The sequence below is a fragment of the Salvia hispanica genome, unplaced genomic scaffold (genome assembly GCF_023119035.1).
Source record: "Salvia hispanica cultivar TCC Black 2014 unplaced genomic scaffold, UniMelb_Shisp_WGS_1.0 HiC_scaffold_545, whole genome shotgun sequence".
Lineage (NCBI taxonomy): Eukaryota > Viridiplantae > Streptophyta > Magnoliopsida > Lamiales > Lamiaceae > Salvia > Salvia hispanica.
In genome coordinates this window covers 1-110,000 of record NW_025952295.1, presented here as the reverse complement: position 1 = coordinate 110,000, position 110,000 = coordinate 1, and the positions used below count along the sequence as shown (strand labels likewise).

The window sequence follows — 110,000 nt, the reverse complement described above, 5'->3', positions numbered from 1 at the left end:
GAGGTCTGGCTTCACTAGCCACGGCCCGAGCTCGTAGAAGTTGGCTAGCATCGACGAGCAGCCCGGCCCGCCTTGCAGCCAGATTACTATTGGAGTTTCGGGGTTTGGGGTAGTGTTGGTGGCTTCATAGAATGTGAAGAAGATGGCTGAGCCTGTTGTGGAGTTGACTGTCAAGTAGCCTGATTTGGTGGGGAGGGCTTCTTTGGGGAAGGGTGATGCAGCGGTGGAGTGGCGGAGGACGGCGATGATGCTGAGGGAGAAGAAGAGGAGGTGGCGGTGGTTGAGAGATGATGGTGTTGACTCCATTATTTGGGGTGTAGTGAGTGATGACCAGAGAAATTTGTCCTGCTTTATAGGAAAGTGAAAGTATGTGACTTTTATTTTCTGCCTATTATGCCATTGTGCAAAAGGCTTTTTGGTTCTTGGATAAAACTACTCCATCACATTTGTTGCTTTGTTGGATGTGGACATCGAGTGTCTTACCACAGACATAAAGATACTAAAACAAACAAATTAAACAAACAAAATGATTTAATTTACTCACAGATTTATCTGCAGTTCAAGATAACACAACTTGATTTTGATTATAAGTTTTCATAGCCAGTTAGGCACCATATCTGTGTGTCAATACTCAGATAAAAATCGGATGCAATACATAATTTCATTAGGTATAGTATGTCACGGTTAAAAGGGGAGTGAGGAATAGCATGCCTCAGATGCCTGATGGATTCAGGTTGTGGATCGTCAAGACCCGGTAAGCCTAGATCCCCAAATCTCGACTTGATTTGCCACAAGAGTGAAGAAGCAGGCGAGACCACAATCCACCAATGATGTATCTCGGAACCCTAGATCAGGTGGCCTTGAATCGGAACTGACACAAGGCTGCGCATCCTTATTTCTCCAAGTTTCTCCTACGCACCATAGCACACCGGAACCTCTCACGGTCAAGAATCACGGACCCGAAACGAGAGGTTTCCTTCACACCGCTCACACTCACGAGGAGGATTAACCCTCTCGGAGAAGAGAGAGGAAGAAGATCTCAAACGGAGCACGAGAGAATCACAAGGGACAGACAAGAATTCTTGAGGCGTAGCTACTCGGAGGGAAGGGAAAAGGCGAATGAGTGAAAGATCTAGGGTTAGGATGTTAAAAGGCTTCTCTCAAACACCACCCGGGCCAAACACACACACAAGTATTTGAGCCCCTTTGGATATGGGGCACAGTTTACTAAACATTGGCAATTGGGCTTTTAGAGATAAGGGCCGTATAACATCACAATCTCCGCATGAGCCTTATCAAAAGGCGAGAGGGGTTGACAGCATGCCATTCATCATTGCCTATAAAGACTACTTGATTTTGAAAAACTTTAGTAAGTCACCACTTCAAAGGAAAACATTTCGATTTATAAACAAAGTAAAAAGCAAGTGCATAAACGGTAAAGAATCTTCACCGGAGTATACGACCATTTACCTATCCTGGTCAATATGGGCACCATATACATATCGGCATCTTTTTAAACGACATGCACTTGGTTCCCCATGTCTGTTTGGTTTATGGTCAATATGAATTTTCTCAACTGACACCTCGCCTTTCTCCTTGATATCCTGTGAAGTGGAATCTCACGTCGATGTGCTTTGTCACATGTGGAAGTCGAATTTTGCACACTTGAATTCTTGATTGACTCTCTGAGTATACAACAGCAGGATTCTTGAGGAATTTAAGTTCCCTGACAACCCCCTTTAACAGAAGCCTCTTCATTGCCTCTATGTGATGTGATGTACTCGAGATCGGTTGTGGATAGTGCCGCGATATCTTGGAGTTGTGACTTCCGGCTTGTACATGATCCACCCGAGTAAACACATAAGAAGGTGGTTGATTTCCTCTTATCCACAGTCATTAGCATAGTTTGAATCTACAAAACCACACAAGTGGGAATACGTACACTTAGAATAATGAAGACCATAATGTGAAGTATGTTTCAAATATCTAAGTAACCTTTTAAGTCTTCCCAATGAGGTTGTCACAGTTGGACATATACCTTGATAGGCAAGACCTTTGAGTATGCTATGTCGGGCCTTGTACTCACCATAAGATACATAGTGACCCCGATTGCATTTGAGTATGGGATACTCTTCATTTTACAGTTTCTTCGGTTTTAGGACATTGATCCCTTCTTGAGGATGAAATGGGCAACCCGAAAGGGACGTGGAAGGTTTAACATTTACCATATTGAACTTGGGCCGGAATGCTTCTTTACATAGGACTTTTGGTGTAGAGTCGGCTCTACGTGTTTTTTCCTGTCTATGACAATGTCAATGCCCAGAAGTATCCACAGGCATTGCCTAAATCCCTTCATGTCAAAGTTAGTACCCGGAGCATATCTTGAACATATTTAACATCTTTGGAATAGGACTCATTATCAACATGTCATCAACATATAAAAAGAAGAAGACGGGCGCATAATTGATTTTTTGAAGTACGAGCAATGATCAAAAGCACTTCTAGAAAAACCCCGAGCGCATACAACGATCAAATTTGATATTCCATCTCCTAGGAAGTTGTTTCAAACCATAGAGAGCCTTCTTTAATAAACGGAGACATGATTAGAAAATTTGGGATTGACAGCCTGTTTGTCTCATATAAATGGGCTTATCAAGGTCCCCGTATAAAAAAATTTCACATCCATTTGCTTAAGCTCCCAGTTAAAATAAGCACATAGAGCAAGCATCATGCAATTGTAGTAAATTTTACCACTGGGAGAAGATTTCAGTATAATCTACCCCCTCTTGTTGAGTGTAGCCCTTGTGCCAAGCCTTGCCTTATATCTCGGACCATCAACTTCTTGCTTTAGCTTGTAGAGCCACACACTCAACAACAGAACAATTTTTCAGGTTCGGGGACTAAAATCCAAGTCTTATTTAATATCGAGAGAGTTCATTTCATCCTCAGCTATACGGCCATTTTGGATAAACAACCTGGACTTTGAGGCTATTTGTAGGATTGGGGTTACGTCCCGTCGATTAATAGACATTGAAAGCTAGTGCCGATAATTTGTTCATCTCACCAAACCTCTTTGGTCTGGATATTTGTCCTTAACACCCTATCCCTTGCTAACAAATAATTCTTTGAGATCATTGTTAGTGGGAGGAACATCCGCTACTTGAGAGGCGTTCTCGAGAGGATCATCAATGATAGGATCATTATCAACAACATTAGTAGGGACATCAATATTCACATTATCGGGCACATTATCAACATTAGAATCAGCATCAAACATATTAGGGACAAAATTAAAGATATAAGGACCACCACTCACTTGAGGCGCACCACCTTCTTGTAGGCATCATCTGACACAGGTTTTAAAGTTTTTGAAAGACAAGGAAAGTCGGACTCATTAAAAACAACATCCTACTTCGATGGTAACTTTAAAACCGGAGTTCATCCCTCGACGAATCATGCCACTGGCACCTTCATGGTAGCACAGAAAATACCTTTCCTAAACACGGGTTCTAATTTACCAGGTCTTTTGGTGTATGAAGGCACTACGACCAAAAACTTCACAAGGTGTGAAAGATTCACGGGTTTTCCGGCAAAAAGCAGTTCGAGAGCGTTTACGTGAGACGAAGGGGATCTATTTATTAAGTAAACGACGTATGTAAGGCTTCACCCCAAATTTTTTTGACGAGACCACTCCAAAGAAAGAAGACACCTAACCCTCTCCTAACGAGAGTCTGTTCATCCTGCTTTGCAACACCATTTCTTTGTGGTGTACGGGGGATAGTCTTATGTCTCTAATTCACGAAGTCACACAAAGATCATTCGGTTGAGAGTTACGAGACTCCAAACCATTATCAGTCCTAAGGGTTTTAATCTTTTTTCCAGTTTGGTTCTCTACAAAGCACATCAGTTTTTTAAACTTTTCAAACACGTGGTTATCTTTAAAAAGGAAAACCCGGACTTTCTTGAAAAGTCATCAACCACGGATAAATGGAAACACCCCCCATGTGAAGTAACAGATGAAGGCCCCCATCGGCATGCGAGGTATTCCAAGCACATCTTTACTAACGGATACGAGAGGCGTAGAAGTAGGAAAAGAAACTTTGTCTTTCTTTCCCAACTAATGCATGTATCACAAAGAGAAGAGGCATGCTAACATCTTTATCACATAGATATCCACTTTTATGCAAAATGTGCATGCCTTTTTCACTCATATGTCCTAATCTATTATGCCACGAGAATAGTGTTGATATAAGCCCAGCAACATGGGCAACGAAACATCATATAAGGGCTTAGCAGTGCAAACATACGGGTTGTATTTTCTATCAGCCTTAAACAAACACAAAGAACCCTTAAAGATTTTCATGACACCATTACCCTATTTGCCTTCCAAACTATGCCTCCAAGGGAGCGCAAGATAGAAGATTATAGCCTGGTAGGCACGTATTTCACGTTCTTGGCGAGTGTATAAAGCGTTTCTGAGTTGAACTTGAGGCACAACGGCTATTCCTTCAATCCTACACTTCTTATTGTCAGCCATAGAGACAAAACTATTAATGCTGAGTGTAAAATCGGTAAATAACTCTTTGAAAGGTGAAATATGATAAGTGCGACGAGTCACTAGCAGGCTCATTGCTGAACTCATTCGAGCGGGAAGCATTAATTGACATAATGTCATGTCAAAGCTAAAACAAGTACCATTATCATCATCAGCTTTTGCCAGATTAGCAATCATCTCGATATTGTCATTGGTATTGTCACCATTTTTCTTATTCTTCTTCGGGGGCGTTCTCTTGTAGTGACCAAACTCATTACACTTGTAACACCTCTGAACTTCTTGAAGTCTGAGATGAAGAAGATACGGACTTACTCTGTGATTCTTTGTACCCTTTCTCATTGGACTTCTTGTCATACAGCAGTAGTGGATCTTAACATGAGCATATCAAGCTGACTTTGGGTCGATTTTTCTTTGATTCAGGTTCCTTAGACTTGAGCCAATAATCAGAAATCCAGGGAGAATTTGTGTCCTCCCACATCTTGGTGCGACCTTGACATCACTATAAGAATGCGGAATTGAGTTCATGAGAGCAATCTTGGTGTACTCATCAATTGTTTTGTCTCCGGATCTCTTGATATCCGGTACGAAGCTTAGAAAAAGTGTCAATATTGTCATCGATATCCTTGGATAAATCGATTTGAATTTAAACAACTTTTCAAGCAAGTACATGCGGTTAGGCAATAGAAGTCTCAATTATATAACTCATCAAGTTTATCCCAGCATCCTTGGCATTATCTATAACACCAACTTTCCTAATAACGAAGTCACTTTCGAGCTCGAAAGGATAGTAGAAGCGAGGTAAGTTCATTCATGCGAACTTTCTGTAGCATCGTCGCGAGAATCGAGAAAATTTCCCATCTATGGCCTTAAGACTTTTGCTGAATTAAAACACATTTCGGCTCTTGTTTCCAAATCTGTTGAAATCACGTGCTTTCCATTGAAGGAACCAGTCCAAAAGGGAGGTTGGCCATTTTTCACGGAAGACACGGGGCTATAAACACAGCCACCACTCGGTTTTCAAAAGAAACACGAAGAAAACAAGCATACAGAATGAAAACGAAGCTCGGTGAGAAATAACCAAAATAATGCAGGGTCACTAGAAGTAACAAAGTCCGGAGGGAAGTCTAACACCCCAGACATTGATCGGTGGATTTCCCGATTCCATGATCGCTTGATTTATCAAGGGGCGCGGAGTCGCAGCCCGAGACCTCGGTTACGTGGCAAACAAGTTTTTAAATAGGCTTATACTGAACTATGACACCAACGCCTCCCGAGGTTATTCTCACCAAGAAACACAGCCAAGAAACAAACGGAGACGAGGCCCGGAGGAAATTCAAACACGAGATACTCGCGGAAACCTGTAGAGGACCCCGAAAGAAAACGAGGCTAAGAAGGAAATACCGGAAACAAGAGATCTCGCGAAGATCTACGTACCCGAAAAGTTACCGGAAATTCGGCGAGAGGAGCGGATCCTTGGAGGAGGCTAACCACTAACAGGGTGATCCTATGATGGCTGCGATACCCTTTGTGCAGGATCGACCGACCGAAGGCTAAGGTTGAACAACCGGGGAATGCCTGATTTGTGAGGTGATCAACCTCACTAAACGAGATCAAACTCTGAAAGAACAAGATCTAAGCAACTATTTGATTAGATCTTCACGAAACATCAATACACGGTTAGTAACTTCAAGGAAACAATCTATACAAAATAGGCAAAGAAAAGAGAAAAGTGAAGAGGATCTTGAAACACGGTGAAACGAAGTTGCACCACGTACAGCCGCACGGTCACAGTAACACCGAGCCCACAAATCCCCGAATGCTCGGCTTGATTTGCCACAAGAGTGAAGAAGCGGGCGAGACCACAATCCACAGCGATGTATCTCGGAACCCTAGATCCGGTGGCCTTGAATCGAACCAACACAAGGCACGCACCCGCTCTCCAAGTTTGCTCTCGCAGCATAGCCACACCGGGAACCTCTCACGGTCAAGAATCACGGACCGAAACCGAGAGGAGTTTCCTTCACACCGCTCACACACTCTGAGAGATTAACCACTCGGGAGAAAGAGAGAGAGGAAGAAGATCTCAAGCGAGCCCACGAGAGAATCACAAGGGACAAACCTAGAATTGCGGAGCGTAGCTATTCGGAGGGAAGGAGAAAACCGAATGAATGAGAAAGATCTAGGGTTAGGATGTTAAAAGGCTTCTCTCAAACACCACCCGGGCCAAACACACATACAAGCAGGCCTTTGGATATTGGGCTTGGTTACTAAACATTGGCAATTGGGCTTTTAGAGATAAGGGCCATATAACATCACATCAACATTTGTATAGTGATTATCAGAACAATAAGCTGTACAAACAATTAGTACACAATTTTTATAAAAACAAAAGATTAAAAATCAACATTTGGAAGTTACTGGCTTATATTTGATGATGCTAGTCTACAAAAGATGATTATGCTGTTTTTTTATTTGTTAGCAGTGTGATAAATGTACAAAGTAGAGAGGATTATTCAATATTTTTTAGTATTTGGAAACTGCAGTGCAAGCGTGCAATTCTACATATTCTAGAATTTGATTTGAAGAAAAATTATAATGCTATGTTTTGCTGTTTGTGTGGTGTAGGGTGGAATATGGAAATATAAGGGGCATGCTTCACTTTAATCAATGAAATGATTATGGCAAATGAGCACCAACATCACATACTTATATTACACCTTTGAGAGAAATTGACAAATTCATCTTCTTTTTTGAGGAAGAAACCTAAGCGAATATGTAACATTTTTGTGATCAATATCAATCACAAGAGTTGGAGCTGGTGAACACAAATCCAGTAACTGTAAGGAACAAAACAAATGTACATATCTTACTCACAAAGGAGATTTCAAAACTAATGAAAGATTTCATGAGAGACAACCTACTTTCTTTGTATATTGAAACAAATACTACTGGATTCCTCTTCACCTAATACCAACAATTTTTAACTTCAATATTTCTCTTTTAGATTATGATTCCATTTCTTCCTTTTCTGATGAAGAAATTCTGGATGAGCTCAAAATCATACATATTCTCGTCATGCCAGTGATTTGAGCTGAAACTTTGAAGACACATATCAAAATAAACACACACAATCCGGAACTATGCACCTCCACCATTTGGGTAACCCGCTTTTAAGCCTACAGCCGATAAAAACATATTCCTGCACTAATCTAACGCTTCCCTCACCATGTCGCTCAGCACTACCGTCCTATTTCCATGTACTCCTGTGCTCTTTCCCAGTCAATACCTCGAGTCAAGACCCGAATCCATATACATCACATTTTGTCAGTGATCTTCACAGTTTGGCATGCGAACTCTGGGGCAGTGTACCCAAGTGCACTCTGAACCTTGCTGCTCAGTATATAACGGTCAAATGCTGGGAGCAGCTTGAACGAGGTGAAATCTCCCACCTTCGGATCACCAGATGCATTAAATTCAGAACATTGCTTGACTTTATGTTGTAGTGAATGACATTCATCCGGTGCAGATGAGCTAGCCCTTTAGCAGTACCGGGATTACGTTGAATCTTTGATATACGCGTGAGGCAGCTGTCGTCCCCTCCATCTTGGAGATGTTTGTGCAAACTTCCTGCAGAGGCATGCTCATTAATCAGCAGTTGCAACGAAACGTCCAGTAATATCCTTCAAGTGTCACCAGATTCTGATGTCCTGATTTTGCCTAATGTTTTAACTTCCTTCTCAAAATCTGCTTGACATTTTGTCAAACTCGTGGTGTTAAATAGCAGATACCTTGGGCGTCCTCGGCTCTGTCCTGTAGATAGCCCAAAACCTCCAGCGTCCGAGCTCACAGTTCTTATTGAGCAGCGATTGAGCTAGTAGCAAAATCAGCTTCTCCGGAGAACATGACAAGCTTCCCATAGTTGGCTTCAGTGTAGAGTAGGAAGGGTAAAATCATCACTCCCGGAGAATGTGAATGCAGCAGCAGACTGTGCCATTGAGGTACGCGCATGCATGTTCCAGGATAGAGACTGTGGCGGACACCAAGGGCTATAAAGACAGCTGCACCAATAGCCACAAGGGAAGATATGCTGAGCACAATTCGCTTGTGAGAAAGCGAAGATTTGGTGGATTAGGGCCATGATTCGATACGGATGAGTTGGGGTAGAGGACTAAAGGCTTGGGATGGACAGCAGGGCATGATTGCTTGACAATGGAGCCACATAGGGATGGATTGCCAATCACAAATGACGAGGGGATGGTGTTGAAGAAGCCACCAACCGGAAGTTCCCCCTCGAGATCATTGAAGGAGACGTTAAACCAAACAAGATGCAAAAGATTTGTCAGTTCTTTTGGCAGGCTACCCGATAAATTGTTGAAGGACAAGTCCAAGACCTCGAGGTTTGTTAAGTTTGTGACTGAACCAGGAACAGGACGGTGGGATTATTCTGCGATAACACCCTATAAACGTATCAAAACAATGTTAGGTCAAACCAATTTCAGAGTCAAAATGCAATCAGATCTGCAAACATGATAAAGACAACTCACAATGAGGTCAGAGAAGGCAGTTCCCAATTTCTGTTGGAATGGCTCCACTCAGCATATTGCTCTCCAATCTCAGTTGTTGCAGTGAAACAACGCGTCCAACCTCAGTTGGGATGCTCCCAGATAGCCCGATTGTGACTGATATCAAGAACACAAGTCGTGTTAAGCTCACCTATACTTGGAATAGAACCAACTAAGGAGTTGTGGGATAAATTCAAGGCCTGCAGCTTACTGAAATTCCCAATAGCAGCTGGAATCACACCAGTTAATGCATTGAATGACAAATCTAAGGCCTCGAAGCTTTGAAAGCGACTGCAACCACGAAGTGGGAAGGTGATGCTCCCACTGTACCTATTACCAGAGAGAGATGCACTCTCCAAAGCGAACATAAAAAGCCACGAAGGCAGATTGCCAGAGAGCAGAGTTATTACTTGAGAATCAGCAACATTAAAGGTTCACACAACCACCAAATGACTCAGGTAAGCCTCCCAAAAACCTATTTCTTGACATATTAAGTTCTTTCAAGGATTGCAGATTACCTAGCGCAGGCACCCTACCAGAAAAGTTATTACAGGAAATGTATAAGAATTCCAAGCTTCTCATCTCTCCAACCAATCAAGAAACTCTCATGTCAATGAGTTCATACTCCACATCAAGATAACTACACAACTCAAAGTTTCCTCATTGAAAGAGGAAGACTGCCACTAAAATAGTTACCACTAAAATCAACACTCTTGAGCATCAAACAGTTTCCAAGATTTTCAGGCAGCCAACCAACAAGATTATTGTTTCTCAAACTAATGACTCTCAAATCAGACAATGCCTCAATCCCTCCCGGAACATCACCCTCGAACAAATTATCAGACAGAGCAAGAAATCGAAGAGAAGTGAGAGACCAAACCCGGGTAGCAACTGACCTGAAAGAAACAAAGAAAAATTCAGCCTCTGCAGATTTGGCGAGCTCAAGGACTGCGGCAATGGGCCAGTGAGAGTGTTCTTAGCTAGTGAAATCGCCTTCAACCGCCCACATTGCTGGAAAAGCTCCTCAGGAATTGAGCCAGAGAAACTGTTGTCACTCAAATCAAGAACCTCAGGAGATGGAATTTGAGCAAGAGTGGGACTAATTGGCCCTGAAAAATTGTTTCTTGATAGCTGTAAAAGTGTGAGGGACTGTAACCGGAGCAAGCTTCTCCAATGTGGCCGGACAGAGAGAGTCCATCAAGAATGAGCCCCGTGACCTGGTTGGTAGTCGGGTCGCATTTCCCCCCAAACCCATTTGCAGGCGACGTTGTCTTGTTCGTTCCAAGAAGTGAGGTGAGAGTGGATCAACGAGGCCGGCTTTGAAGGCTATGAGGCCCAAAACGTCGTCGTTGAGAGGCGGGTCGAGAGATTGAACCGAGAGTAGCGGAGACAGAAGAGGAAAGCCACAAACTTCATCCGCAGCAGCATTTCTCAGTCAAGAAAATGTGAAAGTTTGGGTTTTTTATTGAAGAGTTGAGAGAAATTTCAAAAGCATTTCAGTGGATTGCGAAATGCAGAGGTTTGGAGTGTTTTTTGGGGTATAGTTGAAGAGTGATCGCAAAATTTGGAAGAATGGGAAGGAAATTTAGAAGAGAAGAAGTGATGACTGATGATGGTTGGTCATTCAAGTTGATAGTGCGGTTGCCAGTGTGCCTTCAATACTCATAACATTTGCTTTTCTCAATCTATCTGTCTTGGAATGCAATGCCCTATTCTTCAATTCACGCTTTTTGATGCCATCTGTTAAATTCTCGAAATAATTGTCGCGTCGAGCAGTGATGATGCTGAACTACTACATGTAAAGGGTGGATAACCACCAGCATGAGGCCTTTTAAGGGGTGAGTGGTTTTCATTTCTAATATGGTATCGGAAGCGGGGCCCAAGTCGATGATGGTTTATGTCTTTATCTCTTCTCTTGCCTATGGAAGTAGATGTGTCATTCAGTACGCCGTGAGGGGCGTGTTAAAATTCCTAATATCTTGTCCCACATCGGCTTGGTGATGATCTTATATCTACTCTATATAAGTGTGGATAACTCTCCTCTGAGGCCTTTTAAGGGGTGAGTGACCCCATTTCTAATATTCACGTTGAGTATTTACTGCTTTTGTTTACCTTATCTCTCAATTCTAGATTGAATGAAAATGAAGTGTTATTTTCAAGTTTACATCCACTTAAGAATGAAGATCCACCAATAACACAATGCAATTATGTTTCCACTGATTTTCATATTGATTTAAGCGTTGCCATTTTGCCAGTGTCTACGAAAGAGACTTGAATTTCAATAATGGTCACACTTTTTCCACAATCATTCAATTTAAGATTATGATAATTTTATAACACTACCTCCTTCATTTTGGCGAAATTAAACTATTTTTTTTCATTTAAATAACTATAAATTCATTAATTCAACGCTGCATATTTTCCAGTTTCGAGAATTTCAATTTTGAGCCACCTCTAGATCTGATCTAATTCCATATTGTTGACTAAGTGGGAAAATGCAACAGATTATTCGTCGCTTATTGTTTAAATAAGCAAAAAGTTTATGGCAATGTATGTTTGAGACGACAAGATCATTAATTTGAAAGATTAAATAATTGATTTTATCCGAACACATAACCCTAGACTAATAGTGGAAACTAGTTTAAAATTAATTGGCATTACATTAAGAAACTAAGATACGAGTAAATCCAACCAAATGTATGTGTTAGTGTTTGTTGATATCGAATAAGCCACAACATAAAACAGGTCGAATTCAACTTGTAACCTTCAATTCACATTATAATGTTTTATTATAAGTTACACAATAAGGGGTCATTTTTTAGTTTTGAGAAATACAAAAAGACAAAAAAAAAAATAAAAAATTGAGAATTTAAGTTGGTTGCATTGCTAATTGCTTTTTCTGTTTTACTTTATTTTTTAAATTTCAACCTTGAGTACTTTAATTAACATACAGTAATTCTTAATTAGATTTTCACCTCCCTTTAATATATAATCTCAATTAATAATTTATTATGATGATAAAATATTTCATATTTTAGCTAGTACTAAGGTATAGAAAGGATGTGGGAGTTTTGTAGTTATGATTTTGATTTAAATTTTATTAGCATGAGTAAGCGTGGCAGTTTGTGGAAAACTTCTATTTCAAGTATTTAATAATAACAAATAAAAAGAGGGGACAGATGCTTGGATTGCATCAGTTGACAAACGAGAAACAAGTTAAAAACAAATCGTGAGTGAAAGGGCACATTAAAATTTTTGTCTCGACCAGGGCTTTTACCGTAATTTCATCTCTGAAATCGAACTAAAAGTCTGAATTTGGTGTATATCCAATGGATTGTCCTACTATAGCAGTTGAGTTGGTTTACTGTCCAAATTCATCAAAAACCTATTAGATTATATTAAATATAAATGGAGAGGTACGGTCTTATATATATATGCCTATCATGTTTTTGTTTTTCATGAAAAATTATACTGAAAAAATATATGAAAAGCTATTTTTATATCATTTTCTATTTAAAAAAGGTATCTTGCTTCCATCGCTAAGTTGAGCTTCTATAAAATTCATCAAAAACCTTTTAGAGCATCTAAAAGATAAATGAAGATTTCTTATAACTATCATATTTAACTTTTTTTCATGAAAACTATAAAGGTATATTAGAAGGTAGGGGAGTGATCAATTGCTAACTCATCATTTAATTGCTAACTACAACTAATTTAAAGGCTATAGGATTTTAGAAAATGTGTGGTCCACAATTTGCCACGTGTAATTTTCGTTTTTTTATAAAATTGAACTCTGCGTAATTTTATCCTTCCATTGTTTTGACTACATAGGTGTCTAACAAAGCTCACCAATTTAGGAGAAATTCAGGCTACTATTTCAATTGAAATTTTATCTCAAAAGGTGAAAAAATGGCAAATAGACAAAGTTTCGTTAAATTTAACTTCCCTTAAATGAGCTGCAAAAATTGCTCTTCATTCTTGCGAATTCCAACCTTTCTTATCAATTCTTAAACCACAATGCATCATTTTTCTAAAAGGACAACGATGTTTCCTCCACAATTCCAACTCTCCCAAATTTGGAATTCTACCGCCGACCACTAGACTTATCCCCAAATATCTGAATCTTCAAATTTTGAATCTATGAACATAGAAACTATGATGTTAACGGTTTTTTAAGAGAAAAGAAAGAGGTAGAAGTCTATCATCAAAACAAAAAGGATTAGAATGTGGGGGAGATGGAAGAAGGGTACTAAAGGATTAAAGTAGAAAACCATAAAATTTGCAGAAAGCATCCACAATGATGAAGAAAACTAAAACATTATTGAAGAGTGAAAAATGGGTGGTCGAATAACTGCGATCTAAAATAAAGTTATATTGAAATTAGTTGAGATGATTAAAATTTTCAATGAAATTATTAAATTGGGGTAGCAAATATCGAGAAGTTGGGGAAGGAATAGATACATTATTGAAGGAAAGGAATACAGGTGCTGAGAATTCATAAATCACATTGAAAAAACGATGTTGCAATTGCCAAGTTATATAGTGAAAATAATGGAGAGAAAATGAAGAAAAGAACGAGATCGAGCTTTTGTAAAAAGAAGTGATGGTGAGCGGTGTTCACGGAGGGAAAGAGGTTGATGAGAGAGAAATTCATAGATAAAAAAGAAATCTTCAGACGTGGAATGGAAGCGCTCAATTGTCACTCAAATTCAATCGCCCAAGATAACATTTCTCTTTTATATGTATGTTGACATATTCGATTTGACGAAAAATTAAAAAATTTCAATTTTTTTTTTCAAATTTTGACGTCGGAACATATGCATGTAGGATATCGTTGGAATCCTTATGAAATTATCTTTAATTTGATATATGTTATATGAATTTAAAGTTTTAGGATTTCTTTTAAAAATTAGTTATAACTAAACATGTAGTTAATTGACATTAATACCCTATTGATATTTTTTGGAATTAATCCTATGGCCATATTGACGTTTTGTTGATCGTATTGACATTTAAGATTGATGATCTAAGCCCTTAATTTGAATATCTAATGACTATTATTTAGTTGTAGTTAGCAATTAAGTTATGAGTTAGCAATATAACACTCCCCGAGAAGGTATTACTATATCTTTTTCTATTTTAAAGAGGTATATTGATTCACTTGGATTTTACATGGTTTTAGAGGGTAGTTTTACTTGGTTTTGATCATATATTGTGAACTTGAGACATGGTTATAGCTACTTCTCTATTATGTTGGTATTTTGACCATTTTGTGAAGAATGTGTAGAAAAATGTACAAAATATGTGGATGTGCAGCTGCTCAATGTTCGAGACAGCTTTTCTGGAGATTTTGAAGTCCGATTCGCATGTAATGCATACCATTCTCTTCGTCTTCGAAAAACCTTCGCGTGGATATCTTAAACGTCTCAATCGGAGTTCGATAGAAGAAGTTATGGCCGTTTTATCAAGACTGCAGAGGTGACATAGCTGACGACCCGCCAGGTTCGCATGCAAACGAACCTGGCGAGCCGCCAGCAAAACACGGAAAAAACGCCGTAAGCAGCTGGCGACCCGCCAGCCGCGCACACCCAACCTGGCGACCCGCCATGCCGCCGGACAGCTTATTTCGGCCCAAAGTCAACCCTAGGTATATATGCCTAGGAAACGCCTCAAACGCAACTTACTCGTCTCCCACCCCAAAAATACCACTTTTTCACCTAGGAAGAAGAGAAGAACGAGCGAGAGGACAGTATTCATCGCAAGATTGAAGCGAGACCTCCAATCCGCTCAATCCAATTCTAGGAGTTTCTACTTTTAGTTTTATTCTTGTTTAAACAATGTTTTTGAATATTTCTTTGAATATTTCTTTGACTTTTGTGTTGAACATGAGTAGCTAAATCCTTCGTAGAGTTCTACGGGGGAGATACAATGATTCTTATGTTTAATTGGTTTCCTTTTTCTATGCCTTGCTCATGTGGTTATTTTGATTTTTTCGTGCTTATACATTTATTTGATGATCACCTTATAAATGCATGTGGATTTTACTACAGAAGGAAGTGAGTAGTTTAATTTGAAAGAGAAGAAATTGACGTCTTTGCCAATATAATCGAGAGATTTGAGCCTTTGAATGAAGCTAAGTATCTTAGGAGCTATTAGGAGTTGTTGCCTTAGTTCTAGGAAGGACACTTCGGTTCTAGGTAGCAATCTACAAATTATACGCTTTGAGAAAAGATATAGTTTTACCTTAGTGATACCTTAATAATCCTTGAGACCCTTTGTTGGCATAGTTTGGAAATTAGTTGAGCATAGGATAGTTGTTATCGATCCCGTAGGATTCTACCCTTTTCATCTTTGATCTACATCCGTTTTCTTATTTGCTTTTAGTTCTCTAGTTGTTTTTAATTGTTTTTATCTTGCTTTTAAGTAGATTTAGAAAACTCAAACTTTCGATTCATCTAGATTGTAGTTGAGGTTGGTTCGTGGTAATTAGGTTGACACGATTGTCTCTGTGGATACGATATTCTTTGCTTACTATTTGCTACATTAGCCCCGTACACTTGCGGGTATACTTGTGTTAATAATAAGTTGAGTCATATATTTACCTCTCCATTGCCAAATTAAGCTTCTATAAATTCATCAAAAACCTATTAGGGCATCTGAAAGATAAATAAAGAGGTCAAGTCTTATAGCTTCCATATTTATTTAGTTTTTTTATGAAAAATTATATTCCTCCGTTCCATGTTACTTGAGTCACTCTTTTGATCGTTTGTAAAAATAATAATAAATAGTTAAAGTGGAGATAAAGTAAAGTAAGAAAGAGAATAATATAGTTAAGAGTCAACTATATTATTCTCTTTCTTACTTACTTTATCTCCACTTAACTATTTATTATTATTTTTACAAACAATGGTAAAGAAGTGACTCAAGTAACATGGGACGAGAGGAGTATTGAAAAAGATATACTATGAAATATTATATCTTTTTTTATTTAAAAGAGGTATATTTACCTCCCCCATAAACCATTTACTAGTACTTGTTATAGGAGCATCTCTAAGGAGGAAGGTATATAGAAAAGGTATATCATATACCTCTCTAAAAAGTACTCCATTCGTCTTATAACAGATGTCATATTTTCCTTTTTGGTTTATCACAAAAGATGTCACATTTCCTTTTTGGAAAGTAACATATTCTAAAGGAAAAAAAATATATAGAAAGGTAAATTAATTCTTTTATATAAAATAATTATACAAAATGCATTAAAAAACATAAAAGTGTAATACCTTCTCAAATACCTATTCTTGTAAAATGATTTTTTCATGAAAAGAAATTAAATACGGTAGTTATAAGATTTTACCTCTCCATTGATGGGGAGGTAAAGATACCTCTTCAAAAAAATATAATAATTATATTAGTTTACCTCTTCATCTATCTCTTTCCACTTTCCATGATGATGCTTTAATGTTGAAGGATAATTTAGTCCAAAGAAAATTGATAATAATGTAAATCAGCAACAAATGTAAATGTTGAAGGGTAATATATTCCAAGAAAATTGATACTAATGTAACCAACGAATGTAAAAGTTTTTATTAATATTTTATGTTTGTAGTTATCCACATTTTGATTATTTAGCATTACTCTATAATATAATCACCCACCACAGTATCAAACGTGTATAACAAATTTTGCTACCTAATATTGTTAGGAAGAGAGTACTACAATGTTGAAAACTTGAAATAGAAAATTATAGGGTCAACATACATATGGAATCGCAGTAATGACAATGTGAAGATGAAATCATACAACTTCATATTTCAGATTTATATGTTGTTTGTCCAAGATTCGTGATTAGCCCATCGAATTAAATGTAGTTACAACAATGAAACCTAATACGGCAGTACATAGGTATGAAAAAGGTATTAAAACGTTGTGGGCTTTGAGTTCAAGAGGATATCAATTTATTGGGGGTTTTGCAACTATACAAATCGGCCCATTTTAATTATGCTGCCCACATTCCTTTCTTTACAGCAATACATTTTTAGGGAGGTTGTGCATTTATGCTTCCCTTGTCTAGTCTCTTCATTTTTAGGGAAGTTGTGCAAATGAGATAAATTAACATGAATGATACATATGGATATTTTAGGTACTCCACCAGTCCCATAAAGATATGCATATTTAAGACAACACAGATTTTAATGCACAATTAATAAAATAAGAAAGAAAGATAAAAAGAGATACTAATTATAATTGTTAACGGAGAACAAGGCTCATCTTACTAGAGAGAAAAAAAGTTACAAAAAATAGAATGAACTATTTTTATGGGACGGTGCAAAATAAAAAAAAGTCCATATTTTTATGGACGGGTGGAGTATTTTATTTACAATAAATTTATGATAATTAATTAATTTATCTATTACATATTTACCCTTTTATAATTATTTAGGAAACACTATGTTTTTAAATTAAATAATTGCAGATTTAGGAAAAGATAACTCCTTCCATCATAAAGCTACATAATTATTGCTAAACCAAAACTAAAGAGATGAATTATGGGTAGTAGATGGAGGCATTTTAGAACTATGGACTAGATTAAGGCTGTGGAGCAGCTAGTTCCCTTTTAATGATGAATGTTGAGGGGTATTAATAGACTTGGAGGCTCCTTCTCTAATTAGGTAACAATTTCGGCCTCAAAAGTAAGTTCTAGCTCGAATTAGGGCAGATTGGGCGTTGCACCAATCTTAGCAGCTAAGTTGAAGTTAGTGGGCCGTTGGGCGTTGTCTAGAATCTCAGTGCTAATCTTGGTTATCGTTGGGTGTTAGTCGGCGGACCGTTGGGCGAGAGTCCCCATCCATGTGATTCCCGAAGCGGGCAGCGGAGACGTCGATGGTCGACCGCTAACCTGGTCAGTGACACTACCTGACATTGAGTCAGCAGACTGTTGGCTAGCTCTAGTGGGTTTGAACCCAAATCCGAGCTTTTTGTATCTTTTTCTAGATATTTTTTTCTATCATTTTTAAACAAACACGTTAAAATATCAAAATGTATAGGATAAACAATTTAACAACATAATTTTTATGTACCACACTCAAAACGAGCCAATTCTAGGCCTTAAACATATGCAAATTCCGTGTTTATCACAACTCCAAAAGCAAATGGAAGAAATAAAGCATCTGCACTATCAAGTTGTCGAGAAAGATGCACACATAGAAGCAAACCCTTTCGTAAGAAATTTAAATACCCATGGTAATATGATAGTTGTGTCTACAGGTCTGAAAGTAGATGCCAATAATTTCGACTTAAGTATGCCACTGATCAATCGAGTAGAGCAAATTGCCTTTATGGGAATAGACACTGAGGATGCTAATCGCTAGTTGACCCAATTCATGAAAATCGTGAGCACGGTCAAGCTAAATGAGGTGGATGATAAAGTCATGAGAATAAGACTCTTTCCATTCTCCTTATTGATTATGTTAAAGAGCGGTATGAAAGTTTACATGTGGATACCGTGACCCTCATGGGATGGCATAGTCAACATGTTTTTCGAAAGTGCCTCAACCATGGTTTTGAAATAGAGCATCAAATAGGAATCCTTTAGAATGGTTATAATGAAAAAATTGCTAGTCTTTTGGATTCAGGGGCGAACGATTCATTTTCGAAAGGATAAGAAAAATTAGCCATGGAAGTGATAGAGTTGCTTAACAATAGTAGAAGTTGGTCAAAGGAAAGACATAACTCGAGGAGAATAGCTTCAGCCGACACTATCGCCATAGATACTTTGGCAAAGGAACTGTAGCAATTTGTTCCAAAATTGACAACATGCGGCCACAAAGAGAAGAATGAGTACCACACACCGAGATGGAGTACATGAACTATGTCCAAAACGGATGCCAGCGTCAAAAATTTAATAATAACACTTATCGCCCTAAATCATAAAACTCTAATATTGTCGCATGATAATTATTCATGAATATAATATAAGATGCAATAATATTCGAATAAGGAAATCAACTCTAATATATTTTACATTAAAAGTGACATGCTTTCATTTTTGGGTTGTCTTACTAAAAGTGCTACATTTCATAAAATAGAAACCATATCAATTCTACTTCATTCTCTATCTAATTAACTAACAAAACAACACTATATAAAATCTTGTATCAACAACAACGTGGTGTATGTAGAGAGCATAGTAGTCCCAATGAGCCTCTTCCTCACAATAGGCTACCATGCCTATCTATGGCAAAAGCTCAAAACCAAACCCTCCCAAACCACAATCGGCATGAACATGCTCAAGCGCCGCTCATGGCTGCGGCAGCTCAACCAAGGCGACGACAAGAAGGGCATGCTCGCCGTCCAAAGCCTCCGAAACAGCCTGATGTTCGCCATCCTCACCGCCACGGTGACCGTGATCATCACGCTCTGCCTCGCCGCCCTCACCAACAACGCCTTCAACGCTGCGGACATCCTGGCGGCGTCCGACCTTCGGGTCGCAGTCGCCGAGGATCATGGTGCTCAAGTACGCGTCGTCGTCCATATTCCTGCTGGCGAGCTTCCTCTGCAGCTCGCTGGCGGTCGGGTTCTTGGTGGACGCCAACTTCCTGATCAATGCGATCAGGGAGTTTGCTCCCGGGGAGGAGGATACACGGAGGCGGTGGTGGAGAGGGGGTTTGCGATGGCGGTGGTCAGGGAATAGGGTGTTTTGTATGGCGCTGCCGCTTATGTTGTGGTTGTTCGGGCCGCTGCCGGTGGCGATCTCCTCCGCCGCGCTTGTGTGGGGGCTCTATGAGCTTGATTTTGTTGCTTCTCTCTCCACAATTGTTGTTTGATTCACTTGGTACTAGTTTTAATAAATATAGTGAAAAGTGGATGAAAAAGTTAGTGAAATGTGTAGTCTATTAGCAAAAGTAGTAAAAAATAAGAGTGTTAATTAATTGGAGTGAAAGAAAAAGAAAATTGATGTCGATTAATGGGGACGAAGGGAGTAATATAGCTATCTTTCGGTTTTTAATAAAAGTGCTCTTTGTTAAATTTGAATGACTATAAATGTAGGAATAAAAAATGAATGCTATATGCTACGAATTGAATATATCATCTCGATGATCTGATAAAATTTATCCATAACAATAATATGAGACATATAAGACTGGTTTCTACTAGTAATATATTCTCCACTATGGAGTACTATTATGTAGTGTTAGTTGGGTAGTTGTTTCCTTCAATTTATGTATGCGAAATTTTTGAATTAGTGTTGAATGTATATATCTGAACTCTTTACTTCAATCGTTAACATAAAAAAATTAATTCACCTATTTGGCTATTTTAATACGCCTTCAGTCGCGTCATATGATTGATTTCTTTGGGAGTATAAGCCAATGTTATTTATCGAGGGAAGTGAAAAGAATAAAATATAAGATATAAATAAAAAGTTTAAGTAAAAGAAAAAATAAAATAAAAAAGAGCAAGTGTTATTTTTTTTAGAATGATGGAAATCAATTGTTTGCAATGGGATTGCAATCACTTGTGATGGAACAACTATAATAGGAAAATCAATCATTGATGGAGAGAGGCACTAACTTTGTTCATTACTAAATCTCTTAGTATATTTTTTTTAGACACTCATCGATTATCAAATATCTCATTTTATTTTTAATAATTCAGTATATAAACTCTTCACTTCATAAATGTTTCACTTGTGTTTTATTATAAATCTTTTATCCATCCGATTAGTACCAAGTTGTATTTTTATTGGGTTATCCTATTATTTAAGTCATTTTTTGACAATATCCAACAAACTAAATTTCTCTTACTTTGTATCTTACTTTCTTTCTCATGTTTTTCTTTTTATTTTATTCTCTCAATACTTACGTATTTTATTCTCACTTCATTGTATGCACCAAATATTTTTCCTCAATTTTCATGTCCAAATAATATTCACATTACCCTGAATTCTTTTTCTCATTTTCATTTATAAAACTCTTGTTGGTTCAAAGTGGGACATTTAATATCGAACGAATGGAATAGAATACTATTTCACTCCGTGACTTAAGTACTCTCTCCTTCTCGCAAAAAGAGTCAACAATGACTTGACATGAATTTTAAAAAATTAAAAGTAAGTAGGTTGAAAAAATTAGTGGAATATTAATTTTATTTTTAAATCTATTGGTTTACAATGAAATGTAAGTGGCAGAAATAGTATTTTTTTAACTATGAAAATTACTAGACTCGCATTTTATAGTGATATGCATTATTAGCCTGAAAACATATCGATAAATAGATTGTAAAGTGATCATTTGCACCAAACTCAAACCCATTTTTCAATATACGTCACATTAAAAAATAATTTTACCCCAATCATCTACACCAAAATTATAATTGTCACCATTTTTTAGTATATATCTCACCAAAATTTTTGCAATAGACTCATAATTAGTGTTGTTTAGTAAAAAATATAAAAAACATGGGTTTAAGTTTATAATATGAAGAAGTTTTCTACACCAAAAATAAAATTTGATATATATTTAAAAATGACCTTACATCAATCTTGACCAATATAAATGTGTTAGCATAAAAGATAATCATGCTTTTTCGATTTTGATAAAAAAGGGATTAGCATAGCGTTGTCAAAAGACGTAAACAAAGTCGAATAGAATAGCACTAGAATAAAGCTATGACCCATCAATCATGTGCTTAATATAATGCATAAGTAACATGTCACGACAATCAACCACAATTTTCCGATACAATCCCACTTCTTTCATTAACATTAAATAAAATCATCACTTTGTGTTCATAAACATATTTTATATGTGTTGATTTAAATGGAAAAGGTGCATACAAAAATCGTTAATAATTTGTTTCATTTAGATGGAATTAGGGGCTTCGCCACTCATTTACCGTGCCTCCTCTTTTAATTTGTCTAGAAAAAAATGCGGGAAGATATGTGTGGTACTTTCGCATTTACGAAGAAGTCATAAATAAATGTGATTGCATTATTATGTTCTTTATAATTTACTCTCTTACAAATGCGTCTCATTTTTGCTGCCGAAGCAATTCGATTTGGCGTTATTAATTAATATGGAGTATAAGTTAATTATAATGACTTACTTCCGGGATATCAATTAAAATGACATCATAGTATAGAAAACAAACCGATAATCGTTCTGCTTAGTGCCTATGATACATATCAGTGGCGGATCCAATGTATAAAAAGGGGGTACAATTGTACCTTCATATTTTTTGTGTTTTACTATATATTGACCCAAATAACCTAAAGCTTTGTTGGTGGAGTGGTACAGTGTAACCATTGTTAATTCGGAGACCTAGGTTCGAACTCAGCAAATTTGTGTTTGAACTTTTTACTTTCTACATGCATTTTTACGTTTTTCTTTTACTTTCAGTTTTTTTCTCTCTTTTTCGCTACTCTATTTTATTTTATTTTTGTTAATTATATGAAAATTGTATAACAAAATATTTTCCAAAAATGAATCAAACCTTTCAAAACTAATTTATGTAAAATATGTATTATATATTTATTTATCGCATCCCCAAATAAAAATTTCGGACCCGTCAACTGCTTTCTACATGCATTTTTACATTTTTCTTTTACTTTTCATTTTTTTCTCCTTTTCTGCTACTCTATTTTATTGTTTTTTTGTTAATTATATGAAAATTGTATAACAAAATATTTTTCAAAAATGAATCAAACCTTTCACAACTAATTTATGTAAAATACGTATTATATATTTATTTATCGCACCCCCAAATGAAAATTTCGGATCCGCCACTAATACACATTATACACATCCACACATTATACCACATTCAATTAGTGTTGAGTAATATTTCTTTTTGGATCTATCTTATTATTTGGGTTATTTTCATATTCAACATTATCAATGAACTTAATCTCTTTTATTTGTTTCTTTACTTTATAGTTTATTCTCTTCTTTATTAGTATATTTTCTCATTAATTATGTATTTTATTCTCACTTTATTTAATTTACTAAATATTTATTCTTAATATTCATACCCAAAATAAGATTTACACTGTTACACTAACAATTTTCACTCATCCTCCTTTATAACTTAAAAGTTAAAACTTGTGTTGACTGAAGTGGAACATTTAATCCGGACTGCGGGGTAGCAATATCATCGAGACTTAATAGTTGTAGTATTTTTTAACGATGAAAATTATGGGCGTCGTATTTTATAGTGATATGCAATAGCCCGAAAACATATATAAAAATATGTTGTAATATATAAGTCGATCTTGTCACAATGCTTCTCGTCTCACAAGAATATCGACTTCTTTTCCTTTAATCGATCCAACTAAAATATGCACTATCTAAATTTGGAAACTCTTTTCTATCTATTGAGATGTGACCTATTTTCCACTAATAATACTTTAATAATTATTTTTTCTTTTTACTTAACTTTTACTTTATGAATTGTGTATTAAAATTCGTGTCTAATTAAAAGTGCATATTCTTTTAAGACTCGAAAAGTATAACTTTGTTTATTAGAAGAAAATCTTGAAAAACAAAATGCTTTTCGATTTTGATAAAAAGTGATTTGCATGGTTGGTCAAAGACGTAAACAAAGTCGGAAAAGAACAGCAATAGAATAAAGATACGATCATCAATCATGATTCATGTGCATATCTCATGAGTCACATAAACAACAGTCAACCACAAATTTCCTGTAAATCTTCTTGTTCACATAAAAAATAAAATCAAATCAAAACATCAATGTGTATACTGAACAGTGGCTACCTTCTACCGCCTTGAATGATAATATAGGAGGCTGAGTGGAGTCTTAGACAGAAATGGTAAAAAGCTAGGGTTGAATAGCATAAATCTATCACGGTTTCCCTTGCTATTTTATTCCATGTTTTGAATATCTCATCAAACAGAGTCAATTTAATATTATTATAATAGATAAATCAAAATTTAAAAAATCATATCAACCATAGAAAATACTGTATTTCTGAATATGCTTTAAAATCGAATGTTATAGTTATTTATGTTATAAAATAATTAATGAATTGTACTAAGGACCAACCCACCAGGCTAGCCTATCGGATTGAGGGTCTGGCCCTATCGTTCTTGGCTAATCATATTGTAATTTTATCAAGTTGAAAATTTTCAATCCTAACTCTCTAAATTTACCGAACTATTTGGGCCGCCCACTGGATTCGACTCGACATCTCTAGTTTTGATAACCATTTGCCGATACAAATTTTTTATATTCTAGTACTTATTTGGGATTTTTTTGGATTGATACATAATATGCCACATCACTTTTTACAATTATTATAGATTAAAATTGAAAAATATTTTAATAGTAGTAATAATAAGAAGAAGAATACTTTGAAAAAACTACTAATAATGAAATTATTTAATTTAATTTGTGGATTACAACTGGAATATGTTTTTATTACTTAAATAAGGTAAATATGGTATATATGTAAAAAAAAAATTAATATAAAACGAATGAAGTATCTAAACTTTTGAAAATTAATAAAAGGGTAAATTGTCAATTAAATTACAACTTTCGGCTGACTACTAGTCAATTTCACAACTTACAAAGTTAGTTAATTAGGAAAGTGTTATATTGCTAACTCATAACTTAATTACTAACTATAAGTAAATAATAGGCATTAGTATATTCAAATCAAGTGCGTAGATCATTAGCCCGGAATGTCAATACGATCAACAAAAACGTCAATAAGGGTATTAAGGTCAATCTACAACAAATTAGTTGTAACTAACTTTTAAAAAATATCCCATAACTTTAAAACACATATATCAAATTAAAGATAATTTCATAATGATTCTAACGAGATCTCACTTGCACATGTTTCGATGTCAAAATTTAAAAAAAAAATTCAAAAATTTTCAATTTTTTCGTACAACAATAAATGTCAATATAATATATAAAATATGTTAATATAATACATGTAGAATGTCATTCTTAAAGCACTGTGTTGACATTCTAAAGCATCGTGTTAATATTTTAAAACATTTATAGTGACATATTCATCCAAAACCTAATTTGGTAGTTTTTTTATCCTTTTCGATTTAATCAATAAAAACAAAAATTTACCATGAGCAAATTTTAGACCACTAGATTTCTAAAATCGTATGGTCTTAAATTAGTTGTAGTTAGCAACTAGAGAGTGAGTTAACAATTGATCACAACCTAATTAAATCATACTACCTATCAATACTTTCGTAATTGTCTCATAACTTAAAAATTTCCTGCAACTAAGTGGTGACATGGAAGTCGGTGTTTTCTAATGTGGTCATAACGTTGTTTATATAAGAGAATTAGGGCTGAATTATGTGAGAATGGAGATATTCGACGAAAATTAGGGAAATTGTTGAAATAAGAGCGACGTAATTTTCTTAATCTATAATACACCTCATTGATGGAAGGAGAAATATAACATCCTAATATCATATCATTAAATAACGTCACCCAAAAGCCATGTCACTAAATAATACCAAGTAATTGTTGAAAATTTTGAAGTTTTGGGACAATTGCGAAGGTGTAATAAGCTATGATTTATTTAGCTAACTTTGTAAGTTAAAGTTGTGATTTAATTGGCAATATTCCCTAATAAAAATGACAAAATTATCTAAACTTTCTAAAATTAATAAAAATGTAAAATTACCTAATTATGTGTATACTAATTCATCAATCATCGGAAAAAATAAAACAAATTCCTTTATGAAAAGAAAGTTAAGCAAAATTTGAATTTCATTCAAGGTCAGTTCGGTTAGCGGAACTGGACTTGAATTTGAAGGAATTATATTATAATTTATAGTAATTGATACGAAGGGTTTGTGTATTCCCGCACATTGTGTGTAATGTGTGCAATGTATGTAGTGTGTGAAGGTGCTCAATTTTACATTATTTGGAATTTCAATCATCTACTTTTGACACGAATTCAAATTGTGGAATTGAGGCAATTGGAATTGTAATTCAATTCTAAATCAATTTTATAGTTACAAACACGGGGTTTAGAATTGAAGATTCCAATTTCAATTTGAAATGCTCAATTCTATGATACCAAACAGAGCCTCGAAAATCTTCAATTTGTGCACTTAAGTCACATTCCATGACCACTAAAGTAAACTACTACATTCTAGTTAAATAAGATATTCAAATTTTAATAGTAAGGTTTTCAAAAGGGACCTAATATTCTCTGTTAAAAATACCACGGAAAAAGTGACAAAAAACATGAAAGAAGATGAGGAAATAGCAAGCACATTTTCATTACACGCGTTAATACATCTAATCTATTGTTAGTTAAAAGACACATATATATAGAATAAGAATACTTATTATCTATAAACTAATCGATTCTATATATATGCAACAGGCAGACCTTGGAGATCTCATGTTCGTTTTTCCATGGACATTAGAATTACCGGGAATGCTACAGCTTCAGATTAAGCATCGACGAGCAGCAGCCTATTTTGACTAGCAGTTTTGGGCTCCCTTCCCTCTGTAGCAGAAGGACGATGACCATGCCTCTTTGTGCCACGGATCAGTTCATGTAGCAGGAAAGGTTCCTATCTATCTGTGGGCTTTCACCAGATTTCTACAAGATCAAAAAGGAATTTGTATAAGCTATATCAATTGGGCATGTTGAAGCATATGGATTAGATTGAATGAACACTATATGAATTTTTTTTAATGCAATCTAACATGAAAGGGTCCACTAAAAGTAGAAACAAGTGTAATGCTTCTGGTCATATGGAGATAAACTAATACTACTATTAACCCAACAATCCTAATATATCCAATCCATGGTTTCAAGAAAAATTGTATCGGTAAATGATCATCAAAACTCCGCGAGTAAACTATAGAAAAATGTTGAGCATACCATTTGATTTCAGAACCTGAATGCCATTTGGAAGGCACATCTCAATAAGCTCGAGAAGAGGCCCACCAAATGAATGACAAGAGAAGTTACAGCAAGCATGCATGTCAGCTAGAATCCTGATCAGCATTAGACCCGAAAAAAGGTCGCCTTTTTCTCAATATCTCAGCTTCTCTAGCAATCTGGATATCAGAGGGCCAGAAGATCTGACGGCAAACTTTGAAAATAAACCGGGGAGCAATCCTATAACCATTATGAGTAAGATGGAGATCCAGTAAACTGGTGATTTTACAAGATGGTATATTGTACTGCAAAACAACAACAATTTCACAGTGTCAACCATAGATGACTATTAGTGCATCTTATAAATACGTGATGAATGATAATTTTCAACATATAGACTAACCCATAATTAGGGAAAACAGGTATAGAATCAAGCACCACCATGCAGCCATATGTTACAACAATTGAGCCCCATATAGCAGCATGAGTAACAAATACCCATCGCTGAATATCCATTGCCAAGTGCACATTAACTAATATGACAACTGCAATTGTCCATAAGCTTCCCATACTCCATATGTCAATAGTGCTCTCTCTGTAGGTGAACAATGGTACGTAGAAGAGTACAAGGCTCTGCCACAATGTGTCCACCATTGTAATCCAGAAGAGGGTCATATTGTAACTCTCTTGATCGGTGCCCTGCTGCATAGAGCTTTGGATATTTGAGTAATGTCTTATGACTTAGGTCCTTGTCTAGAATACCAACAACCACCGTTGGTACAGAAGTATAAATGACGGAGTAAAAAACACTGCTCCAATCTGTCAATGCAGAAGTAGTAGAAAAGGCTGTACATAAGATATACCTGCAAAATTAATAGAAGAAAGCACTAGTTCAGCAGGGATCCATATGTAGTTAAAGTATGCATAGGTGTGTGGATTTTTCTATGCAACAAACACGCCGTTCATGATATCAACTTGGAAAGCCCCAGATTTCATAAGGAAACATTATGCACTACATAAAGATCAAGGATACTCTGCGTACCAGAAAAGCATCAACACAAAAACAGCATTGCGATAAAAATTGTAGAGAATGAGATAGCCAAGCCGCTGGATAATTCCAGTGTCCATGCACCAAAAGCAATCTTTTCAAAAATCTGAACTGGCCCATAGCAAAGTCTGATGCCATCACAGCTTGGCGCCCTTCTTGCCCACAAATTCCAACGCCAACATCCGCCATTTGGATCATGGAAACGTCATTAGCCCCTGCAAAAGCATTACTCATCAGATGACGATAAAAGAGTTCTTCATAAAGCTTTATGAAAGATATACTAGTTCATAAAGTTCAGACAGAAAACAAGAAGAAGCATGATGTATCTGAGTCACAGTGTTACACTAGACTATCAGTGTACTACAATAACAAATTCAGATTTACATCCCAACTCAAACATAATGCAGCAATTACCTGCTTAACCCTAAGCAACCGAGATCACAACGAATAGATAATGTAATGATAGAAAACAAAGATATATGAAAATCAAAATATAACCGACTCACCGTCACCAATGGCTAGTGTAAGATCATCAGTGCGGCTTTTAATCATGTCCACAATTCCAGCCTTCTGCAAGGGTGCAACCCTACAACAGAGCACCACCTTACACAAAGTGGCGAGGTTGAACAGCTGATGACATTGACAAAAAAAGAAGTAAGAGGCTTGTTCATTCTTATAACTGTAAATAAGCTTCTATCAAGATATCAAACATAAAGCTAAGAAATGCTTTCCCATCAATAATAAGGGCTAGTGGGCAAAATGTAGGCCGGTCTTCCTTGCCTGCTATCTTTTGAGGCATATTGGAAGACTTTGTTTGGGAAGGCATTTCAAGAAAATTCTGTTCAGTCTTCCCCTGCAATTTTGTCATATTATCAAAGCAACTTGCAGAATTGACATTGTATTTGGCCTTGGCATCACATAGTAGTTTTCTGCATTCATGTTCTGAATTTCCATTGATAATGATCTGGTGCATATCTGCAGTCAAGAGTCGGCAAGAAAGTCAATGGTTTTGTCTCTTGTTTTCACCAGTGAGAACCCACCCCTTTTATTCCAGCCTGCCTAGGGACTCAAGGGCCTCAGGTACACCCCTTGAATTTGTCCTCAATAGCAGGGGCCCAAAGAAGGGTAAAGTTGCTTTCGATAGGTGCTTTGGGTTTTTTTACAATTTCTGTAAAAGATGTGCACGCATCTTCGTACATGTGTTGCCACTTTGCAAAGGAGTTCACCATTAAGGTCCCTAGCTGCAACAACCAGGGTGCGTAAACCTTCAGATGAATAATCATCCAGATGTACTTGCGTTACATCTCTCATGTGATCATCACATGGAAGATGTTTTTTTAAGATGCTGAACATCGATGTATCAGCCCCCTTCACCAACACCTTCACACTACCATTGGGAAATCTAATGACAACAGACATTCTTTTACGCACACTATCAAACTCATGCAAACCCAATACATCCAACCTGCATCGCACAGGGTATATACTGTAAGCCACAAAAAACAACTTAAAGACTTACACGAGTCTAACCATGATAATAACTGCATATGAAAAATATTCATGTACTGAATTCAGCAAAAGAGGAAACAGTGAATAACAGATATTATATCGCTTATCAAGAAAAATATGCTTATTGGGGATCAAAAACATTTGAGGGGATTAAAACAAAAGTAACAAGGAGAGCTTACTACCTTAATTTCTCACCATTGGCATCAATCACAATATGCCCAGATGTCCGCTCAAAAAGTGTATAGCCGTATGCAGAGGCTGCTGCAACCAATGCCTGTTCATCAGGAGACTCACCTTGGTAGTCTATAGAGGTAAGGCCATCACTCAATGAAGTGCAAGAAATACTTGAAGGATTTCCAGTAAGAATGGGTATCACGGTGTTACAAGCTGCTAGCGTAAGAAAAAACTCATGCGCAGCAATTCTTTCTTCTCCATGAAGATCTTTGTACAATAATTTGATGAGTTCAGGATCTGTGGTGGTTTCAGATTTGAGCTTCCATTTTCTTCCACCCACCATAGGCTCTTCCACTGCACATATTATCACAAGGTTAAGACAAGATCATGAAAGAGAAAATGACACGACATGAACAAATGATACTATCTAAGTTATGCAACATGAACATGTACACACAAAATACAGCAGGTCTTAAAAAACATAGAGCACTACTATTGCATCATGTGCAGTGGAAAGAAGCCATAGGAGAAAAGAACAGAGCAGAAATAAATGATTAGACGATATCAGATTGACAAGAATATTAAATTGTGGCTCTCTCTTGGAACTCACGATGGAGGGCATTAAAAAGAATAAGGTGTGAATATAAAAAACAGGACAGGTGAACTGGTGAAGGGTGTCTGTTCTGAAAATATAGCAATGAGCTAAATGGCAGTCCTTTCGGGAGCATGTCAGATACAAGAAGCATGCAACTTTTTTGTCAATACACTATACGGTCAACTGGACTTCTACAAGTTAGATTCATAAAATTACAAAAGAATGAGTATCAACGGTAGATCTTCTGATTAGCAAAGGAATACCCATAGATTGTTTTCCTAATAGATAAATGCATTAAAAATTGAATTTATGCATAATAAAACAGTATCAACATAAATTCACATTATCATCCAAGTAAAAAAGACATTCATATTATACCCCCAGCAACTGTATCTGTGAACCAGTTTTATGTCCCCAAAATTTTTTCCCCCAAAACTTGCTTTTTTTGAATTCCATTTTTTTTTTCTGTTAGTGTGCCTGTCTTATCAGACGTATGTATCGTATTTGTCCCAAGTCCTCATTAATATTCAGAGATCTGCCCCGAAACCTAGAATTGCTCAAACTGCTGTACTTTGCTGATCACCAATCATGAAATATGATTCCCCCAACCCCCCAACCCATCGTAATATAGGGGGATATCGGAATCATTATCTGGAAAACTATGATAGAACTCAAGAACGAAAAAAAATGTCTCCATGGAATTCCATAAAACTTGTATTTCTTGCCATCTTTTCCCTTTTTGGGAAATAAACTTTTGGGTAGTAAGGCAGTGTATCAATGAGACTTGGGGGAACCAAAACCCATCCCAGGCCAACAACAAAGCACATGATTAAAAGGAAAAATGATAACCATAATGTCTCCCTGTTCATGGGTCTCCAGTCTGCTTCTTTTTTGGGGGAAATTGCACTGTTCATCATAGCCGATCCTGCCCACATAAACCACAACCCCAACTGCCCATTCCGTGTTCTTAAGTTTACAGCCACGCAGAATGATATTGGACAAAGAAAACAAGCCCATTCAGCTCCATATTAGCCATGAACTCTAGATATTCCCGTTTTGCTCACAAGTTATGGTACCAGATATCATAGTCCCTCCAAGAAAAAGTTTATTAGTTTCTTGTCGGGATACCTTTTTCAAGTTTGACCACCATCCAAATTCATCGCTGTATGTAGGCGATTCCACAGGATCACTCCCCTTCCCAGCAGCACCATATCCAAAAGGGAAAAGTTTCATTGGAACTGATCTTCAATACCCCGCCAGCCTGAATCATCTTCCCCCTTTTGGGGGAATCCATCTGATTGTAGCACTAGTGCCTCCCATTATTCTCATTCCTGTCAGACCGTTCTCCGCCAGTTTATAGCCATCTTTGACAGCTGTGACAGTAAGCACAAAAAAAAGGGGAAAAGGGGAAAAAGTTCTGCCAAAACCCAAAAAGGGGAAATTGGTTCAAAGCGGCAAGGTAAAAAATACAAATAAGCCAACCTGTGAAACTGAATGAAAGGTTTTTGGGCAAGAAGTTAAGAATTTTACTTTGGTCCCAATTCCTTCCCGAAAATTGAGAGTTATCACATGTCTTCTTTGAATCATTTTATTTTCAACCTGGGGTTTCATGACGTTTTTAGCTTCAAGATGCTGCTTAAGTCAAGAAACCCCCTTTGACCTCTAGTTGCCTGGGTTTCTCACGTGTAATCAAGAAATGGGAGATGAAGCCCGAAATTTCAATGGCATGTTCTCTGCAAATCTATTTCACCACCCCCCGAAGCAAAGCTTCCCTGCTCTCAGGGGGGATTGCACGAAGATCAAATGACAAAATCCCTTTTTTCCAGGGTGGAAAGGAGGGGGTTCCCCCAATTTTCCCGAAACAGCCACCTTCGATTAAAACAGAATCTATGTCGAATCCCTTTAGATGATACAAATTACAACGGGGCCCCCGAAACCCAGGCGAGAACGATCTGCTTGCAACATCGTAATGAGCTGAACTTAGGGGGGCGAATGCGCCGATTTAGGGGGTAGGAAATGGCTCAAACTTGGGCGCGATAGCTTGTCGAAGGCATAAATAATCCATCAATGGCATAAAGAATCCCCAAACCTGAACAATTTGCTAAAACCCTATAAAACCCAAACTAAAAATTTACTCTGACTGCAATAGTGTCCCCCAAGGATAAGATTAGAGGAGAAGATATTCCCCTTTGGGAAATTAACAAGACAAGAAGAGGCCCAATAAATGCATTACTTTGAACCATTCGGATAATTCCCGAGTCAATTAGAAGACTTGTAAAACACGTCAAAATCAAAAATGCAAATTTTCCCCTCAAAAAACTAATCTTCCTACAAACCAAACCCCAGTAGATATGAGGGGTAAACGTAAAACCTTCACTTTAACAATTCAGTAGAAATAGAAACTAAAGGCCAGCAAATGCAGCACAAAAAGAGCAACCCCCCCCAGCAAATGCCAAACTTCAAAATGCTAGTAGAAAAGAAATGAGAAAACAAACAGACACGAGATAAAACAAAATCGAAATTTAGAATCAGGAAATCATTGCCACATTGGGCAACAGAAATGTAAATAAATGCCAAGAATTAGTAAAAAAAAAAAAAAAAAAAAAAAAAGAGAGGCTCAGACCGTGGAAGCGCAGAGGGAGAGAGAGCGATGGGGCCTTTTATGGCCTAGGGAAAGCGTGATTTGATGGAAACAAACGCATGAATGCATGAATTCGAAATTTGGAGTCGAAAATTTGGCAGATTTCAGATCTCAAATCCCTTTCTCTGTTTTTCGGTTTTTTTTTTCCGCCTAATCTCATCACCACAATTTGCTAAATTAAATTGTCAATAATTATTGATTAGTCATAAGAAAAAAGTTTTCTTTTAAATCAGATTGATATTTTTACTTATTTCGTAATAGTCTTAGGAAATTTAAACTTTTTCCCCTCCTATTTTAAGAAATCTAATTTAAAAATTATTTACCCTCTTTAAAAATATTTTTTAATAAAAGGAAATAGAAGAGGGAAAAATTTTTTTAAAAAATAAAAAATAAGGAAAATTAGGAATCCAAAAAAAATATGGGTCAAATTATCCCAAACTAAAGAGAGTAATAAATTTTTCATTTTTTCAGTTTGACTTATTTTACCCTTTTTAAATTTTAAATGCCAGCATGCCGGGGTTTATCACAAAAATACCAAATAAGCCTAACTTTTTTTTATATTTGTTTTTTAGGGACAGGTGATATATTGTAGTGGTACCATCACTATAATAAATTGTATATCATGAATAAAATATTTATGTATAAATATATTTTAAATATGATATTATCTGTTATCCCTTTCCCATATTTGGTATGTCGTTTAATGATACTGAATTTCTTTTAGGCATAAAAAAAATTAATGCGATAAGACAAATTGGTCATCCCAAAAAATTTGGTATACCCAAAGAAAATTTCTAAGATAAAGGTATGGTTTTTCTCTAAATTTTGGGTACAATTATGGGAGAATATGACAGTTACATCATAGTACAATAAAAATAAAAAAATCACTAATCTTGGTATCAAATTTGCAATAAGAATTTTTGTACAAGTATAATGATATCAAATGGGAAAATTAAACCTAAAATATAGAAACTTTCCTCAATTTTTTGGCAATAATTTAAACTTTGTTAACATACTGTATTATTTAAGTAATTACAGTTGTTATTATTTTTTTTAACATATATAAAATTTAAAAAAATATTCAAAGCAAGAAAATAAAAAATAAAATACAAAGAAACTTTTATTTTATTTACTTGAAAAAAAATTTAAATAAAAAATTCAATAACATAGTTCAATATTTAAGGTGCAAGAAAACATTTTTTTTTTAAAATATTAGTCAATTAATGAATGAATATGCTAAGACAATTTAAGATCATCATTATCCATTAATATACTAACAAAATGGTACATTGAAAAAAAAATTTTATTGGATCAAAATATTTAATAAAAGAAACAAAGGCAAAAAAATTAAGGAAAATTTTTTATTTTTCATTTAGGTTTTACATTATACTCCCTCCGTCTCACTTTGGATCCCGGTTTATCAAATTTTGGGGCCGTTTTTCCCTTTAAAATTTGAAGGGTAAAAATAATAAAAAAACCCAAAAAATAAGTAAAAAAAAGTTAAAAAAAAGTCTCAAATCCCTCAATTTATTTATTACACATTTAATTAAAATGGGGGCCCCTTTCCAAAATAAAAATTTATTTATTCAACCAAACCTTAAAAACCCCAATAAGGGGCTAAAGTGACGGTGAAGTATATAATTTCACTTGTCAAGAACATATTAGTTGGGCGAGCAACTCATATTGAAACTTAATATGTCTAGATTAGGGAAAACTTTTACTCATGAAATTAAGCTAATTGACAAGAACTAATCAAAACTAAAATTGGAAAACTAACTAATTAGTACTTAGTAGATATCGTTGGACTTATTATTTATACGGTTTGATTATTAACGGGTTGATTCGTAATAATCCAACTCGTTAAATTCACACTCGAATACGACCGTTAAGAAAATCCTCAATCGAAACGGCACATGCTAGATTCAAACACAATATGAGTCACATACAACACTAACTTGTTAGAGTATGCTTTTATTTGAAAAAAAGGGCCCAAAAAAAAAATAACTCTAACTTCTTACGATAACCCGTAAAGAAATATATCAAGACTTTGAAATTGGGAATAAAATTTAACATTAAAACTTTATTTTATCGATTTTATATTAAAACTAGGTGATACTCACTTAAACTATTTATTCATTTCCCGTCAATTGTGTTTAAATCTTGAGTCAAATATAAAGTGCATACATAGGTCAAGAAAAGAACTAAAAGTAGGCCCAATAAGATTTTAACGAAAGTATAGTGGAACATATGGAACTAATTAATAAGTCCATGACAGTGAAAATTGAATTTCATTTCTCAAATGAAACAAGACAAGAAAAGAAAAACTCAATTACTCAACACAACAAATAGATTGATTCGAAATTGAAATCAAGCATCTTGTGGACTCAGACTCTCCCCGCCTTGAATATAAATATATGCTGAAATATTAAAAAAAAATAGGTGAGAAACTATTGGTGTAAAAAGAAGTTGAATGCAGCACTTAAGAAGTTTTACCTTGTTCATTTTCATCTTCTTCTCTTCTTCCTTGTCTCTCAGTGATCGAAGACGAGATGTCATCTGCAGTAGCCACAGATATATATTGACAAATTTGTTTCGAATGTGATTGAAAATGATCAAATGAAATGGTTATTACCATGCAAGCTAAGTTGATTTGGTTGAGGCGATAGAGGCGGTCGAGCTCAAGCTCGAGCTGCTTCTGCGCCTCCCTCGATTAGAATCTCCTTGATTGCCGAATCCAGCATCAGGGACTTGTCTCTCAGTGCCTCCTCGCACCTTAGTGTCTCGAGCCTTTTCAAAGATGGATCAACCGCCTCCTCGTTGAGTTGGGCGGAGGGAGGAACATTCTCTTTGTTGGAGATGGAAATATCGACGCGTGGCTTTGGATTCGTGTCACCGGAGGAGGATCCATTCCTCGGTGCAAGTGCTCTCCGGTGGCCAGAGAATGTTAGAAACATTTTGATTTGCTATTGAGGTTTGGAATGTATTCATTTCCCTTAAAACAAGTTTTTTTTGGAGGAGAGTGGTTTGAAATATTAAAGTTGTGATTTGCAAAGCTTGGATTTCTACAAAGCAGTCTTCAAAATTCAAACATTTACCCATCCTTTTTCCTTTATTAACAGTAAACAAAAAGAGATGATTTTATAGGGGGAAAATAAGATTGAAAATGGTTAAAATTGAATGTTGGAGGAAAAGCATTGTTGTTTGAATGAAGTCCACAAACGGAGACATGTAAAGGATAAACTGATTGAGGCGCCAATTCCAAACCAAACAACGCCCAATTTCCATGGCCTCTCTCGTATCCCCCACCGCCACTGCGCTTCAATTCCGCCGCTCAAACCCTAATTTGCCTTTGATTTGGTCCATTACCAGAAGGAATTTCTCCATCAAATGCAATGCGCTCTTCAACGACAATCTGTTGACTTATAACTCCATCCAATTGGAGCAATCCCTCACCCAATTCCAGCAACTCGCCGCAGATCTCCCGGAGGTCGAGAAATGGGGATTGCTAGTTTTCGCCGGGGTTTCCTGGCTTTACTTGACGGCGAGGCCCGGGGTCCTCGTCGGAGCCATTGACGCGTACCTTTTAGCTCCCCTGCAGGCGGGAGTGGACGCGCTGAGCGGGCGGCGGAGTTTGAAGAGGACCGATTTCTTAGTCGGCGATAGAGTCGGCGAGGGCTCGTTTGGGATCGTCTACTCCGGAGTAGTCGTGCCCAAAAATTACACCGTTGATGAGAATCTCCGGAGTAAATCGAGACGGAATCGGATTGACGAAAGCTTTAAGGATAAGGTTATCCTCAAAAAGGTAATAGTTCAATCCGCCATTAATGTTAAATCGTTGCTCTATTGATGATCATCAGAATTCAGGTCAAAATTGGGGTTAAAGGCGCTGTGGAGTGTGGGGAGTTTGAAGAGTGGTTCAATTACAGGCTATCTCGAGCTGCTCCAGAAACTTGTGCAGAATTTCTTGGTAGCTTTGTTGCAGACAAAACCAACACTCTCTTCACAAAGGGGAGAAATGGCTTGTTTGGAAATACGAGGTGATCATTCTTAATTTCCTTTGTGAAGATGAAGAATGATAAATTAGTTTTTGATTAATTGATTGAGTAATTTTGATTTAGGGAGATTTGGACTTGGGAGATTACATGAAAGATCGAAACTTTCCTTTGAATTTGGAGTCTGTGATGTTTGGAAGAGTTCTGCAAGGGGTGGAATCAATGGAGAGGAATGCTCTGATAATCAAGCAAGTAATGCGACAGATAATAACATCGTTGAAGAAGATACACAACACGGGAATAGTTCACCGTGATGTGAAGCCCTCCAATTTGGTGGTCACCAAGAAAGGGCGGATCAAACTGATTGATTTTGGGGCAGCCACGGATCTCCGCATAGGGAAAACTACATCCCTAACCGTGGTTTGCTTGATCCTGACTACTGCCCGCCCGAGCTCTACGTGATGCCTGAGGAGACTCCCATTCCCTCCGCCAGAGCCCATCGCAGCCCTTCTCTCTCCAATCTTATGGCAGGCAGGTATACTACATAGTACATTATTGGCAAAATTCTCAAGTAGATGGATATAGGCAAAGCATTCCGTGTTTGCCACTTTTTTTTCACTTCCGAGAAAGGGAAAGATGATCTCAATTTCGGAAGATGCATATGGATAGCACGTCTCTTAGTTCAAGTAGTTAGTGAAGTAGACTAGTGTTACTTATTACCCTGGGTTGGAGTCATCTTAGAGGCAAAATTTTACTAAAAACTTTAGAACCGACATGGATTTTAATTCGCAATTGGTAGAGTAAGAGAGATGAAAAAGTCTGGTTCTCCAACCACTTAAACATTGTTTGTGAAGGGATGCGACGCTATCCATATGCGTCTTTCCCTTTCTCGAAATTGAAAGAATTCCGCCAAACACAGAATGTTTAACCTATATTCGTCTACTTTGAGAATTTTGCCACATCATTCAACACCGCAAACCCTATTCATTTCATTCTAATAGTAATCTTGTGGTTGGCAGCTGAATAGTCCAGATCTATTCGATATGTATTCTGCTGGGATAGTTCTGCTTCAAATGGCGACACCGGGGCTGAGGTCTGCAGCGGGCTGAAGAATTTCAACAACGAATTGAAGGGGGCTGGATATGATTTGAATAGATGGAGGGAGAAGACGAGGATGAGAGCTGATTTGAGCATTCTAGATCTTGATTCTGGTAGAGGCTGGGATTTGGCAACCAAGCTTGTGTCGGAGAGGGCGTGTTCAAAAGAGGGCGTTTGTCAGCAGCAGCTGCGCTCAGACATCCTTTTTTTTTGCCAGGTGCTGACTGCTGCTGCTGCTCTCTCCAAATTAAATTTCATCAACCAATAGGTTTCTGTTGATTTTGGGGATGTGATTGTGAGTCACTGCAATTTAAAACCAACCAATTTTTTGGGATATTGGCCTAGTATATATGTCTATTTTTTTTGTACCGCCTAAATTTTGAAGTTTCCCTTTTTAAGAAAACCCAAAATGCAGCCCCCTTTAAAGATCTAACTTAGGGGGGAAAAAATTTTCAAATATATTACTTATTGTCCCCAAAAATACCAAAACAACTTTTTTGATATACTTTAATTTTATACGGGACGGAATCAATTTTTCTATACCGTGCATCCCGGGAAATATAAATTTTTCCTTTATATCCCGTATTCATATATCGCGGTATACCCACCCTCGATACATACCGAAGATTGGTGTGTATAAAATATTACAAAATCCCCGTCCCAAAAAAATAAAATTTAGATGCCAAAAATTAATATAAAATTTGGGAAAAAGAGAAGAAAGAAATAGTTATTTATATATATAGTATTTTAGTAAAGAATGTGGCCCACCATATTAGAGAGAAGGTTTTTCCCCCCTATCCAAGAAGAAATTTCATTTTTTAAAAAACCCCCCCTCTTATCTCTTTTTTTTAAAATATTTTTTAAATATTTTTTTTTTTCTCCGACCAACCTAAAACTCCTCCTAAAAAATTTCGCCATAAAAAAGTAAACCCGGGGAAAAGGGATTTTAGGGGGTAGTAATTTAAGAGAATTATTTAGATATGAAATTTTCTGAATATACTCCCCCCCGGGGCCCCAAAAAAGATGACCCCTTCCCCCGACGGGGTTTTATGATTTTTATTTTGGGAAAAACTGAGGGGGGGAAATTGTGGGGGTAAAGGTGATTTGGGCCGCTGTTTCCAATTTTGAATGAAAATTCATGGTGAAAACCAAAAACGAAAAGGGGGCCCTCTTTAAAGGGCGGAAAAAGGAGATATTATTTAAAAAAAAATTTAGATAAATTAAAAAACAAAAAAAATATTGATTGGGAGTTGAACCCCAAAACTGTAGTTCATAGTAGTTGGTAAGTAACAAATGCTCAAACAAAGGTTTTAAACACGCTTTTTCCATGGTAATCTCACACACTCGGATATGCCATACATGCTAGGTAGGCAGTGGTGTTGCTCAAAATATCGTTAAAGCAAGGCTCCGTTGCATTGTGTGAGCAACCAAGACAGCTGGTATTTGAATGAGCCCCCAGAGAATCACATCTAAGCGGGGCTAAACTTGAAGTTAAGTTCACTAACTGTTTCAGTTTACCATGTTTGCAGAGGGGTATGGGACCTTATAGAAAACTAGCGAATGATTCATAGAAGGTCAAGAGTCTATTGTCGTTTTTTGATGTCTGCTAAATTTAAAGGGGGAGTAGCTGCAACCCATTGGATGGACCTGAGAAAAGCGCTGCTTCATTTAATTGTATATTTTGTTCCCTCCCTTGCCCCAAAAAAAAAATTAAAAAAAAAAAACAATCAAATTTGATTTGAACCATGGAGTAGTTAATTCGAAATAATAAAAATGAATTCAGGTAATTGATTACTACTAGTACAAAGGGAGTAGTAAAACATGGAGCTGCTTGGTAAAATTAATGAAATTGATAATCACATTTTTTTAACTCATTTACTAATATTTTTTTTTAAAGTTATATAGTTGATTTTTTTTTTTGTTTCTAAAATAAAAATTTTTTTGCCCAAATTAATATATCACGTAACAAATTAAAATTTGATATATGATATATTAATACAATTGAGTTTATGATTTAATTTTAAGAATTTTATATTTTTAATTTTAATACCCTCCGTTTCACCATAGTTGAGGCAAATTTTTCGCACGGAGTTTTAGGGAATATTTGGGAAAAAAAAAAATAAAAACGTAATTAAAGAGAGGAAAAAATAGAGAAATAAAGATGTAATAAAGAGAGAGAAAAAGTAAAAAGAAAATGAAAGAGAAAAAAAAATTCTTTTATAGAAATGCTTATAAAGAAAATTTTGAAATGGAAAAATGAAACATGGGGGGTATTTACTTTTCAATTTTTTTCAATTCTTAATTTAAAGTTACAATTGAATTCCAATGGTATGTTTTTTTTTTTAATTTATTTTGACAAGATAGTAATTATTTAATAAAAAAACATCCCATAATTAAAATAACCTTATTAAAACAAAAAAAAGGAAAAAGGAAAAGAAAACTTACCTATGCGTTTCATTCTCAGCATTGCTGGGAATCTCCTCCCCTATAATTTTTAGAATCGTCCAATTAGAATAACGAATATGAAAATCATGAATATCTACATATGTGTATAAGCATGTATAAAGATTTTTATGTTATGTGAAAAAATCGTATTCTAAAAATAAAAATCTACTTAAAATAACATGAGTATATTAGTTCAAATATAAGTATACAATTATGGAAAATAAAAAAAAAAGAGGATTATTATATAGAGACATTATGTCCTAAAATAATTGTGAAGAAATACAAATAAAATTGTAGGCCTGGAGATTCCATCCCAAAATTATTACTAGTACTTTTTCACATTATTAGCAAATTGTGTTAACCTTGAATGTCACTATATAAACTCAATTGAATCGCATAACATTTTCATTTTTCTGCAAAATGTATCGGGGCGTGCGGAGAAGGTCAGACAAGTATAGAGCGCAGATAAAAGGGTTGGAGGAGAAGGGTAAGCAGAGTCACCTTGGGACCTTCGACACGGCCGAGGAAGCCGCCATGGCCTACGACTATGCAGCCCGCTCCTCCGTGGCTCCAAAGCCTACACCAACTTCGTCTATCCTGACGGCAGGCAGAGTGGCTCCTCACCAACATCCCTGCCCCGAAAGCTCTCAGCCGGAACACCCCCCGCCCCAGCCGCGGTGGATACAACTATGGCGGCGGCGGCTGCAATGCGGCCACCAGCAAGGCTACTACGGACAGGTGGATTACGGGCAAAACTCTGGGGTTTGGGCAGGTGGAGCACCCGCAATGGGCTGAGCTGCCACCGCTGCCGCAGGACCTCACGAGCACCTCGGCGGTGGAATACGGAGGCCAGTATATGCCGCCTCCGGGGCCGGCAGTAGCTACTCCGGCGGCGGAGGGTATGGGTATGGGTATGGATGGTAGTGAGTGTTTGGTGGTTTAGGGTTTATTAGTATTGCATGGTTTTTTGTTGCTTATTGAGTTATCAATTTTTGCGATTTTACTTAATTAGATTTACTTCCGTTGGATTTTTATTTAGAATCGATGTTTGCGTTTTTCTCCAGTAAACTTTTTGTCTTTCCTTTTACCTAATCTACATTATATTGTCATCAGTTTAAATAATAGTAGTACTACGCAAAGACTCCTAGTTCTTTATAGTTGAGTCATTTTTCCATTTCTGGAAAGTTTCTTCATAGTTGAGTCATGTCTATATACGGTAACTTTTTTCTCTTTCTTACTTTACTCTCTCTTACTTTATTCTCTCTAATTTATTCACTTTATACTTTATTTTAGGGGTGTCGAAAGCGGTACCGCACCCGATTTAGCTAAATGGCAGTCCCGATACCGTCCCGCACTAAGTCGGGTATAACCCGATACCGAATCGGGTATCCCGCACTCCGACGCTGCGGGTACCTGACCCAACATGGTTTTTTTTTTTTTTTTTATAAATATTCTTCTCTTTTATTATTTATTTATTTTATATAATTTGCACACTTTCAAAATTCCAAAAGTTCATATGAGCATTTGTACAACTAATATGTTGTATCTTGTATAGTGCGGCTGCATCACATATTAAGTTTATGCATAAATGTAATTAACAATAATACAGTATATTAGAAACTGAAATATACTCCAAGACCAAGACAATAAGTATATTATAAAACATAGTACAAATTATTCATATGAGCGCATAATAAGTATATAATAAAACATACAAATTATTCATATGAGCTTGCACAGATACTCATTTCTTAACAAAATATTATGAAATGCTCCAGAAACTAAGATATCATAAAAGCACGATGAACACAAATTACTAATAAAAATATAGTATATTCTAACTGGAGGTAAAAAATAAAAAATAAAAAATTATAAATACTTATATAAATATCGGATATTTCGGGACAAACGGCTATACCCGAGCGGGTATTGGGTATACCCGAACCCGCAAAACCCAAAATATGAATACCCGACCCCGCCCGTTTCCCGATTCCGTCGGTAGCTGGTACCCGATACCCGCGTATCGGGTCGGGTGAGAATTACCCGTTACCCGCTACCCGTTTCGACACCCCTACTTTATTCTCTCTACCTTTTCCTCTCTCTTACTTTTTTATCTATTTATTTAACACACCCAATATTCATCTCTAAAACTCGTCCGAAAAGTTTCACCTCATCTATGGCAAAACGGAGGGAGTACTATTCTATAACATGTTTGAATGGTTTTGGTGAGAGATATATGGCTATGTGAGTGGAGAATTCCATGTATAAATGATATTCCATCCGTCTCCGATTAAGAGTCCTGCTTTTGAGGGCACGGGTTTTAAGAAATGTAAAGAAAAGTTGGTTGAAAAAGTTAGTGGAATGTGAAACCCATTTTTTATATTGGTTTATAATAAAATGTGAGTGAATTGAGTTAATGGAATGCGGGACCTACTTACTATTTTATGGTAAAAATGAAGTGTGACTCTTAGTTGGGACGGATCGAAATAGAAAAGTGTGACTCTTAATCGGGATGAGGGAGTAGTACTTAATAATTACTCCATAATTAAATTAATAAGATGTTTACTCTTTAATGCCTAAGTTTTAATGAATAAGTTTGAATGTAGAAGTTTTCAGACCATAGGGTATCTCTAACCATTTATATCAAATTTAAATTCATTTCGGTATATATCACTAAAAAGTTACTACTATTTTTTTACTTCAATTATTTATACCAAATCAAATTTTACATTATTTTTCTACTATATGTCACAAATTTTTGCAAAAGCTTCATATTTGGACTTTGGTATTGTTCCACAAAACAACACAAAAATGAGTTTGGGTTTATTAATATATATGATTAGAGAAGTTTTCGCAACAAATTAAAATGAGTTGGTGTATGGTTAATTGTGAAAAACTCAAATGTTGAACATGTATTTTACATAGGATATATCATCATTTAAACGTTAAACTATATTGATGCGTTTAGATTTTAAAATATTTTTTTCAAATTATTACTGTTTGAGTTGATATACTAGAAATCACGTTTCGAATGATTGAATCTCGTAAAACTCTTATTTTATTTTTCAAGGAATAAAACATATTATTTTTGTCATAATGTTGTTATGTTTTACATTTAATAGATGTTAATTGCATGTTTAAATGTATAAGTTATTAACTTAACAAAGTCTAAGTCTTTGTTTTAGTAGAGGTTGTGCGGCGTCACTTTAAGGTAACACGTCGTTCTAAACAAAGAAAAAGAAGAATTTCACAACCTAGATGGAATTAGACTATCCATCGTGAAAGGTTGGCAATGTCAGTCCCCATATTTCTAAGCTTTCGAAATAAGATGACATTGGTGTGGTATAAGAACCGGATCTAATAAACAAGACTTGTCCTCGGCTATCTCTGGAAGGCGAGGTCTTGATAAATGGAGTATTTGTTTTTTAATCAATGTAGGTTAGCATTGAGCATACGGTATTGATTATGCATTACTCGACTTATCAAATAGTGCGAGTTTTGTAACCCAATAATCGATATATTGGGTAGTGGTGATTAATATCTAGCGGTGCTAGGATTGCTATTATATTGAATCGTAGCGAGGTGAGTCTCATTTGATAATGTCCTCATGAAGAGGAGCGCGAAACAAGGCTTTATTATTCGAACCTAGCTAGTTGGAGTTTGATCACTCTATGAATAATAAATAAGCTCCATCGAGTCACTTGAATTAATAAGAAGTTAATTAAGTCCATAGCGACATTAATTAATTAATGGACATTTTTATTTTGCGCGGGAAATGAAAGTTAAAACGAAAAACCGGATTACTTATAATTTCGGATTTGGAGGGGGAAGTTAATTTACCCCAGGGGTTCTTGTTATTCCAATTAAAGCTTATTTTAAAATTTTGGGGGTTCAATTTAATTAAAATAGAAAATTTGGGATGGTTTTTCCCAAAACCCCAAAATGCCGGGGCCCAAAGAACTTTATAAATAGGAGAATAAAGGAGCAAAAATAAAATTTTTTAACCAAAATTTTCCCCCCTTTTAAAGAGAGGGTTAATTTTTCATCTCCTTTTAGGAGTAGAATTTTTTTTCTTTATTTAACCCAGTATTTGTCTCCCCTATAGGGGGAAAGGGAACGATAAACCCTGTTGATTAAAAGTACCTATAAATTTTTTTGGAGAATTAATTGGTATTATTTCGTTGTAAAAGCTGTTTTAAATTTAAAATTCTTAAAACATATTAATTTGTTTTGAGTATAATAAATGAAATTCAATGATTTTTTAAATAATCGAAATAGATAGATTATTATGTGATTTATTTGCTCGATTAATAATTGTTTAAAATTTTGATAATCTCATGTAAAAATCCCCGCTCCCCGCCTTCAATTTCTTTTTCTCAAAATATTGCGTTTATTTTTGGTACCTGAAATCTTGAATACTATAGGAATATAATTTGCCTTTTTCTGAAATCTAAATCTAGGTGGGATTCAACTTTTTTCTTCCCGGGGGAAAATACTTTTAGTCGATAACTTAATAATTTTGCCATATTTACAAGGAAATAAAGATACAATTTTCCAATGATTCTCAATTTTTCCCAAATATTTTTTTTTTCCCAATTTTATAATTCTGGTTTTTAATAAAGTAAGAGTATAATTTAATTAATGATATGTTAACTATTTAATGAACAAATTTTAACGAAAAAGTTGGAAATAAGTATTTAATGAAGTAAGAGTATAATTTAATGATATATTAACTTTTTTTTTGGTGTCATATTATAATGCTTATAGCCCCTTAACCCAAAATTAAGAACCCAAATCTCCCCTTTAGTTTTTTAAAAAAATAAATTTAGATTAAATTTTAAAATTCAAAAAAAATAAAAAAAAAAATATAAAACCAAAAAAATAATATCCCTTTAATTATCATATGAAAATTTCCTGTGAATTTTTTTTCATATCAAAATAGTGTATTAAAAAATATCAACAAATGAAAAAGAATATATCAACACTATAAAGGAAAAATAACACATATTTTTTGGGAGTTTTCAGGTTTTATTGAGATTTTTACATGGTTTTATTGAGTTTTTTTGATGTATTTGTTGATAAAAATCGGTTATCAACGTGTTTAAAATTTAAAAAAAAAAAAATATAAAATTTCATCACCCAACGCCGCCGAACATATAATTGAGATCTCGTTTAAAACCCTTTATAAAAAATTTTTAATTATTTTTTTTATAAAAAAAATTAAATCAAGAGTTACGAAAATTTTAAAAGTTTTAAGATGATTTTAATGAGAGAAATTGACATTAATCCCCTTTTTAATTTTATTTATTAATTTTTTTAAATTTTAAAAATATAATTCATGTGACATTATTTCAATCACTAGATCTTCTAATTTTTATAGCTAAGATTTAGTTTTATTTTAGATTGCTAATTAGTTAGCAATTGATCACTCATATTTAATGCATAAATTTTTAACGAAAAGGTTGAAGATACAAGTTTTTTATGGGTTTTTTGGGAAAGTGGATGTGTTTAAATAGGATATATCATCATTTTAAAACGTTAAACTATATTCATTTTTTTAATAATTGGGTTTAGATTTAAAATATTCTTTAAAAAATTTTTTTTTATTTTTTTTCTCAGAGTATGTTCTTTTAGATTTTCCCCAAAACTTGAATAATTTTAGGATTCTATTTTTTTTTCTTTTTTTTTTTTTCGAAATCAAAGTGGAAAATCAAACCCCCTTTTAATTGTTGGAAAAAAAACTTTAAGTCGACAAATTAAACAATTTGGGCATTTTTATATGAGGGAATTTTTTGGAAAAAAAAATCTTATTTTTTTTAAAAAATTTTGTGTTTGCTTTTTTTTTTAATCAAAATTTTGAAAATAAATTTAAAAATTTTAAAAAAAAGGAAAAATATAATTTCAAGTTTATAGAATTTAATTCCCATATTTTTCAAGCTGTTATTTTTACCAGTTTTAGGATGGATTCTTACATATTTATTTTGCAATGCAGTATAATTTTTTATCATTTTACCCAATTATTATCTTATAAGTTAATAATTAATTAATTTAATTTTAAAAATAATTTTTAAAAATTTTTAAATTTATACTTATTTTTCAAAAAAAAAAATTATTATATTATTATTTTATTGTTTAAATTAAATTTTAAATTTAGAATTTTGATAATATGTTAAACACGGGAAAAATGAAGGGTTTTTAGAAATCATTTCCCCCGATTCATTTTCTCGGGGAATCATATTTCTTGTCAACTTTACTTTCTTGTAAAGCAAAGAAGTCATTTATGTATATTTTAATATTTTTCAAATTAATAAAATCCTACTTTTTAAATAGATAACTTAACAATCTTTGTATCATTAATATCTCACAAAATTAATTGTAACTTGAAAACAATTGGCCCCAATAAAAAAACATTTACTAATTTGGGCTGCAAGTCTCAACTATAGCATGTACTAGTAATTGTTTCCATAAGTGTAGAACTCAAGATACAAAATTAGAATTAAGAAAGCTGGTAGACGTATTCATGTATTTCAGTTTCATACAAGAAATATAAATGAAAATTGTATAAAATTGTCTGGAACACTTGAGGTTAAAAATCAATACTAAAGTAGGAGTATATGAGGTCTCTTAACACATGAAAACAATAAGAAGTTGAACAATTTGCTAATAAAATGGTAAGAATATCTTACATAAAGGCAGAAAAGAAAATAGTGTATCTGATCAAACACAATCCAAACTACCAGCTGTAAACTAGAGAAAATCCAAATGTTTATTAGTAAATTCTGCAACTAAGATTAATTACTAAGTCGAGCCGTAGGCCTTCATGCAATGTTGAATCTCCACACCAAAGTAGGGGCAACGTCTTCCAACTAGGACCAACTATCGTATATAGTAATGAAATAACACATGTTATGAAAGCCTAAGATCGGTTATTTACAGCCTAATACAAGCTTTCAGATCGTGGAACATGTGTGATGTGAAATGTCCGAAAGAAGAATCGAAACCGGATAACAAGAAGGAGAGGATGATGTGAATCCGGGTGTTATCAATCATAGAATACAACGATATCGAGGGTCATGGGTTGACGAGAAACCAAGTGGAACCGGAGCCTGATTTCGAACAGTAATTTTCCTATCAATATGTCCAAATTCGATTCTACAATAACCATTGTCTTCGTCTTGGAAAGGGCTTCGCGTGAGTACCTTGCACGCCCCAATCAAAGTCCAGAGAAGAAGTTATAGCCAATTTAAGAAAGTCGCGCGGTGCGTGAAAGAAATGCATGCGGGCTTTTATCCAACTAGAAACGCCCGATCAGGCGTTTTTGTCGAGTATCATGTTTTTTGTCTAGAAAGTTTGGCGCGGCGCGCACCTAGCAAAACGTTCGGTCAGCCATTTGCCAAAATGGCTCATTTTTTACCAAAATTTGTTTTATTTTTCTCTTTTTAGATTTCTAGTATAAATACCCATGTTAAGATTTTTACATGGCAACTTTGAATAATATTGTAAAAACACTCATGTTGAATATTATGTGGACTATTTGTGTTTTGGACTGTATATTAATTATGTTGGGCTTGCTCATTTAATTAATATGTGGCCCAATGTTAATAATAAGTCCGGCCAGTTTTGCAGGCTAGTTACTTATTTGATGCACAGATGCATGCCCAGTAGCAGCTCCACAAGGATCGTGCTTCGAGCCGTTGGATTAATGTGTGTGTTTGTTATGAGTCTACTGACTCTTCGGTTACACATTATTCGATTCCGAACTCCTCTCTCTTGCGCCTTTGCTCGCCTTCTCTCTAACCTCTCTCTAGATTCCGGCCTTGTTCGCGCTATCTTCTCCAGTCTTTGTTCTCACCGTTGATACTTGGTTCTAAAGCTGTTCATCGGTTCGGATCTTGAGTGAAGTGAGACTTAGTGTATTCCTTCCGATCTAGGGTTTCATCCAACTTCGTGTTGGATGTGGTGGTGACTGGAGGTTTCTTCGAGGTTCTTGTGTTGGCGAGTAGTGATCCAGAGTTTGGTGTTGATCCTTGTGTGAGGAGGCTACGTTGGTTGTGTACTCGGTGGCGGGTTTCCAGTCCCCGAGTTCTTTCGATTCTCTCTTTGTGACTTGTGGTAGAAATGAGTGGGGAGGTCCTTGGCTGTGCGGTCACGTTGTGACCGAGCCATATTCCTACTTGTTTCTTTCTTAGTTGCTTAGTTACGTTCGGATATTAGATCCTACGGGATCGTTTCTTGTGTTACTAATATCTTTACTTAAGTGTGCGGGATTCATTGAAGAAGATGAAGACTCGAGTTACGTGTGATACTTGAACTTAGTCAGAGTTCTTCCAATTGTAATTCCTTGTACTAGTGTAGAGTGTAATCTTAGTATCACTCTTGTATTGGCTTGTATCTCCGAGATTAGCCATCTCGATCAATCAAATAAAAGAGGTCCCGTAATTAGCGAATCCCAGGTGGTCGATCCCTACAACTCCAATACTCTTTTGAGAGCATTCCTCTTCATTTTTGAAGATCTATTAAAATCTTTTGTGGTTGCATTTTAATCTATTGTCGACTTAGATTGGATATTAGGAATGCAATTCTAGTTCTTGTGTTGTTAGTTTTGTGGAGCCATTAGATTCTGCTTTGGTGAAAGTTGTCGTGGGTTGCCTTTAGTAGCGGATCCAAAGTAACGAACCCAATGTATAACAAGGGGATATAGTTTGTACACCAAATATTTCTATTTTATTATATATGGAGACACTTCATACAAAAATCGAAGCGTGCGTGGTACGGAGTGGATCTCTAATCCATTTTCCTACTCCATTCCTAACCCACACTCACAACTTATGAAATAATCCCTTTATCCTTAACCATCACTTACATGTATAAGATTATTTTATTAAGTTGTGAGAGGTGTAGGTGTAGGAAAAATGGATTAGAAGATCCCTTCCGAGAAGCGTGGCCAACATTATCCTTGAAGCGGTCGGGAATATCGCCTATGGATTTGGCATGCATATTTCGGTGTTGCGGATCAACAACGACTTGAACGTGCTCTATTCTTCACCACTCTTCAATGATGTTTTGAATGGTGTAGCACCGGAACCGACTTCAATTTCAACGGAAATGCATACCACATGGAGTTTTTATCTGCCGATGGTATCTGCCTTGTGGTTGACTTTGTGAAGACGTTCGGCAATTCGCAAGACCAGGAGACAGATTCTTTGCGCAACGTCAAGAGGCTGCTCGGAAAGACGTCGAAAAAAGCTTTTGGGGTCCTTAAGCCGATTCAACATTGTAAAGGCCCCGTCTCGGCTGTGTGCGTTAAGAATATTGCCGACATCATATACACGTGTATTATCTTGCACAATATGATTATAGGCGATGAAGGTCGAGGGCGGCTAACTTTACGACGAGGATGAAGCGGAAGCTCAACCACGAGGTCTCCCACGCGGGTGTGCATACGACGGTGGGCGAGAGGATCGAAACAAGACACACAATGCGCGGTAGCGAGAATCCACAATGGGCTACAAGAAGACCTAATCAAACACATTTTGACGAAATTCGGCAGCGTAGTGGGTTTTTTTTAAATTTTATGAATTTAATTATGTAATTTTAAATTTTTAGGATTTTAGTTATGTAATTTTAAATTTTTAGGATTTTAATTATGTAATTTTTAATTTATTTTAATTTGTAATAGTAATCGGGTAACTTTAATACATTTTAATATTATGGTAATGTTTTTCTTTAAATTAAATAATGGAATGGTGGACGCTTGAGCGTGTCGCTCGGAAGAGCGTGGATAGAGTGTTGTCTCTTGTCCAAGAAGCGGGGAGTAAAAGTGGGTTTGGCACGTCGTATTACCAAAAGCGGATGTGGATCTCTAAGACATTCAAATATTTTAAATTAGTAAAATAGAAGAAAAGCGATCGATTTTACACTTTAAAGCTTTATGTCACAGTCATACCCCGAATCAAAATTCCAACAAGCTCAATTCTTTATATTTTACTTTATTTTCATTTTTTTCTCATTTTTATTACTTTTTTTTGTGATTATTTAATTATTAAATAAAAATATATATTAAAAATTCTGCAATCAAATATGATACATCAAAATTGTGACCGAGCCATCTAGTTCTATGGAATAAGTAAATAAGGAAGAGGCGGTGAGGGTGGTCCCATGTATGGGAATGGGACCCACATCACAACGTGAGTTCCTTCACTTATCAGGGCCCACTTAACAACCATTGCACAACTCACTCTTACCTAAATTCCACTCATTTTAGACTTTATAAATATACCTATATAAATGTTTTGTTTAATTCATTTTATAATTTGGGTTTTCTTTCATATTTGATCTAAATAAAAATTGGTGTACACAAAACAAAAACCGCGTTAATCAAAACTGGGCCCACCCTTTCTTCTGTTTTGACGCGTTCGCTATTCATCCAACCACAATCAATTTATTCCATTTTTTAAAAATCATAATGCCGAACTCTAAAATACTCCATTAAACTAATATTTTATAATGAAGTATACAAACTACAAAACTTGAAAATAAACTAGATATCAATTTGCTCTTCCACTTGCTGCAATAAAGATAATTTACCAACCCAATAAATACACGACTCCAAAACATTTAATATCTATGTCAATTATTTCAACTGCTGTAAATATAAAATAAGCTTACACGTCATCGCTTAAACTAATTCATTAACTGCTAATCCTGGGCGGAATGGATTTCCTGATTCATTTTTCTTACACCATTCCTAATCCACATTCACAACTTAATAAAATAATTCTACTATTATTTAACCATCATTTATATATATAAGATTATTTTATTAAATTATGACAGATAATGTATTAGGAATTAGGAAAAATGAATTCTATAGCGCTAACTGTCATCTCAAATCTCAAATATAAAAACATTTTTGTATTTAACCTCTCTCTATCCTGTTTTATTGTAATCATATTTCTCTCTCTAAAACGTCCACATTCAACTTCAGCATCTGCAAGCTCAGATTATCTCTGCTGGTTTTTTAATTTTTGTCACTTTCCATTTCTTGCCGAATGCTCGCATTTTTGGAGTTCTGCCGCTGATTTTTCAGGTATTTATTATTGCTTCTTCGTTTTTAATTTGCTTCGAGCTTGCTTTTGAGCTGGATTTCTTCTGGATCTGTGAAATTACGCTACATATCCTTTTTTTTTATTTGCGAGAATGTTTTAATTTCTTGTGGAGCTGACCTGTTGTTAGATCTTAAAGTTGTATTTTAAGTTTAATGTATTGAATTTTATGCTTGTGAAGTTGAGAGCTGAGTTCTGAGCATTGCAGTAATGTTGAATTATAATCAATAATATGTTTATGTTTGGGATGATTTTGAGCAGTTTATAGATCTATTGGTGTGGTTGGAATAGAGGTTAGGGATTGATGTAGTTCAATTTAATTTTTGCAGAAAATAGGTGGCTAATTTCTAGGCTTTTCCAGCCATCATCTATGAAGAACAGCAATAAGCTTGTGGTTGTGTTGGTGGTATTTTTGATTGATGTAGCTTCAGCAGCTGATTACTCACCGACGGATAAGATCTTCTTGAACTGTGGAGGTCCTCCTGATTCGGCGGACACCGATGGCCGGAAATGGACATCGGACATTGGGTCAAAGTTTGCTCTGTCAAGTACCAAGTCTCAAACTGCAACCGCATCGGTACAGAAACCGTCTGTGCCGGAGGTTCCTTACATGTCTGCGCGGATTTTTCAATCCTCCTTCACCTACAGCTTCCCAGTGGCCTCCGGTCGCAAGTTCTTGCGCTTGCATTTCTATCCTGCGTCGTATAATGGCCTAAATGCTTCGGATGCTGTCTTCTCAGTAACTTCTGGAGAATATACCCTGATGAGGAACTTTAGTGCTGCTCTGACCACGGAGGCTCTGAATTACGACTATTTGATGAAGGAGTTCTCTGTAAATGTCCCGGATCAAGTGTTGAATGTCACATTCACCCTCATCTCCGAATGCATCCAACTCGTATGCATTCGTCAATGGGATTGAGGTCATTTCTCATCCGGATATTTACAGCCCGGGTGAGACTGCAATTGTCGTGGTCAGTCCACTGGGTTCAATATTGACAACAGCACAGCGCTGGAGAACGTTTACCGGCTGAATGTGGGTGGAAATGACATTTCCTCATCTGGTGATACAGGTCTGTTCAGATCATGGCGTGATGATTCATATTATATCTTTGGTGCAGCAAATGGGGTTACAGAGGTTCCTGATAACCACGCGATGCATATCCTCCTGACACCCCAACCTACATTGCCCCTCTTGATGTATACAGCACCCTGAGATCAATGGGCCCAAATTCATCTATCAACCAGAATTACAACTTAACTTGGCTCTTCGATATTGATTCTGGATTCTCTTACCTAGTTAGGCTTCACTTCTGCGAGTACAGATGTCATAACCAAGGTAAATCAAAGAGTTTTTAGTATCTTCATGAATAATCAGACTGCAGAGAGCAGGCAGATGTGATTGCTTGGGCAGGTGGTAATGGAATCCCCATACACAAGGACTATATTGTCTTTGTTCCTAATGGGGCTCCCCGGCAGGACTTTTGGCTTGCATTGCATCCTTTCACTTCTATGAAGCCCCAGTACTATGATGCTATCTTGAATGGAGTCGAAATATTTAAAATAAATGATACAACTGGTAATCTTGCTGGTGTCAACCCACAACCTCTTCCACAGACACCAGATGATTTATTGATTAACCAGTCCTCTGGATCTGGTAAAGATAACAAAGCTATTATTGGAGGAGCGGTTGGTGGTGGAATTGCTGCACTTCTTGTTCTTGGTCTGATTGTCTGTGTAGTTGTCCAACGCGGAGGAGAAGAAGGATTCTAGCACTAGTGATGGCTGGCTTCCATTGTCCTTGTATGGAAATTCTCATTCTTCCAGTTCTGCAAAGACAAACACCACAGGCAGTTACGCCTCCTCCTGCCATCAAATCTTTGCCGACACTTTTCTATTGCTGAGATCAAGTCTGCCACTCACAACTTTGATGAGGCTCTCCTGCTTGGGGTTGGAGGTTTGGAAAAGTCTACGTGGAGAGATTGATAGTGGCACGAAGGTGGCAATTAAGCGTGGGAACCCTCTTTCGGAACAAGGTATTCATGAATTCCAAACTGAGATTGAAATGCTGTCAAAGCTTCGCCACCGTCACCTGGTTTCCTCATTGGGTACTGTGAAGAGAACTGTGAAATGATCCTCGTATATGATTACATGGCATATGGAACCCTTCGTGAGCATCTATACAAGACCCAGAAGCCCCCTTGCCGTGGAAACAGAGGCTTGAGATTTGCATAGGTGCTGCTCGTGGCTTACACTATCTGCACACTGGCGCCAAACATACAATCATTCACCGTGATGTCAAGACAACTAATATTCTCTTGGATGAGAAGTGGGTGGCTAAGGTCTCAGATTTCGGTCTCTCAAAAACTGGCCCGTCACTGGACCATACACACGTCAGCACCGTTGTTAAGGGAAGCTTCGGTTATCTGGATCCGAGTACTTCAGGCGCCAACAACTGACTGAAAAATCTGATGTTTACTCCTACGGGGTTGTTCTGTTTGAGATCATATGTGCTCGGCCAGCTCTAAACCCTGCACTTCCCAAAGAACAAGTCAGCTTGGCCAGGGGCTCAGCACTGTTACAAGAAAGGCATCCTCGACCAGATAATGGATCCCTACCTAAAGGGAAAGATAGCTCCAGAATGCTTCAAGAAATTTGCTGAGACAGCAGTCAAGTGCGTGTCCGACATTGGAACGGACCGGCCTTCCATGGGGACGTCCTGTGGAACCTTGAATTTGCGCTGCAGCTGCAGGAGAGTGCAGAGGAGAGCGGGAAGGGTCTTGGCGAGATAGATGTCGACTCATACGACATCACATGCAAGGAAGAAGGACCCTGATTCATCCTCGGGCTTTGATGGAAACATCACAGATTCGAAGAGCAGCGGATTGTCGATGAGCATTGGTGGGCGCAGCCTTGCAAGTGAAGACTCGGACGGGCTAACTCGAGCGCTGTATTTTCTCAGATAATGAATCCCAAAGGGAGGTGATATGATATGAGCAACAACTTTGCTTTGCCCTTTACTCATGGTATTCCTATAACTGCGGGAAGAGGTTTTCTTTATTTGTAATTTTTTTGTTGTATCTTATTTTTAATCTTCTACTTGAATATTTATTTATATTTATATCTCGTGTATCTGTTTGAGCCCAAAACATTTTACAAAACTTTATCCATACTGAAAGATTGTGTAACAATAATTTGTTCCTTTGTTTTCGCCCAATATAGTTGTGTTGTAATAATAGAATTTAGATATAAAGTGGATTTGGCGGAGGGGAGTGTTCTATTGCTAACTCAATACCTAATTGCTAATTACAACTAAATAATAGTCATTAGATATTCAAATTAAGGGCTAGATCATCAATCAAGAAATCTAATAGATCAACAAAAAACAAAAAACGTAAATAAAGCATAGGATTAATTTCATAAAATATCAATATGGGTATTAATGTCAACTAACTACATGTTTAGTTATAACTAACTTTAAAAGAAATCCCAAAACTTTAAATTCATATAACATATATCAAATTAAAGATAATTTTATAAGATTCCAACGATATCATATATGCATATGTTAGCGTCAAAATTTGAAAAAAAATTTAAAAATTTTTCAATTTTTTTAGTAAATGCAATTTTAACTATATAAAATATTCAATATAATGCATGTAGAATGTCAATATAAGCAATGGTTAACATTCTTAAAGCATCGTGTTGACATTCTCACGCATTGTGTTGATATTTCCAAACATATATTGACATTTTCATCAATACCTAATTGGCGTTTTTTAATCTTTTTTTTTTTTATTAATAAAAATGAAAATTACACGTGGCAAATTGTAGACCGCACATTTTCTAAAATTCATGGCCTTAAATTAGTTGTAGTTAGCAATTAAATGATGATTAGCGATGATCACTCCCTTGGTAGAGATTGTATGTTATTATATGTGATGACGTGCACGAGTGAAAGTTGTTAAATATGGGAACAAGTCATCTAATCGGAAATATAGGATCACATTATGGTTTTAACCTGATATTTAAATCTAATCGGAAATATAGGATCACATTATGGTTTTAACCTGATATTTAAATTTAAATTCATTTATCCATAAAAAAAAAAAAAAAAAACTATAGGATAAGATGAATACTGAATCATTGCAATTTCGAGAATTTTTCTCTTTCGTCATACGTCAAGGGTTTGAAAATTAGCAGCAAAAACACATTGTTTGGCAGATTGAATAATCTTGCAAACACTTCACATCATATATATATACATGACATATTATTACCGAATGTCATGTTACCTATTTGCAATTAGAGTACAAAATATTCCAGTTTGTAAGAAGGGGTGATGCAGTGTTGTTAAAAGCGCACCCGGAGAGCAGGCACACTGGGCTCGGAGCCATTGTCCCAACCACCTGGGCCCGGGGAGGCTGGGACGAGAGAGGTGCACACTGGGGCGAGGCTTGGGGGAATGAGGGTTTTCTGCTAAAGAAGATGAAGTAACTAACCTAAATATGTTTATATGTTTGAAAAGTTTCAGTCTGTAATTGATGCACAGTTTTAGGTCTTCAAGATGCATTTATTAGGATTAATTGAAAATTCGAATGTTTTTAAGTGCATGAATTACTTTCTTTTAATCCGCCTCTAAAAATTATGAACTTTTTAATTTTAAAATAGTTAAACAACACTTTTCCCCTATACATTATTTTATTTACAATTTATGTCATTAAATTACACCACGGATGATATGGACCTCACTCACCACTAACATTACTTACAATACTCTTTATCTTTTTCCCTTTACCAATTATACATACGAACTAAACGTTCATACTTTTCTAGGACGGGGGGAGTACATTAAATAAGTTGGGGTGTGCAGTGTTCGAACTATTATTGGCTTATTGCACCCCGGATTTTACATACTCGCCTCGGCGCACCCGACCCCTAACAACACCGGGGATTGATGGGACGTTGGGATGACAAAATACACTCTTTAGGAGTATGTTATAATAACCAAATCCTGAATATCTCACACATACATGATTCTAGCGGTACATAAACAAAATATACCTCTTTTGGATTTACAATTTATATGTCGAAAATGACAAGGAAAAAGAGAAGGTATACCAATTCCTTGAGCTTAATGGCAGGAAGAAACTATGTTGGGCATGGTGGTGCCAGTGAATCTAGTATGGCAATCAATTTCTTCTCTAGTTCTGGTTTATTTGCACCCACGAGTTTGTCGATTTGCTGACCGTCTTTGAGGAAGAAGAAGGTCGGAGTTGCCTTTATATCCCATGATGTGCTGAATTCCTGAGAAGCAAAAAACAAACCTCATACCATATCAGAGCTATTGCATGACCTGTCATTTTTGATCATGTAGGAGCAGAAACTTACTGTTAGTTCATCTACATCGACTGTGAGACACATTATTGAAGGGTGTTTCTCAGACAGCTCGACGAAGAAAGGTGCAATTATTCTACAAGGGCCACACCATGTAGCGCTGAAATTGGCTACCACCTGTCATATGATTAAATCCATGTTAGGAACCACAAGTGCTCCGAGCTTCCACATTTAAGTCAATTATGGTGGTTGGAGTAAAACCACAGATACTAAAACTAGTCACTTCTGCCATTTATGTTTACATATAGTCCTAATTTTTAGTGACCATATGGATGAGTTGCACTTGTGTATCAACACAAATAAAGAAGCTATTTCAGTGATCATTATGTGCCAAACAACAACGTAGACACTAACTAACTGCATCCTTCTTATACATTCTGTAACCCAAGCACACCATTACTAGGGAAGACGACGAGGAAGTTGATACTTGATACTACTACAATAATGTACGAGGCGTGATTGTATTAGATTAATTAATCAATCCTAAGCCAAAAAAAAAAAAAAAAAAGCAAGAGCAAGTAAAATAATAAGTATGGAGTTGTTTGTATGAGTTGCACTTTTGTATCAAGACAAATAAAGAAGCTATTTAATTGATCATTATGATCCAAACAACAACGTAGACACTAACTAACTACATCCTTATTCTCCTTTGTGTAACTCAAACACACCATTACGAGGGAAGATGACGACAACGTTGATACTTTATACTACAACAACAACGCATACGAGGCGTGATTGTAATAGATTAATTTATCACACCTAAGCCAAAAAAAGGAAGCAAGAGCAACGAAAATAACAAGGATGGAATTGTTTAGGGAATAAAGTCCTACTTAAGGAGATTAAAATTAAGTAGTAGCAATTAAATGATTGTTTCTGTTAATTGAGAGCTACAAGATGTTAACTGAGAGCTAAATGATGTACAAAGGCAAATAAAAACCTAAAGCCAAATTCCACATATGGATGGAATTTAGTGAGGTGAAGCAGATACCACAAGCTTTCCATCTTTGTTTGCTTCATCAAGCTTTTGTTCCCAAGATTCCTTGGTAGTGATGAGATGCACATTTCCACCAGTGAATTCAACATTGTGATCGGACTCATCCCCATCATTATAACGCTGCAAGATTACATTTTTAGATTAAAAAAAGGAAAGAGGAAAGCATAGAAACCTAATTTAAGAAGAGCATACCTTAGCAAAGCAATTCCCCATAAGGCTTTATCTGAGAGAAGGGGAAGAAGTATTATTAGGTTAAACAATGCAAAAAATGAAGAAGATGAGAGGGTTTTAGTGAGGAATATGGTTAAACCTTTGCCCACGACGACGGCTACGGCCTACGGAGTGGAGAAACAGAAGATTCCTATGAAATTGAGATGGAGATAAGCCAACCTAATGCGGCAGGGTGGGGCTATCTCCCAGCACCCTACCAAACGCAATTGCAATAAACAAACCTTTTTTAACTTCCGATAAACAGCTAATTATATTGGGAATTCACCACTTAAAACACTTCATTTAATTATTTTATACGCAACTTTTATTCTAACATCCAGTTGTATTGCTTTACAACTCATAATTCTCCTTTTCTCTCGACATTAAAAATAAGAAATACGTAATTATTGAGATAAATACGAGAAAGAATAAAATCAAGAAATTAATAAACTGAAAAAGAGAGATAATAATGTAGAAGAGACGATGAAGTAATACATAACATAATATTCTCTTTTTTATAGGAATGGAAACTTTGGAGACCGGCTTGAATTTTAATTTGAAATTAGTAAAATAAGAGACAAGTAGAAGAACAAATAATTTTAATCGTAATAAGAATGAGCCTCTACCACGTAAGAGAAAAATGTCAAAAAATAAAAGTAGACTAATTATATTGGAGGGACTAAAATAGAAAGAGAAGACTATTATGTGGGAACATGGGAAGTAGCTCACTTTTACCAAAATATGAAATGAGTCATATAATTTGGGACGTTATGAAATGTAATACTCCTATAAATCAATTAACTTGGAACGAAGGGAATATTAGTTAATGAGAGCAACAACAGCCAACACTGTCTCTCGTGACATATTCATGTGTCCAAGTCCCACTAATATATACTTATACAACTTAATTAACTTAGAATGGGTTCATCTTCGAAGTAATTAATCCCTTCCAATATTTTTCTATTGGAGCTCCCTCGTTCCCTTTATTGAACATAATGATGCGAACAGAGCTTTAGTGAGTTCTAATATGCAACGCCAGACAGTTACACTTTTCGGTTTGAGAAATGCATTATTGGAACTAGATTGGAACGACAAGCAGCTCTATATTTGGGGGTTCTTGCTATAGCTGAACGCGGGAGAAAGATCATTTATGTAGATAATGACAAAATCCTTTTCTCAAGGAATAGAGATACTCCAAACATTTCATTAGTTTTGTTCATCAAAAACCCCATGTTCGGCAGAGGGAGTTTGATGTATTTTATAACTATATTTTAAATTTATAAAGATTTTTTTCAAAAAGAAAACTAGAAACCAAACATGTGGGATCATCTGAAAAGTAACTACAATTCCTAACCAGCATCATTTTAACGTTGAAGTTTATGTATAGAATTAGGAATGTGATTTAGAGTTTTAAGGCAATTTTTATAGAGCTCAACTCCAGTACCTACACACTATGGATACCTTACTCCCCTGCTTGTGTTTGTGACATCAACTTTCACCTACCTTATAAGATATTTTTACAATCAGTTTGATGGAGTAAAACAAAACATAAATTTCTTAGATTAAAAAAAATAAAAGCATACACTTTCCAAAATATCAATCAAGATGCTTCCATTGATGTTAGAAGGGGAAAACTGGGGATTTTCTTTATGAGCCCCACTAAGAGAATTAACCAGTTTAATTAAGGGTAAAAAACAAAACCTAATCTTCAAGAAGCATGCAAACCATACTTAACAATAACTCAGGAAGACAACAACGAACTTCAATACTTAGATACTTCAAATCAAACATATAACTGCATTGTCACTTAATCCAACTATTTACTCAGTATGTCCAACTTAGGACCAAAAGCATGTTTGGAAAGCTGAATATAGAAACAATTTTTGGGGGGCGAATCAAAAAATAGAGAAGGACGGACTACAAAAATAAAAAAAAATACAATAAATTAAAACAGTCCATAACAGATGTGCTCTGATAATGCTATCAATTTAGGCAGATCGCCCCCAAAGATAAATGATCTCGTCTAGTTCATAGCAACACCTCAGTCCAAACGAGTTTTCGCAAGAAAAAGGTTTTGACGATAAAGGATGCAAAGAGCTTTTGTATAATATGTTATGTAAACGAGGTGTGCAAACTGAATGCAATACTACCGTATATGTAAGCGTAGTCCACTGCAGGAGGGGCATTCAAAGAAATGGTCAGTCTAGTCATGTCACCTCATCATGGTTGGTGTGACCGTCGGGAGTTACAGATTTGTGTGGACTAGTTACGCACACAAACATGTACACACACATAGCGCACACTCATTTCACTATACAACCAAACACATAATGCACACAACGCACACTACCACACTACACACACAATACAGACATTTTAAACATACACACTATATATACACACACACCACCTAATGAAATTTTATGTAGATGACAAAGAAAGAAATAAATAATCAAATTAATTATTTACAATAAAGAACAAAGACGTAACAATAAAAATAGAAAATAATAATAATAATAATAGATTGACGTAAAATATATGACTGAAAAAAAAACACAAAAAAACAAAAATATTAAATACTAATTGAAAATAGAAAATACATAACATTAGAACAATGAGAAGAAAAAATAAGGAACTAACATAAGGGAAATGTGAAAAAAAAGAGAGAAAACTTCAATTGATTTAAGTGCATATAGTATGTATTGCGTGTATGATGTATGTGTGCATGTGTGCAATATGTATACTGCGATTTGTCTGATGCATGATAGAAGAAAGTAAGAAAATAGGAAATAAATGCTGAAGTGTTAAATGAAATAAACATGTGCATGGACACATGCACACGCGTGAAGTATGTTGCGAAGCTGAATACCAACACATAGCATAGAGTTTGTTACATCTAGATCTTTAATTAGTTGTAAATGCAGCTATATAAGTTGTTTTCCATTTCATTTGTAAGCTCATGAATTCGAATTAATGCAAAATTCCCCAGCTTCTCCTCTCCTATCTTCTCCGTGTACTTCAATTCGTGTGGGTGCAATTCCGGTGGCCGTTCTCTCTTCCGGCAACCCCAATTCTGCACCAAGTGGTATCAGACTAACCGATCCAGCTCCTGTGATGGTGGAGACTCGCTCTAGCGACTTCCGTCGCTTGGAGGAGATGCTCACGGCCGTCATGGCTGACTTCTCTGCGAAGGTGGCGGAATCCGATCGGAAGCGTGAAGAGCTTGATAAGATCCGCGATCACTCTAATGATGCGCGTGATCTCTCTATGAAGGAATTTCGAGAGGAACTTCTCGCTCTGCAACTCCAACAGAACGAGATCCTGACTCGTTTTGCTTCGGCTACTAATGGTGTTCCCGCTGGGCAATTCGTCGGGGGAGCTCCTGCAGGGCAATTCGTCGGCGGTCCTCCACCGCGACAGCAATACTTCGCTACGAGGCAATCGAAGGCAGGCTTTCCTATCTTCAACGGCGAGGATTTGGCTGGTTGGATCCTGCGTTGCGACCATTTCTTCACTGTAGATCTGACGCCGGAGGAATCGAAAGTGAGGCTGGCGGTAATCAACTTTGAAGGTCGTGCTCTGCAGTGTTTCCAAAATTGGTCTATGTATCAAGATCGAGCTATGTCTACTCCATGACCTCTGTTCCTTCAAGCGTTGGAAGGCCGATTTGGAGATCAATTGCTCGGCGATCCAATGACTGAGCTCCTTGCACTGAAACAAACAGGTGCGTTTGCTGAATATCACGATCGCTTTGAACTACTGCTTGGTCGTGTATCCTTATCTGAATCGTATGCTATTAGTCACTTCATTAATGGCTTGAAACCGTTTGTTCAAAAGGCTGTGAGAATGTTTATGCCTCAAACCTTAGTGCACGCATATGCTTTAGCTAGGCTACAAGATATGTCTGCCCCGGTCAGAGAGGGATTTTCTCAGCCTACTAAGAAATTTGTTCATAATGATGCTAAGTCTGCTTACAATACTAATCCTCTGCTGCCTACACCTACTGTACCTGCATTTAAATCTAGACGTTTATTGACTGATGAAGAAATGGCTGATAAACGGGCTAAGGGCCTTTGCTATGGTTGTGATGAGAAGTTTGAGCGTGGTCACCGCTGCTTTGGTAGGAAAATATTATACTTATTAGAGATTGATGATGGTGTGAATCCTGTGGAAGTTGAGACTGATTTGAACAATGTGGATGTATGTGATGAGGAGAATCCTCTTATATCAATTCATGCTATCAATGGCTCTTCTTCAAGAGGCTTTAGAACTATGAGAGTTGCTGGCCGGATGGGAAGGAAGGCACTCCATATACTTATTGACTCAGGAAGTACTCACAACTTCCTTGATCTGCAAGTGGTTAAGAAGCTGGGGCTATTACTCACTAGAGTGAACCCGGTATTTGTAGATGTGGCTGATGGAAACCGGTTGGTGTGTAATTCTATGTGCAAAGGGCTGAAGTGGTCACTGAGGGGAACTACATTTGTCACTGATGTATTGCTCCTGCCCCTTGGAAGTTGTGATATGGTGTTGGGAATTCAGTGGTTGGAGACATTAGGTGATATCCAGTGGAACTTCAAGAACTTAACCATGGATTTCACTTTGAATGGGAGGAGACACTTACTGCGGGGAGGCCACAATGAGCAGGTTGTACAGGCTGTTTCAGAGACGGAAATGAACAAAATCCTTGCTCACAATGAAGGTATTCAGCTGTGTTGTATTCAAGTGAATAATGAAGGGCATTCTGAGCTATTTACTGTCCAGAAAACTAGCAAGGAGAAGAAGCAAATCCCTCAGGCTATCCAGATGCTCTTGGATGAGTAGCAATCTGTTTTTGCTGAGCCAACTACTCTGCCTCCTATGAGGTCACACAACCATAAAATCATCCTTGCCCCTGATGCTGTTCCAGTAAATTCAAGACCTTATAGGCACTCTGCCTTGCAAAAGAATATCATTGAAAAGCAGGTCTCTGATCTCTTACAACAAGGTTTTATTCAACCAAGCTCTAGTCCATTTTCCTCACCGGTGGTACTAGTCAAGAAGAAAGATGGAACATGGAGGATGTGTGTTGATTACAGAAGGTTGAATAAACTCACTATTAAGGATAAATATCATATTCCTCTCATTGATGAGCTCTTGGAGGAATTGAGAGGGGCTACTGTTTTTTCTAAAATCGATTTGAGGGCTGGTTACCACCAAATCAGAATGGAGGTGCAAGACATTCCTAAAACTGCTTTTAGGACTCATGATGGCCATTATGAGTTTGCAGTAATGCCATTTGGCCTTACCAATGCTCCTGCAACATTTCAGAGTTTAATGAATGATGTATTCAGACCTTTTCTGAGAAGTTTGTTCTAGTCTTCTTTGATGATATTTTGGTGTATAGTAAGGATGTAGAAGTTCATCTTGGTCATCTTCAGCAGGTCTTCCAGAAGCTACAGGAGCATTCTCTATTTCCTAAAGCCAGCAAATGTGAATTTGCTAGAGACCAGATTGAGTATCTTGGCCATATCATTTCTGAGAAGGGTGTTTCTACTGACCCAAAGAAGGTGCAAGCTATGCAAGATTGGCCTATACCCTCGGATGTTTCTAAGCTTAGGGGTTTTCTTGGGCTTACTGGATATTATAGAAAATGCATAAAGAATTATGGCATCATTTGCAGACCTCTTACTGATCTACTTCGCAAGGATGCCTTCAACTGAAATGAGGATGCTAGTAATTCCTTTATAGCCTTGAAGCTGGCTATGATGTCTCCACCAGTACTTGCCCTGCCAGACTTTTCTATTCCATTTGTAATTGAAACCGATGCCTCAAGCTACGGAATAGGAGCTGTTTTGATGCAAAACAATCATCCTTTTATTAGCAAGACACTTTCCTCAAAGAATAGGGGATTATCTGTGTATGACAAGGAATTGCTTGCTATTGTCTTTGCAGTGACATACTGGAGTCATTACTTAAGCTCAAAGCCTTTTGAAGTGAGAACTGACCATAAAACCTTGGGTCATTTGCTGAAACAGAAGTTGACAACACCTGGGCAACTTAGTTGACTATCAAAATTGATGGCTTTTGATTTTGAGATCACATACAAGAAGGGTGTGGAGAATGTGGTTGCTGATGCACTCTCTAGAGTGCATTCTTCTGACTTATTCTGTATGGCCATCACTACTATTTCTACTGATATATATCCTTTGATTCAAGCTAGTTGGGATACTGATTCTTCACTAAAGGCTCAGATCACTGAGCTTCAGCAGAACCCTGCAGTTCAATCTAAGCAGAACCCTGCAGTTCAATCTAAGTTCTCTTGGCTGGGAGGTCAGTTGCAAAGGAAAGGGAGATTGGTGGTGGGAAATGATCAACCTCTAAGGCTAAAAATCATTGAACTATTCCATAACTCAAGTGCAGTGGGACATTCTGGAATTCTTGCTACATATAAGAGGTTATCTTCTCTATTTTACTGGCCTAATATGGAGAAACAAATCAGAAACTACATTCATAAGTGTGATGCTTGCCAACGTTTTAAATATGACAATAGTGCATCCTCTGGTCTTCTCCAACCACTTCCCATCCCTGAAGCTGCCTGGTCTCAAGTCAGCTTAGACTTTATTGAAGGCCTCCCTTTATCTCATGGGAAATCCACTATTTTGGTGGTGGTTGATCGCCTCACTAAGTACGCCCACTTTATGTGTCTTACTCATCCTTACTCGGCCTTAACAGTGGCCCAAGCCTTCCTTGATCATGTCTTTAAGCTCCATGGACTTCCTACTATACTCATTAGTGATCGCGATAGAGTCTTCATCAGCCAATTTTGGACGGATTTCTTTAAACTTCAGGGTGTGGAGTTGCATTTGTCGACTGCTTATCACCCTCAGTCCGACGGCCAAACTAAGGTGGTAAATCATTGCTTAGAGACTTATCTCCGTTGTATGTATGGGGATCAACCAGCCAACTGGAGCAAGTGGATCAGTTTGGCTGAATTCTGGTACAACACCTCCTTCCACACGGCTATTGAGACGACCCCTTTTGAAGCTTTGTACGGGTACCCACCTCCCCTGCATATTCCTTATTTTCGTGGCGATTCTTCAGTGCACGATGTCAATGAGAGCCTACTAGCGAGGGAGCAGTGATGGATGTCCTCAAATTCCATCTCGGTCGTGCACAACGCCGCATGAAGCAGCAGCATGATAAACACCGCTCTGACCGACGTTTTGCTATAGGTGATTGGGTTTATTTGAAGCTCCAACCTTATCGCCAGAACACTCTCTGTGATAGACAATTTCATAAGCTCAGCCCGAGATACTTTGGCCCATTTAAGGTGGTTGATAAGTTTGGGGAGGTTGCGTATAAGATCTCCTTGCCGACCAATGCTAGGATCCACTCCGACTTCCATGTGTCTCAATTGAAGAAGAAGATGGGCCCTTTGTCTCAGCTGCATGGCACATTGCCCACCATGGGTAACTCTACCTTCATTGAGCCGATTCAGATACTTGAACGCCGCTTGGTTAAACGCGGTAATCAGCCAGCCACCCAGGTTTTGGTCCATTGGTCGAACTCTTTTCCAGAGGATGCTACTTGGGAATTCCTTCACGATGTCCAGGAACGTTTTCCTCAATTCAAACCTTGAGGACAAGGTTATTTTAACTCGATTTGTCTGATGCATGATAGAAGAAAGTAAGAAAATAGGAAATAAATGCTGAGGTGTTAAATGAAATAAACATGTGCATGGGCGTGAAGTATGTTGCGAAGCTGAATACCAACACATAGCATAGAGTTTGTGATACGATCATGGAAGCCGTGCGTCAAGGATTTCAACTACAGTTGGATTCAACTGGAAATCGTCCTATTGAGATTACATCCGAAAGCTATGAAACTACCACCATTGTCTTCGTCTTGGAAACAGCTTCGCGTGGGTATCTTGCACATCCCAATCGGAGTCCGAATGAGGGAGTTATGGTGGTTTTACGGAAGTCGCGCAGAGAAGGCCGAGAGCTTCGGGAAAAACGCCCGACCGGGCGTTTTGCTTGTGAAAATCGCCCGGGGACAGAGAAAACGCCCGGGCCGGGCATTTTGGCATGTGAAAAACGCCCGACCGGGCGATTATGCCGCTTTTTTAGATTTTGTGGGCCAACTTTCTATTTTTGGACCCATAGTATAAATACCTCTTGATGTCATTTCTTTTCTTTAGATTTTGATGAAATTAGATGCTTGAGAGCTTTGTTTCCTCTTGGAGAGGGTTTCTATCCAATTCCTAGATTTAGGTTGCTTGAATCCATCAATTGCTAGTTCAAGCATGGGATTTCCATCAATTGATAGTTCAAGCATGGATCAAGTAGAGGTATGCTTTGAGGTTTGTGGTTCCCTTGAAGATCTAGCCATGGATGCATGTTAGTTATGTTGTAAGTGTCTTAGCTTGCTTCATCAATGACTATATATCTCAATTTCCACCCTATCCAATGTTATTTCCTTCTTTGTTTATCTTAGTTTCCTTATTTCTTGTTGGGTTGCCTTTATTGATACAATTGAAAATCTACTTCACAAAAATATTAGATCAATCACCTACAAATTGGGTAAATCCTTGGGAAATGGATCACAAAATACGTGGATCCATATCAGTTTGCTACATAGATCTTTAATTAGTTGTAAATGCAGCTATATAAGCTGTTTTCCATTTCATTTGTAAGCTCATGAATTCGAATTAATGCAAAATTCCCCAGCTTCTCCTCTCCTATCTTCTCCGTGTAGTTCAATTCGTGTGGGTGCAATTCCGGTGGCCGTTCTCTCTTCCAGCAACCCCAATTCTGCACCAACATTTGTGTGTGTTGTGCATCCACAATTTTTTCAAATTCAACTCTGTATAGATTACACCATTTCACCAAATGAAGGATTTGAAAGAATGGAATCAATTCCGATCACAATTTCAGTTGCATTTCTATTTGCAGTTAAATTACAATTACCAAACGAATCCTAATTAAAACTTCATAATATACTCTCAGTTCCATAATAAAATGGAGATGATGGAAGATTGCATAAATAATGTTATTGTACCGAAAACCCTCTCGATTTATCAATGTCTAGATTGCTATTTTATTCTCAATTTTTGTTTTGTAAGAACATCTTCAAGAGGAAAGGTAAATTGAAAGTATATGTTTCTCAAACTTTAAGGGAATAAGGTAAATTTAAAAAGGCAAACAAAATAAGTAGGAGTAATTTTTTACTTTTTGTATAAAAAAGAGATAGAAAAACATTTTTAAATTTGAAAAGGGTATAATACCTCTATTGAAAATTAAATTTTATAAAAAAATTAAATATAGTAGTTATTTCTCAATAACTATCCATTTAATTTAATAGATTCTCTTGGAGAAGGAAAAATAAAGGCCAATTTGAAAAAACCAAGGCAAAAAAAAGAAGGAAACAGTTTTCTTCTTTAATTACAATCAAGTGTATATTTTTTGATGTGGGAAATAATATCTCTAATTTATTAACACTGCGCCCATTTTGAAGCAAAATCTCAATATCACTCCATACAAAATCTAACTCGGAATTATTCAGATTTCAGAGACCTCACTTTCATAGCTTCTTCATTTGGTGTGTTTTTCTCCTCTTCTTCTTCTTCTTCTTCTTCTTCTTCTTCTTCTTCCTCCTCCGATTTACATCATGCTTGTTTACAAAGATCAGTACATGTATTACATCGATTTAGCCTAATGTTTCTTCATCGGATCTGATTATTGTTCAATTAGGCTGTAGAAACACGTTATAACCGATTCTCTGCCAAAACTGAATGCTTCTGTATGCTCATTTTGATTTACATTTCAGATAAATCTTAACTAAATTTCGGATCTTAATTTGTACAAGTTTTGTCAACATTAATCTTGAATAGTTTTGATGATGAACGCTATTGTTTCCTCCTACAGCCATACAAATCTTGAATAAACTGGTAGGTTTAGCTTTTATTTGGATTTTTGGATCTGATTCTCGTTCAATTAGGTTATTGAAACACGTTCTTAGCTCATTTTAGTGCTCTGCGTGGCCATTGAAGTGCAATTTCGTATCACATTTCTGTTTTTGTTCACTTAAATTTTTTGACATTTTATGTCTACATTCGAGAGGAGAAAATCTTGAATGGTTTTGATGTTGGCTTTATTAGTTTGTTCTTGAACACTATTGTTTCCTAATAACTGTTTGAGCATGTATGAATTCGGTTCGGATCGTTGACCCTTTTTAAAAATTCAGTAGCAGACTTATCCACTAATGGAGGATGACAAGAAGAGGAGGAAGAAGAACAAAAAGAAGAAGAATAAGCAAACAAACGAACCAACTGAAACCGACAAACTTGATGATAAGGAATCAACTTCTGATAGCCAGATAGGAGAGAAGTCTGATGTTAAAGTATCAGAGATTGCAGATGCGCCAAATGATGATATAGGGCACATAACTGCGGATGGGGATGGAGGTCTTGCCAATGGCACTGAAGTTGTAAGTTTGTTTGGATCTCCACATGTGATGTCATGGGTATCCATTATATCGAGTTGCTGAAAATGTGATTTTATTAAGTTTTTCATCTATCTTCTCTCAAACCAACTTTGTTTACAGATAAACCTGGCCGAAGTGGAGAAACAGAATTGTCTGGATAGAGAGGTAAGGACATGATTTTGCTTTCTATTGCTGTGAGTCACTTTCGTATGTGATTTCTTGTATTCAACATTTTTATTGAAGAACTGCTATCATACAGGGCATTCTTGAAGGAAAAGTTAACAAACTTCAGTCTGAAAAGGACGCTCAAGTACAGAAAGAGGTGGTCCGAACTTAGATGTTTTGATGTTTTAGTACTTTTGAAGTTTCATTTTTCTCTGTATCTAATCAGTGATCACTTAATTTGGTATATGTACATATGCTTGTCTTTTGTATTATCTCATGTAAAAATGTCCAGTTGATGAAGGAACAAGATGGATATTCACAAAAAGTAGTATTTGCATTTGGGTTACTTGTGAATGGAATTGTTTAGAGTTGTTATTATCTCTTTCAGTGGTATCCAATCCCTTATTCTTTTCTTGAGTTAATGACTATTTTTCTTTGCCAGGCTAGTCAAAGTGAAAAAATCAAGCTGTTAGATGACGAAAAGAACGCATTGGTGCAAAATGAGGTAGTGGAATTTTCACATAAATTAGCTTTCTTAATTATTTTTACTGTGGACGCGTTCAGTTTCAAACCTTTTTATTTAGACAAGAAACTCAATAGGGTAGTAGTATTTTGATCGTATTCTCTTTTACAGGCTAGGTTAAAGGAGAGACTAGCAGAGTTGGAAAAGGAAAACAATGCATTGATCCAGAAAGAGGTAATTTCATATTATAAAATTTAGGGATTTTGGTAAATTCGTTGAATTTCTTGTACTTACTCTGTTTTAATGTGTGATTTTTATAATTCTATGATAATTGATAGCCATTGATATAAATTTTGTGCTTGTTACAGGGTATCTGTGAAGGGGTTTAAGTTGAATTTGACATTTCATCTGGTTTATTTGGGGTTTCTGCAAGGATTTTAAACATTTTGATGTTTCCTTTTTTTAAATTTTAGGTTGGTCAGAAAATTTCTAAAATGAAGTCAAAAAGGGTTCCCGGGGGCCCCAGACAGAGGTGGGGTGACCTCTTAAAATCTTGTCTAGGGATTTTTTAAGATTGGGACTTTTTAGTGAATTATTATATTTTTATTGTTCAATTTTTTTTCTAATTGCCACAATCACTTCTTTAAATAAATTTCACTTCTTAAATTCTATATGCTGATTTAAAACTTTTCCATGCAGGCTGGTTTTGGGCCAAAGATGAATCAGTTGGTGGGGAGGGTTCATTATTAAATTTAAAAGTGGTAAAACTTTTCTTTGGGTTTACATAAAAATTTAAAGATAGTTTTCCAGCCACACTTGAATATTAGCTCTTTTCAAATTAGTAGAGTTGTTTCAGTATAAAATTACACTTCACCACAACAGGTGAGCCTAAAAAACATAAAAAAGATGGAAAGAGGGAATTCCTGGATGCAAAGAGGTTCACCTGTTTTTACTGACTGTTATACTTCAATGTGTTTTAGCTGTTGGTTCTAATTTTTTGCAAAGAAATGCCCCCACACCTGTAAATATAAGAAAGGGAAAAAATAGCCAAACCCTTCATTTTTAAATTAGTTTGGTAGCCGTGAAGCTGAAAGTTTCTGACTGTGGTTGTTTTAGTGATACATCAATCAGTGTCCACATTTTTACAAAAACCCCTTTCTCAAAAAGCACTAGACGAGATGGCATTTATCAACTTTTTTTTGTGTAAATATAAATTTAAAAAAAATTGCCCAGAACTTTAAAATTACTTTACTTAAACCCCAAACAATCACTTTTATATCAAAATGTCCGTCCTTTTTCCCCCTTAAATTGCAATAAAGTTTGCTGATAAATTCTAGATGTCAAGTACTGTTGCTTCATTGACTTGTCCATTGATCGTTCTTCCTTCCTTCCATGGCGAAAAGTTTAAAAGGGCATTTTTTTCATTTGGTTTAAAGTGACAGAACTCAAAAAGGGAATCTATTTCCACCCTGACCGCTGATAACACCAAATTAAGAGCTCAGGTACAACTGGGGAATGTTTTCTCATATTATTCTCCTGATCTACTGCTTTTTTTTAATAGTTTTTAAAATCAGTAGATTTATTAATTTGTTCCTTATGCTTTACCTAATGGCAGAGTAGTTTGGAAGAGAAAAGGCGACTTTTACTGGAACACTCTAATGCATGTAATGATCTTTTGAAAAGACTAACATTTTCATGTTTAGTTTAAAACCCCATAGTATTTGATAAATTTATTTTGTGGAATTCCCGTAAAATATAATGTTCTTTTTAACAAATGCCTAATTACTCATAAAAGTCCAATTTATTCTGATAATAGAAATTAAAATCAGAGTATTGCAGGTGGAGGAGCTGGAGCTATCCAGGGACACTCTCTTTAGCGAAACACAACAGTTGAAAAATTCGTTTCAAGTCTACAGTTACAGATTAATAACCTTGAGATGGACAAACAGGTAGCAACTAGCAAGATGTTTTCTCTAATCTTGCTACTCATTATCTGTTTCCTACCTTAGTATCTCAATTTTCAAGAAGAAGTCATTTTCTCACTTCGGTTCTGTAAATACTGTGTTTATTAGTGAACTTTTATTTTCTGATTCAGACTCTAGAAAATGGTCATGCAAACTACGAGGCAGAAGCTGCTAGTGCACTGGTTGAGAAATTGGTTGCAGAAAATGCAGAGCTTGTTGAAAAGGTGAGTTACCTATCTATCTGAAATTATGGCTATGGTTTCAGCCGTGGTAGGATAATTTACGTCTGTGGCTGTTGTTCAGGTTAGTGAATTGCATGCTGAGCTTGAACAGAGACGTGTAAGAACTGAACAATTTCCCAATGTTGGCTCAGTTCCCGGTGCTGTAAGTGCTCAATCTGCTGAAGTATCTGGTGCTAGTGAGACAATCACTGTCTCAGGCGGCATCAGTCTTTGGAAGATGTCATAGTCAAAGATGAGAGGATGACGAGCTTGTGACGTGGAAACCTGGTGTTGCAAATTCTTCAGAAATAATAGAGGAAAGGCGAAATCGTGCAAATTCCATTGGATGAGAATGAAGCAGTGAAGGAAAGTAATATGGATGCTGCTCAAAATGATGACAATGTGGATGTCTCGCTCACTGATTCACCGTTGGTTGGCGCTCCGTTCCGTTTGATATCATTTGTAGCTAGGTATGTTAGTGGAGCTGATTTAGTGAATGCCAACACTGGCTGATCAGACTAGGCAGACTGGAAACAGAGATTTTTGGAATAGATAGAGAGAATACAGCCATAGAAGTTTTCTAGAAAGAGCTAGTTATATTTATACAGTTTTCTGTTATGTAGATTAACAATGTAGATTGATTAACGATTGATAAAACTACTGTTACTGACTTGTTACATACGAATATTTAATATAGAAATTGAATTGAGAAAATGTCAATGATGGTTACTGTGTTCTAAGCAAATCAAGAATCTTTCCAGTTTATTGGTGTAAAATGATCAGATAATAACTAACACTACCATGAACTCAGGTGGGGATGATCATCAGATATTAGAGAGAGAGAAAAAAAGATAAAAGTGGGTAAAATATTAGAGGTTTAAGTAGAAAAAGAATAGGGCAGTAGAAAGGTGAAGAAAAAGAATAAAATAAAGTAGGAGAAAGAATAGAATAGAATAAAATAAAATAAAATAAAATAAAATAAAAAATTGTGTTTGATTTTGCTAAAAAATGATATATACCAAAGGAATATGAGTAGCTTATGGTGAGGTATGAAGTATGTAATAAATTGGAATTAACTTTCCATTTGTATGCGAGACTAATTTTAGTGGGTGAACAAATAAAAATATGAGATTATTTTTTATCGACGGAGAAAGTATTATTTTTAAATTTACATATAAATATAAAAGTAAAATAAATAATGAATCAAAATAGATTTTCACTTAATAAAAATTTGAAAAAAATTACTAACGAAAATTGAGAACTAAATAACAGAATTAACTTATTTTGAGTCAATCCCATAGAATCTCGAGTTAATTTTGGTTCAACCTTATTGAGTTGTCGATTGGTTTAAGGTCAATCGGATTCATAAACTTCTAATCATAACTCTATCACATTATCGAGCTATTCGGGCCAATTCGTGAGGTTTCGACGAATTGATATCCACGGTTGTGTTTGTATAGAGATCGATCGGGCCTCTTCACGCAACGGAGTATGTTAACGCCAATTTGTGGGGTTCATGCTCAACTATACCAATCAATATTCCATGTGTTTTTATATATCTGTTGATAATTAGTGTCAAAATAGGATGCAACTATTACTTCTCACAAATGTTCATTAGATTGCTATTATCATTAACTAGTATCAGTATCTTACAGGTGTGATCACCCATTTTATTTTATTCGCATTAATTTTTAATTATTAATTAAATAAAATTAAAATAAGTTTAGAAATAAAGTAATACGGACACTCATGTTGATTAGAATGTTGGATCACAATTACTAAGAAAGTGGTCATACATAAACAACATATACATCTTATCTTTAAATTATACTCCAATAAATTAAAGTAATATTATATAAATAATTCTTATTTTGATTTTGGTTTAATTTTGAAAAACAAAGCCACTTGATCCATATCATTCGAATTTTTTGAAATTAAATTTGAGTTGAAATGGAATTTTTTTTTCAAAAGTGAACTATATTTAACATTTGATATTCTTATTTAATTTTTAAACTGAATTTTAGTGTCCAAGTCTATTAATAATTCAATAACACATCCAAACTTTGCAAAAACCAACTAAAATAATTCGTAGATAACAATCTGCAATAGAATAAAAATTATTCCTACACAAAGTATCCACATCATATATTATACTAATTGTAGCATCATTTGTACTAAAATGTAGAAGGCATATTTCATGGGAATTCAGTTGCAAAGATTTAGGAATGGGAAGTGTGAAACTTCATTTCCACGTTAGATTTTCAAAAATAAATACATGGACATTTCTGATTTTTTCCCAAAATTAAAGCTGATGCTTGTTTACCGGAAAGTTATGGCAGAATTTCCGGCAATCAAAACAACGTCATTTATAGTAAACGAATTAATTTGCTTGTAAATACACAAACATTTAAGATATTCTATTTTTTCCCCTTAACTTTTAAAACTTTCTTGCATTTCCCCAAACTTTCTTAGCTAAATTCAATGTCTCCATGTTCATGCAAAATACTCTCTCCGTCCACAATTAAGAGTCTCATTTTTAAATGACACGGGGTTTTAAGAAATGTTAAGAAAAGTATGGAAGAAAGTTATGGAATAGGGGTCCCACTTGTATATATTAGTTTTAAATGATATGTGAGTGGAATGAGTTAGTGGAATGTGGGGTCTTTTTACCACTTAGGCTCGTTTTTGTAGCATGGATTGGATATAACATGATAGATAATTTGGGATAAAATTTTCGGGCCAAAAGCAGGATAGTGTATGGATATGGTTTTTATGATGTTGTTTTGTAGATTGGATTATTTTTAAGGTTAAGGTATGCAATGACAAAGTTGCCCTTCCTATAAATATTCTTATTTAGAAAAGAATTAGAAAAGTGTAACCGAAAATTCATCAAGATTGTTCTGCAATTCATCTTTGATTCTATTTTCCAACCCAAACTTCATCAAGGATCTTATATTCTCGAAATAAAAAAATTCCCCAAAAAAAAACCCAAAAATTACTAAGAACCAATTAATAAACATAAAACTTAGCTAAATTAATTCATAGAAAATTAACATAGAAGTCAAATATAACAAGCAACACGAAAAATTGATGCAAATATAGGTACAATTTTTTAGCAAGAATTAGATAAGGGAAAGGCTTGTTTTCGAAGATGATATGGCGCAAAGGTTGCAGTTACGTTGGGGAGGCTCACATAGAGAAGAAAATGGAGGGGAGTAAGGAGGCTGGAATCTCCTTTGGAAATTCATCACCCCGGATTTTGCAAATTTCCAATTTGAGAATGAAACCGTAAAATCGACTCACAAACTCGGGGAACGAACACAGGAAATTTTCGAGCAACGCCGCCACCACTACAGCCGGTCACAAACGACGGCGGATGAGGCATCAACGACGGTGGCGGATTCGTTGGGATCTACAACTTGGTGGTCGAGGCCCATCGCCGCCATTACCGTCGGGCCATGGTACGGATGAAGGCGAGGAGATATGAAGGAGAGAGGGTTGCTGCGTAGAAGTAGCGGGTGGCGGAGAAATCATTTGGGAGAGAAAGGAGGAAAGAGAAAACTCGAAAAGGGTAGGAGGTAAGAGAAAGGGGTAGGAGGCGGAAACCTGCAAACGGCATAAACCCATAAAATTTTTGGGATTAATTAACCAAGCCCAACAAGGTGAAAAATAGCATTATTCAGCGGGCCTAGGGGTCATTTTTCGGGCCTTAGATTGCATTTATCAAGCTACAAAACAGAGGTTTAATCCGATAATAAACCTTTTCCATAGAAATCCAGTCTATAAAACGGACCCTTAGGTAATATAATCGGACTCTTATTCGTGGACGGACCAAAATGAAAAACGGACTCTTATTCATGGATATAAGTATTATAAATAATTCATTCTCCTAGGGAAATGTATTTAAAAAAGTATTATACATTTTTTTTTTCATTTTAGAGATATCTTTACCTCTTTAGGAGATATGACTTCTAAATATAAAATGGATTTTGGTGTACAGTAGGAGATGCTTAGTTATTTCACATTTGAAATTATGCTTTTTGATTCGCCAAAATAAAAGAAATTACTTTGCCCAACACACGGGATGCAAACTAATTTATTCAACTGTCCGACTGCAAAGCAGACGTAGTCAAGCTTCTTGTGGTATGGCAAAGTTGAGGAATTTTTAATCACTCTTTGACTTTGACGGAATGGGTGTTCAGAGCATTAGCTCTAAACTTTGTTGAGTAGTGGTATTAGATGGTGCACGATTTTTGGAGTGGGTTGTTGGTTCATTTGGAGGAGAAGGTGCCAATTTATTTTTAAAGGAAAAACGGTAAGTCCGGAAGGAATTATGGCTCAAATTATGAACATGGCCAAGACAATTGGGGAGCTCAGCTTGACAAATGGTATACGCATTGGAGCCGCACGTACGCCTATGCTGATTGGATGGCATCCTCCACACGATCAAGTTGAATACAGATGCTTCCATCGAAGGGGGCCTTGGACGAGCTTTTGGCGGGGCTTTTCGAGATGAGAGGATTGGAGACTTGGATTTGTTGTTAATATTAGGAGCTGCTCCATCTTGATGGCGGAAATTTGTGCATCTTCTATGGATTAGAGCTGGCCAAGGCTCGAGGATTTCGAAGCTAGAGGTGGAGAGTGACAGCTTTGTTGGTGTGTCAATGATTATGGGTAGGTTCGAGATCTCAACCAATTGTCGCTTTAGTACAAAGGATACAGTGACACTCTTCAAGACTTTGACTCAGTCGTGGTTTGGCATGTATTGCAGCAGATTTTAGTCCCATTTTGCTTATAACTTTTCTAGAGGAGTAAATGTTTTAGATACTCCGCCATTGGGGTTACGTAGTTGGTTGATCAATGATAGCATAGGTGTTTCTTACATCCAAACTAATTTATTAAAACCAAGTCCGATTTTTTTTATTCCTTTTCCCCCTTTAAAAAAATGAGTGGTGAGTGAGATTGAAGACTATTGTAGAACCCTTTTTCCATTTTTTATTATTAGCAGGGGGGTCCATGCATTGTTGGATTACAAAATTCCCCAAAAAACCCTTAATTCTTCAACTCTATTAAATGATAACAGTATCCATAGTAACACAATTAAGTACTAAAGCCAAAAAGATACAAATCCCAGCTGAAGAAAATAAAGTGCAATTACTTGTAAAATTTAAAACCCAGTATCTGGCTTCTTGACATTGCCTCTGTACCCTTTTTCTCCAAAACCCTTTGGGGAAGTATCACATCCCTTTTTTTCCTCCCCGGCTTGCGGGTTTTTCCCTCCTGACAAAAGCTGCAATCTAAAATTTACCACCAAAAAATTAAACTTGGCATCTCTCTTTCTCATTATATATAGCACATAACTAAGCCTAGACTTTTATTTTCACCATCTACTACTGATCAGTAATTAAAAGCACTTTCCATATCTTACATACATTGATAAGTAAACCAAGTTGTAGACACTGTATAAAAAACCCGGGAAATTTATGGAATCCAAGAAACAAACCTCAGCAGCACTTATTTTATCAGGTGAAAACATGCCCAAGTCCCTTTCCTTAATTCATCTTAGCAGTACAAACCTGCCCAAAATAAATGGAGAAAAAATTATAATATCATCCCAGAAAAATCATTACAAAACATTCAGGAATAGGATGTTCATCCTTTTAAAAGCATTTAGTGAATGCTGATAAAATTTTTCTCAAATACTAACCTGAAAAACAAGTCTCTTCTGGCGCCTATCAGGCAAAGGAAATTCTATTTTACGATCAAGTCTACCAGGACGGAGAAGTGCAGGGTCCAAAGTGTCCGCACGATTAGTGGCCATGATGACCTTTACATTCACAGTTTGATCGAAGCCATCCATCTACCCAAAGCATAGATCAATGCACATAGATTAAGAAAACTGAGGAATTAAAATACTACCGCCAGTCCACCACTATTACAACTAATAACGATAACAATTATTAAAGGTGCACGCGCCCTTGAACTATATTGCTATAGGCACTACGCAAAAGGCACGCGGCGTGCGTTTAACAACAGTGGTGATAGAAGTATAATACCCCAAGTTCATTGTACAGGACATCATTAACTTATTAAGTTAGTGTATATACAGAACTTCAAATCAAAAGTGCTATCATGAAAGACTTGCTCTAAGTTAGATACCTGATTTAGAAGTTCCATAAGAATCCTCTGAACCTCTCTATCAGCTCCAGTTTGGGCATCAAAACGGGCTGTTGCAATGGCATCTACCTCATCTATAAAGATAATTGCAGGTGCATTCTCCTTCGCCAGACGAAATACATCACGGACCATTCTAGGCCCCTAATTTCCAACAGCAACATTACCATATTAGTTAATAATGCATACATCAATTGTTGAAATGGAAAGCAAAAAAATAAAGACTTTCAATATCACATTGAACCAAACTATAAGAAAGGGCTAAAATTCTTAAAAGTACCTCTCCAAGATATTTTTGAACAAACTCCGAACCCACAACTCTAATGAAAGCTGCAGTTGTGTGGTTTGCTACAGCCTTTGCAAGCATGGTCTTCCCTGTACCAGGAGGGCCATAAAGTAACACACCACGAGGAGGATCAATACCAATCTGCTTGTACAGTTCGTGGTGAGTGAGAGGTAACTCAACAGCTTCACGAATCTCTTGCTTTTGAATATCACATCCACCAATATCCTGATTACGTAATAAACAGGAAGATGTCATTTGAGAACATTGTTGAAGCATAGAAGCTAGAATGGAAAGAGGCAGCCATTAATTATAAAAAGTGTCAAAGTATCTTACTGTTAAAAAAGTGTTACAGCCAATAGCTATTTGATCTTACAATTCTCAATCCTAAATATAAGACTTCATAAACAGAATGAAGTAACAAGTTTTTCAGTTCTAAACTGTCCAGTCAAAAGTGTTTAAGAACTAAGAATCTGATTAAGTCTAAATTGTATTATCTGAAAGGCTCAATTATAGTGTTATCACATTTTTTTGATGTTGTAAAGGGAGTTCCCTGACCTAATTGTACAACACTCAAACAATACCAATTCCACCAGTTAAGAAAAATTAATCAAACAGGATAGCCCTAATTCACCAATCAACCCCTCAAAATTAAAACTCAACATGAAAACCAACATAACAGCAGAAGATACTGACAGTGTATGTGACATCAGGCTTCTCAGATTGGCTGAGAAGCGAGATGCTGGAGTCAGCTTCCGGGGGCAGGACATCGACCAAGGCGTTGGAATGGCGGTGGAGCGCGACGGAGGCAGAGGGTTTGAGTAGTTCGCGGTTGATGGTGCTCAGGATCCGGACGTAGTAATTCGAGCCGGTGGTGGAGCCGACGATGCCGTTGTTCTGATCAACCATCTCCATGAATTGGCCGATAACCAAGGGCACGGATTGAATCCGCTTCACTTCCTCCTGCGCCCTAAGAAGCTCCCGCTTTAGGTTTTTCAATTCGTCCTTGACGTACTCCTCCTGAATATCGATGAATTCGATCTGCCGCTGCAAGGATTTAAGCCGTCCGTACAAATCTTCATCGTCGACGGCGGGAACATCCGATTTGACGGCCGGATAAGACGGCGGAGGTTCGGAGATCGGTACAGGCTTAGGATCGAGCACCATTGCCGAAGCTGCCATTGCTTCTGCTCTGCAATTAGGGTTATGTTTCAAAATTGGATTTGGTACTTCTCTTTTAGAAATGATGACTTGATGCAGACGAAATCAATGGGAGGTGAAGGTATTTATAGGATTTGGGCCCTATATATGGGCCTCTGCTTCTTCTATATTTATCTCTTAAAAATATGTTAAGTTTCTATTTTAATTAAGGAAATTTTTGAATAAAACTATTCATTTATAATTAATATCATTAGAATTAACACTTTACTAATACTCTATAAATAAAAATTATCAATAATGTGAGCTACTAACACTAGGATTAGACTTTGCCCCCTTTTTGTTATAAACTTATTATCAAAGAATGAAATTTTAACAAATCAAAAGAAAAATAGTGAAATTTTATGTGATCAATGCAATTGAACTTAAATCAGAGCTGCATCACTCCAATGTTGATAATAATTTGAAAGGGCCTCTCTTGATAACCAGCATATACAGCAATCGGATTTCCCATTAAATAAACAAAAGATAAATTAGCCTTGAGACAGTTCTAACAATAATAAAGCAATTCAACATATATATACACTGCCATATATACCAGTTGCTACTTAATCAAGATTTTAACTAGTACAACTTTAGTAGTACTTCGTTACATGTCCCACTTTATAACACTGACTTCAAACTTTATACTGTATAAAAGATTAAGTGAAAGAAATTAACATAATATACTTTTATTAGTATCTATCTATACATATATAAAAGGCGAATTTTGATCTTCTTTTGAAATATTTATAAGTTTTGTCCTCATTTGGGAATATTAATAAGATATGGAATCAATTTGAATATTCATGAAATAACTAATTCCTTCCCATGGCTATTACATGCAGAAACATATAGTTATCACCATATTGTATATATGTATTTACATTACATTGTCACCACACCAAAGAGAACAATTTGTGCATTATTTTTCAAAAACGTCTAAAATTCCACCTCAAAAAAATATTTCCAAGTGTTAAGGACCAAAAATGATAGTTTGGGAAAGTTCACGACCTAAAAAAAATGTCCCCTCAAAAATCTAAATAAATGACATAAAAGGCAAGTTTTAGCCTTATTTTGAAATGTTTATAAGCTATGAGATGAATTTCAATATATATAAAATATTTTATAATCAATGTAGAAATGAATGAAATTATACTACGGCCAATATAATAGATGCTAAATATGAATATAGCTACGTGATTTCAGTTACAATGTAAGAGTGATGAGCGTTGAAACTCATTTTAATTTGGCCGTTACTTTTTTTTTTAATTAACTTGGCATTCAATCCACAAACAATATAATTTAGGGGTGTCGAAACGGGTAGCGGGTATTGGGAAACCATCAACCCGACCCGCTATCCGCCGGGTAATGGGTACCCGCTACCTAACGACAATGGGAAACGGGGCGGGATCGGGTAGTTTGTTTAAATTTTAGCGGGTATGGGTATACCCGCTACCCGCTCGGGTATACCCGGCTAACCCGATAATACCCGTTATTTATAGGGGTTTGAAATATTTGATTTTAGTTAATTAGCTTCAAATCCATATATACTCCCCGATGATACACTTTATCTCCAATTATTTATCCGCTACCAAACGAAGGATTGCAAGGTTGGTGAAAGTGAAACTTTTATTAGTTTAGTGTCTTTATATTAAAGATTTAAAATTTATAGACTTTTAGTTGAAGTTATATACATTTAGACTTTTGATGAAAGTGAATTATTTTTTATTTTATATTAGACTTTTGAATGGTGATTTAATTTTAGACATGCTTGATGTTTCTATCATATTTGCTTATTTGAAATTTGGATTTGCATTATATTTCATACATAGTCATATTATATTTAAGAGATGAGAAATCATCATATTTGTGCATAGTTAATAGTTGAAAATTATGCAAATACAACAAAGTAAAAAAAATATAAATCTAAAAGCGCAGTGTAGCAACTAGCAACAATCCCAAAATTCATTCTATAATTTCAAATATGTACAAAAAATTATTGTATTAGATGACTAGCATTGATGATAAGTGAAAACTAAAAGCATAATACCGTTGAATAATATAATACACAATTCAAATTATGTGTGCGGGTTTGGGTACCCGCAACTGCGGGTTTGGGATACCCGATGCGGGTATGGGGTTACCCGTTTAACTATACGGGTCGGGATTGGGTAGTATAATATTGAAGTTTTCGGGTACGGGTACCCGCAAAATCGGGTTTGGGTACCCGCGGGTACCCGTTTCGACACCCCTATTCAATATATAACAAATGCCCATTATTCAACCATTGGATCCTTGAGTTGGATGGTTGTGATCAATGCATTATTAGTCTATAATGTTGCATTATTAGCCGTTGTGCATTATTAGAATGAAAATGTGCATTATTAGTCTATAATGTTGCATTATTAGCCGCTGTGCATTATTAGAATGAAAATGTGCATTATTAAATGACATGTGACATTAATCTAACCGTCAGATGACAAAATCGTGGGGCTAGGATTAAGAAGGAAAAAGGACAAAAGATATGAAAAGGATTTGAATACATCCATATATATATATATATATATATATATATATATATAGGTTTGTGTTAAAATGACAACCCCTCTTAAAATGACAACGTGACACCGCTTATACAACAACATTATAAACACTACACAACAATATTACAAACACTACATAGCAATCTATAGATTGTTGTATAGTGTGTCGATATTGTTGTTCAAGAAAAATTGTTGTTTAAAGACCAGCACATTGCTGCCCGTCTTTTTCCAGATTTTTTTTTTTTTTTTGCCACGTGACATCTTATTATTCGTCCACGTGTACAAATGATTGGCTAGAAATGGTGGTATGGTGTTATTTTAAGGGGTGGTGGCACCCTAACATGCCCATATATATATATATATATATATATATATATATATATATATATGTGATCAATGTCGAACCAATTTTAAAGACCGAACTAGAGACCAAATCTGGGCCACTAGATCTAGTTTTTTTGATGAGATGTGCTGCTGTGAAAATTTTTTCTGCTTCATTACTAGCCCATTTTACTTCATTGTATAGGTTTATTACTTCATTTTGTACATAATACCTTGAAACTACAACATGTTTTTACTTGTTTCCAGTAAGTTTTGAAATGATTCAACATATGCTTCATTCAAATTCATTGACGTGGGTTTTTGCTTGATTAACATTTAAAAATGCAATTTATTCAAGTGAGTTTATTACTTCATTCAGAAACGTTATTACTTCATTGGATAAGATTTTTACTTCATTCCAGTAGGACTTCAAATGCTTCTACACATACTTCATTCCAATAATTTATTACATTATTTCATGTGTGTGTTAAACCATATTAGCGTCATGGCGGTGGTGATAGATATTGTAGAGAGAAAGAACGGCACGCGACGGCAAAACCACATTTACGTACTGGAATGAAGTAAAAACCTACTGGAATGAAGTAAAAACCTACTAGAATGAAGTAAAAACCTACTAGAATGAAGTAATATATTCTGGAACGAAGTTAAATCTTCGTAACATGTTATTATGACTTATTTACCTTCGGATGAATTAAAATAGGCTCGTGATGAAGGCGAAAATAATTTATATCTGTATCTTATCCATAAAAAACTAGATCTAAAAGCCCTAATTTGGTAGGGTTCGGTGGTTCGGTCTTTAAGAGTGGATTTGTGGATAATGGGACTCTCTCTCTCTCTCTCTATATATATATATATAGGTTTGTGTTAAAATGACAACGTGACAACGTTTATACAACAATATTATAAACGCTACACAACAATATTACAAACACTACACAACAATCTATAGATTGTTGTATAGTGGTCAATATGGATATTGCTGTTCAAGAAAAATTGTTGTACAAAGACCAGCATATTGTTGCCCGTCTTTTTCCAGATTTTTTTTTTGCCACGTGGCAGTTTATTATTCGTCCATGTGTACAAATGATTGGCTAGAAATGGTGGTATGGTGTTATTTTAAGGGGTGGTGGCACCATTAACATGCCCATATATATATATATATATATATATATATATATATATATAGGGGTGCACTATGGTGCCACCATAGATAGGATAACACCATACCACCAATATAGTCCGTTAGATCTCATTTATGGACGCCTAGGATTATGTTTCGTGAAAAAACACGGGTTTGCAGTCTACTGTATTAGATATTGTAGTCTACTGTATTAGATATTGCAGTCGTGGTAAACTGCAATATTGTTGTGGTAAGATTGCAATATTCAATGAACATCACTGCAATCCGGTAACGTAAAATTAGAAATTTCCTATTTTACCCCTCCGTGTTTTTACACATGGCAGCATGACAAGCACACGATTTTCAGATCCAATGGCCTAAAATGGTGGTATGGTGTTACAATAAATAGGGTTGTCATCTTAGTACATCCCTATATCCATTTTAGGCCATTGGATCTGAAAATCGTGTGTTTGTCATGCCGCCACGTGTAAAAACACGAAGGGGCAAAATAGGAAATTTCTAATTTTACGTTGCAGATTAACGTCTTGTTCATTGAATATTGCAGTCTTACCACAACAATATTGCAGATTTACCACGACTTGCAATATCTAATACTGATGGGCTGCAATATCTATCTGATAAACTGCAAACCCGTGTTTTTTTCACGAAACTTAATCCTAGGCGTCCATAGATGAGATCTAACGGACTATATTGGTGGTATGATGTTATTTTAACTATGGTGGCACCCTATATGGTGCAGCCCTATATATATATATATATATATATATAGGATTGTGTTAAAATGACAACACCTCTTAAAGTAACACCATACCACCATTCCTAACCAATCATTTGTACATGTGGACGAATAATAAGCTGCACATGTGGCAATCATAAAAATTGCTCAAGGATAAATTTTCACGGACTGCAATATCCAATACACTAGGCGCAATTTTTCCCGATTTGCAATATCCAATACGCTAGGCTGCAATCTATAGATTGCGAGTCTAGCGTTTATACTATTGCAGGTCTAGCATATATAATATTGCAGTCTAGCATGGTGTCACGAGTATCATTTTAAGAGTGTTGTCATTTTAACGCACCCCTATATATATAGATTGCAGTCTAGCGTTTATACTATTGCAGTCTAGCATATATAATATTGCAGTCTAGCATGGTGTCACAGTGTCATTTTAAGAGTGTTGTCATTTTAACGCACCCCTATATATATATATATATATATATATATTCAAATTTATTCTTCAATTTAACCTTTCATTCTCTGTATTGATTATGACATGGAACTATACGATCCGTACTTTAAAAAATAAACATATCGATCATAGAAGCAAATATACTATTTTTTAATGTGCATCAAAATTGCACCTAGCTTATAATTAAACAAAAATTAATACTTCCAAGAAGAAAAGAAAGTACAAATATTAAGTTATATCTTATTATAAGAAATAAAATGTGTCCCCTATAACGTCTTGATCCCACCAATCAATGAAATTAATTATTCAGTTTTTTTAACATTTTTTTATTTATTTATAGGTTTTGATTGTAGGAAGTTAATTCCATTTATTTTAATTATAAGTGGAGGAAGTGAAAGGGACTTCTATTTTTCTACTATAAATATACGGTATTTGATAGCTTATAATCCATACATTTCTCTCTTTTTTCTCATTACATTCTTTGTTGATTTTTTTGTACAGATATGATCCGATTTTAGGTATTCTCTTGGATCTCCATCGATATTGTTTTAATATGAAGTTAGTTTTCTATATGATGATCTCCATCGGAGTATTATCTATCGTTTAGTTATATTTTATTACTATATATTGCATGCCTATTTTTTAAATTTGTTGTTATTAAGTGTGTTGTATATAACAAAATAGTCATAAGTTAAAGTGGTCTAATATTGATTTAAAATCTATTTATTTACATTATACAAATTCTCATAAGTTAAAGTGGTCTAGTATTGATTTAAAACCTATTTATTTACATTATACAATTTTTATATAGAAAGTAGTTCGTGAGATGTTATTGTTTTGACTGATTCTAATATATATATTTTATATTATTATGTTATATTTATTTGAGCATTAAATTAATGTTGTAACTATTATAACTAGGATATTTTGTTATAGGAGATGTGAGTGGATTTATTTTTTTCTTCTTAGAGCTTAATCAAATGATGTTTCAAATATCTCAATTCATATATTGTAAATTAGAGCTCTCCAAATTTTTATAATTTATTATTATTTATTTCAAGTTTATGGTATGTTTTAGTTGTATAATTCATAGTTATTTTATTTACAATTTTCATATAATGATATTGTTTCTAATTTTATTAATTAATTTACAATCTAAAATCAATGTTATTAAAATATTATAATTTGTGCATCGCACAAGTGTGGTATTAGTTAATTTTATAATATGCAAGTAAAATGAGTTATAACTTTAACACATCCACAACGGTTGTCTTTCATGACACTGATGTTCCGTGCTCAAGAAAGTTCCGCCATGAAGAGTTTATTTGTGCTATATTTTCCTTTGGCTATTTATAATTTTGTAGGTTTCACAACTAATACACATGTTTAGGCTATCTCAAACCATTTATATCACAAACTCATTTTTAAATATACATTACATCGAAATATAATTATTCCAATCATTTACATTAAATTCAAAATTTACACCATTTTTGAATTTTTGTCTCACAAAATTTTTACAGTAATACCATGTATGATGTTGTTCCATAGAAAAATCCAAAAATGGGTTTAAATTTGGTACTAATATATGTTTAAAGATACACCAAAAGTCATTTTTTATGTATGGTTGGAAATGCTCTTAGTCAAATTAGTTCGGAGGTGGTATTGGGTTTGAACCTAGCCAACTACAAACCATGTTTTTAATTTTATTCTGTTTGGTTTTAGTTTTTTTTCCCTATTTTTTTGCTTTCTTTCGCATTTTTGCTTTTTGAAATACTATGAATTAAATTTATTAAAATATATATTAAATGAAGGTAGTGTTTATGGAAAATTAATTTGATTGGATTTCATAAAATCAAATTGAAATAAAAATATGAAATCCACAAATAGTTAAGAATTAATGGTTAATTGTAAAGTGATGAATATGGTAGAAAGCACTATGAGTTCATGAATAACGTAGTGAATGAATGGTTTAAGGAATATGGTTGTGGATGCTCTTTAATGGAATGTGGAGTCCGGCCCCGGTTAGGGTTGTCACTCCGACCATCAATCCTCACTAACCAGAATAAAATAACCATTAATCCGCAAATTCGGTCGAGCAGGATTAGTCGGATTCTGCCAAAGGCGAGTTCAGTACACCTGTGATTAGGGATGTCAACGTAGCCCGTAGCCCGTGGGCTGGCCCGAATAGCCCGCCAAATTTATAGGGTTAGGGCTGGAAATTTCTAGCCCGATAAAATCAAAACCCAATTAGCCCGCACTCGATTAACCCGCAACCCGTTAGGGCCAGATCCGAAAATCCGATGGACTAGCCCGAAAACCCGATAAAATTTCTATTATTCTATATTTTTTACTCCTAATTCAACACTTCATTAATTAATTTTAACTAAAAATAACTTTTATTTTTATATTAAATATACAAATCATATATTAAATTTTTATTAATATAATAATTGATAAATAAATTAAAAACTTCACATTCACTAAAAAAATATTTAAATTTCTAAAACATGCATTAAAATTCCACGAAATATCTCAAATATTAGTATTTGATCATGTTTATGATTGAGTTTAAGCACATATCTCATATATATCATAATAAAATGTTTTCATTGTATGAATATTTGTCATTTTAATCATTATTTATTGAATTGATCGCATATTAATATTATTGGCAGCAACCCGATTAACCCGCTGGGCTAGCCCGAAACCTGAGCTTTTAGGGTTAGGGTCGAACTTTTATAACCCGAAAGATATCACAACCCGACTAACCCGTGCCCGATTGACCCGCAACCCGAGTAGGACCGGCCCAAAACCCGACGGGCCAGCCCGACTAACATCCCTACCTGTGATCAAACCAAAATAAAAAATAAAAAATCAACCCTTAATTTGGTCGTTTAAATTAGGGACAACAGGAAATTCTGCAAATACACATCCTAATATCCTAGCTTTAGTCAAGGATCATCCATCTGTGATCTGCCCCACAACCATTTGCAACTTCCCACTTGAATTAATATGTACACCACACATTGGGGTGCAATATAGCCTCAAAAATTGCCCATTGCAAAAAAAGAAAAACAACTTGTTCAACGTCCTCAGCCCTCAAACAAAAATCTCAGGTCTTCCATTGAGAGGCGAGCACCGTGGCTACCACTTTGATCTTCCCCAAACGCCGATGCAACCATCTTTCTCTTGTCATCCTGAAAACGCATCCACAATCCTTATAACCCCAACCCGAAATTCACAAACATCAACAAGGCATGAGGAAGTACCTGAAGACTCAGGATGCGATCTTCAACTGTGTCCTTGACAGTTAACCGTGATACAGTAACTGTACGAGTCTGCCCTATTCTGTGAGCTCTATCAACAGCCTGATCCTCTGTTGTCGGATTCCACCAAAGATCCAAGAGAATTACACGGCACGCAGCAACCATGTTGAGTCCTAGATTCCCGGCTTTTAAAGACATTAACATGACATCAACCTGCAGAGTTGGACAACAGCAACTTATAATTTAAAGAATACTCCCTCAGTCTCCTAAAAAAAAAAACTTTTGAAATGACATAGGTTTTAATGTAAAATTGGTCAAAGAGATAGAAAGAAAAGTGTGTTAGTGGAAAATGGGTATCACCTCATTAGAGAGAAAATTTCCCTTAAATGGAAAGTTTCTATTTTTAGAGGACTGACCAAAAGGAATGAGTTTCTATTTTTGGGGGACGGGGGGAGTATAACAAAGCAACTATTACAAGAAACAAAACTGGAGGATTCTAAAAAAAATAAGCCAGATATCAAAAGAAATGGTATGGGGATCCCCACCTCGGGGTCAGTGTTAAAATTTTTAGGCCTTGTCTCGAGAACATTGACATAGTACCATCAAGCCCGATAACTGATAGGGTTGTTTTTCAGGACATTCGACTAAGTCTAGCATGCTAGTCCATTGTGAAAACAATAGCCTTTTCAGGTGCTACACTTGCTGCCCAAACTCATGATCAGATGCAGAAACATCCTCAAAATAAAAAAATCCTGCACTCTGAACTCTGGCCTTTTTATATGCATGACTTGAGAATTTCAAGAGCGGACTTGATCTTTGATGATACGTAAGTTTCTTTAGAACTGCAGATTCACACCAGTTCTATGAACAGGGCTATCACCATCCACATCAACACACAGGCATCTCCTCAGAGTGGATCTTTAAAAAAACATCGGCACCAGGTTTTTTTTACATTGATGGGCAGGACATGTATTGTCTTCACCAGTTAACTGATCAAACACATTGATAAAGAAAAACGGCCCACACATTGTGACCACTGCATTTTCAGGGGGATCCTGTAGCACATAAAATGTATACATCAAATCCTTATAACCACAGCACCATGAAAAAAAAAATTAACCCTCAGATATTTAATCCCAAACAATATAATTTTCCAGTCCCTTCCCTTATATGGACAAAATTTATCCGCAAATCAACATTAAACGCGTTTTTTGTTAATTAAACCAAAAAATTGAAGAATTTGTGATGAATAAGGGAAAAAGAGGATCCCTAATGAAGATAACTCATAGGTACTACTTTTTTTTCTTCTGATAATCAAGTCAATTTTTTGGTATGAAACATATAATTGGGATTACTTTAGGCAATCCGTTGCTACAATTAATTTTGGGCAGGTTATGTTAGCAGGGAGCAATACTTGAAGATCTCATGCTTAATCAAACCCCGACTTTTGAAAAAATGACAGTTACCAAGAGATCAAATTAAGCAGCAATCAAAAGAAGTACAGAAAAGAGTGTACTTTGCACACAAGACATATGGCCAGGGAAGCTTCCAATGGTTTCAATAAATTAACTAGTAGTTCTCTGGGAAGAATCTTAGCCATCTCAGACGAATCCTTTCCAACAGGATCTGAGCTGAGCCCTTTGACAAGTAATGGGTGATCACAAGCTTGGCGAAGACGCAAAAGCATCAATAGGATATTTGCATAATTTTGACTGACGGTACCAGCAGCAGCATAAGCCTGCAAATATCAAAACCACAGCTCTTGTAACATATTGCAATCTCAACAATGACATGTTTTTCACATTTCAAGTTCTGGAAACATAATTCCCTTTTCACTATTATGGGGCATTTCTCTACAAATCCAGTGCAAGAACCAGATCCAGAATCAGTAAAACTGAAATTTTCTTGTACTAGTAGTATTCAGTACTTAAAAAGCATGCTAGTGGAATGCTGCATGAAGTTTTCCCTATTTTGATTCAGCCTTCTCCTTGCTTAAACATCTGAAGCCAATTTATAGGTGTATGTAATTGGTGGCTGTTCAGACTTCAGTTCATAAGGTAGATACTCAATAGTTCTAAACTAGCACAAGGAAATAAAATCCTCGAGATAGCAATGGTTACAACATCAAATCATTAATGCAAACAATAACCAGATATCAAACTAAGAAGTAACCACCCTGTAAACCAGAGTAGTTTAAAAAAGATAGTATCCGCAGCAACAGCAACTGCAAATACAGGTTTTCATTATACAGGTATTGCAAGGTGCTAGCAACTGACTTCTATCATGGACAAGACTGGTAGACCAAGTCTAGGAAACTATAGCGGTAAGAGAAAACTTGACAAAGAAATTAACACATGAACTGATGAAATACCACTCCTAAGAGGAAATACTGAATAAAGTAGCACATTTTGACTACTATCTTCAGGACTGAGTGACTGACCCAGTATCACCGGCACCCAGTTGCAACATTCATCTGCACCTACTACCTAGGCAAACTAAGATGGTACGGGGATATACGGATTGGGGAGACTGAATAAGGTGACAGACCTTGAATTGTTTGCGTGAGTCAAACTCAAGTTTCTCATAAAAAGCCCGTTCTTCCAAGGAAAAATCCACCCTTGTTAAGTGTACCTTTGGGAGGTAGGTTGATGATAGGCTTACCATCAATTAAGTCACCTATCACAGCAAGAAAAAGATTATGATGACCCTTAAAACATGAATCAAAATAAAATATTGCTGAAGTAAGCAAGTGAATCTGGAAATACAAAATAAGAAGTTTTAGGAAACTAGAATTTCATCAGTTACATAACACAAAAAAAGGGAAAAGAACGAATGGCCGAATAGTGCATAAAATCACCTTTTGTTCGGCGCAACATGATATTCCTTAAGACAAATTGAAGCTTCTTGTAGCCTTTAACAGAGTCCCTCAAAATAAGACCCTTGATAGAAGAACCAAAGGTTTTGTAATTATCATATGGTTAGTATTTAAAAATCTGAAATAGCTGAATAATTCATCTATAGAATTCTGTATTGGAGTTCCAGATAAGCACCATCTTCGTTTTGCTTTAAGGCTACAACAGGCTCTAGCTATTTGAGTTCTGTGATTTTTTATGGTCTGGGATTCATCCAAAACAACCCTAGACCATATAACCTTTGCTAATGTGCCACAATTTCTATCCAAAGCATTCACATCATCCTTTTTTCCCTTCTTGAACTTCTTATTAACGGATGATTTTTTCTGCTTCTTCTCCATGGAAAATGCAGAAGATACTGCAACTCCATCCTTTAAATCATCATCATCCCCTTCAACCAAAGGTTGTTTTGGAAGTTCATTTGATACGATAGCATATGTTGTTAAAACAACATCATATCTTGCCAATGTAACAGGATTCTTGGTCCTATTGCCTCCATGATATACTAGAACACGAAGTTTAGCCTTTTTGGGACTTTCTCATCCAGCTCCCGAGCCCATTGTCAACCACGCTGGCTGGACAAACAATCAATGTCCCTGCTCTTGGCCTACTTTTGGGGGTTGAATTACTCGATTGTGGAAGCATTGCTAAAGCATCAGATACTTTTACCTGGATTGCATCATCAAGAGCAGCACAACCACTAACTCCATTATCATCATCCAAGTTAAAGGCTTCAGTTTTGGTAGAAGCGACTTTTGCTTTAGATTTGGCCTCCAGCCTCTTTTGCTTTTGTATGAGGGCAATCGTTGAAATAGTCTTGCCCAGGCCCTGGGGGTGTGAAAAATTATAATGTATATTGAAGGAAAAAAGATCCAAAAATGAGGAATTTTATTGAACTAGACGTGGGGAAATAAATTGCTGACTAACATGCCCACCTGATCATCAGCTAAGATTCCCCTATGCACAAACCAGACGATTCTTTACGAAGCATCCATGCCAAAGCAATTCTCTGAAAAGAGAAAATGCCAAAGCTTTAAACCATAAATACCCAAACGCAAGTAGAAAAGTACCATGAATAAGCAGACAGGACCTGGTGCCTAAGAAGAGAAACTGACAACAGTCCATCAGGCAAATCAGCTTCTTTTTGTTGTTGATGAAGATCCTGCAATAAAAACATATAAACTCCATACACTAAAAATGAACAACTTTCTAATAACATATAGTAAGGCAATCAAGAAAATGAGAGTAAAATGAAACAATGATCTGTTCAGTATACACATTGAGCTTTAGCTTGAATATTTATCAGAGTTGAACTTGAATTGGAAGTTCCCCCGAAAACTAATATAGAAAGGATACAAACTAAGTGTTGAAGAGTACTATTGATGCTTGGAAAAAAAGTATTCATACTCTGCTGCTCAAGGTAAGCTAAGGAGTTTTGGTTATGGAAGGTTCATTACATTATTGATCCAGATAATTAAAGTTGTAAACCAAGTGATGCACTAGTGTGTTTTTAATGTAATTTGTCCATGACTGCGCTTGTATGCCCAAGCACAACATGATCCACTTCAGATTAGAATGAACATAAAAATGTTCCACTTTGGAGAGGAACATCAGAAAAAATATTATAGAAGCTAGAATAAACAATAACCCAAGTAAGATACTTTGGCTTCTGAGAGTTCAAGTAAATTACTACAAAAATAAGGAAATCCATGCAGTTTTTTTAAATGCAAATTCATAATTGAGCACGGTCACAAATAAAGAAAAAACAATAAAAATGTAAAATACACAGACAGTACCTGCACAGCAGCTTGAAAACCAATCTCTCATCAGGTCCTACAGGCCTCTCGCCCACCCCGGTTTGATAGAAAGGATCATTTAAAGCAACCAATGAGGTGGTTGAAGAATGTTTTCCAGGCATCATAGCCGGAGGTAATATTCTACTTCCATTAGAAGGATTTGACCACATTGATTTCCCATTTTTTCGCGAATTTCACTGGCACTTACATTTTCTATTAGATTGTGTGGGTTAGAGGTAGAAGACTGAAAGCCAGGAAGGACTCTCTTCATAGAATGAGTATTATTGTCTATCCTTGAACTTGAAGTACCGGCAGTCTCTGCAATAGTTAGTCGCTTTGTGGTCTTGATGGGATTTCATCAAGAGCAGTTCGCCTCTTAGAAGAAGAAGGGTCTTTAAGAGAAGGACCACTGTTACCTGCAATTGTGGAATACCTGACATATGCCACACGTTGGATTGCAATAAGTGACTTAGGACAAATAGTTTAGGGTACCTCTCAAATTAAGATGAGGTGGTGTCCCTCACTGGAGATTCATACTGAACAATTTGACTCTTGGAAGAAGGATCTTCACAAGAGAAAAACAGTGTGAGCTGCAACTGGAGGATATCTAATGAGCAACACCAGAAAGTGACTAAGGACCAATCGTTTAGGTGCTACCTGTGGAGTTAGGGACGAGATGAGGATGCTTGCGATGGAAGGACCCTATCATTGATAGTAGTGGCAGTATCCCTAAGTGGAGAGTCATCTCTATAATTATCTATTTCCGGAAATCTGAATCTGAATCCGAATAATCACTATCTGAAGCCATTGAACGATTATCGGTGTAATTGATATGGTCAACACCTATTGAGATGCAAGTGGCAATCTTGTGGGAGAAACATCTTGGACTTGCAACACACAAATAACGCCTCACCAACTACTGTAGGTCTCCAGTTGAATCCTTGTAATGTACCTCAATATACTGAAAACCCCTTTGGGAGTGGAAATGTAAAACAGTAAGAAACTAACAAAATTATACTAGTAGAATGTTTTTCAATCAATTAACACAACAACCTGGTACTATCGAATTAAATGAGGAAATGAAGAGTGAATACAAACGTAATCAAACTACACTAAATCGACATGCATGGAGATGGGGGGGAGCATAATTAATTGGGAAATGAGGGAGCATCTTGACGGCAACTCAGCAAGTAGCAGCCGGACTAGATTTTGATTTAGCGAATTTCGCCGTTGCTTTGAAGTAAATTAGCAATAATTGGGCGTAAAATGAAAGAAAAAATTTCCTTGTGGATTCGGAGTTTGGAAAGTAGGAATTTTTGGAGAAAACATACCTGGTTCGCGAATCTGCAGAGTAAAAAGCGAGAGTCTTGGAAGCCTAACCAGCAATCTACGCATCCTTTTTAGAAATTGAGTTTAATTCCTCGTAATTATATTTCCGTTACAGAAGTCGTCACCTTCAAACTCTCTAGGGAGAGGTAAATATAAAACCAAATTTATTACGTTAAAGCGTCGTTTTAAATAATTCATTTTGACGGTAGTACTATATTTTTGAATATATGTCTCATAAAATTTTTGGAGTACCACCATATATATCTTTCACGTTAATTAAATGAAACGTTTCCTTTTTGATCTTCCATTAAAATGAAACGTTCTAAAAATAGAAACAATATTCTCTCTACTTTTTCTTCTTTACTACGCTTTCTCTTCATTAACTCAAAAAAACTTTTACATAAAATTTGTCCGAAAAACAAATGTTGCATATTTAATGGGACGAAGGAAGCTTATTTCATAAAAAAACTAAAATTCGAGTCACCTGGCGTTTAGAAATAATGGGGTAAGAACGTGATCTCGGCGGACATATTGCCCAAATATACAAATATACATTTGAAAAAATTTTGTCAAGCCATCATCCCGTAATAGTCGGGGTTTTTCTTAAAGGCTCAAGCTACTAAATTCTTAGCCCAGCTAAAGTTCAATTGAGTAATCTGGGGCTTTCGGAATTGTTATATGCATATCTTGTGTCGGGAAAATGACATAGTCAACTTTCCACGGTCACCAAACTAACAACCCCTACGATGACATAGTCCACATGTACACTAGTACGAGTAAGGGCTCTCCCTTTGGGATTGAATTCAACTTATACCTTTTGGTATAGCACATTCGGTATAACCTAAACAAATATGCAACATCACATAAAATACTTATGGCAAGACAACATAATTTGCATAAAATAAATATTATCTCAAAATATTCCATATTTCTATCCACATTTTTATGTAGGATATAAAATTTCACTTATGCGCTTAAACACCGTAAAATAATATTAACTCATTTGGAGTTAAATTCCGTCATTACTTATCCAATAAAAGATACTCCCTCCGTCCCAAGGTATTAGACCAACTTTCCTTTTTGGGATGTCGTATATTAGACTCATTTCTTTTTTTTGCAAAAGCATCTTCTTATTTTATTAACCTCTTTTTTCTCTCTTCTCTCCCCTCTTTTCCTCTCTAATACTTTACTCTCTCCACTTTAACTATTTAAATATCAATTCCTTAAATCATGTCCCAAAAGAAGTGAGTCTAATACTCCCGGGGCGGAGGGAGTACTAATGCACTGCGTCCACTAAAAAAGTACTAACTGTAAATGACACGAGTTTTAATTCATAATTGGTAAATAAGAAAGAGAGGAGAAAAGATGGGAAATAGTCTTAGTGGATTGTGAGGTCCACATTATTAATAGTATTTAATTAATTTAAACTTTTCATAGTTAGAAATTGGTCTAATTTTGGTGGACGACCCTTTTTGTGGACATATCGAATCATTAAGCTTTGTGAAATAAATAAAAGGATAATATGCGCCATCATTCAGCCTCGTCCATTTTGTTAACTATTGATCCGCTCTTCCCCCCGCTGGAGTCGAGCTCTCCCCGAGCTGGTTGATCTCGGTCCCCCCCTTTTTCCTCACGCCCGGAACTCGAATCTTCCCCGTTTGACCCCCTTTTCCATAGTTTCTCCCTCCCCTCTCTCTCTTTTTATTTCTTTCTGCACTAAAGTTGATCCCCTCTTCCCCAGTGGTGTTATGATGTTATCGACATATGACTATCGGTCGATTATAAGAATAATTAATTCATATCTAAACTTATTTTGCATTTAATAACATACATAAATCTCTCGGGAAATTTTAAAACCCCAATGACATATTTGGTTTTTACATGATTTTAGAAGGTGGTTTTGCATGAATTTGATCATATTTGTCTTTTTTGGGTTGTTAATATCTCTTTTTTATGTTGGTATGTTGACCTTTTTTTAAAAATGTATAAAAAAAAGGCAAAATAGTGGATTCGGCCCTTGGTTTGAGACAATTTTTACTAGAGATTTTGAAATCCAAGAGCCTAATGCATATTAATCTCTTCATCTTTGAAAGAGTTTCGCGGGTTACGCACGCCCTGGAGTTGGGTGGAAAAGTTATGGCCGATAGAACACCGTTGTAAAAAAATTTTAAGCGGGGTGAATTAAAACTAAATTACCCCGGCCGGGGCGTAAAATGGGGCCCCAAAAGTCGACGGGGGCAAAATTTTGGGCCGGGTGAATTTAAGGTATTAATTCCCCGTTGGGTTTATTTTCAATTATTTTTAAAAAAACGATTTTTTGAAAAAAAAAAGAAGAAAAAGGCAGGGTTAAGGATTATTCTACACACTCCCAAAAACCTTTGAAGAGAATTGAAGATTAAGCCAAAACAAAAATTTTCCATTTAGAATCATTCCAGGAATTTATTTGTTTTTTTTATTTTTGATTGAATCCAATTTTTGGTTTTTTTGGACAGGAGCTAAAATTTTTTGTGGGGTTTTGGTGAAACACAATGGATTTTGTGAAATTCAAAGGCTTCTTTTTATTGTTAGCTCGGGGTTTTTTTGTTCATTCGTGTTTTTTTAATTCAATTTCGCTCCTTGGGTTTGTTTACCTTTATAGTTGTAATTTAAGATACCTTTGGTTTTATAAAAAATGACTTTCTTTTAAAACTACATGAGAGAGGGAACCTTGGAGTGGGGCTTTGTTCTATGGAGTTAATCTAAACATATTGGGAGACTTCAATATTGGGTTTTAACGTGGTGAGTACACTTGGGGGGCTCAACCAGATAACGACTTTCCTAGTAATTCTAGAGACATAAAATGAGTAATCGAAGTTGTTGAATCAATCGCATGACAATTCTATTGTAGTTGGATCCAAAACTCTACTCTATATTTGTGGTATCTTTTCACTTGAGTTGGATCCAAAACTCTACTCTAGATAGTAGTCGAGCATTTTGTTCGTGGTACTTGATTTGGGATACAATCTTGTCTCGTGGGATACGATACTCTTGCTTGTTAATTGCTACACTAGCCCGTACACTTGCGGTATTACTTGTGTTAAAATAAGTCGAGTCACCCAAAAATGAATTGCTACGGTCAGGGGGCAGACGCATGATTTTACCGATGGGGTCCAAAAAAACATAAAATAAAATTAAAAATAGTGTTTAAATATTAAAGTCAAATACAAGCATAATATTAACATTTATCTTGTATTCTCTATCTTGGAGTCGCTGCATAATAGTTTCATTAGTAACATTATCAAAAGACATTCTTTTTAATGTAAGGAATTAAGAGCATCTCCGGTGGCGGACTTCCCACTAGGACTTCAAAAAATCTTCCCACGTCATCACAGGACTTCCCATCCCACGCCACATCACTAGGACTTCTCTGCATAGGACTTCCCACTAGGACTTCCAATAAAATTAAATTCAAAATTATTCAATTTACGAATTAAAATTTAAGGAATTAAAATTTCGACACGAATACGAACGGGAAATGTGAATATTTCATTAAAAAAACATACATTATTCGGGAAAAAAAAATTAACCACATCAACGTCATCCCTCCGCACCCAAACCTCTTCAATGATATCCCCCAAGTCGAATATGGGCATCTCTTTGCCGCATGTGCAAATGCGCGAAACCCGCTCACCTCTCCATGGGTACCCTGTTCACATTCGCCCACGTCCGTGGCGACCGGCACCGTATCATCTTTGTTGGTCAGAGTCGGTTCGTCACCTTCACTTTCGACAATCATGTTGTGCAAAATGATACATGCATCTGTGTGCGTAAATCTTCGCGATCGAAACAAAGAAGAAATAACGGGAATTACGTGGTTCGGCCTTTGGCCTACGTCCACGGATGAAAAGATCGGTGTTGATTGATTGATTCGGTGAATTACAAGATGTGAACTAGCTCGGACTAAGCAACAAGAACAAAAAATCTCTAAAGATCAAACTCTTTACAATGGAAATGACCTCACACAATGATGGATGAAACTCTCCTTTCTTGATCCTAATCTCTCTCGCGATGTTCTATATTGCCCCCTTTCTCACACACACCATCTATATATGAGAATGCATGTGTGAGTGGCCGTTCTCCTCACCAAACCCCGGCTCTCGATGAGCTCAATGTTATGCGCCTCCAACAGAATCAAACCTCGGCTCACGGGCTATTTCCCCTTGAGTTAGTTCTTGGCTTCTTCTCCTTGATCCCCACACACAAACAGTCCGATGTTGGGAATATACCACATCCGTGAAGGACCCTTCACCATCGCCCATCGACTTTGGAGCCACCCAAATGCCGCTCAACATCCTTCGGCTGCCTCCCCCGACGGCTCGCAGAGGACTTCTTTTGTTCGATCGGATGCGATTGTCTTCACAAAACGACCGGTTTAGGCTATCTCATCGCCAAATAGTACCCCATATTGTTCGGTGACCGTTGGTGACGAGCGATGGGGGACAACGCCATTGCGATCGTTGAACGGGCGGGGGCGGAGGCGTTGATGTCGTTGTTCGACCCGGCCACCCCAAAAATAAGCATGCCAAATCCACACCTAGTCGGCTACAACCAAGGATCATGGTTGGATGCTGGTTCTAGCCGTAGTGAAGATCCCTTTCCAGGAGGGGCGTTCTTCACCCAATGTATACAATCTATGCGCCCAACATTGGGGGGAACCGTGCACCGCCCCGTGCATATTTATGAGGGGCCGTCTTGGCCCCGGACTCCAAGATAGCGATCCCGAATATCACTCTACGCCCGCGCAAAATTCTGCCGGACCTCGGCCGACGACTTGGGGCCCAAAGTGGAGGTACTCGCGAACATGTCGGCCGGGCCTCCGTACGCCGGTTGCCTGATTGCGGCGGTCACTTCGTAAGGGCGGTGTCGGGTTTCCGCGCATCCTCCCGACCGAAATACTTGTATTTCTCTCTAAAGCCCAGATATGCATAAACAAGGGACGATGCATCCAAAAACGTTGCCGAATAAAAGGGATCCCCAAAGCGGCTGCGGGCTAGTCCGATACAACCGAATATGTGCGCAATGTGGTCCCGAGGTACATGATTGGCGATGGATCGGCCGGTACCGCGGCTTCTTCCACCTGCCTTTCCTCGTAGAAATCGATCATCAGCCCTTCCCACTGACATCCCCAAATTTATTCTCACTATCACTATCCTATCACTTGCGCCCCCACCACTACCACCGCCGACTACTAGCCATTCTAGATATACTTGAAAATAGAGTTTAGAGAGAAAACTTGCCCAAGTGGTGTGAATAAAATGAAGTTCAACGGCCCTATTTATAGAGTTTTATTTAAAAAAAAAATTGAATTTTAACCCCGGACGTCCGGCCGTGACGTCCGCCGACCACAATGACGGACGTCCCGGGCGGCGTCGGCGGATTCGAGGATATCCAACGTCCTCACGGACGTCCGTGTTCGACCTTTCCCCCAGCGGTCGTCCCGGGCGGACTTCCGCGACGTCCGACCGGGGCGTCCGTGAAATGCTCCAAGCACTCTTGTAACGGTTGTCTCCGTACTATTATGTAGAGAACTCTTAATGACCTTCATTGCTTAAAATCTCTTTCCATTTCAAGACAAGATCAATGACGACTTGACTAACAAATAATTAAATAAACCAATGAGAAATTTTCATGCCTTCTAGTAGAAACTATCTTCCGAGCAAGACCACCGATCCCAGATACTTGTGAAAAATTTTCATCCATCCCCACATAAAAAATAAAGCTTTCAAGCTCATTCAAAACAACTCTAGAAAATTGATGGATAATAACTAGCAAAAACAAAACAACTTCTCAAAATCAAATGCAAAAAATGAATCTCTAGGATCGAAACATACCATGCAATCATGCATAAAAATAAGTATGTGTTAATTTCACCAAAACAATAATTTAACTCTTGAGATTGCATAGTCAATCATTGAATAAAATATCTAAATCGATAATAGTAGATTACTTCATTTTATGCGTTCTACATACTCTTCCTCGAGGTACACATTATCCATGTCAAGCACTATTGATTTGGATTGAATTTTCCCAAAGAAGTTTAGATTTGAATATTAATTATCTAGGTTTAGCTTTAATTTAATATTCCACTTCCAATAAATTGTCACTTTGGTTGACACGTTTTTTTAGAAGTGAGTTGAAAAGGTTAGTGGTATATGAGTCTCACTTTTGTTTATTAGCTTTAAAATTAAATGTAAGTGGAAGAGTTAGTAGAATGTGAATACTCCAATTTATAATAAAAGTGAAAGTGGACATTAATGGGGACAGACGAAAATGACAAAGTGGACAATTATAGGGGACGGGAGGAGTATTCAATAATATTTAATTTAATTTTAATGCGAAATTACTAAAATACCCCCTAGATTTTTAAAAAAATATTGGGGGGTTTTAGAGCTCCCAATAGCTCTTCTTATGTCCCCTATCGATATAGAATTAGAATAGATTCCAAAGAATCGAAGATTGCTTCGCCTTTCTACGTGATGATGTAGTACTCGACCGAATCTTCTAATCATTTTCCGAACTCATATGAAAAAGCTTGTTAGAACAAAAAAGGAATAAGACAAAACTTGGGTTATGTGAAGGCGAAATTTTCGTCCACTTTACTAAGGAGCATGACATTTTGTGTTAGATTAGATCACAAATCTTTTGTCTATTCTACTTTGTATAGAGTTATAATGAGTCATATTAGGGATTCATGGATGTTGGCCTTGGGTTAAACATGATGGTCTTTCATTAAATTAAGCCGAATTTAATATAAGCCCACAAAATATTATTATCGGTCACTTGTCACACTACAATAAAATGATATTAATTGTCCATCCAATCCCAAAGTACAAATAATCCGAACTTGCCACTTTAATTTAATATTTAATGTGTTTAAAATATAAATATTCATTAATTAATTTAAGTGTGCTATTTGACTTTAATAAATTAGTATTTTTTTTTTAAAGAGTTTTCTAGTTTGAAACCTTTATTTATTATTTTGGAATAGATTCCAAATTTGGATTTTTAAATAATAAAGTCTTTTTAAACATCTTTTGAGGATATTATCAAATTGAACTCACCCAACATATATTTCATTGCAATAACAATATTAGCACCTCTAAATATTGATCACCACTATCCAAGATATAAGTATTATTGGATTACGAAAAAAACGAGTACCATTTGATAATCAAAGTAGTGCATAATCAATATCGTATGCTCAATGTTATGTCAACAATGATTGAAAAATTATAATCACGAGACCTCATTTTTACTCCTCCGTCCCATAATAGATGGCATACTCGGGAATGACACGAGAATTTAGAAAATGTTATTTTGTGTGTTAAGCGGAGAGAAAAATAATATATTTATATATTTTGGTGTGTGTGTGAGGAGACTTTTCCAAGGAAATGTGGCATTTTTGTGGAGACAGGACATCTATTATGGGACAGTGAGTATATAACAAGACAACTATTGTTAAATCCTTAGTCTTAACCACCGATGTTGTTTATCCCAAGTGGCACGACATTGTCGAATTTCTCCATGTCATTTATAGTCACATTTTGAGTGACAAGTTTAAGAAATTCCGACTTGTGAAGAAAAATGAGAATTAAGTTAAATAGAAGGTGGACCACTTTATATATAGATTTTATAATAGAATGTGAGTGTAATGATTTACATGAATGGTAGGATCCACTTACTTAGAATGGAAAATGATAAATTAGACTTTAAATGTTTGGGCACCCAAAAATGGCAAAATAAGACATTTTTACGGGGGAAGGGAGTTTAAGTTATTCCATCAAAGATTTCATCTATTCGGAAGTTATCAATAAAATAAGAACAAATTCGGACTCAAGTTGCAAAATTTATTGCTCCAAATTATGAACAAATTACTTTCAAAGAAGAACATATTTTGCATCAATTATATTTGTATTTTGTAAAATAATTTATAAAAGTTTTCAATAAAATAAGAACAAGTCATTAACAAATTGACAAAACTCTTTGGTAATTTTAAAAACCCAAAATTGCAAAGTTACCCAAAAAATTGACAAATACCCCAAATGGTGAAGGGCCCAACCCCCCTTTTGGGTATATGGGCACCTTTTAAAATCTTGGGAAAAATTATCTCACTCATTAAAGTGCCCCAAAATCGGCTTGGGGATTAGTCCATTCCCCCGGGGTGGAAAATTACTACAAAATACGGTTAAAAGAACATGAAAAGGTTTGAAAAAATTGGGTAATCTTAGGTGATAAAAGAACATGAAAATTTCGGACATTCACGAAAATTGGTTAATCTATTTTAATAGTGGGAGGAGTTTCTTCGATCTATAATGGACGGTGAAATCGAATAAAAACCAAATTTAAACCCTAAATCTAAAAAAAAAAATGAATTCTTTTTTTCGAAGGAGGGCCTTAAAAATCTAGGGGTGATGATTTTTCCCCGGGGAAATAAAACCCAGGATTTCGGGAGAAAGAAGATTGAAAACCCAAAAACACATTAAAAAAAGAAGGGAAAAACATCACTTACTTTTCTCGATGTTGGAGGGGGCTGAAAACTCAAAAAGGGACGACGACTTGCCAAAAAAAAAACAAATTTCTAGAAAAGCAAATGGCGTTTAGGGGAAGGGGAGCAAAATTTTAATGGGAAAAGAGGAAATATACGATGTGATTTCTTTTTTTTAGGGCCCCGGGGGATGTCAATGAGAAATGAGAAAAAAGAGAATTTTCAGCAATTTTATCAAATTAAGGGCCAAAAATTTTAAACCCTTTAAAAATTCAATTTTCCCCTTTGTCAAATTTTTCAAAGATGCAAAAACCTTGTGGGCCCTTTCTATTACTCATATATGTACCCAAAAAAATAATTAAGAGCCCTAAAATTTTTTTTCTTAAAGTAATGCCAAGATATGGATTTGATATGTTTCCATTTGTTTGATAGCAAAGATACTCCTATCTCATAGCCCGCATTAAAGCACGAAGCCCATCTAGGCCCGACAAAATCCCCTATTTCATAAGTTTATGTATCTCATCAAATTGGTGAGATATGGAACTATTCAACCTTGTTTTCAACTATGCCCTTTATTAATATTCTTACCCACTCAATCTCCCTCACCATTCCAAGCAGAACTACCACTCCCCTCACTGTCACCCGTGGCAAAGGTTGCTCTAGTTGAAGGAGGTGGGTCTTCCTCGGTGTGTCGTCGCTCTATCTATTCCGAAACTTCGCTCTCCTCGATGTGTGTAGTAGTTAGTGTGTCGACTGGAGTTTGTGGCCTCGGCGATTGTGAGGATGTCTCTCAACGATTGCCGCGTACCTACCAATGTCGCACCATTATTTTCGTTGTCAATTTCTGTGGTAGTGACGAGACATGCGTTCTAGATCTATGTGATATGTCCTTTGTAGGCAGAAAACGATTTAACACTGCTAGGCTCCCCATTTGTGCCTAAATCTGATCTAGTTCATATGGATTTTAAGTTACTATACATCATTTTTGGATTACTCAGACATTGATATCTTGTTGAATTGTTGACGAAGAATTTGAATAACGCCGATTAAGCACACATGGACACCAATGAAGAATTTTATGAAATTACTCCTTATTACCTTATGATAAGGTGCAAAGATAGCTGATTTTTTAGACCAAGGACAAGTACGTATTTTCAATTGTATCCATGAGTTTCATACCTAATATATCCTGCTATGTACATATCACTTGCGATGGTTGAGATAGTTTTAGAGCATCTCTAATGGTCGCTAGCGACTCGGCTAGTCGATTCTTCCTGGCCGATCGGCTAGCCGAACCATTGGAGGCGAAGGAGCGTATACGCGAGCCGATCGGCTGGCTGGCCGATTGGTGGGCTGCGATGCGCAGCCGATCGGTATGCCATTGTGGCGCCGATCGGCCAAAGAGCCAATTTTTGTTTTTGTTTTTTTTAAAAACCTATATAAACGCGATTTTCGTTTCATTTTCATTTGCACCACTTGTTTTAACGAGTTTTCTCTCTCTAGCTTTCGACAAGAGCATCATCGAGCGATGGATCACAACAACGAGTCCATCAAATCGGAAGTGGATCTGATCCACTGCATGGATCTGGATGGGGGCGAATGGGCCGGGGTTTAACATCCCTTGGAATCGATGATGGGGATGATGGCTGGTGCGCCGGGAAAGGGGGTAGTCAGTGGGGATGCCAGGCGGCAGGAGAGGCATGCCGGCCGGGGTGGGGGGTAGCCCCGATGCAGCGAATGATCCGAGAGATGATGGGGATGATGTGGCGGGGATGCAGGGGATGAGCACGGTATGCATCTCGGGATGCGGGGGTGCAGGGTCACCGGGAGGACACGTCATATCGGCCTCGCCCTCGCTTGATTTTTTGACGGCTCGTCTCACACGTCGACCCGTGGAGACGCAGCTTCTCGCGATAACCTTCTCATTGCATGATATGGGGATCGATCTCGGGATCCGGATACTCCGCCGCCGAGGCGGCCGCGCCGAAGAAGAAGACGAGGGGAAGGCCAAGGCGGTCGGCGAGTCATCACGCCCTCGTTGGACACACCGGCCGGAGGAAGTGGACGGAGGATGAGTACGCCGGTGGCCAGGGGTGGTTGGAGGTGTCGACGATCTCGCGGTTGCGAACAACCGACGGACTCAACATGTGGGCGAAGATCGAGGCCGCCTATAGGAGGCACCGCCCGCACGGGAAGGACTTCACGGAGGAGGTCCGGAAGGGGCGGAGCGCACCTGGGCCGCGTTGGGCCGTTTTGCGAATTTGTACGCCAACGCCCTCCGCGCCCGGAGGGGAATGAGGACGACGCCGGAGGATCGCCGCGAGCCGGTTTCCCTGCAGGGAAGTATAAGGGGTTCACCTCTCGGGAGTGCTTGTTGCCGAAGGACTCCGAGAAGTTCGGCGGTGCGACGCGGTGGCCGAAGAAGCGCCACTAGGCAACGCGCTAGCGGCGGATCCCACGACCTCCCCGATGTCGAGGAGTTTCCATCCCCTCCTTCATTAAAAAAAAAAAAAAAAAAAATGAGCCGCGAGAAATAAATGGTTAGTTTTGGAAGTGTGTATAAACAGCAGGGGTGATTGTCCGTACCACCCTTGTTTCTCTCTCTTCTCCACCATACCCAAACAAACAGAGAAGAGAGAGACACAGAGACAAAGAGAAGCTCCACAAAGGGAAAATCGCCTCTTCCTTGGACTCGCAGCCGTGATTCTCTACGTATCCCGCTTCTGATTCTCCGCTGCGGGACCGACAACACCACCGCTGCCTCCCGTCAATGAATCAGCTTTCCCCTCTTTGAACCGCACCGATCATCCACGGATTTTCGATCTCCAAGGTAGTAATTTTTTGCAATTGCACGCACCTTCATTTTCCTTGCCATTCTCAATTCAATTTGTATCTGCTTGATTAGGGTTAGGTTTAGGTCTGCGACGCCCTCACAAATGGAAGCGTCCGCTGCAAATTCGGACGCTTACAGGAGCTCCTCTTCTTCTAATTCAAACCATTCCCGAAGAAATGGGGTGCATATTTCTGCTTCCACCATCCTCCGATCACCCCTCTCCACCTTATTGGAGTACACCGGCTTCATCCGAACCAGGAATTCCAATGATTCCGAATCCGATTCTCTATTGAATACCACAAATGACTCTGCACCGGGAGAGGTTTCCATTAGGATAATTGGCTCTGCAGAGCAAGATCATGACAGGGCTGCCTCTTCTCTGCATTCGGGGCCATCTGCGCAGACCGAGCCCCTTTCGAGGTCCCCGTCTGGAGCTTCTGCACTGTCCTCATTGGAGAGTCAGGTTGATTTGCGAGAGTCCGTAGATGGAGCTACAAACTCAGATGGTGATAATGCAGATGGTGCTGCAACCAATAATAGGGATTCTTCCTCCTCTTACCAGAGATATGATATACAGCAGGCTGCCCGGTGGATCGAGCAGGTCCTTCCGTTCTCCTTGCTTCTGTTGATTGTATTCATACGTCAGCACCTGGAAGGTATTATTCTCTGCTTCGTCTTACTTTAAGTATTCGTCTTATTCATGTTGCCTTCTTCGAGTTTGCTAGTGTTCTGATTTGTGCCAATGGTAACGAAGCTGCTAATACTTTAATTGGCCTTGTATTTTACTCTTTATTTCAAAATTTTCCATTATAGATGCATATTGACTTTAGCCAGCCCCTGCCCGCATGCGCCATATCTTTTTATCATCTAATATGACGATCTAGAGCTGATCTACATAAAAGCTTGCAATAACTTTTGTTCTTTTATCGCTTTGTATGCTGTTTCTTTCTCCTTTTTAAACTGGATTTTAGTATTTCCGTCAATTTGTTGAAATTTTAATGTTGGCTTAATTTCTGTGCGAAAGCCCTTTGTAGAAAGTTCTTTGCTGCATTATTCGATGAACTCTTTATTATACCTTCACCATCGATCGTATGTAAAAATTAAAATTACTTGATTAACATTATTCGAAAAACTCTTTGTTATGCCTCTTCACCATCTATCGTATGAAAAATCAAAATAATTGATCAACTCCTATTTTGGCAGGATTCTGTGCTACTATCTGGATTGCTGCAATCATGTTTAAGTCAAATGATATTGTACGGAAGCAGACAGCACTAAAGGTACTTGATGTAGATTTTCATCTCCTTTGAGAAACTTTTTTTAATCCATTTTCTGTGAAGTCACTGCTAACAAGGAACTGCCATCCCTCTCCAGGGTGAGAGGAAAATAATGACTCTTATTGGCATTGTCGTTCTTTACTCACTTCATGTTTTCGGGATGTACTGGTATTATCTGAAAGATGATGTGCTCTATCCATTGCTGATGCTGCCTCCAAGAGCCATACCTCCCTTTTGGAATGCGATATTCATTATCATGGTGAATGGTGAGTCCTTTTAATTAATAACTGCAAATTCGTAGAATTACATGTCAGTAATTTGACCTTGGTCTTTGTCATGCACCATTTTCTTAGATACACTTGTTCGTCAGGCAGCAATGGTCATCAAGTGTCTGCTCTTGATATATTACAAAAACAGCAGAGGTCGGAACTACCGTAGGCAGGTAAAATATGTCTGTGCGGCTGTGCCTTCTTTTAACTAAACATATTTATAGTATTGTGCAATTGTTTTACGAAGTGCATACCTGCTAATCAAAGATTGTCGATTCACAGGGTCAATTGTTAACTTTAGTTGAGTACCTGCTGCTCCTTTACCGAGCACTACTCCCTGCCCCTGTCTGGTACCGTTTCTTTTTAAACAAAGAATACGGGAGTCTTTTCTCGTCGCTTATAACTGGATTGTATCTAACCTTCAAGCTTACTTCTGTTGTTGAGAAGGTATTAACATGTATCTCAGCCATTTGTAGTATTATTCACTATTCAGTAGTTATTTGCAGGAATCCCTCTATTTCCCATATTTATGTAAAACGCATACCTTTACACTCTACTAAATTAACTGATGTTTTTAGGTCCAATCATTCATTACTGCTTTGAAAGCACTGTCAAGGAAAGACATCCATTATGGAGCTTATGCTACAGCTGAACAGGTTTTCATTTTTCCTTGTATGCCCTTGGTGTCAATATATTTAAAGATTGTTTGAGCTGCTGTTAAGGAAATTCAGTGGCTAAAACTGTTTTCTAATTTATCCAGTCAAATGATATGCACATACATTGGTATATAGGGGGTCACATAACTTGCTTCCACTTTAGCACAAACAGTTAAATTGCATTAATGTCAACGTTTATTTACACCTTGCATGTGAATGCGCCCTTTACCTTTACATGTGCACTTAAAAAATGTCTGATGTCCTTTGGGAGCATTACTAACCACTTAATTCTACCTTGCAAACGGGCCTGGTATGGAACTTACAAGATAAAGATTGGGAAAATGCTTAACGAGCTGAAAGATCTAAGATCCCCCACAAAGAAAATAAATTATTCCCCAAAATCTTTATGCTGCCATAGTATTTTATGATGATGTATTCTTGTCACTGAACTTTACTCTACTGCATGTTCTTTCGAAGTATTGTAGTATTAATTTCCAAACTAAATTGATGCTGCTCCTGTTGTGCTTCAATTTGATGAGAAATCCTATTGCTAATTCATTATTTTGATTATATGCAGGTCGCTGCAGCTGGAGATTTGTGTGCTATTTGCCAGGAAAAGATGCACTCTCCCGTCCTTCTACGCTGCAAACACATATTTTGTGAGGACTGTGTTTCTGAGTGGTTGGTTTCTCTTCCTACCTTTAGCATAATTCCAAAATATGTTGAGCATCGTCATTTCTTCTGGAGCTACAAATATATCGGCATTAGCAAAACATATCTATATGCAATGCGGTTCTCACCTTTGGTTTAGCTCATTGTGCATTCTCGATTTGAGCTATTGTTATCTTGTGTTACCAGGTTTGAGAGAGAACGGACTTGCCCTTTATGCCGGGCATTGGTGAAACCTGCAGATCTTAGATCATTTAGTGATGGCTCAACTAGCCTATTTTTTCAGTTATTTTGATCCAGGAAGTTTTCTGCTTTGAAGGACTCAAAGCATCCCTGTCCTGATCACACCGTTTGCATAGAAAATCTTGATTGTAACTCTTATGTTGCCATTGACACGGTCCAACGTTGTAAAAAGAAAATGTATGTCTCTGTCAACAGTATAAGCAATATAGCAAAACCACAGTTTTGATGAACTCTCATGTCCACACTTGTTTATTGCACCTTTTCTTGTTCATCGACTTCGATTCAGAATGATGATCCTCTAAAGCTGGTATTGCCGGCCGCCATGAACAACTCAAATCTCTAGCCATGGGTGTGACTTTCTTGTCTTGTTCTTCCATAGTTCCATGTCCCAACTTTGCTGTCTTCCCCGTCTCGTGGTGAGATCAACTATGTTGGTTGGTTGCTTTGATAACCAGTTCTAGTGTTGCTCCCAAATCCTCTACATAATTAAAACTTCCTCCGTTCCGCCATAGTTAAAATGTTTCTTTTCGGCATAGAGTTTAAGAAAAATAGAAAAAATGAAATAGAAAAATGAATAAATTAAGAGAGAGAATGAAGTAGGAAACAAAAAGTGAGTTAATTATTACTCTCCCCGTTCCGCAGTAGTAAAGTTATTTTGTCATTTTGGTACGTTCCATAATAGTGGAGTCATTTCCTTTTCTAGCAAAAGACAATTACATTTCTTCTCTCTTACTACTAAATACCATCACTTGTACCTTTTTCATTTCCTACTTTATTCTTCATATATTAAACTCACTTAACACAATATTTTTTAAATTGAATGGCGAAAAGAAATGCATCCACTACGCAGAACGGAGGGAGTATCATATAGGATAATGATGAAACTATGATGAAAATTTCCAAAATCAAAAAAAATGACTCAAGTATGGTTGAGCGGAGGAATACAAAACTAGTTTGGATTGAGCTTATTAGTTGAAGTTATCTCCAATTTTCTTTCTGCCTTGTTATAGAAGATGATTATTGTAGGAGATGGTATAAATGATATAGTAAGTGTTGCTTGAAGAGTTTAATTAATTTATGGTTTGGTTGTCATGAAACATGAAAACTCCATATGATTTCCATAATAAGGATGTATCTTGGTTTTAGATGATTTTAGAAAAAAAAAAAAATATTCGTAGAGCATGTTTTTTGAAATTAGCCAAAACTAGAATGTACAATAAGAGGTAATATTACAACTCTTGAGTCTTGATATGAAAATGAACAAGAATTGTGTTAGAGCGTCTCCAATGGCGGACGTCGCGATAGGACGTCCGCCGTAGTGAAGAAGAAGGGCGCCCACGCCCGTCCCCAACGCCCGTCGGATGGGCTCGCACGTTCGCCCCACGTCCTACCTGACGTCCGCCACTGTGGCGTGGGTAGGACGTCGAGGTCGGACGTCCGACCGAAAATTAATTAATTTTAAAAAAAAAAAAAAACTCTATAAATACGGTTCGTGTCAAAATTTTAATTCCGTAAATTTTAATTTTAATTGTGAATTTATTAATTTTATTGCGGGAAGTCCTAGTGCAATGAGAAGTCCTAGTAAAATGGGAAGTTCTAGTGATGACGTGACATGAATTTTGTGTGGAAAGTCATAGTAGAAGTAGTGGGAGGGGCGCGACGGAGACGCTCTCAGCAACATACAACAACATACAACATGCCTTCACTAAATTCCTAAACAACTGAGAATCCAACAAATCCACATTACATTTTGATTCTAATATTTGTTTTCTGGAATTTATAACTTGAATATACTGATATTGATATTGATGATTAATAATAGTGACGTGTCACACCTCAACGACCTTTTATTCCT

The 110,000-nt window shown here is 36.5% G+C and overlaps 4 protein-coding genes, 1 long non-coding RNA gene and 7 pseudogenes across 5 annotated transcripts; 6 read left to right on the top strand and 6 right to left on the bottom strand.

Moving 5' to 3' along the window:
• Positions 1-7,802: 7,802 nt before the first annotated feature.
• Positions 7,803-14,725, bottom strand: LOC125199537 (annotated as a pseudogene).
• A 4,552-nt stretch (positions 14,726-19,277) lies between these two features.
• Positions 19,278-19,988, top strand: LOC125199544 (annotated as a pseudogene).
• A 6,628-nt stretch (positions 19,989-26,616) lies between these two features.
• On the bottom strand, positions 26,617-32,398 carry LOC125199536 (annotated as a pseudogene).
• A 2,845-nt stretch (positions 32,399-35,243) lies between these two features.
• On the bottom strand, positions 35,244-35,679 carry LOC125199538. The gene is made up of 3 exons (XR_007172599.1): positions 35,607-35,679; positions 35,468-35,530; positions 35,244-35,391 (listed from the first exon to the last, which is right to left on the bottom strand). It is a non-coding gene; the product is annotated as an uncharacterized LOC125199538 (long non-coding RNA).
• A 492-nt stretch (positions 35,680-36,171) lies between these two features.
• Positions 36,172-38,332, top strand: LOC125199541 (annotated as a pseudogene).
• A 2,597-nt stretch (positions 38,333-40,929) lies between these two features.
• On the top strand, positions 40,930-41,452 carry LOC125199535 (ethylene-responsive transcription factor 14-like). Its single transcript, XM_048097529.1, has 2 exons — positions 40,930-41,073; positions 41,117-41,452. The coding sequence occupies exons 1-2, from the start codon at positions 40,930-40,932 to the stop codon at positions 41,450-41,452; spliced, it is 480 nt and encodes a 159-aa protein (XP_047953486.1).
• Positions 41,453-51,444: 9,992 nt separating this feature from the next.
• Positions 51,445-54,875, top strand: LOC125199539 (annotated as a pseudogene).
• Positions 54,876-56,582: 1,707 nt separating this feature from the next.
• LOC125199543 (thioredoxin H9-like) lies at positions 56,583-58,455 on the bottom strand. Its single transcript, XM_048097530.1, has 5 exons — positions 58,313-58,455; positions 58,195-58,225; positions 58,000-58,122; positions 57,003-57,125; positions 56,583-56,918 (listed from the first exon to the last, which is right to left on the bottom strand). The coding sequence occupies exons 2-5, from the start codon at positions 58,213-58,215 to the stop codon at positions 56,763-56,765; spliced, it is 423 nt and encodes a 140-aa protein (XP_047953487.1). The 5' UTR covers positions 58,216-58,225; positions 58,313-58,455; the 3' UTR covers positions 56,583-56,762.
• A 9,225-nt stretch (positions 58,456-67,680) lies between these two features.
• Positions 67,681-69,696, top strand: LOC125199534. Its single transcript, XM_048097528.1, has 7 exons — positions 67,681-67,794; positions 68,440-68,682; positions 68,800-68,844; positions 68,939-69,001; positions 69,287-69,349; positions 69,479-69,541; positions 69,676-69,696. The coding sequence occupies exons 2-7, from the start codon at positions 68,458-68,460 to the stop codon at positions 69,694-69,696; spliced, it is 480 nt and encodes a 159-aa protein (XP_047953485.1). The 5' UTR covers positions 67,681-67,794; positions 68,440-68,457.
• Positions 69,697-76,659: 6,963 nt separating this feature from the next.
• LOC125199542 lies at positions 76,660-79,212 on the bottom strand (annotated as a pseudogene).
• Positions 79,213-87,231: 8,019 nt separating this feature from the next.
• Positions 87,232-91,726, bottom strand: LOC125199540 (annotated as a pseudogene).
• Positions 91,727-104,775: 13,049 nt separating this feature from the next.
• Positions 104,776-108,375, top strand: LOC125199533 (RING finger and transmembrane domain-containing protein 2-like). The gene is made up of 9 exons (XM_048097527.1): positions 104,776-105,028; positions 105,104-105,687; positions 106,235-106,311; positions 106,406-106,574; positions 106,662-106,750; positions 106,860-107,024; positions 107,156-107,233; positions 107,811-107,914; positions 108,092-108,375. The coding sequence occupies exons 2-9, from the start codon at positions 105,135-105,137 to the stop codon at positions 108,195-108,197; spliced, it is 1,341 nt and encodes a 446-aa protein (XP_047953484.1). The 5' UTR covers positions 104,776-105,028; positions 105,104-105,134; the 3' UTR covers positions 108,198-108,375.
• Positions 108,376-110,000: the final 1,625 nt, after the last annotated feature.

Coding starts and splice junctions, on each gene's coding strand:
- LOC125199533 (XM_048097527.1), top strand. CDS start 105,135: ATGGAAGCGTCCGCTGCAAATTCGGACGCTTACAGGAGCTCCTCTTCT. Junction 107,025..107,155: donor TTACTTCTGTTGTTGAGAAG/GTATTAACATGT, acceptor TGATGTTTTTAG/GTCCAATCATTCATTACTGC. Junction 107,915..108,091: donor GAGGACTGTGTTTCTGAGTG/GTTGGTTTCTCT, acceptor TTGTGTTACCAG/GTTTGAGAGAGAACGGACTT.
- LOC125199535 (XM_048097529.1), top strand. CDS start 40,930: ATGTATCGGGGCGTGCGGAGAAGGTCAGACAAGTATAGAGCGCAGATA. Junction 41,074..41,116: donor ACTATGCAGCCCGCTCCTCC/GTGGCTCCAAAG, acceptor TCCTGACGGCAG/GCAGAGTGGCTCCTCACCAA.
- LOC125199534 (XM_048097528.1), top strand. CDS start 68,458: ATGGAGGATGACAAGAAGAGGAGGAAGAAGAACAAAAAGAAGAAGAAT. Junction 69,350..69,478: donor ACGCATTGGTGCAAAATGAG/GTAGTGGAATTT, acceptor TCTCTTTTACAG/GCTAGGTTAAAGGAGAGACT. Junction 69,542..69,675: donor ATGCATTGATCCAGAAAGAG/GTAATTTCATAT, acceptor TGCTTGTTACAG/GGTATCTGTGAAGGGGTTTA.
- LOC125199543 (XM_048097530.1), bottom strand. CDS start 58,215: ATGGGGAATTGCTTTGCTAAG. Junction 57,126..57,999: donor CAAACAAAGATGGAAAGCTT/GTGGTATCTGCT, acceptor ATCATATGACAG/GTGGTAGCCAATTTCAGCGC. Junction 56,919..57,002: donor TCGATGTAGATGAACTAACA/GTAAGTTTCTGC, acceptor TTTGCTTCTCAG/GAATTCAGCACATCATGGGA.